At 41.5% G+C, this 144179-nt stretch overlaps 1 protein-coding gene and 3 long non-coding RNA genes across 6 annotated transcripts in view; all 4 read left to right on the top strand.

Moving 5' to 3' along the window:
• Positions 1–3651, top strand: part of LOC144281631 (uncharacterized) — a 4568-nt gene extending 917 nt beyond the window's left edge. The window contains exons 2-4 of the long non-coding RNA XR_013350063.1: positions 1828–1942; positions 2073–2249; positions 3080–3651. This is a non-coding gene — a long non-coding RNA (uncharacterized LOC144281631). The remainder of the gene's footprint in view (positions 1–1827; positions 1943–2072; positions 2250–3079) is intronic.
• A 7215-nt stretch (positions 3652–10866) lies between these two features.
• BTG1 (BTG anti-proliferation factor 1) lies at positions 10867–13489 on the top strand. Its single transcript, XM_077845785.1, has 2 exons — positions 10867–11349; positions 12169–13489. The coding sequence occupies exons 1-2, from the start codon at positions 11202–11204 to the stop codon at positions 12534–12536; spliced, it is 516 nt and encodes a 171-aa protein (XP_077701911.1). The 5' UTR covers positions 10867–11201; the 3' UTR covers positions 12537–13489.
• Positions 13490–29011: 15522 nt separating this feature from the next.
• LOC144282303 (uncharacterized) lies at positions 29012–56768 on the top strand. The gene is made up of 6 exons (XR_013350696.1): positions 29012–29422; positions 34776–34821; positions 37572–37708; positions 46742–46832; positions 48302–56065; positions 56578–56768. It is a non-coding gene; the product is annotated as an uncharacterized LOC144282303 (long non-coding RNA).
• Positions 56769–57497: 729 nt separating this feature from the next.
• LOC144282304 (uncharacterized) lies at positions 57498–138377 on the top strand. Of its 3 annotated transcripts, XR_013350698.1 has the most exons (5): positions 57498–57761; positions 105015–105154; positions 133382–133448; positions 137446–137565; positions 138094–138377. It is a non-coding gene; the product is annotated as an uncharacterized LOC144282304 (long non-coding RNA). The 3 variants fall into 3 exon arrangements; XR_013350697.1 differs by lacking the exons at positions 57498–57761; positions 105015–105154 and adding an exon at positions 109210–109346; XR_013350699.1 differs by lacking the exons at positions 57498–57761; positions 105015–105154 and adding an exon at positions 109344–109361.
• The last annotated feature ends 5802 nt before the right edge of the window (positions 138378–144179 follow it).

Here is a 144179-nt window from a genome sequence, read left to right as displayed (position 1 = left end):
CACAACTCCTAGGAGCCTCTCCCTACTTGTTTCTGGTTCGTGAATCGTTTAATAAAGCCAATTAGATCTACTGGGTTGAATTTTGTTTAACAATACTGAGAATAAAAAGTTTCCCAATAGTCATATGACTTTTGAAGAGTTTTATTGCTGAAAAGTCATTAACTGAATGTTCATCTTGTGAGTTACATCTGTGAGCATATTATGCTCTAGGCAAAACTAAGCTAGGGGGTTAAAACAAAACAAAACTGAACAAAACAGACATCACTCCCTGCCTCTAAAGAGCTTATTTTCTTCACAGTCTACATGGATGATAATTTTTTCACAAGATAAACTCACTCCACTCACAGAGGTGCGTTTTGTCCCTGATATTTAGTCCTATCATGACAGTCCTCATAAAGCCCCAGTAGAGTACAGTTAGCCCATTAAAGCTTGGTTTGCTGGATGGTTACCATATCCTCCAAAATCTCCGTCAAGATCACTTCTTGAATGCTTCTTGATCTAGGTCAGAGATAGGCAAAGTATTGTGAAGAAGAGCCCAGTTGAGGACCTCTGGCTTTGTAAATAAAGTTTTATTGGAACACAGCCATGCCCATATTGTCGATGGCTGCTTTTGTGCAGAGATAAGGAATTGGGAAAAGTATCTTCTTGCTCAAAAGGTAAAAAATATCTATTATCAAGCTCTTTATAAAAATATTTGCCCATCACTGATCTAAATTTCTGGAGCTTCAAGTATAGTATTATCCAACTTTTGACCAGATCTGAGAAGCTTCTTAAGAGATGGATAGAACTTCATAGAAATGGATCTTCACTTTCTAATTTTCACCAGAATACCAGAATATCCATTTCTGTGGTGCTTAATGGGTGGAACTCTTACTATGCAAATCTGTCTGTCACTGCTTAAAACTCTCCTTATTCTTTGGATAAGATTAATGTTTTTAAATGCAATCTACAAGGTGCCTCAGATCCTGACCTCACATACTTTCCCAGCCTTATCTTTGGTCTCTACTCTGTTTCTCCCTACTAGGACCCCAGGGTTCTGCTTTGGGCACACCTCTCTGTCCTTTGTAAACTCACTTCCTCAGTCTATGGAGCAACTCTAATAATGCCCTCAGGTTCCACTCAGCTTAATTCCTACTCCTCCTCAGGCTTCTGATTAAAGACACTGTTGTAGGAAAGGTTTCTTTGATTGTCTCAACAACTAGATTTGACTTTCAAAGGTCCTACATTTTTCTTTCCGTAGTGATTTTCAGAGTAGCCAATATGTACTTGCTTTCACTACTTACTTAATTTCCGTTTTCTGGCCAGATTCTGTAGAGTGTGAGGCAGCTCTTTTCTGTTTGTGGCTCTATCTCCAGTGCTTACCCATTACTTTATTAGTGAATTAAATTGGTGGAATGAATTGATGAATGCCATAGAACACATACATGAGACATTTAGTAGTGAACTTGTTCTCAGTCCTCTCTGGGAGAGTCAGAATGCCCGACCTGTTGGGGTGCCTGGGTGGCTGAATAGGTTAAGCGTCTGACTCTTGGTTTTGGCTCAGATCGTGATCTCAGGGTTGTGGGATCCAGCCCCCGTGTCCAGGTCCATTGAGCGTGGAGTCCTTTTGGGATTCTCTCCCTTTCCCCCCTCTCTGCTCCTCGACCCTTCTCCACACTCTTTTTCACTCTCTCTCAAATAAGCAAAATCTTAAAAAATGCACTACCCAAAGCATATTTCCCCGAATGTTTTAGAAAATTATGCAAAACTGTTCTGTATCATAAGTTGATACATCTATCAGAGTTCAACACTAATGAGTGCTTTTTCTTTTCTTTTTCTTTTTGTTAGCAAAAGCAATGCAAACTTTTGCTGTGTTTCTTTTTCCTGGATGCCAAGAAGCTCAAATGTAAAAGCATTGCTTATTGAGAGCTTAAGAGCAATGTTCTCCAAACCCAGATTCCTGGTAAAAATTCTTCCTACTTTCTTTACATGGCTTATGAGGACTTTTATTTATTTTTTAAAAACTCTGTTAAGTATTTGCTTCATGTCAAGTTGCCTCAACTTTGCATGATTATATCTCGATCTTATTTCAGACTCATGACTTTTCTCATCGGAGCAAATTTAGAAAACTATATAAACAGTGCCTCTTTGGTCATAGCTGAACAATGTGTAGGAATGGAAGCTACAATCGGATGCAGGAGGCTCTAAGCATTCTGACTAAAATTACATGACTGCCTTGGGCCAGAGGAGAGGGGATGGAGGAGGAGTGGGTAAGTAAATCAATTAAAAAAAAAAAAAGGCAGCGAAATAAACTGGAGTAGGGTGTCCAGTACTCATGAAATTCAAACAGCATATTCATACATGGTATCAGCACCGAGGCTGAACTTGGCTACATGTGCAACCAGTGCAGGACGCAGCCAAACATGTCTACAGTTTGAAAATGAAGACCTCCCAGGTCACTTCTTGCTTCACTGGCAGGCAAATTTTCAGGTTGCTTCTGCCTCCCTAAATCTGGAGGGGGGGGGGCGGGGGAGACAGGGGGCAGGAGGTGACTTAAAAGATCTCATCTGTTTTGGAGTTTGGGGCACTTAATCATAAGTTTGCACTTACTTCAGAAGATTAAACAATGAGTGTTTATGAAATCAAGAGAAATGTGTTTTCCCCCCAGAAATTTCCTTTTCAAAGACGTCTCTGTGCACTCTGGCTAATTTAAAAAGAGCCCCATAGGGTGCTTATTTTTTTACACATATATTGCCAAAGTAGTTCCTGTTTTGGTTTTAATGTGTTCCTTCTTTTTAGTGAGATGAAAGAGAACTTTCTTTAAAAAAGACTTGTCTGCTGATCATGTTTGTTAGAATGAGCCTAAATAAAGCTTCTGTTAAGAGTTTAACTGTTTAGCTAAATCCTCTGGGCGAAATTATCTGGCAGATTTTCGGCTTTAGTTGGACTATGTAACCAGAGTGCTCTTTTTAGCCTCTTTCTAACTTGAAATTTCTGCCTCCCCCAGGACTTCTCTGAAGTGAAGGTCTCTAGGAAGGAGCTCTTTCTCTCTACCCAGTTGACTTAACTTTTTTTTTTTTTTTTTTTTTTTTGCATAAAGATACAAGTGCTCTTGACTCATAGTCCCTACCCCCTACATATTGCACAGACAGCTTTGTTACCACAAGGCAGAAAGCCACGAAAAGAACCATTCCTTGAGTGCTTCAAGGTTGTGCCTCTGACTACTGTTTTATACAGTTTGAAATGGACAGACATTAAAAACAACACGGAGACCATTCTTGGAGTTTGAAGGTCAGCATCACAGTCAAAACTCACAACTGATTTCCAGAAGATGGAAATGCTTTCCTGCAGGGTGCTGGATGAAAGGACTTGAAGGTGAGGCCCCTACTACAAAATATGCAAATATGGAATGCTTTCAACACAAGCTCCAATGCCAATAAAGGATCCTTGGCTTTCAGATTCAATTAATTCAACTAAATCAAAGCAGTAAATATTATCTAAGCTGAAGATTGCTTCTGCTTCATTTAGGGAAAACAAGTATTTACTAAACAAATGGATAAGAACACAAGATGAGAAGCCTCTACGTTATCTCCTTCAGTAAATAAATACAATTTGACATGCAAATAGTAACCTTTCTTGTTTTTTTTTCTAGAGAACTTTTTTTCTTGGCTAGAATAGGCTTTTTAGGAATTTGGATCAGTCTAGCTTGTTGTCCGGCAAAAATGAGTATATTCTAAGTTCCATTTTCCAGCGGGGCTCCGACCCTTTCATTCTAGCTGAGGTACATCCAAATCCACGATAGTTTTTACAATCATGGTAGGCATCTCTGTGTGGGACCTCTATATTAATTTCTTTATTGCACTTCCTCTAGCCATTTGAATGTTTGTTCCTTTGTTTTAGTTGACTATCTTGTGTCAAATGAATGATGTGACGTCACTTAGTGCATGTAAATGCTAATCTACTTTGAGATGTTAAATTCAAGTCCCTTAAAAAGGTCAAGTTGCTGCTTTCCTTAGAAGTGAAAATAAAACCACGGACTGTGCCAACATTTGGTTAGATGATTATTTTACTGAGCTTCCTGAGTATTATCTTCTCTCTTGAGAGTAACATGTGGACATCATTATCCGTTCTTGTCTCAGAAGCTGGGAAGGATGCATTTTACCCAGACTATAGGACTTGAGGGAAGGAAGCAAATAACAACTCACTGAAAACTTCGTTGATACTTACCGGCCGCTTTTGCACATTAAGTTGGTGGGTTAACTTTTTTCTTTTAGGAGAAAAGATTTCTAACTTGAGATAGCATGTGCCTGGATAAAAGTTTCGTTGGTTTCGAGTTATAGAATTTTGCCACTACTTTTCGAGATTTTTAGTTTTAAGTAATCTCTATACCCAATGTGGGGTGCGAACTCAAGATCTGGAGATTGTCACTACTTTTTAAAACCAGTTTTTCTGAAACATCAGTTTCTAGATAGACACCACCTTGGGAGAGAGACATCTACCTCTGGAGTTTTTGATTTAGGGGGCCTCGAGCCAAAAGTTTGCATTTCTGTCAATTTCCTGGGGTGATGCTGGGGTGGAAACCACTGAGAAGTCCCCACCTCCTGTCCTATTAGTTTGAAGGGAAGGCGAGATCCATATTCACTAAGTTAAAAAAATGCCATAGGCTGGGGTGAAAACTTAAGAACTTTGTAATGATTCTTTAAAGTTTCCAATTTTCCAAACTTGATTCTTATCATCTGTCTCTTTCCCCATGACTACTGTTAAGCTTTAACCCTGAAAGAGGTCTTTGGCAGCTGGGGAGATGCAGATAAACATCCACTAAGCCTGAACCCTGGAGGAGACCGAGTATATGGTGGTAACTTTACAAAGAGCAAAGTAAATGGAATCCCAGGGTTCTGCAAAAAGGAAGGAAACCAGGTCCTGGAGGGGAGGCCTGGCTTGGAGAAGTGGCCCTGGCGCTTAACAATAGAAAGTTCAAGGAGAATTCCTGGAGGGCAAATGATCAAGTTCCAAAAGCCCTGCTGAGATAGACACAAAACCAGCCCTTCAGCTGCCCTCCTGCTTCTTCCACCTGCCGCCCAGTGGGCTCCCCTCAGTTGCTGGGGCAGGGGCAGTGTGGGCTGACCCCTTCCTCCTGCCAGTGTAGGCCAAAGGAGAAGTGCGGTGCTTTTTAGAGTCAGACATAGAAGGCATTTTCGCCGCTTTCTCTTAAGGGCCCCTAGGGATAATTTTCATTCCAGCAAAATTATTTTATTTGGCAGGTTAATGTTTTAATAGGTCCTTTGATTCATTTTTCAGGGAGCCTTTTAATGAATGTAGCTGTATTTTCCTGGGTATGTCAGCCATGTGAGGTCTCTTCAGTTGCCTCAAGTTTTGTTTGTTTTCTCTTTCTCCTGTCCCTGTTCATCCCCGAAATGGTCTTCTAACTCCACAGGGTTTTATGTCTCGCAGGGACCTTTGGAAAAGGTAGTATCAGGAGCAGGCCTCCAAGTTTCGGAGTCTGTGACTTGAGAGCTCAAATCTGGTTGCAAGACCCTGGGTAAATTCCTCATTTTCTTCAAGACTGAAATCTCTAATGGTTCACTGCCAGTTAGACCTCCCTGGTGGCGCTTGGAGAAGGACACAGGAACGCCCCTGCTGCACTCAGCCTGGTGGGCCCTGCACCATGATATGAGACCACTGCTCTTGCTGCTGGTAGGCAACGTTGTCATCCCCTTTCCTACCATTCTCCCCAACCCCAAGAAACAGGGTTAGCCCCAAATCTGCGTGTCACCCTCGGATTCCCTGTCCTCTTGTGTCTTCTGAACCCCAGTAGATCTACACCTGGTAGAAATTGCCTTAGTTTGTTCCCTCGGATTCACACCTAAGCAAAGCAAGGCAGAGTGCCAGACGGGGAGGCTGCAAAAAGTGGTCTCCTTCCTGTGGGTAACCAACAAAAGAATAAATAAAAGGCACAGGTCTCTGTTGAAGAGATAACCCCACGTGCAAGCTAAATTATTTAAAGATTTAAGTGAGAACTGGAGACGAAAATAGCAGTCACTTCAACATTACCTCTTTCCAATCCATCATCCTCAGGGCTTTCGAAAAAACAAATCTGATCCTATCACTTCCCTGTCAAAAATAGCCCCCCTCCGAACATCCTATGCTCCCCCAACCAGTTTTTTCAAAAAAGGTTATTTTCCTTCTATTGGTTTAAATCTTCAAAATACTCCAAGGTCAGACCCCTCTTCTTCTTCCTCCCAAAGAGAACGAATTATGAGGCAGCCTCACTGGTTTAGAAGAGATTATTCACTTTGGGGGCTTCTTTCTCTCCTCCTGCAGCCAAACACACTCAAAAATAAATGCCTTGTCTCTATTTGCTATTAACACCGTAGAGAGCTCTCCCACTCCACCCTGTACTTTTTGGCTTCAGCTGTGAGTTTTCTAAAGCAAGCACCAGAGACACATAACTCTCTATCTGGAAGTAAGTTCCAGACAAATACAATTTTAGTGAATGCAGCTAGCTGACTGGCAACAATGAAGCCACTTTCAGTTCAGCCAGGGAAGTCTAGGAATCCTAAATGTGCCTTCAGGGGAGGGGATGGTCCAGATGGGGAACAAGGTAGGATCACCCTATACCTGGGAAAGGTGGGCAAAGGCCTTCCAGACAAACTTGTGAACTGTGACAGAGCCATTACAAAAATTCTGGAACCTTCCTGGCAATAATCCAGGAATCCTGGATCTCATGAGTAAATTGAGACGCGGGAGCTTAGGAAGGACACTTCCTCAGCGATGTCAGGATAGAAGGGCGGCGTGAGAGAGTGGCACATAAGCAAATGACACCATGGTTCACCGGATGTAAAAATACTGAAACATGTCTAGGTGGTATAAGGGGAAACAAAGCAAAAAAACCTTTGGCAATGTGGATGTTACCACAATATTCCTGAGCAACAAATCTTACTTTGGCCTCCATTTCATTTGCTCTGGAAATGCAGTCTATCCTAAAACAATGTTTACTTACAAAAGAAAAGCACTTTCTGCAATAATCTAACAGGGCAGCCAGGAAAAAAAGTGCCATGGAGTGGAGTTACTTATCTTGTCCTCTCAAATATTGATTGTCCAATTTTAAGCCGCAAAAACTCTCTATATATTATTTTTCACCTGGTAAATCCCAAGTGATGGTTTTGATTGGACTCATTTGTATTTTGATATGTCTATTTAGCATCATTCAAGAGCCTTTCCTGTGAGTTGGGCATTAGGCATTGGGGTACAATAGCGAATTACATAGGATGCCTGCTCCCAAAAATTTACAGACTAGAAAGAGAGACTAGCAAACACAATAAATCTAGGGTGTTTGCTAAGTCCCAGAGCCAGCGGAAAGCAAAGCAGAATACTGTAGACATTTACTCAAGTGCAGAGTCAGGAAAGCTTCTTGGAGGACTAGCAGAAATTAGCTGGGGAGAGGGGAAAGGGAGAGGCTATCTCAGGCAGCGGGACTAGCATATAAAACGAACAGCATAATAGCTTCATTTAGAGCTATCATCTTCATAGATTAATAGTTTAGATGAGTTCCCCAGTGCAGGGCCATGATGACATGCAAAAAGTGGCATTTAGTGACTTTAAAATTATTCAATTAGAAGACCATGCTTTATTCTAATATGGATACCTTCCCTACTTTGGGGATGTTAAAATGTCATCCTTTTCCCAAAATGATAGTGATAGCAGATGGTAATGTGATTAAAAAAAAATTCTTTGGCAAAATAAAACATTTTCAACCTTGTGTTCATCCTTAAATTTTACTAGTCTATGAAATAAACAAGTTTATTCCCCTGCCCTATGTAAGTCTTTATTTTTTTTCCCACTTTCTCATTTTGGTTGCAAAACACAATACTCAACAAGTGTATAGGTTGCTCTGATTTGTAGGCCAGAGCAAACAGTTTTAGTTACAGTTGAGCTGAGGGATGGGACAATAAATCCCCAGCCCTTTGAAATTCTAGTTAGTTGTCCAATAGTTACCTCTATAGAAAGGGCTTTCTGAACTCCTGAATGCTCTTTCCAAAGACATTTGTGCTTTTACTTGCAAACTGATTTTGAAACCGAGGTTCATTTCCTGGATTTGCTTTGATAGGCTTCCTAAGTTTTGTTTGTTTTTAATGTAAATTTTTCTAGGTTTGGGAAATAAATCCAATATTATCAAATTGCCTGATGACGATATAAGCCAGTGGATGCTTATTTAGTGCCGGAGATAGTGCTAAATTAGTCTCTATAGTTATTCCACTTAGTCCTCACAATAACCTTTAAGCTTCTGAAGAAAATAGTATGCAGAGAAGCAAGTAACTTGCCTCTTACAGTCAAGAGTTGGATTTGTAAAGACAGGTGACCCTTCAACAACACGGGTTCGAGCTGCAGGGGTCTACTGACAGGAGGCCTTTTTGATAAATGTTATACTATATTGTAAACGTATTTTCTCTTGTGATTTTAATAACATTTTCTTTTCTCAGCGTTACTTTATTATAAGAATACAGTGTCTAACATATATAATATACAAATTATGCCTTAACTGACCATTTATGCTATTGGTAAGGCTTCTGGTCCACGATGGGCTACGAGTGGTTAAGTTTTGGGGGAGTCAAAAGTAATAGGTGGATTTGACTGCTTGTGGTTCCTTACCCCTAATCCCTGCGTTTTTCAAGGGTCAACTGTAGTTGACACTGCCCTGTAGTTTAACCTAACAGCAAAACGAGAAAGTGCCTTTATAATTCAAAAGCTGTCAAGATACACTAGCTTGTTTTTTTAGATGAGACCACCTCTGGAAAAATATTACTAAACATATGTATGTCCAGAATTGAAAATTGTCAGTAATTGACATTGTGCACTATGGAAAGCTTGCATTTAGGACCAATATTCATTTCCAGTTCTTTCCCAGTGCTCTCCCTAGATTCTCCAGGTAGAAGAGTAATTTCTTAGATCCATTTGTCTCTTAAAAGGATGATTTAAAGAAGGAAACATACACATGCAATAAAGAACAGTGTGGAGGTGAGTTTAACTTTCTGGTAACCCTATTCAACTGATTTTAAAAGCTTTCAGAAGGGGTCCAGCCGCTGCCTGGGAAGGCACTTATAAGTGGAGAGAAGATGCACTTTGGGGGACGAGGCTGAGTTCAAATCCTAGCAGTTTGTTACCTTCATAAATTTTTTTTGCAGAAGAGTCAAATGAAGCTCAGAATTATCAGCAGTCCAAGTTGGAGACCAGGCTTGGAGGAGAAAAACCTTCATTTGATTGCTCATCTCATGCTCAAATGACTGATAAAGTGAGGGAAATGAACGGAGCACACGATTGAGGGCGGGTGGGGTTGGGAGGGAGATCAGAAGACCTTGTGCTGGGGCTCTGGTCACGCCAGAAATTTACTTCTGTTTCCCTACCTCCTTTTTGCGTAGTATAAGGGGTTTCACGTCCTCAATGAATGACCATGATCTTTATTTTTAAGCACAGTTCTATCTGAAAAGTCCTGGAAGGACACAGAGGTACTTCATTTACCATTATTTTTGATGCATTCGTCCAAAGAAAATTAGGACGTTCCCATGTAACTAATTACTGTGTATGGATGAATAAACAATCTCAAGGGTGTTCCTTCAAACCCAGTTTTACGTGTTCCATTTAAACAATAAATGTCTTCTCCCTCCGCTTTGCAACATCCTCCTTTTGCTTCATTTCTATACCCGCTGGCTCAGTACTTAAAAACACAGACACACACACACACAACTCCAAGTGGTGTGTTTTGCAATATTGATGACCAACTCAACTCAGGATATTTATTTCCATCTGGTGGAGTCCAACTTCTGCCTCTTGTTTGCTTCCTCCATCTGCCGGGACTCACCATCTCCCTTTTTCTGCCCCCTCCTCCTTAACCGAGTCAGGCTTAACCCTCTCCTGGGCTTAATCATTTTAGCAGGCTCAGCCCTAGTACAACAGTCCTTTTTTTTTTTCTTCTTCTTTTTTTTTTTTTTTCTTTTCTAGTTTCGCCAGTAGGGTTTCCAGTAAACTCAGATGCCTACGACTAATACTTTGACAAGCTCCAAATTCACTATTTATTTTTTTCTGTTTTTCTAATGAGCAGCAGAACTCTAAGGGCCCCACAGTTATTTGGACTGGATGGGGGGCGGGGGGAGGAAGAAGAGCAGCCAATCTTTGGTTAGGGTATAAACGGTGTAAAAGGCATCATACTGCCTCCCCACCCCCCAATTCCGCTTAAACTTTGCGGGCGCCGCGTCTACACGGATCTGGGGTGCCGGGCTCTGCCGGCGGCGCGGGGCCGGATTCCCCAAGGTCCGCGCTCCTCTCCTCTGCGCCCCGAAGTTACGGCGGCCGCAGCCCGACGCTGCCCTTTTCTGTATTTTGCAGCCAGACCTTTACGGAGCCTTCGCTCCGCGCCTCCCCTCCGCCTCCGCGAGCCCGTGGGCGCCCGGCCCCGACCCCGGGCGGCCGCCGCTCCTCCGGGTCCGCACCTCCGGCGCCCGCGCGCGCGGACCGGCCGAGCCCCGCCGCCCCCGGCCCCGCGCCCCGCGTCCCGCAGCCGCCCCAGCGGGGGGAGGAGCGCGGCCCGGGGCGGGGCTTTCACTCGCGCACCCGCGCTCGGCCCCCCGCCCCCGCCCCCGCCCCCGCGTCCCGGCCCAGCCCGCCGCCGCCGCCGCCGCCGCTCGGGAGTTTATTTGTTTACAAGCGGATTACGTCAGCCCCTCCCTCTCGGCCGGGCCCCGGCCCCCGCCCCCTGCTCCCTTTGCCCGCCCCCTCCGGCTCCGAATCCGCTACGTCACAATGGTGCGATCTCCGGATTGGCTGCGGCCGGCCGTCCCCCCCCCCCGGCTACGCCACTTCCTTTCTCGGCGCTATAAAAGCTACCGCACGGCGCCTGCATCTCTTCGCCCCTCCGAGCTGGAAATGCAACTGTCGGGAGCTTCGGAGGCTGCGGAGCTGGACGCGGAGGCGGCTGGGGAAGTCCGAGCGATGTGACCAGGCCGCCGTCGCTCGTCTCTTCCTCTCGCCTGCCGCCTCCTGTCGTGAAAATAACTTTTTTTTTTTTTTTTTACTATAAAGGAGAGAGAAAAAAAAAGTAGCTGCCCGCCCCTCCCGCCCTCTGTTCCTCTCAGCCCTGTGAGCCGCGAGGGAGCCCGGGGTGGCCGCTCCGCCGTCGGGGCCGCGCCGCCGAGCCCCGGCCGCCCCGGGCCGCCCCGCCCGCCGCCCCCATGCATCCCTTCTACACCCGGGCCGCCACCATGATAGGCGAGATCGCCGCCGCCGTGTCCTTCATCTCCAAGTTCCTCCGCACCAAGGGGCTCACGAGCGAGCGACAGCTGCAGACCTTCAGCCAGAGCCTGCAGGAGCTGCTGGCAGGTGAGGCGGCCGCGCCGGGCGGGCGGGGGGGCGGGGGCGCGGGCGGGAGCGGCCCGGGCCGTCGGGGCGGCGGGAGTCGCGGCGCGCTGGGCGGCCGCTAACGGCGGGTCCCGGCGAGGCCCCCGCGGCCCCCCGCGCCCCGCGGCCGGCCCTCGGAGGGGAGAAGGACGGGCGCGCAACAAAGAAACTACGGCCCCCGGGCGGGAGCTGCGGCCCTCGGACGGGACAAAGGAGCTGCGGGGCTGGGGTTGCTCCGGCGCCCCCCGCCCCCCGGCCCGTCGTGCGCTCGGCGGCCCGGCCCGGGGTCTCCCCGCGCCCCCTCCGCGGCCCATTAATCACCGGGTTCGTCCCCGGCCGGGTTACAGCCCTGCCCGGCGCGGGGCTTAGGGCTGCTGGTTTTCCTCCCCTTCGGGGTGAACAGCCCGGCGGCGCCTCCGCCGAAGCCGTCAGGCCCATTGTGCGCGGCCGGGCCGGGCCCCCGGCTCCCGGGCCGGAGGAGGTAGAGGCTCCGCCGGGGCCGCCCCGCCGCCTCGACCGGCCGGTTCCTGGGAATGGGTTTGTCCCGCGCCCCGCGCCCCGCGCCCCGCCGGGTGCCCTCTCCAGGCCCGCGCGCTCGCCGGCCGGCCCCGCGCACGCTCGGCCCCGCGAGGGCAACGCTGGGCATTTTTTTTTTTTTAAAAAGTTGGTGGCTTCACATTTTTCACTTCTCAGAGGAGCCGGCGGAAGCGGGAAGAGGCTGCGGCGGGATGTGTAACAGTAACGATCTAAGTGTTGTTTCTCTGTTCTTTTCCTCCTCCTCCTCCTCCTGTCTTCCTATAGAACATTATAAACATCACTGGTTCCCAGAAAAGCCGTGCAAGGGATCAGGTTACCGTTGTATTCGCATCAACCATAAAATGGATCCTCTGATTGGACAGGCAGCGCAGCGGATTGGACTGAGCAGTCAGGAGCTGTTCAGGCTGCTCCCAAGTGAACTCACACTCTGGGTTGACCCCTACGAAGTGTCCTACCGAATCGGAGAGGATGGCTCCATCTGCGTGCTGTACGAAGCCTCGCCAGCAGGAGGTAGCACTCAAAACAGCAGCAACGTGCAAATGGTAGACAGCAGAATCAGCTGTAAGGAGGAACTTCTCTTGGGCCGAACAAGCCCTTCCAAAAACTACAATATGATGACTGTATCAGGTTAAGATATAGTCTATGGATGGATCATCTTATAATGGATGGATAAATTTGATTTTTGCTTTGGGTGGGCTCCTCTTGGGGATGGATTATGGAATTTAAACCATGTCACAGCTGTGAAGATCTGGCACAAGATAGAGTGGTAAAAAAAAATTTTTTTTTTAAAGTGACAGTGCCATAGTTTGGACAGTACCTTTCAATGATTTAATAGCCTGTGAGTCCAAGTAAACGATCACTTTATTTGCTAGGGAGTGAAGTCCTAGGGTGGTTTCAGTTTCTCCCAGATGTTATACCGAAACATTTTTCCCATCAACCCCTTTAAGGCAAATCTGTATTTCAAAGAACCTTTCTCTGCAGTAGATCTTGCAGAGGAAATTTGCACTATTACACTTGAAAATTGTTAACTTTTTTGGCAGCTCAATAGGAAAGCTCGACATTTTAAACATGGTAGTACTGGAAATTTCGACAAGACTTTTACCTAGCACTTAAATATGTATAAATGTACATAAGACAAACCTAGTAAGCATGACCTGGGGAAATGGTCAGACCTTGTATTGTGTTTTTGGCCTTGAGAGTAGCAAGTGACCAGAATCTGCCATGGCAACAGGCTTTTAAAAAGACCCTTCAAAAGACACTGTCTCAACTGTGGTGTTAGCACCAGCCAGCTCTCTGTACATTTGCTAGCTTGTAGTTTTCTAAGACTGAGTAAACTTCTTATTTTTAGAAAGTGGAGGTCTGGTTTGTAACTTTCCTTGTACTTAATTGGGTAAAAGTCTTTTCCACAAACCACCATCTATTTTGTGAACTTTGTTAGTCATCTTTTATTTGGTAAATTATGAACTGGTGTAAATTTGTACAGTTCATGTATATTGATTGTGGCAAAGTTGTACAGATTTCTATATTTTGGATGAGAAATTTTTCTTCTCTCTATAATAAATTGTTTCTTATCTTGGCATTTTAATCAATCTCTTGTCATGATTATAGAGGCTCAGCTCTGAAAGCTATGTTTCTCAGAAGACTTAGGTTCTATAAGCTATGTGAATGTCAGTTGCACACTGGTCATGCCGAGAAACATTTGATAGAAGTGAAAGTGATCTGTGCATGCATATTTAGGTGTTAGAGGAAACACGGGGTAACTTTTTTTTTTTTAATCTCTAAAGTCAAAACATGGACACATTCCCAGGCTAATCTCATGAAATGAGGATAAAAGACAAAGGTAACATCTACCAGACAAAGTGATACTCAAAAGGATTGCATGTCCTTGCTTCCCCGTTGAAGTGAAGATCTAAATGTTCCATTCTGGCCCACCTTTGAAAAACAATTATTTTGCCCCCACGGAATCCTTGTTCATTTAGAAAATCCTGGGGTAGATGACCCGTAGTCTTAAAAGAAGCAGGCTAATCACTGCAGATTGGTTGCTTTTTGCCTTTCATCAGCTGCAAGATGTACATAAAAATCACTTAAGCTGGAATTCAACTAAAGGTACGTTTATGAATTTTTATTCTCAAAAGTTGAAATGTGAGTTCTCGGTTCCTCGTTTTCAGACTTCTGTTTTCAGCTAAGTTCTAAACCTAAATGAAACGTGAGTGCTGGAGTGTAAGATCCCTCCACGACCCCATATGGTGGAAACTTGTTGGCAGTTCTTGGGTTGTAGGGGGTAACATGGTTCTTCAGCGGAAATTGCTGCGGGAATTTGGAGTTTTTCTCTCTCCACAGTTAGTAGCTTAGTGTATAGTGGCTCTTTTTGAGGTATTTATGTAAACATGTTCACACTGGAAATAGTCCTCAATTTAGGTTACTTGAAATTAGAGGCAGATTTGGGGATTTATTAAGGACTCTGATCTTGCAGTAAGTAGACTACACGGGAAAACCCAACTGAATACGCAGGTATTTAGAATACAGATCATGTCTGGGTACTTTATAGGCCGTTCTTGGGCATTTGCGTTAAAAACACAGCACATGGGAACCCCTTGCCGATTATGGTTTTATTTTTCAGGGTGTCCTTTGAGAAAACCGTCCAGTTTTTCAAACTTGACTGTAGTAAAACAACAGGTAGTATATAGTCTTTACACCCGTCTCACCCCCGTTCTGACCGCTAAGTGTTTACCACCTGCATCTTATCAGCTAACTTCTTTGAAGCCAGGTGGTTGATAAAATTCTGCACACTAAATCATTGGAACCGAAGGCAGGGTATCCAGAGAGTTGGATATATTCTGGTACCCAAAACTTGTGTCACAGAACCTATTCTCAGATGGAAAATTATCTTTGAAGATTTTTGCCTTCGGACTTTTAGGTGCTTAAAAAGAAATTTCGGCAGGAAGAGAACTTAAGACATTTTAGAGTTTAGGTGATACCTGGCATGTAAGGAGCTGTTAAGTTCCTCTTTAAAAAGGCTTGCAAACATCGCTGAAACCTAGCATCGGGCTGTTTCCTGGGACTTTAACCTTACATTTCCCAGACACTTCTACGGTGCTGGAGCTGTTGGAAATTTCTCAGTCGTTGCTTCCGGGGGTGGGGGTGGGGGTGTTTTGCCTCGCTGTTTTGATGAAAAACATGAGTGTCTGTTGGATGCACGTGCAGGTGTGTACCAGTCATTTCTGTGTGCCTTTTAAAGAAAACGTAATAGTGGCATAATACGAAAGGCTCCCACACTGCCTGAGTGAAAGGGCAGTTTCTCAGAAATCCTTTCAAAAAAGGATGACTGCTTTCAAAATCGTTAATTGCCATTAGCACCCAGAGTTCATAATCATTGGCAACCTGTTCAGGAATGTTACTTTCCGAATTTTAAGGGATAGTTTTGAAAATACTTCCTTTTCTCGAAATGTACTGCCTTGCGCTGTAATGCTAAGCAAGGCTTACCCTAGTGTATGCAGGATCCTGTGGCCGTCTCCTCGGTCTGCAATGGGAGTCACATGTCCATCTGTGGCCTTAATTTGCAATATTTCTGTATTAATAGATTGGAAAGGCCACTAGAAAATTGCTTACCGGCACTGTTGTACAAATGGTTTCCTTAAATCACTGTTCCTCAACAGTTGCAAGTAATTCTGTTTTGTGTAGGTGTCGCAGATCGTGGAATTGGCCCTCAGGTTAAAAGGAAGCAGTATTCCTGACTTCTGGGGTTTAATAATGAAAGGTCAAAACAGTATATTGTATATCAAAGTTGAAAGATCGTTCCTCTCCCCTTGGCTTCCTCCTCCCCCTTGACTCCCAGGTTTCAGCTAATGTGATAAGGTGCTGTTGATAAACTATGGGGAGAATTTATCAATAGTTTCATTTCGGGTTGTCTGAAACAATAGATCTTCTTCTTTACCTGAAGGGATAGGCACTGCAGATGGTCTAGTCCCATCTCAAGTCTGCAGCTGAACTTTCGTACGCGGCTGCTGCTAAGGTACAACCACACTTGATTTTTTGTGTTTGGAACACAACAGTGTGAAAAACTTTTGGAGTGAAACAGTTTGTCCTACTAACTGAACTAAGCTGCTTCCTGAAGTCAGGTGTAGGCCAGAGGAATTGATATGTGATAAGTAATAGTTTCTGGCTATTTCTAGAAACTGTAATTTTTTTTTTTTGTAGTTTTAAGATGCTCCAAACAAGTAAGCTTTAGGTTGTACCAGTAGTGAGGATTGACTCCATTTATTTCCTCAGCAATTAATTTGTGGACTAGCATGGACACCGGTCTTTGATTGCACCTTGGCTAACCGATTCCTTTTGGTATTGCTCAGTGTGTCAAATGGTGGAAAAATGAGAAGGCTTCCAGTTAAGGATTTTCAATTTTTGTGTTTTCAGTCGTCGTTGAATAATCTCACAAGGAACATTCTGGAGTTCAACTCAGACTTTTAGGGAAGCCTTTTCATGATATTTACCATTTCAGTGTTGATGAATATCGAGAGGTTTTTGTGGCAGAGTTTGGGAAATACGACTGTAGGGAATCTGTGATTCATGAATGTGGGACAAAGTCTGCACTCCCGTTTGAACATGCAGGTCAAAGTGGTAGTAAGCTTTATGGCCCACGGAGTGGGAATCAGGCTTGGGGGAGGAGGGCTGAGAAGTCTAAGGAAGCATGCCGCTCGAGGCATTTTTAGAGAAACTCAAGTATAGCGCTTAATGTCTTGGTCTAGGTATTTTATAAAGGGAGAATATTTTTGTAAGCTGTTCTACACTATCTGCTTGTTGGCCCCTTTCCTTGTACCTTTAAGTCGGGAGGCCGTTTGTAACCCCACTCCTGAAGCTAGAAGGGTGATTAAGTGTAGGCCACAGACACCTAACATCCCAGTAGAGACCACCAGGCAGGAAACAACGGTGGAGTTAACTGCGTTCCTGTATTTGAAGACTCTCACGTCAGACACTAATTACTGTTTCGAATCCTAACAAGACGTGGTCACCTATGGGCACATTTAGTTTTAATAATTCTCTAGATAGTGATCCCCAGAGTACCTTTAGGTCATTCTTTCACAGTATTTGTGCACCTGTGTCCCTGTGTGTATGTACAAGCACATGGTATATTTTATAAACAAATACACATATTGGGGAGGTACTAAAAACCCTGTGGTTAGGGGTGCGTGGACCAAAAATATTTAGAGACTTTCTCTAGATCATCACGGAAGTAGGTGGGTGCTCGCTTAACGATTAGTGATCCTTAAGTGCCAAGTCTTCAAATGAGAAGCTGTTGTAGCATTTTAAAGAGGGTTATCTCGTCTGATTTTAGCTTATCTGCTTAAGTCCTTTTTTGTAAAATTAAGAGCTCTTTTACAGCCAACAGAAACCCCAAATTAAATGTTCCATTAATTCAAAGTCAGTGGGCTCCAATGTGTTAAAATTGTGTACTGCTAGGTGTGGAAATCCACATTTTATGTTAGAAATTTTTTTAAGCGTCAGGGCTCTTATTACATTATTTGCATGCATGGTTGTAAAAGAACCGAGTTAATGTAGTTGCACATCAGTGATGTTATCTTTAGCCATTATGGGTTAGTCAGAAGTCTCCTGTATCTTTTCTCTCTGGTTCTGAGCAATCTCTAAATTTGTAGGAAGGAAAGATGACTGCAAATTGGACTTTATTTGAGAAGATCCTATAAATGGGCATAAACCTAAGATGATAGGATTTGCCAATCGCACTATAAACAGGCTTGGATACACCCTTCAGTCTTGATTTATGGCAGGTATTGTCCCCTCGAGTCAATAGACTAAATGGAATTGTATTTCCTATAAATTACACTGTGAGCCCTCGAGTTACCAACATACGTTCGTTCTTGATCTCCCAACAACTGGATGAGGTTGGCTGGGAGGTAGGTTAGTATTTTTTTATTCTTCGTGTTGTGGATGGGAAGCTGAGGTTCAGGGAGTTGAAGCAGTTTGCCCCATAGTCAAACAGCTAATAAATAGCTCATTCATAATATGAACTTGGGCCATTTTGGCCCCAGAACCCGAGCTCTTAACTATTGGTGTGTTGATGTGTGACCTACTGTGTTTCACATTGTTGGAGAGTGTAGCTAGCTTCTAATTTCTCATTGCTGGCTAGCCATCTTGGGTCATTTTCAGCTTCGAAGGCCTTTTGCTCTCCATGCTCACAAGGCATAGAAGTCTTACAACTAGGCTCCTTAGTTCAGGAGGCGTTTGGGGCTTAGGATAAAGAACACTACTAGTTGGACTCGGAAGAATGATCCCGAATGCAGGCCTGAACCAGCCTCCAGTTTGATCCCTTGGACAACTTGCTTAGCCTCTCTGAGCCCACCACTCCGTATGTCAGACGGAATAAAAATAAGTGCTAAAACATGAAAACATCTAGCAAAGAATGGTTGGATTCCTGGGAGTTGAATACTGTCTATACCATGGAGGCAGATTGAGCAGGTCGTTTTCGTGGTTTCTTGAAAATTCGACGTCACTAATTGTTGAGAGTTACTTGAAAGTCAGTGTTAGCCAACGGCTGCGAGCAATGTACTTGGGTTTTGAGATACAGTGGGAAGGAAAATGGGACTCCTCTTTAAAAGTGGAACGGCAGGTAACCCAGGTGTTGCATGTTAAATTCACAGCCTTGCCAGAGCTGGGTCCTTACCACACTAAGTACCTTTCGGAGCTATTTTCTCTGGGGTAGGACGCAAAAGAGGGGATCCCTTCAGCTCCTCCATCTGGAGAGATGGGACTACACTCCCAAGTGGGTGTAGCCAGGCAGCCTGGTGGGGCGCATGGTGGTGTGCATTATCTCGTTTAATCCTTGCCTCTGCTGTGTAAAGTAAGTTGACTGTTCCCAGGGTGTGCAGTCCTTTGAGCCATTTGTATTTGGCCAAGCTTTTGTTTCAAAACGGTGGTTTTCAAACAGAACTCCGTGGTTCTCAATCTCTTCCTAATCTAGAATAGTGTAAGTGCTTCCTTGACTGCAGCGAAAAGCAGCCCTTTCTTCAATTCATCAGTTAGGGTTCCAGCTCCATGTGGGGTCACCTGATGCTGCATCTGCTCCAATCATGAGTAATGTAGTTCTTCTAGTCCTAAATGAGTCAGTGACCACGTGTTCTTTATAGTTTCAACTCCAGTCCCTTTTTCTGTGTGAAGATCCCGTCGTGGACTCGCTCACTGCTGGGTCGCATAGCATGACTGCAGACTTCGATGAAGTAGGTTCTCAGCCAGCAGAGCTTCTTGCTAATTGATTTTGCAAGAATATGGGAAACCAAGGGCCCCAAAAGAACCTCAAGAGACTTCTTGGCAGAATTCCTCTGGCCCTTTCAGAAATCTTGCATCTTAAAGTCCCCGTGTGGTTCAGGCTGGCTTGGAGTTGTGCATAGCGTGATCAGTTAGTCAGTGTGTTCCTCAAAGACGTTGGGAGCTAATTAAAACATGGGGGGAAGGTGGCCAGTCTATGTCAGAACAGGTATCCCTTGAGACGGTGGTTACAGTTAGAGTTAGGGACGGAGCGTGAGGTGATACTGAAGCGTTAGACACAAGCTCTCTTTTCCTAACTCCCAAATTCTTGCATTTCCCCCATTACCCTGTCCTGTATGTCTCCTGGGAGCCTTTTTTCTTTTTTAAGAATTATTTATTTTAAAGAGAGAGCATGCACGCAGGGTCGGGGAGGAGCAGAAGGAGAAGGAGAGGGTCTCAAGCAGATTCCACACTGAGCGTGGAGCCTGACGTGGGGGCCTGACCTCTGACCCTGAGATCACAACCTGAGCCAAAATGAAGAGGTGGACGCCTAACCTTCTGTGCCACTCAGGCACTTCTCCTGGAATCTTTTCTAATGGTTAGAATATGATTGGTCTTTTGTCCTGTATCTACCACATTTGTTAACTACTTATGAGGTCCCTGTGTGCCGCCTACTCTGCCAGCCTCAGGATTCACAAACCGTCACCGTCTCTGCCCTCAAGGGGCTTCCAGCCTAGTGGCAGAGAGAAGTTAAAAAAAAAAAAAAACATAGAAAACTGGGGGCTGGGACACCTGGGTGGCTCAGTGGTTGAGCCACTGCCTTTGGCTCAGGGCAGGATCCTGGGGTCCTGGGATCCAGTCCTGCATCAGGCTCCCCACAGGGAGCCTGCTTCTCCCTCTGCCTGTGTCTCTACCTCCCTCTCTGTGTCTCCATGAATAAATAAAATCTTAAAAAAAAAAAAGAAAGAAAACCTGGGCCTGACACACACTAAAGGAAGGGAGCGGTGAAGTGGTGTCCCGGGAGCTATAGTGGACATGACGACTAACTTCCAGAGGCTTCCCAGGGGAAGGGACATGAGCTGCGTCTGCAGGATGAGTGGGGTTTGGTGAAGAAGGAGGGATAGAGAACTGCAGTCTGGCTGGAGAGTCCGCCGTGCTGGGGTGGGATGCCTGCAGTGGATTCAGGAAGCGAGGCCGCATCATGTGGGGCTTTGGAGGCAGCAACCAGTGTAATTTGATGAATACGTTTATCAGCTGAACTGTGACTCGAGAGGGTAAAAACAGGGTGTTATTAATCATTAAGCCCAGACTATAAGCAGCTTGGGCAGTCTCCCCACTTTTATAGGCCATGTTAAAGTATTATCTCTTTGGATAAGGGCCCGGCCACCAGCAACGTGTCTGCTTCCTAGTAAGTGCGTCAAGGAGTTAGAACACCTTTTCCAGTTTGGAACCCAAACAGAGCTAAAAATGTTCTTCAGAACAGCTAGGTTGTTAATGATTTGTTTTGGTCCAGACAGTAATGACTTTCATGTTCTAAAGGTTTAGCATGGGAAGTTGGTTTTTAGTGTGACCTCCCAGGTGAGGGGCACTTGCATGGCATATGCAACAGCACAATTCAAATTCAAACATACCTTTTTCTTGTTGTTTTCCTTTTCCACCGTTTCTTGTTGTCCTTGCCATTTTTGCAGTGTCTGTTAAGTAGAATTAAAAAAAGAAAAAGCAGTTTAGTTCTAGGTTTGCATTTTGAGTCGAAGTGCCTCCTCGACATAACTTGCAGGGTGTGGGCTACCTAGATTTTTTTCTTTTTAATTGGTGCAAACACGTAATAAAGTGTAAAGAGGTCAGGAGATTTTGTGCACCTGTGAAATCCACACCTGGATCAAGAGAACATCTCTACCACCCCAGACACCTCCCTTCTGGGGCACTTAAAATCTGATTAAGAAATATGTCTGTGGAGCCAGGCCTCAAATTAGAAATGAGTTGTTTTCCCTCTCCTCTCCTTACTACTTTATTTTTGCTTCCCAAACATGCGGTAATGGTTACTTTCAACACGAAGCAAATTGTCGCCAGAAGAAACCGTTGCCTTTCAACTAGTTATGATTTAGTGGTTACTAATAGTGTACATCCCTGCCCAATTTGCTATGGCTTTCAGTCTTTGAGAGTGAGTAGTAAAATTTGAGTCATATCCCTGACTCACCAGCTTACTAAGGATTGCCTGGTGTTTGTTATTAGGCTGGAAAATTGGAATCTTGATCAGTTTTTCAAAAAAGATTGTGATAGTGCCAAATTTATCTAATCCCGCCCTTTTCGTTGAGCCTGGTTATGCCACTACAGTAGATTTTACAGATAAGAAGAAGAGACTAGTGTTGGACCTGTGTATATAGCTGAGACCTCACCTTGAGCACGTTCTCCCATCTCAAAAATCTCAACTCTCTGTTGCCCAAAGAGCAATTGGAATATTCACCCAAATTCCAGAACAATCAGTTGTGGAAACCCATTGAAACGGCAGAGAGCTGTGTGTCACTGTCTTTAAAGATTCTTGAATGCGGGGGTGAGAAGTCACGTCCTAAAGAGACTGTTAATAGTTGGGAATGTACTGAGGGAAGAGGGAAAGGAAAAAAATTCACTAGTGCTCGAAAAGGAGATTCACTCCTTGTTTTCCCTGTAGACGTAGCATTCTCATTTGGAACCCGATCTGGAACCAGACCCTGAATTAACTCTTTTTCTGAGAAGGACAGTATGTTCTGCTTAGCAAAACCTCTGTTGCCAAAGCAGTGGTGGGTTGTGAGGGGGAAGGTGGCAAGAATAATACCTCATATTTCAATGCCAGTGGGACTCCTTCCCCTGCCAATCCAATTTAGAGAGGATGGCAGCTCACTCAGTGCAGACCCAAGGGAGGTTAAAGCCGGGTTGGGTTACTGGAAAACTCGTCAGGAACCCATTTCCGATTGGAGAGGCCTCTACCCCAAAAAGGCATTCATTTCACTAGTAGACCCAGTCTTCATTTTTTAAAAGCTTCACGCATTAAACACAGGAAAATTCTATATGGCACTAAGCTGTGTGCATAAAGAGGGTTTCCATTGATTTCAGGCTCTGTCCTCTTACTGACAAGCTTTCCCAGTGGCACTGGACGACCTTAGACCCCTTGCTCAGCTGACCTGTTGCTCTGCTTCTGTGAAGTTCTGACCCAAAGCTGCAGGCACTTCCTATAGGTTTTCTGGGTGTCAGCACATGGGTGCATTTCTTCCCTGGCTTCTCATCACAAACCCGCAAGAGTAGACATTTGCTACTCTGGTCATCTCTGAGTCAAAGAGGTGTGGTCCAGAGAAATCAAACCACTTGCTCAAGGTCGTAGAGGCCAGGCATCGGCCCCTAACCCATTACCTCATCCCAGCGCACTGCTTTCTGATCCCAGGGTATCGCAATTGTTGGCATTCATGTCTGTCTGATTTTCCCTTTGGATGGGAAGCCCTTAAAGTTGGAAACTCTTGGACCAGAGCTTTAGAAGATGCTAATATTAATCTGTCCATAAGTATTTGCTGAGCACCTACTATATGCCCAGCATTGTTCTGGGCACTTGGAGATGCAGCTGTGAACCAGACAAAAATACCTACCATTATGCTGTAGCCAGTAGAAGGTGTGGACCTGATGGTGCTGGTGCTAAGGAGCAGGGCTGCTGCGTTGGTGCTGTGAACATTGTGCACTGACGGGCCTAGCAGGGAAGAGTGAGAGGGAGTGCTGGGAGGGCAGGGCACAGGTTGCTATTTTACATAAAATAGGGAAGGCCTTACTGATTAGGTGGTATCTGAGCAGAAACCTGAAGGAGGCCAGAGAAGCAGCCTAAGAAGTATGTTGGAAAAGAACATTCCATTCAAATAATTGAGTGAATTATTTGAATCCTTCCAGGCTCATTTCTCCCCAATGTCGTGATTGCAACTCACCGTACTTGGACACTGATACCATGTCAGCAAAACCTGGTTTCTGGCACTGGTTTCCCTGACCGCTTCTTTACTTAGTTTTCCTGGTCGTTGTGTGCCATAGGGCTCAGCAGCGCTTTGATGACCAGAGAATCCAGCTGGATTGGTTGGTTGGTTGGTTGGTTGGTTTCTCCTCTTCATTTTGGGGAGAACCGCAAATCAGAATAAACAGGCTGATAAGAAGACCTGATTTTTTTTTTTTTTTAAAGTCTTGATTTCTTTAAAGTCCCTAACTACAATGTGGACACCGAGCTGTGAAATGAGAGATGAGAATTGGTGTTTGGGATGATGCAGGCCTGGCCAGATGCTCAATATTTTGGTAGGAGGTACAGCGAGGCAAGCTGACGACCGGCCCTGGAGACGGAGAGGCTGTTCTTGCTGACGTTTAGATACCTGGAAAATCCAGTTAGCTGAAATGCCTATTCTTTACAAAATCTGAAATCATAGTACAAGACCTGTTATCATTCAGAGCCCGTGGCCTTTTCTCTTTATGGAGGCGCTAAGAGTAGGAGTGACATTTACCTGCCTCCTACCCTCCCTCAGAAAACACGGAATACTTGCTCTTTTTAAGGTGATGGCAGGTAGAGTTCCTGGTGTCAGGACCTAAGGATGGAGATTTCTCTGGTTCCACTTGCCTCCTCAGAGAGGGATGCAAATGTGCTTTCTCAGATGTATTTCCCCCGCAAAATTCTACTCCACCCATGCTCCCAGCCCAAGGAGGAAGACCTGCTCCATCCAAGCAGTTGGAAACTAGCTCTTCCCGTCCAGGTTGGATCGCCTTCTGTTGACTGTATAAAATTTGGCATTTCGAGGTTGGGTCCAAATCACTCAGCTATGATTCTCCATCATCTGAGAGTCCAAGCAAAACTACACAGGAGGCAGAAATCTCCACTTCTGGGTTGAAGAAAGACTTCCTCTCAAAGCTCCCAGGTAATTCTGGCCATTTGACTACAATTGGCAGGGTGAGGTGATGGGAAGAGGGTAAGAGAATGAAGAAAAAAGGGAAAAAACACTCTGAAAAGCTATTACAGGGCATTTCATGCAGAAGTGGAAACGTTATCCGAAGCCAACATTCACCAAAGGCACCATGGGACTTTTTGTGGGGTCAAATAAGTAGACTCTTAAACCCTCAGACCTCTTTTGTACATGCTGACCATCCGACACTGCCTAATTATTCTGGAATCACATATATATATTTTCCTAATGATGACAGGCCCACAGCCAGATTCCCTAATGTTAAATTTGGGAACCCAAGTAGAATAACCACGTTAATTTAAAACCTGGTATCATGGAAACAGATAGTGATTATAGCCTTGTGAGTCTGCTAATAATATTTATGGCAATAATCTGTGGCATCTCTCCCAGAAGATTTCTCAGATTCATCTGTGTGGATTAGGGTTCATTCTTTTATCAGAATGCGGGCCGTGTTTCCCTGGCTCCGAAAGGTGTGTTTTTGCCCTCCTGTTTCCGTGAGGCAAGTCCTGCCTCCACTTCTTAATGAGTGTCCTTTTGTTTTTCTTCCTTCCTCCTACTCACGCTGAACTTGTCAACCTAGATAGGAAAACACTCCACTGTGTAGAACAAAATAAAAACAGTTCAGTGTGTGGTTGGACAAACTTATTTTTAAACTGAGTCATTTGGTCTAACGCTGCGTTAGGCGATAATTAAAATTCTGATAAAGCTAATTGAAACGGAGTTATTTGACTTTTTCATCGTTAGAAGGTTTTAGGGTGTTATTAAAGTGGAAAGATATTTCGGTATCTTGGGTACGACTTTGGCTTAATATAGTTTTTTTTTTTTTTTTTTTGGTGAAAACTTTCCTTTCACTAGAAATTTATTTCAGGGGAACAAAACAGACTTGTGTTGCTGTGTGGGTGGATGGGTGGGTGGGTGTGTTACTGGGAGATTAGAATGGGTAGAGTTAGCCCCGAAAACATTACAGGGTAAGATTGAAGAAATGGTAAGAAAGGGGCAGCCCTGGTGGCCCAGCGGTTTAGCGCCGCCTTCAGCCCAGGGCCTGACCCTGGAGACCCGGGATCGAGTCCCACGTGGGGCTCCCTGCATGGAGCCTGCGTCTCTACCTCTCTCTCTCTCTCTCTCTGTGTTGCTCATGAATAAATAAATAAAATCTTAATAAAGTAAAAAGGGACAAAGTAGCGAAATCGAGCCTCACCTTAAGGAAAGGACAGGTGGTAGTAAAAATCCCACCTTTTTTTTTTTTTTTAAGATTTTATTTATTCTTTAGAGAGGGGCAGACACAGGCGGGGGGGGGGGCGCCCCCCCCAGGCGGCCTCGGTCCCCGACCCCGGGGTCACGCCCTGAGCCGCAGGCAGCCCCCAACCGCGGAGCCTGCACGCCCCCCGCCGCCTCCGGTCTCCGGCCCCCCCCCCCCCCCCGCGGGCCTCGCCCTCCCCCTGCGCCCCGAGGTCGCCCCACCTGCTTCCCCTGGGGAGGCCACACCCCGCGGCGGGTGGCCGGTGCCTGGAGACCCGCGTTGCCCCCCTCCAGCCTCTGCCCGGGAACCCCTCCCTGCCGCCTCCCCCGCCCTCGGCCTCGGCTCCACGGGGACAGACGGCGGCCGTGGTCCTGCCCCGACGTCACCCGGGGGTGCGGGCGGGAGCCACGCTGACCCGGGCGGCAGGCCGGCTCCATGCTCAGGGTGGTTTTTAAGGATCAGGATCACTTGGGATCCCAGGCTCCAGGGCCTCCCTTCCTGCTCCCCTCCCCCCCTCCCCGTCCTCAGCGCCTTCTCAGGAGCAAGGCCCCCGCGTCCTAAAGGGTTAGGGGCCAGGGCTGCTGCGGCCTCTTTCTGCTCCCTTGGGCGGAACAACAGCACCTTCCTTTCTTACCTTCCTCTACGATCCTTGTCCGGCTGAGGTTGCAGAGAAAGGCCGGTAATGAGGGACAGAGAGGACAGGTTGGGTCCTCAGGACAAGCGGGGGCTGCAGAGGCCTGATTGCTGAGAATCCAGGGGAAGCCCGGGAAGGGGGGAGAGGGGGTGACACGGGCTCTGGAGTCCGGGGTGTCCTGCTGGAGTGTGGCCCAGCTCTGCTGCCCGGTGCCCAGCGGCGATGCGCTTCATCCTCTTCCAGTTCCATGCTCTGGAAGTGAGATCTAAGGGCTGAAGAGAGGCCCAGTCTTGTCTTGTTCTTTTCTTTTCTCTTTTCTTTCTTTTCTTTTCTTTCTTTTCTTTTCTTTTCTTTTCTTTTCTTTTCTTTTCTTTTCTTTTCTTTTCTTTCTTTTCTTTTCTTTTCTTTTCTCTCTTCTCTTCTCTTCTCTTCTCTTTTTTCTTTTCTTCTTTTCTTTTCTTTTCTTTTCTTTCTTTTTTCTTTCTTTTCTTTTTTCGTTTTTTTTTAAAGATTTTATTTATTCATGTGAGACAGAGAGAGAGGCAGAAACAGAGGAAGAGGGAGAAGCAGGCCCCATGCAGGAGCCTGATGTGGGACTCCACCCCAGGACCTCAGGATCATGCCCTAGGCCAAAGGCAGCGCTAAACCTGTAGGCCACCCAGGGATCCCCGAGGCCCAGTCTTCAACTCCAGACTTCCACCTCTCAAAAACAGGGTTTGGGTGGCCTTTGTTGTTTCCTTTTGTTTTGTTTTTTTCAATCTAGGTTTGGCAGGAACCCTCCGGGCAGTAAGACTCGACCTGAAGAAGGGGCCTTCCTCCTGCATCTGTGTCTGTCCCCATGTTTTGCTGCAGGGGCATCAACGGGGTTGAGGGCCAGGCACCGCCAAAAAGGGTCCGGACCATGCTGCACTCTCTCCACCTGGACTCTGCTCACCTGGGAACTGCTGGTTTGCAGAAGTGCAAGTGGCCCTGAGTGTTTGGGTGAAGGTGACCCACCTCAGAGGCAGTTTGGGATCCTAAATGGGGTCGATGGCACCTGTGGGGGGTGCGGATAAACTAGGCCCGGGGGGCAGGAGTAACCAACCACCCCGCAAGGGCAGGCCCTTGCTACCACCCCGCTGTGGGCGTGAATGGGAGCAAGTGTGTACGTGTGTATGCCTGGCTCCGGGGCTCGCTATAGGGGAAGTTCACAAGGGCCTGGAGTTGGCACATGGGCCTATTTTCTATCTGTTGTTCAGGTCTATCTTTTTTTTTTTTTTTTAAGATTTTATTTTATTTAATCATGAGCGACACACACGGGGGGGGAGGGGGCAGAGGGAGAAGCAGGCCCCATGCAAGGGAGCCTGACGTGGGACTCGATCCCGGGTCTCCAGAATCAGGCCCTGAGCTGAAGGCGGCGCTAAACTGCTGGGCCACCCGGGCTGCCCTTTCATGTCTGTCTTGGGTGTTGAATTTGCTTCAGTGGTCTTCTTAGACGCCTTCTCGACGCCTTCTGACTCCAGTCTTACCTGAGGCAAAAGAGCATTTTCTTCCTCGCTGGCACCGAAATGTAGTTCTCCCCCGTGATCATCACGGGGAACCAGAGAGCTGCCCCTGGCCAAGCCACCTTTCCCTACAAGGGGTGGTTAGCGGCCAAGAGATGCTAACTGTGAATCGGTCCTTCAGTAAAGCTCTCAGGACATTTGCTCAGGGGTTGGCTGCTAAGGACTTCTCAACAGGGACAACTTAGCGCAGGAGACGCATGATGAACACATGTGACGTAAAACTTTGGCTCTCAATATAAGGTGATTTGGGGAGGGGATGCGTGGTGGTCTTTTCTTAGGTGTTTTCTCCCTTGTAAGGCCTATTGTCTGAAGTAGGTAAAATTCTTTTTACTACGTATAAACTTAGGATGGGTCTAGGCCAGAAGAGTTTGACTGAAATAAAAAAATACAAACTTTTCTCCCATAGTGATGAGACAGTCACAAAACATCACTCTTTGTAAGAAATCTTGATGTTTAATTAAAAAAAAAAAAAAATGCTGGCAGCAAGCTGTGGATTCATTTTGCCTGGCTGTGCCAGTTTCCCAAATCTAGCTGAATGGAGATGATGTTTTGAGTATGCACTCCATGAAATAATTTAAATCACTGGAAATTTGTTCTTGTTGTTGTGTTTTGTTTCACTGTTGAGTTTCTGGATTCTTGGAACCTAGATCTGAATTTCTGCGGGGTGTTCATTGAAAAAAAAAATGAGTAAAATAAATCATTCAAAGGGAAAAGGAGGCGCAAACAGAACCCTGAGAACCTAAAGTTTTAATAACATTTTATGTTTACTTCGTAAACTCCACTACAAGTCATTTCTTCCTGACAGTTATTTTAGAGGCCAAAGAAATAAATTTGTCTTGTGCACAATTGCTATGAATTTTTTATAGAATCCACATTTTTTTTCCTCTTATTGTCATGGCTTTCTGGGGTCTCTTTCCAGCACCACACACACAGCCCTCTTCCTCAACCATGTTATCTCAAGGCAGACACAGAGAATTTGTATAAAATGAAAGCTTTCCCAATTGAGGGGTTAGAGGAAAAGAAGGAAACCACAAAAGCTGTCTCCTCATCCTGTAACAGAAGACTACAAGTAGTCACCTTATTCCTGGCCTTCTGGAAGGGCGCTCAGGGCCCATGGAAGCCTCTTGAGAATAAACCAATAATCCCTGGTGGTCAGCACTGCATTTATTCTGTTCTCCAGGCGTGAAGTCTGAAATTGCCCTCAAAAATATAGAATTTACCTATTTTTGCTTTTTAAAATCTCTTTCCAAATTTCTAATTTTTTTTTTTAGAAAAATCATTTTGTTTGTTCAGTAATAGTTTTTATTTTGATTTTAATTCAAAGGTAAACCTAGCCCCCCGGTGCCTACAAAGTTCCCGAAGAACAAGGAAAAGCATGGCTTGTTCTGGAGCGGTATGTTCAGTAAAAGAAGTTAGGATCTGGAGAGATCTTACATATCAAAGGATCTAGAAGATCTCATGAAAGGAGGCTTTGAGGTTTGTAAAACTTTGTTGTAGCCAGTTTTGAGTCTATTTTAGCCAATCCAGGTACGTTCATTGTGTCTAAACCTCTTTTCCTTTTCTTTCTTTTTATGCATTTAATATCTGCTTTTATGAGCATCAGCCATGGTGCAGGATTCAGCTCAGCTCTAATGAGAAGACAAAGGTCATGAAGCCATAGTCCTAACCACCCGGAGTTTATAATCTGATGCAGAAAAGGGACTGGTAACATCTAACAGCAAGACAGAGTGTCTGGTGTCATGATGAAGACACAGAGTGAAATGTTTAATTTAGGGAAGCCTTCATAAGAAGAGCGGTGTTTTAATGAACCCATGATGGGTTAAGGGTGCCAGTAATGGACAGGGAATGATGTCGAGACCGTAGAGCAGAAGCTCAATGCCTAGAGCATTCCAAGGTACTTAGAGTTCAAACTGTGCACCAAGGCTAAAGCTTTGTCCTAAAAATTAAAAAAAAAAAAAAAAAAAAAGGCAGTGTAGAAAGAGAGAAATGCACATAAACAAATGAACGAGGGTAAGTTTTCGCTCCGAGTTAACGCACAAAGGCCTCTGGGATGGAGAGGAAGAAACCTGAACTGGGTGGTCTGTGAGGGCTGGTTAGAAAGCATCACAAGATTCTGAATCTTGAAGCAGCAGAACTTTGCCCATGGAATTAAGAGGAAAGTACAAGTTCCCCTTATCCTTTCGACTTGTAAGGATACAACTTTTCTGGGGCTTCCTAAGGAAATTTTATTTCAAGATTCTGCAAGGTGCGAGTTCTCTTTTCTCTAAATTGAAGTGTGAGGATGCCAAGTTCTGTCTTTTCTCATCGATTTCTCTTGTTTCCTCTCTCACTGCTCTCATTTTCCTTCCCTTGGTAGGGCCCTGTCTCTTCTTTCTCCACCTGGGAGGAAGCACACAGGCTGTCTTACATGTCAGAGGAAACTCCCAGGCCATCTTCCCCTACATCTCTTCCCTTTTACTAAGCAAAAGCCCAGTGATCATAATCATGGGGGGACCCTTGCTTTCTGTGGCCTAGCGGGGGAACAGAGGGCCCAGGTTTGCACTGGGAGATAGGATGGTCCAAGTTGAGACCCTGAAGTCCGATTGCTCAGTTCTGCCCCTTGCTAGCTGTTTAATCTCAAATAAGTCATCGAGTCTGGGCCTCAATTGCCTCACCCATAAAATAGAAATAATACAGTCGCTACCCCATGATAGGGAGATGAGGTGCACCCTGGAGACCATTCAGTGCGGTGGCTGGAGTTGTAGTCAACATTTTAATAAATGTTCGCTGTTTTTAGTATTTCGGCCAGCCCGTTAGCACCTTCTTGCTTCACAGGCTGCATGATTACAGCCTGTGCTGGTTCATTTCATGTATTCACTTGCCTGGACCATGGGGGACCCAAATATCTGGCTAAATATTTCTTGGTGCAGTGTAAGAGGGATTCTGGAAAAGATTAGCATTTGAATTGGTGGACTGCCTAAAGCAGATGGCCTTCATCAATGTGTGTGGGCATCATCCAATCGGGTAGGAGCCTCAGTGGAACAGAAAGGCTGAGGTAGGTTGAATTCTCCTTCTGCTGGATTGCATGAGTCGAGACATCAGTCTTCTGCTCTCCGTGTTCCTGGTTCCCAGGCCCTCAGGCTGGAACAGGAATCTATACCATGGGCTCTCAGGCTAACGGGCCTTGGACCACACCACAGGATCCCCTGGATCTCCAGCTCGCAGGCTGCAGATTGTGGGACCTCTTAGCCTCCGTAACTGCGGGAGCCAATTCCTCAGAATACACTTCGGGATAGATAGCCTGTTGGCTCTGGTTCCCTGGAGAACCCGGACTTTCTAGTCAGTGTGGTTTGCAGTCAGCAACTTGAGCATCCTCTGGGAGCTAGTTGGGAATGCAGATTCCCAGTCCCCGCCCCTGTAGTTTTAGTAAGATCCCCAGGTGCTGCACGACACCAGAGTACACAGTCTCCTTGCTCCCCATGAAAACGCCAGGTTCTATCAATGCTCCATCAGCTAGGGGACCAGCCTCGGCCTCATACCACAGACTCTGAACAACTATCCTCTAAATAAGGACAGTTCCAGCAAAGACAGTGTTAACATAGATCCAGCTTCATTTCAGTCGGTACAGTTATTGGGAAATAAAATCGGGGGTTTTAAAGGCCTATCTTATTATGCTAAGAGGGATGAGGACTGGAGGGATGGGTCCCTGCTCTGAGCGTACCTCCACACCACAGAGGAATAAGAAGTGGAGGGGAAGAAAGATCTTGTAGCCAGAGGCAGTATTCTTTACCTGTTCTTTTTTTTTTTTTTTTTTTTAAGATTTTATTTATTTATTCATGAGAGACACACAGAGAGAGGCAGAGACACAGACAGAGGGAGAAGCAGGCTCCCTGCGGGAAGCCGGATATAGGACTCCATCCTGGAACTCCCGGATCACTCCCTGAGCCAAAGGCAGACACTCAACTGCTGAGCCCCCCAGGTGCCTCTTTACCTTGTTCTTAAAAAAGGGCAATCTAGGGATCCCTGGGTGGCTCAGCGGTTTGGCGCCTGCCTTTGGCCCAGGACATGATCCTGGAGTCCCGGGATCGAGTCCCATGTCAGGCTCCCTGCAGGGACCCTGCTTCTCCCTCTGCCTCTCTTTCTCTCTCTCTCTATCATGAATAAATAAATAAAATCTAAAAAAAAAAAAAAAAAAAAAAAAAAGGGACAACCTAGGAGACAATTAGGAGAAGGCGGGAGAGAGTACCTGAAAGTCAAACATCTACTGAGAAAAGTTGACTAAATGAGATAAATAAGAAGTAACCACTAATAAAAGGTCTTTGAGCCAAGGGTTCCCACGCTGACCTGCTTTCCTATGGAGTTAAGTTTTCACCATGAAGAGGAAGAGTGGCGGGAATTTGAGAGGTATTTTTCTTAATGGGATTGGCTGGGATGAGAATGCAGACATAGGTCTGGAGAGTGCCTGTAGATAATGTACCCACACTTGAGTCTTAGCTACTCACCACCTATGCCTACCTTCTCTTCTCCTCAGTTTTCTGAAAGACTGAAAAAATATTACAATTTCTCAAATGTCCATATTTCCAGCCTGAGTCCCAAGAGATCCACTCAAGGGGACCAGGTAAACACTGAACAGATGTGATGGTAATCTACCAATATACTATTGGGCAAATAGCAGGACCAGATGAAGTTGTGCTCAATAAAGTTGAGTAAGAAGCAGGAAAAATGGGATTTCCTTACAAATCACTTAAAAAAAAATGGAAAAGGAATGTGACATGTAAAAGAAAGCTGCATTATGTGCGTTAGAATAATAATTACTTCAGGAAATAAAAACAATAGACTAAATTTCCTCCATCCTCTCAAAGGACTGAAAGCCATGGTGAGTGGAAAGGAGAACTGGCATACTTAAGAAAGAAATTAAAGGGGAAAATATGATCGGTTTCAAAATGAAAAGTGCTTGAGAATCAAAAAGCAGAACAGAATCAACATAGAACAAAGATCAGAGATGGGGAGGGTGGGCAGGAGAAAAACCACACAAGGGCAGTGGAAAAATATCAGGCAATGAAAGACATTAACTGGGAGCTCACAGATGTGCGGACCCAACACAGGGATGATCTATGTACTGGAAGATGAAAAACTAGAATGAGCTGACACTAAATGATGCATCAACATCTTGTAAACATACCATTTTCCAAAATGAACAAATGGCAGAGGAATGCATGCAGGTTTTTATTATTTATGTAAAGCTTAAAAACGTTAACATTTCTATATGTATAACATGTTATGAGAATATAAAGCAATGGGTGAGAATGGTAAATTCCTAATTCAGAAGAGTGGCTACCTCGAGGGAGGGATGGAGGCATGGAATCTCCAATGTATTCAGTGAGTTTTACCTGGGTTATGTTTGATTTTTCTTTTTTCTTCCTTTTTTTTTTTTTTTTTTTTTAGATAAGGTAGTGAGAGGATGGGTTTTCATTATATTATTACTTATGGCTCTTTTTTCTGTGCTGGTGAGGATAGGTCTTCTCAGAGCTTATAAATGAAGTATCAATTCTATTATTTCTGGAACTTAGTGGGCAATTAAAAACTTCATTTTGGGGAATTTCTTTATTCAGGATATTTTTCTTCCATTATATCCTAAAATTTTATGTTATGAAATATTTAATGGATACAACCAGGTTTAAAGGAAACCTTTTGAAGTTCTTATTTTTGTCGTATTAAACTTATGTTCTGATTTGTGAAGATGAGCATTTTAGGGATATTAAGTCTTTCCATCTAGGAAAATTTCATCTTTACATTCATTCATGTCTCCATTTCTTTACATATTCTTCTCATATGTTATTTTTCTTGTTAAATATATATCTAGGTCTTTTATACTCCATATCTCTACTGCATATGCGATAATTACATATATCATTTCTAACTCCATAATATAATATAAATGCTTTGACAAGTTACCTATTAGTCTTTTTTAAAAAATATTTTAGTTTTTAGTTTTTTTTTTTTTTTTTCGAGAGAGAGAGAGAGAGAGAGAGAGAGAGAGAGAACAAGCGGGGGGAGGGGAAGAGGGCTCAGTCTCACAACCCTGAGATCATGACCTGAGCCGAAACCCAAGAGTTGGACACTCAGCTAACTGAGCCACTCAGGCACCCCAAGTTTTCCTATTAGTCTTGATAATTTTTAGTTATATGTCTTGGGATCTTTAAACATATAATATAAAATTTGCAAATAAACATAATTTATCTTTGCATATGTGTATAAATAGGTATATATATGTGTACACACACACACACAGGTTTTTTTTGCCTTTTTTTATTGCATTATTCAGGTCATCCAAAATAAATTTGAAAAAAATTATAATGATAAAAGGAATTGCTAATTTTATTCTGATTTTTTAAAAGATTTTATTTATTTATTCATGAGAGACACAGAGAGAGACAGAGACATAGGCAGAGGAAGAAGCTGGCTCCCCATGGGGAGCCTGATGTAGGACTTGATCCCAGGACCTTGGGATCATGACCTGAGCTGAAGGCAGGGCCACCCAGGTGCCCCGATTCTGATTTTAATGGCAATGATTTTAAAATTTTTATCATTTATAAAATATTTATTATTTATTAAAACTTCTTTAATATATTTAGTTATGTTTCTTAAAAGAAATATAAGAATAAAAGAAAAATATGAAAGTATATTTAGATAAATTAAAGATGATACTGCGATCTTATTCAGAGTTTTTATTAGGAATTTTTTGTGATACTTATATAAATGTTTCTGCATCTATAGATATAGTATTTTTCTCTTTCTACAATAATTATAGTTTTCTAAAATATATCTACATGGTCATGCTATATTATTCTTTGTGACTGGATGTATTCAACATACTAATATTTTGAGAACATTTGCTTTCATAAGAATTTTTTTCCTTTTAGAATTATTAACTTGGGGTGTTCCTATTTTAGCTTCGTAGACATCTTGATAGTGTTCAATCATTTTTGGGAGTACAGAATATTTTGAATAAGATAAACAAAATAAGAATTGCAAATAGTTCCTCAAAATTCAAATTTGTTTGGTACCTGTGTTCAGAAAACAAAAGTTTTGACAAAGATACCACAAAATCTGATCATACTTGGTATCTGAGGTTTGGATGGTGAGTACCAAGAGCTCAAAAACCAAAGGATCTGTCGAAACTTTCTGAATATATTCAGCTTCTAGGTTGAATAGTAGAATTGAGACAGAGAGGAATACTTTCTAAATTTTTATTTGTTCTTTTGAAGGTTAGACTCTGAAGTAAGACTAACTCCGCCTAGACCCTTTCTAATGGTAGGTCATTCATGATATTCCAATTTCTTATTTGGTAAGGAAAAGAGAGAGAATGTTACTTTTTTTTCCTACATTTTTTTTTTGTATTATTTATATTCTCTATGTCCTTGCTTGTTTGTATCTGCTTGAACCATCAAATTCTGATGCAAAATTCTCCACTATGTCTGTGATTTTTATGATGGTTATACCTCTTTGTCAGAGTTTGGTTTTATGGGTTTTGCTGTTGTAGTTTGTGATGTACAGGAATTCATTAGCTGTACTTATAGATGTTATAATATGCTTCTTTTCCCTGCTTAATGGCTTGAATCTTGAATTTTTCCTACCTGATTTTGATTCTGCCATTCTTGCTTTCTGTTAGCATGCATTTGCCTGGTGTAATTTTCCACATGCCTTATTTTCAAACTTTCTTTGTTCTGTTTTAGGTGTGTTTCTTGAATACAGCATTGAGCCGGTGTATCCATTAGGATAATTTGAGTTGCAAATAATGCTCACTGGCTTTAAAAAAAAAAATGCTCTTCTAAAGTTGCAGGATAGGTTTTGTTTCAAGCATGGTTTGTTATAGTGTTGCTGCTTGATTTCTCTCAGGTCTTTCAACTCGGTGTTCCTTTGTGTGTTGGGCTGCTTCTCTCATGGGAGCAAAATAGCCACAGAGGCCCCAGGCCTCCCATGCATTTCTCCCTCACAGTCCAGAAGAAGAGAGAGCTCTTCTTCTGAAAACCTTGGAAATCTTGAATTACATGTCAACCCCTAAAAAAAAGTCACTGTGACTGGTGCCATGCCCCATTGAGTCTGGGCCAGTGTTACTCATCCTTGAACCAATTGCTTTGGTAAGAAGATTAGTATTATGATAAATGGTCAGTTTGGGTGAATTAAGGGTCAAGCTTAAAACTGAAGTTTGAAATTCATTCCACCCAATGGGTGGAATTATTCAAGAGAACAGAGTAAGAAGCATAAGTATTGTAAAGAAGTTAGTAGAATTCTCACTACTACATAGTAATATAATTCTGTATCTTCAAAAACCAAATGAATTAACTGAGAAAACACCAGGAATAATTAAAAATAATAATACAGTTTTTATAATATTAATATTAATAATGGGGAAAAATCACTAGTTTTTCTATTACAATAGCCAAATATCACTGAAAAAATATTTCATTTATAAAAAGCAGAAAATATATTAGAACAAGTTGATTAAGAAACATATAATGTATAAAAGCATGAACTTAAACTGAGAGATTTAGGATGTTTCCAGCTGGGTAAACTCAATACTATAAAGATGTTGATTTGTTTCAAAATACTCTCTGAAATCACTGCAATCCTAATGAAAATCACAATCGAACTTGTCTTTCGGGTGTGTATTTGGGAAGGGAAGTTTGGTAATTGAGAAAAAAATATTTTAAAATCTAGTTGATAAAATTATTCATGCTAGACTAATCAAAAAATTAAAACAAAACAAAACAAAAAAACTGCAAGTGTAATGGGCCCATGTAGAAGAAGGAAGCCTTTTCTCAGCAGAAACCTAAAGCTACAGTAATTAAAAACAGTGAAGTACTGATAGAACAGAATAGAAAATCCCAGAAAAACCCAACATAATATAAAGGTGGCTTAGCACATTAATGGTGTGTGTGTGTGTGTGTGTGTGTGTATGTGTGTTTGTGTGTATAAAATTCAAGAGAGTACATGAGTTATTCAATATACAGTTAGACAATACTTAGTTATTTGGGAAAAAAGTGAGCCAAACCCTTATCTCACAGTTCATACTAAAGTCAATACCAGATAGAATTTAGCTATAACTTAAGGTAGAATAGGCCTTTTCATGAATGATAGGGGAAAAGCAATTAAGAAATATGACTGTGTAAATATTTAAATTTTTTTATGTGAAAACAAACATATTAGCAAATAGTTCCTTTCCTCCTGCTAAGGAAACTACAAAATCTGGACAAAATTTTAAGAGGAAAACAAAACAAAACAATTAAGGCACCAGAGAAGTCTAGGAAAAGAAGACAACCCAGAGAAGTCAGTTTTGCATTTGGTACTGCTTTTCCTTAGAGGCAACTGCCAATTTTGGAAGTTAGATGAGAGACTGAGAAGGTGAGCTGATCCTTTGAATGACTGTTGGATTTAGGGAAGGGAAAGGAGGTCAGTGCTGCCATGGAGGAATGCATTGGTAAGTTCACATGTTTTAGGCTAGGACTCCAAACCTAAGGGCTACAATCCATGAATAAGTGTGGGCCTGAAATCGATCTTCCCCAGAAGGGACTGAAGCCCAGCTGTTTCTCCTCCTCCTCCTCCTCCTCCTCCTCCTCCTCCTCCTCCTCCTCCCTCCTCCTCCTCCTCCTCCTCCTCCTCCTCTTCCTCCTTCTTCTTCTTCTTCTTCTTCTTCTTCTTCTTCTTCTTCTTCTTCTTCTTCTTCTTCTAGATTTCTTCTTCTTCTAGATTTTATTTATTTATTCATGAGAGACACAGAGAGAGAGACATAGGCAGAGGGAGAAGCAGGCTCCATGCAGGGAGCCCGATGTGGGACTCAATCCCGGGACTCGGGATCATGCCCTGGGCCAAAGGCAGGTGCTAAACCACTGAGCTACCCAGGTGTCCCTGAAGCCCAGCTTCAAATCATATTATTTTGTGATTGAATTTAGAGAATTCAGGGATGCTATTATTTCTAGCCACTTGTCAGAAGCAAACAAAATCCTTTCTGAAGGAAGGTTACATCCTAGTCTCAAATTTTCTTTACCATTTTTCATATACAGTGTCTGACACTTGGTCAAGAAAAGATAGACATGTAAGGAATCAAGATAAGGGTACTGGAAAATCAAGAGAAGAAACAGACAGTATAAGAAACCTATCAGGAATCTTGAAAATGAAGTTTTCATACATGGATTTTAAAGTGAGTATGATTAATATATTAGAGATAATAAAATATGAGTTTTATAACTTTAATAGATAATAGTAAACTATGAAAAAATACAAAATGGAAATTCTAGAACAGAAAAAATATGTAACAAATTAGTAACCCAGTGGACAGGTTTTGTTTGTTTGTTTATTTAAAAAGATTATTTATTCATGAGAGACACAGAGACAGAGGCAGAGACATAGGGAGAGGAAGAAGCAGGCGCCCTGCAAGAAACCTGATGTGGGACTCAATTCCAGACCCCGGGATCTCACCCTGGACCCAAGGCAGACACTCAACCGCTGAGCCACCCAGGTGTCCTGTGGACAGGTTTATTATGAGGCTAGACACATTGAAGGGAGAACTAATGAGCTGGAAGTTAAATATGAAAAATATACAGAATAAATCACACAAATATGAAAAGATTAAAACAGAGAAAGAAAGACAGGGACACAGAGAACAATGTAAGAGACATAGGGGAACTAGTGAAAAGATCTAACCTATCTATTGACAGAGTCCACAAAAGGAAAAGAGAAAGATAGGGATCCCTGGGTGGCGCAGCGGTTTGGCGCCTGCCTTTGGCCCAGGGCGTGATCCTGGAGACCCGGGATCGAATCCCACGTCGGGCTCCCGGTGCATGGAGCCTGCTTCTCCCTCTGCCTGTGTCTCTGCCTCTCTCTCTCCCTCTCTGTGATTATCATGAATAAATAAATAAATAAAATCTTTAAAAAAAAAAAAAAGGAAAAGAGAAAGATATTGGCGAGAAACAATGTTTGAGAAGACAATGGATGATAATTTTCTTAAAAATAAAAAAATCTATGAACACACATGATAAATAACACATTCTCCAGTAAACAGCAAAGGAACTTCTGCACCCATAGACTGATACAAAAGAAAATACTGACATGTACTATTCTGGGACAAGAAAATTATTCCAGATGAAAACTTAAAGATACAGGACAGATTTAAGAGCCTCAGAAATGATAAATATTTAATGTTGATATAAAACTGTAATAATATCTTCTAGGGCTAATGTATTACAAATAACATGTTAGGATAAAAACAGTTAAAGGGTTCTAAGTTTCTTGCATTTTCTAGGAAGAGGTAAATATACTCATTTATCTTAGACTACAATAACTCATCTATACATGTTGTAATCTCTAGTGTAACAAAGCATAGTAAGAGAATGCATGGCTACTGACTTAGTAGAAGGAGGAAATAGAACTATAAAAACAATTGACCAAAAGAAGGGACAGAGAAATAATACAGAACAGCTAGTACAGATAAAAAGCAGATGGAAAATGGTAGAACTAAACCCAATCATATAAATAATTACATTAAATGTAAATGAACTAAATATTGCAATTAAAAGACTAATATTATCAGATGTGTTTTTTTTTTTAAGATTTTATTTATCTATTCATGAGAGACACAGAGAGAGAGAGGCAGAGACACAGGCAGAGGGAGAAGCAGGCTCCACGCAGGGGCCTGATGGTGGGACTCAATCCCGGGACCCCAGGATCACACCCTGGGTCGAAGGCAGGCACTAAACCTCTGAGCCACCCAGAAATCCCCCTCTACCGTAAGGTTTACAGTTTCCTTAATCAACCACAGATAACATGGTGGTGATGGTGGTTATGAACGCTGGCTCTGTAGAATTTTACTGGGCTCAAATTCTGTCTTCATATTGTGCATCCACTGCTTTCTCATTGTATGACCAAGGGCAGAGACTCTTAATCTCTCTTTGTCTTTCTCTCTTTTTAAACATAAAATGAAGGGATACCTGGGTGGCTCAGTGGTTGAGTGTCTGCTTTCGGCTCAGGCCATGATTCTGGGATCTGGGGATCAAGTGCTGCATCAGGCTCCCTGTGAGGCACAGGCTCCTCTATCTGTATCTCTGCCTCTCTCTATGTCTCTCCTGAAAAAATAAATAAAATCTTTTATATATATATATGGAAAAATGATAGAAAGTGAAAATCATAGATTTGTGAGAATTAAATGAGTAATGAACATGAAATATGAGAACAGTGGCTGGAGCACAGTAAATACTTACCAAATAGCTGTTACTTTTATTATTATAATTATGACTTTTGTGTGGGATATTGTTTTGGTATCTAAATTAAATGCTACTTAGATAAGTCTAAGGATAAGAAGTCTAGTCTTTTTTTCTGGTCTTGCTCTGTCCTCAACTCTTTCCCATTATTATTGCTTTGTCATGGGTCTGGTCTTTCGGGCCTCAAATTGGCAAACTATGAAGAATGGAGTCCTTCCTATGTGTGGGTCCTCTGGTTGGGACTGGGAATATTCTCTAGTAAGACAGGGCTGTACCCTTGAAGGAGCTCTCAGACGTGTGAATAAAGGATTTCCATGCAGAAGGATATGACTAATAGGAAGAAGGGTGTATCCCAGCACGTAGGATGAAGAATGTGCTTTGGAAGCAGGAAAGGGGGATATTTTTTTGGCTGGGGAAGAAGAGGAAGGCTTCATAATACACTTGGAGGGAGAGGCTGGAGAGGTTGTTCTAGGCACCAAGAACAGCAGGCACAAAGAGGCAGAATGGCAGGGAAGTACAAGGCATGTTTGGTACAAGGGTGTGGCTAATTGCCCATTGTCCCAGGTATGTCAGGTGGACAGAATGGGGCAGCATTTGTGAAAGCTGGAGAAGTAGACCAGAGTTGGGTTGTGACTGCTTTTCTGTGCAATTTAGAATTCTTCAGAATTATTTCAGAGGCAAATCTGGTATAGCAAGCCTCCACATGTAGTCACACTGAAGGTACAGTTGTGCTTTTTAGTTTATAAAAGAAATTCCAGTATGAGTCTTCCCTAAATGGCCAAAGAAGTATCGAAAGGAATTTAGGATCTAGAAAGAAAATCATTCTTTCCCAAACTAAATTATATATATTATGACCAACTAAATGTGAACTGGTACTTGTTCAACTGTTTAGTAATGGTTATACCGGCTATGACTATAATAACAGTGGTAAAGACAATAGCACGCATACTAATAGTACCACCGGCTAACACTTCTTGAAAACATTTCACGGGCCAGGAACTACTATGGAATCTCTTAATTCATGAGTATATTGACTATATAATCCTCATAGGACCTCTTTGGGGCAATGCTATTATTATGTATATCAGAAAACATATTGTAAACTAGGAAAAGCACCATGCCGATGATAGTAGTAGGTTGTATGGTTTTTTTTATGTGTGCCCTAGGCCTCACCTGCCTCTTATTTTCCTTACATGTTCATCTTTTCTCTAGTTTTATGCTATAGGCTGGAGGAAGAGACAAATAAGGGGTGGGGGTTGCAGAGAAACACGAAAGAGGAAGATCTTTAGAAATTATTACTCCCAAAGAATTGCAGTTGGAGTTTTGTTTTTAAAACTCATTTAGAGAGAAAAAATAAAGACAATGCTGTCATGTAAAATATTATCTCATTTTGCTATCATGTAAAATATTATCCCATCTTGCATAGCTGGAGATGAGTGGCTCCTGAATTAGAGATTCTGGGGGCTACACTGGGTTTCAAGCAGCCTGGGAGTTTGTCTTCTGTATCTGTCTATCAAGTCAGACTCAACTCTAAGCCTCACAATATGAGATCATTCCCTCCCATTCACTACATTTGCACAAGATCAGTACCAACTCAAGAGTGTCGCTTACTCTCCATCTAGGAATATTCCCTGGTTGTGGGAAGGAGAGGGTAAACATTGGGGAATCTCAAAGTACCATCGGGAAGATGTCGATGGACAGCCGGTTAAGATAGGAATTAATTCCACAGGGAAATTATGTCGGAGTAATCAATTTAGAAATTTAAAACTTGGATTCAGATTCAAAAATTTGGTGAAAGAAACAAAAACAAACCCAAAAACTCTGGCAGAAGCACAGATCTGCTTAACGTTCTTTTCAATCTCTGACAATTGTGGGCCTAAGATTTTTGCGAAATGAGAGGAAAGAAATTATGTGCAATTTTCACATCGGAACTAGTCTCTTTTTGCCTATTCCTTTCCAAATTTTGGCTACTTAGCATGTCGGCCAAATCCAACAATGAACATCACTTTAGAACAATCTGAATGGGAAAACCACAGAGCCCCGCTTCTTTAAAATTATGCATGAACAAATCCAGAATAATCAGAGGAAGCATAAAACAGATTACGTTTTACCTAAAGTGGAATTTAAGACATGCCACAAGTAATTGATTCTCTTTCTAGGATAATTTAAGAACAAAGGCTTGTTTGACTTCTCCCTTTTCTTTTTTTTTAAGATTTTATTTAAGAGCAAGAGAGAGCTCGAGCAGGAGCAGACGCTCCGCTAAGCAGGGGGCCCAGGTGGGGCTTGAACCCAGGACCCTGATATTTTGACCTGAGCCAAAGTCAGACGCTTAACAACAGAGCTGCCCAGGTGCCCCTATTGGACTTCTTAAGCACAGTAGCAGGTCACCGTTCTGCAAAGCCAGGACCGTGATGGTCTTCTCTGATATAACCGATCTACTTTTAATTTTTGCCACCTTTGTGCTGCTTCCTCTATTTTTGTATCTGTTACTCTTTCTTGTGATTCCTCGTTTATATGCCTGTCTCCACTGTTAGGAGTTCCTTGAGAGTAGAAATCTGTTATTTACTCTTCAAAAAGGTATTCTCGATTTTTGCCACTGCATCGTGCGTGGGAAGCAGTGAGCCACTGTTTGTTGAGCTCATGAATGAAAGCATGCTTGCCGTGGTAAAGGCCACACATTCGTTAAGAGACATCAATAATTAAAAAAAAAAAAAAAAAAGAGCCATCAATAGTTACAAGTCTGAGATTTTGAGCTCTGCCATTAACTAAGTTATTTTGAACTCCTGACGTTATGTTTCTTCATTTGTAAAAGATGATTTTGAAAAATTCGTCCGGCGAACGTTCATTTCTAGAACAAGAGAGTCCTAGTGTTTTTTTTTTTATAAAGTTGAAGCATATGTTATCAATGAATAATTCAAGTTTTGACATCTGACCACCAGCTTCGGGAAACCAGGCTACCCTGTCCTCTCATCTCACTTTGCCAAAAATTTCAATTATACTCCATTCTGGTTTGTGTTGTCTCTTTTCTGCTGATTCCTCTGGGGAGAAAAGAGGTGAGTAAAACAGTCATTGTATAGAGGATATTCGAGGTCAGAGAACTTTGTTCCTAGTGCTGGCTGCCAGGGGCTTCGCTTCTCTGGCCTCCGTTTTCCATGCCAGCCTCAAATAGCCTCCTAGGCCCTTCAGGGTGTTATAATTCATTCTACCACAATTTATGACAGGGAAGAAAAAAAAAACAGTGGAAGAAGATGAATCAAGTTGGATTCTCTGAGGAGATTTTTGAACTGGAGGTTGGTCTTTGGGTAACATCTACTTATTTTTAAAATCGTTGAGAGTCTTGCAACTGTGTATGGGCCACAGGTCCTCTAGAAATTTTCCATGCTTTTGCAAAGCTTACATAATTGCTTATGTGGCAATTGCAAAATCAGCCCTTGACGTGAACATGGGCCAGAGAAGAACTGTCCTGCTCAGAATTTCAGGCTTTCCCTCCTGCAGAGATGGAAGGGGGAGAGGGGCTTTAGCAGGAACCTAGGAAGAGGGCGGAGTTTGTGTAACGGGTGGGAAAAATCATCGAAGGGTTTATAAACAGTTGCAGTGCATGGAGGCAACCACATTTGAGACTGGAAAAAAAGAAAAATACCGTAGAGCCCATCATTTGCCCTCATTTCAGCAGAGAGGGAGGTTGTCCGTCTTGTGTTTCGTTCCTTCTATGTTTTGGAGATTGATGTCAAAGTAAAAACAATGAGATGCTCACAGTATTTTCTTTCCTAATTTGTCAATTGAGAATCAACTACCCAGAAAAGCAGGAAGTGGACTGCGGATGAGTTTATTAAGATCCTCTCTTAGCTGTTATTTGAGAGAGGATTCCCCACCCTTCCTTAATTGTAAGAGAGCAAGAAAGGCCTGTGAGAAGTTTGTTACCAGAAATCAGTCTCTGGGGGGGAAGAGTTGGTGGTTTATGTTCTAAAATCCAAGGCCAGAGAGAGTGTCCTAAATCATTGCAAGCAACTTGTTGGAGGAGAAGGTATTAAGCTGTGAGAAGAGAGTCTGATGGGGGGTGGGGGGTGGGTTCAAAGCCAGCTACACAAACAGAAAGACCAATAAGGCCCCCCTCTCCCTCCAGGCTCCTGGATATTTCTCCCCCCAGGCATATCCTGTGCAGCCTCACTTGTGCAGGTTCAGGGCAGCCTGGCCCGTGTCAGACAATAGATTCGCAGGATAACAACAGGGCAGTTGCTCTGAGGCCTTGGCCTTTATCAGGATTAACTGTTACATCAATAAGCAAAACAGGGCGGCAGGGTTTTTCCATCGCTGGCCTTTGCTGTTCCTGGGTGCCAGATGGCATTTATATCCATGAAAACAAAATGCTGCAAGTTATAATGTTGACTAGGCACTGTTACTTCCACTTGATCACACTGTTTGGGGCTCTCTTTGATGTACAAAACACTCCTAAGATAATGAAATGCGTTGGCAGCTGGCTAATGGCTGGGAAAGTGCAAACCCGACACTGAACCCTTCCACGAGGCTATTCAACGGCAAGGTGGTGTGAGGCCCGGGCCCAGAGGGCGCAGGGAGGCTCGTTGCCAGGCAGGCCCGGGACTCCGGGGCAGCGGCAGACGAGGGGCCCGGGGTTTTGTCCCTTCAATAGAAGTGGTCTGTGCCTGCCGCAGAGGAGAAATAAATCCATCAAGGCCCAGCTCAGGCTTATTCTGAACTGGCTGCTGGAATTTGCATAAGAGCCTCTGGATCACCTCCCCTCCAAGTGGAGGTGATCGGAGGCTTGGTCTTTTTCGTGCTCCCCGAGGAGGGCCTCATCTTTATGCAAGGAGGGGAGGAAGAGGGTCTTAGGAATTAAATTTGACTTTGCTGCTGCTAATCTCCTCCCTGGCCCTATGCACTGGGAAAGTAGAGCATGCATAATGGGGGGAGGCCTTTGCATCCCCCCATCCCTCTAGGCTACAGTCCACTCCCTGGAGGTTTGGCCGGTACTGGCCCCCATGGGAGGTCCCCTGTGCCCCCCTCCACTTGTGCCCCACAGCCCCAGCTCCAAGACCCCCGGACTCGCTGGCCACCAAAAGTTCTGCCCCTGCCTCAACTTCCCCAGTCTGAGCAGAAACTCTCCGTTTAAAATGCCTCCCGATTCTCTACGTTGTGAGATTGTAAACTCCGGGCAGAAACTGCTTTGGACCAAAGGTCAGGTACCTCTGGGCCAGCCCCTGGACCACAGCCAGCCTGCCATCTGTTTCAAAGCTAAGAAGAGGTGTTTTTTTTTTTTTTTTTTTTTTTAAAGTGATTGAAAAAAAAATCAAAAGAATATTTTGCATCACACAATAATTCTAGGACATTCAAACGTGGATGTCCGAAAGTAGGGTTTCGTGGCACTGCCACTCGGGGCCATCCACACCGGGCCTGGCTGGTCCTGCGGTACCATCGAGTCCTTGCTTCAGAGCCTTCGGGATAGTCTGCAAAGCCTAAAATATTTGCCATCTGGCCCCTTGCAGAAACGTTCCTGAAACATTTGCAGATCACAGAGGAGGTCCGACTGCCCCTCTCAGGCCACTGCTGAAGTCCGGGGATGAGACGAGCTGGGTGGGAAGTTCTCCACCATCCGGTGTCTCCATCACCTTTACCTAGAAAAGTCATCGGTGCCAACGTCAGAGATGCTTTTCCTTCTCTCCTTGCTGAAAAAGGAGCCAGCTTTTGAAGTTCTTGCTAAAGCTCCCTTTCTGTGCTTTGGGTCCCCAGGGTCGACTCCAACGATGGTATTTGAACAAATGCCTTTGGTTCAAAATGTCCCAAAGGTGTCTGTTGGGCTGGAGTGGAAATCCAAGGGGAAACACTGAGGTTGGGGAGAGTCTGGTGATGATGCTGCTTCCCCTGGCATTTCGCCTTTCCAGACGTCCTCTGCCACCACGAGATCACAGTTCAAGACTGTGAGCTTATCTGAGCCAACAGAACTAGGTCTGCCCATCCCATAGCTGATGTCTGTGTGTCTGCTTGGAGCTCCGCCTTTGCTGTTTCAAACAGTGTGTTGTTGTTATTGTTGTTTAAAGTCTTTGACCACATTTTCGTTTCCTCCTCATCCTGTTTGTGTGTGTGTGTGTGTGTGGGGGGGGCCCTGGGTATGAGGTCTCTAACTTCATACCACTCCACTTCTTTCTGAACTCTGGCTTTCACGAGATTGTTGGCCACAGCCATTCTAGGTCTTTGTTCAACATGGAATCTTTCTTCTCCAAAGGTTACAGCAGTGGGGCTCTACATGAGAATAAACTATGGGTGATCGTTTCTTTCTTTGTATTTTTCTGTGTTTCCCATGGGGGAGCAGGTATTTCTTTTATATCAAAGAGAAAAAAAAAAGTAAAAGAAAAATCGTAAAAGTACCAGTATAGTGTTCATCTCTACTTACTGGTGAGTGTGTCTCAATTTCTTCCTTTCTTCCATCTCTTCTATTTCTTCTTCTTCTTCTCCTCCTCCTCCTCCTCCTCCTCCTCCTCCTCCTCCTCCTCCTCCTCCTCCTTCTTCTTCTTCTTCTTCTTCTTCTTCTTCTTCTTCTTCTTCTTCTTCTTCTTCTTCTTCTTTTTCTTTCTTCTTCTTCTTCTTCTTCTTCTTCTTCTTCTTCTTCTTCTTTCTTTTAATATTTTGTTTATTTATTCATGAGAGACAGAGAGAGAGGCAGAGGCATAGGCAGAGGGAGAAGCAGGCTCCATGCAGGGAGCCCAGTGTGCGACTCGATCCTGGAACCCCGGGATCACACCCTGAGCCAAAGACAGATGCTCAACTGCTGAGCCACCCAGGGGTCCCACTTCCATCTCTTCTTGAAGAGCATCCAGACAGTATTTAAATCCATGAAACTAGATAAATCAACTCAGCTCTTGTAAATTATGACTTCATCAAAAAATATGAGAGATAATGTCTGAGTGTGTGTGTGTGTGTGTGTGTATGTGTGTGTAAAACCCAACTAGACTTCTGGTTTCCAGGTCCAACTGTAAGGACAATAATAAAAAGATGAACAAACTGGAAAAAAGACCTGAAATGACATTCATCGAATTATCAAGAGTAGTTCTCTCTGTAAGTAGATTTAAGGGGTAATGAGTGCTTTTACTTTATGCTACACTTGTTGGATCGTTTTACATTTTTAATTATGATGGTGTATTATATTGGTAATGATGAAAATACTTGAAAATAATGAAAAACTCCAATCCCACATATCTATTTCCACAGACCTTTGAATATCCATTGTCCGCACTACATCTGTTATTAATCAGCCCCTTCTTTACCCACCCACTCCTATGGCAAGAGACCCTGACTTTTAGATGCCTATATCACCCTTCATGGAACATTTGAAAAATGCTACTGTTCTAGTTCATCTGGGACGGGTAAAGGGAGTCAAACTTACTTTATGGTTTCAGATTTTTGGGTTATGCATAGAAAGAATTTTTTTGCTCCAATCTTTTACATGTAGGATGTTTTGACCCCACCATTATGTAATCAACACAAATTAAAGCTGACAGTTACAAGTGCACGTGGTAAGGTAAGTTATTAACTAGCTGCTTCCAGAAAGATAAATCTTCTTGACAAATTTATATCTGCAGTATTTGACTTGGGAAAAATTTTGACTTGATGAAAACAATGGTCATAGGAGAAAACTAAGAGCAGCAGAAGCTCTTTAATTGGTAAGATTTGATAAGGATAAAACAACTTGCAATTATAAGATTTACATTAACAAAAAACTTGGTCTCAGTGAACAGAATTTTTGATATGGAAATGATGATAATTAGAGAAATATTTTCATTATGCTATCTAGCAAATTGGTCAAGGGGAAATAACAATAGTTTAATTCTAGAATATTTCTCAAGGAAAATTCATCAGTGTTGGTAAAATTATGATATTAAAAATTGCTTGAATTGATAAAATCAGAGTGAAAAGGTTCTTGGGGCCAAATCAGTGAAGTGAAGATTATCCTTTTCTTTGGAGATCATGCTTTATTTTCTAAATGAGTGGCTTAGTATTCTGACACCATGTATGTAGGCAAGTGATCAATTCTCACAACTGGTCTGAAATGAACTTTTTTCATTTACTGAAATTTCATACTTGGGTCTACGTCTGGACTTTATTTCTTTTATGTGCTTACTTAATCTGCACTGTTTTTAATTATGGTAGATTTAAAGTAACCTTGATATCTAGTTAAGTAACCTTCTTTTGCCCCCCATTAGAGTGATTTTTTAAAAACATTTTCTTAGTTCTCTCACATTTACTCTTTCAGGGAACTTCAGTATCAGCTAGTTAAATAGACCAGATTTTAAATAAAAAGCTGGATGATTAAAAAAAAAAAAAAAGCTGGGTGATTATAGACATTTTAGTTGTAATCTCCTACTTAATTTTTTAAATATCTTGGCTCAATTTTATTTATATTTATATCCATCTAATCTTTATACATCTATATCTATACTTATATATGTAGATATCTGCGTGTATGTATTTATTTGGTTTTTAGCCTTTAAATTAATTGAATTTAATTATTTTATTTTTGTTTTCAGATTTTTTTCTTATTTTTGAGCCCTTAAAGATCCTTTGCTGTTCATTCCTTTTGAAGATAATTTCAGTTACTATATTATACTTTGTCCATTTTCTGCTTATTTCCGACAATGATAAGACCCAAGAGCCCTAGCGTTCCTGCAGCTCCAGCACACAAGATGATTTTGGCACCTATTTGGAAGCAAAATGGCAAGGGTTTATTTTTTTCCTGGAATTCAGTATATACTCTGAGTGTTGATGAAGAGCCAAGATGTTGAAGTGTCCTTGCTAGTGGGATTTCCCTGTACGTTCTTTCTCTTTCCCAAAGAATAAGAATCTATTATTTATCCTGCCCTTTGCCTTGTCCTCTAAATTCTTGGATGAAATTCAGAAGGAGCTTTTAAAGTCTACCTCCCCTTTGATGAGAGTTGGTGATTTGAATTTGCATTGTAATACTCTCCCTAAGAGGAGAGCCTTAACCTTCACAATGCTATATTTGGTAAATTCAATACCAGATAATGGACAATTCTTTGAAATGCTGTCTCATTCATCTGCCACTTGTTTATAGTTTGTTTTGGGGGTCAGTCATGTGACCTTTGGGGTGTTTTTGTGTGTGTGTTTTTTGTTTTTTGTTTTTTTTGCAAAATACCTTTTTTATACATGTCCTATTCCATGAAGGAAAAAATTAGATCGATCTCTAATTCTATCTTTAGTGTATAAAATGATGCCTGGCACATCGCAGGCACCCAGTAAATATTGTTGATTGACTGACTTGCGTACCTTTATTTCCAAACACCACCTTTGAAGAATGCTAGGTCATCAGAATTAGCTATTCGTCTGCCCCAGAGGTCATTCCAGCATATCTGAAACAGATCTGACGTCCCCAAAGCTTCTGACTCCTCTTATTCTCAAACTTTGATCTCCGTGTCCTCCGTGTCCTCCTCAAAATGTTTAGGCTGAACCCACTTTTCTGTCATTTAAGAACTTCTTCCCTTGTCTCTCTTCTCCAATCCCATTCACATCCACGTGTAATTAGCCCCCAGATTCTTGCATCCTATTTCACAATGTCTCCATACCCATTCAGTTCTGGTTCCCACCACCCTAGTTCCCATTCCCCTTGCTCCCCCTCGCTTGGCTGTTACAATTCCCCCCTAATTATTATCCCTTCCTTCAGGGACTCTCCCCACTCAGTCACTTCACCAAAATCCACGTTAACATTGCCTCTAGAACACTCATCCTTCCACAAGTCTGACCCCATCACTATGTGCCTGGGCTTTCTTGTTACCTATAGAATACAGCTGAAATGCTCTAACCTGCTTATATATCCTTCCAGAATGTGCAGGACCTCAATCACGATTTCCAGTTTAATTTGCTTCATGCCCTGAACCCTTTGCTCCTGCCAGGGTGGTGTCTTGTCTTTCCCTGGACGAATCCTGCCATCTCTTTGCTGCTGGTCTTTATCCCATCTCTCTGTGCTCTTTTCACTGGATGGCCCTCCATGGCCTCTCCTGTTCAGGCTTCCCCTGAGGTACCTTGCCCGCTTGTCTGCCAGCTGCACGAGGTCGTGTGACTGCCCCTCACTCTCCAGATCTCCCTCCAAAACCACTTCTCAGGGAAGCCTTCCACAGTCCCTTCTCTGGGAGCCTTCCCTGCTCCCATATTTTAGGTCACACTAAATGCCTTCAGCCCTGGTACTCACTAAAAGGTGCAGTGTGTAGTTATACACATATTTGGGGGGTCATCTGATAAAGACTGTCTCCCCCAGTTTATTCTAAACTCTGTGAATGAGGAGATCTGGCCTACCTTGTTCACCACTGGGTCCCCTGCAACCAGCACTGGAGCACACTAAATAATGAATGAATGCATCAATTTCTACAAAAGACTTGGCCATGCTCCTTACCCTATCTTCTCTCAGAAACCGCCCAAGACCCCATTTTGAATCTATCTCTCTCTTTCCTTTAATCCCTGAACACTTACATCTTCTCTCATAGGTGGTAGCTCCTAGGGAGTAGTCTTTTGTCATCTACACTATAGTTCCTCCTAGGAACCCAGGAGGATGATCTGGTTTACTTTTGATTTTGGCTCCATTCATGATCTCAGGATCCTGAGATCAAGCCCTGTGTAGGACTCCACCCCGCCCCCCATGTGAACATGGAGCCTGCTTAAAATTCTCTCTCTCCCCTTCCCTCTGCCCCACCACTCCCTCGCCTCCCCCCCACACACTTTCTCCCCTCCAAAATAGTTACTGTTTTTGTTTTACTCCTTTGTTCATAGGAGTAACAGAGGCTTGCAAAAGTTGAAATGGTTAAAATCTGAAATGTTTGGAGTATTATGTCATACTTCTAACACACCAGAGTTTCGGTCAGAAGCTCATCTAAACTAATGTACTCCGATACATTAGTTTAGCCTTAATTTTAACCAATCAATTCATAGATGTGCCAGGATGTTAGTTAGGGAGGCTGGGATAGGATAAGGGATGAGTTCAGTGGGAATTTATACCTACTGGTGGAAATCCATGCTCTAGTGCCGGTGTGCTAATAATATCTTCTTACATTCTTATTTGGTCTTCTTTTGCACACTTCACTCAGGAATCTCATTAATAAACTCTAGCAGATAATGATAATAAGGAAATAATGGTAAACTAATCTGTGTTTATCCTGTTATCTGCACCTTAGCTGAGGATATAAACCCACATGGAAAAATTTGGCCTTTGTCTATTTACATCTGTTACAAAAGTGCTTGACTTCACCAAGGCTGCAGGTTTATTGCTCTTAATTCTACTCACAACAAAATGAGTTGTCCTTCAACCTTGTTTTGCCAAGCATTTCATTTGGATTAATAAATGGTCTATTGCAAAGAAAACATCAAAAAGTGTTCAAAAAGTGATATAGCACAATTAGCTCTGGACTGCTGCAGAGGGCTTGGAGAGTTTCCGGGGGCATATATGTTAATTCGAAGTCACAGGAAAGAACATGGGAAGGAACAGGAAAAGCTGTGGTTATACCCTGTAATGGAGCTACCAAGGAGGAAGATATTAATAGCATCTTATAGGGGTGCATTCTGGGTATTTTTCTTATCTTGGCCATTGGAAAGGTGGGGAGAAGTGTAGTTTTAATAACAAAATCTACTCATTTTTCTTTCTCGCTTTTGAAGATTGTGAGAAAATTCCTAAGTGATATTTTTGGAAGAGTCAGGAAGGTATCATTCTGATCTCTGTGGGTACTCAGAGATGTAAATGACTCAATTTGGATAACTCAGCACCCAGTGTGTCTCTTAATTGTTCCTTTGATGAAAAGAGGACTTTCCTGAAAGATATGAGCCAGAAGGAAGAGAACCCCAGTTACAGGGCTCTGAAAGAAAAAGCTGAGGTCTTTGGGATTTCTGGTAACCTGCTCAGTTGGGGAGTCAATATCTATAGATTAGAGAGTCAGTGATATCACTGTCAGGTTCTGAGACTTTTGTAACTTGTATGTATTTGTCACTGTGGTCATTGCCTGTCCCCATTTTGACTGCCAGCAAAATGCTTGAAATGAAAGTCATTTCTGGACAATGTCTTAGATATGTTGAATTAAATCATTCACTCAACCAGTTTTTATGGAGTGCTTACTCTATGCCAGGGTCTCCTCCAGAACCTGAAAATACAGCAGTAGGCAGAGCAGACATCTGTGCCTTCACTGAGCTAACATTCTAGGGAAAAGACGACAATTAAAGAAGTAAATAAAATCTATAAAGTATTAGACACTGATAGGTGCTATGGAGGGGGAAAAAAAAGGAAAGAGGATAGAAGATATTGAAGTTGGGGGTTGCCATTTTAAATATGGTAGTCAAGAAATATTTAATTGAGAAGGTGACATATGTAAAGATCTGAAAGAGGAGACACAGCTAACTGTGGTTATCTGGGGGAAGGGTGTTCCAGGAAGAGGAATACAAAGTTTAAAGGTGATTTCTGAAACTAGTTTATTAAAGGATTTTATTGGCTCAATGTCTCTGAAAACTCAAGGGTTGAGGCTGGCCTCAGACGCAGCTTGATAAAGGGATTAGAAAAACATATGTGTGTGTATATATATATATATATATATACACATATATATATATATATATATTTTTTTTTTTTCCCTGTTCTCTCTATATGTTGGTTTCATTCTTACATAGTTTGGCCTTTTGTGGCTGTTGGAAAGCTATGGTGTTTCCAGTTCTGACATTCTTGTACTTCATCTCCATAGGAAGAGTAAAGGCCTTTGTCTCACTTTGTCTCAGTATTATCAGCAAAATTCTCATTTTGTCTCTTTTGGTCGGAGTGGGTCCCTGCCCATTTCAGAACCAATTATTGTGATCAGAGCAATTACTATGTACTGATTGCTTTATGTTTGTGTCTCTTGCTACAGCAGAATGGCACAGACTGAGAAAGTATGCATGTGCCTGGTTTTGTTCTGGTTTTTGGCTTTTGGGTTTTTTTGGGGTGAGGGGACATTCCCCTGAAGAAAATTGGGGAACCAAGAGAAGGATTAATGGGTTTGAGATAGCAGATGCAGCAAATTGTCCTTTATACCATGTCTTTTTTGCTTAAGTCAGATTCCTGTTAGAGTTAGAGCCATCACAAACTTGACGGGGAAAGTCATTTCATCTCTACTGAATCCAGTTTCTTTTGCTCTAAAATGAGGAGATTGGACTCATGAACTTTAAGGTCACATTGTAATTTATACTCTATGACCAAGTATATTTTCTGAAGTCTTAGATTAAAAATGTTATATTATACTATGATATTACAAATATAATCTGCTGAAGGAAGGTAAGAGGGAGTACTTAGCTTCTATTCTGGTGATTGCTATTTGGTGTAAGGGCCAGGATGAATCCTTGAGGCTAGACTCTAAAATGCAAGATTTTTAAAAGCTGGTATGATCAGTCTTAGATGCCTTTGTCCTGTGATTTACTGTTTCCTCTATTTGATGAGCTATAGGAAGAGAGAGACAAAGGAAGAGAGTGGATCAGGATTCTCTGCTGGGTCAATTTCTAGCCTGGGGTTGGATGACTCAGTTGAAAGTCCAGCTCACAGAGTGTATTTAACACCAATTTCTATATTTGAAACAGAGTGGAGAATCTATGCACCTTTCTATATTGGCCTCTGTGACATTAAGACCAAATGACATTAGAATAAGGATTGCCTTAAAGGTGGAAGACCCTGGGAATTCATTTCCTGGACTTTCAGGACTGCATAGTCCTTCTTTAGTGCTGGATTGAGGAGAGTGGCTGAAGGAAATGGCCTTTCCTATAGGCAGCATCTTGAGACTCTGATTCTCCCAATAATAAGAAGGGACTTCCATGAGTGTTTTGCCTGTGTTTCATACCAGAGTTCCACATTTTATATTTATGACTATGTGGGTCTGACAGCTGGCATTGCATAAGAGAAACAAGAATCTCCTCAAGCTTCCTGCATGATTCAGACAATACCTAAAATCCCTTCATGGATGGTTTCCATGTGTCAGGAATAATGCGTTCAGGTAGCCAGACCTGCCTCTGTGAATATTCTCTTGGAAATTTCCATGCTCTTTAGTGCAGTGCACAAAGGCCACATCAGACCTAGAATTTCTCCCTTCTTCGATGACAGATTCAGGGATTTATGTTCTCTTGGCTTCCCCAAATCACGAAAAATCCCTATCCAGTCTCAAGAGGTTTTTACAGTCTGATGAAGGCCATTTTCCTTTCTTTTTTTTTTTTTTCCCATTTTCTTATGCTTTCTTTACTGAAGTATAAAGAACCCATTTGCTTTTCTCCCATCACCCTTTCTTTGAAGTTGTAAGGGCATACTTCATGAGGATGTGGCGTTCCTGAAACCCCTTCCCCACCCATCCGAAATACTCTCCTTATTGTGGATTTTACATGGTTGATTCACCACAATACTTGTCTCTGAAATATTTTCCTAAAATAAAATATATGTAATAATCTATTTCAGTGCACTGTCATCCACATATTGTTCCCATACTCCGAGTGTTATCATATGATCTCAGCCAATAAGAGCTGACCCAGCAAACTATACTATACGCGTTTGATCAGTGACACTGTTCTGCACTTCCTGAGTTGAGTGCGTCTGCAGTGTTTGTTGTTTCTTTCCCTGTGCTCTCTTTTTCTGCCATTTTTTGTGTTCTTTTCATGGCTTCCAGAAAAAGCAATAGTAGACTTGCTGCAAAGAAAGAAAGATACTTACAATGAGTATTAAAACATAAGTTTTAGCTAGAGAATGAGAAGACAAGCCATGGGACTGGGAGAAAATATTTGCAAGGTACATATTTGATAAAGGACTGTTGCTTAAAATGTGCAAAGAGGGGATCTCTGGGTGGCTTAGTGGTTTAGTGCCTGCCTTCGGCCCAGGGTGTGATCTTGGAGACCTGGGATCGAGTCCCACGTCGGGCTCCCTGCGTGGAGCTTGCTTCTCCCTCTGCCTGTGTCTCTGCCTCTCTGTGTGTGTGTGTGTGTGTCTGTGAATAATAATAAATAAATAAATCTTTAAAAAATGTGCAAAGAGCTCTTAAAACTCGACAGTAAAATAAACAACCTAATTTTAAAAATGGGCAAAACCCAAAAAGACACCACCCCGAAGAAGATAAACAGATGGTAAATACACATATGAAAGAATGCTCCTCATCATATGTCATTAGAAAATTGCAAATGAAAACAACAATGAGATAGCACCACATTCCTATATTCTAAGCCATTCTAGGCCGAGACATGGAACACCAACAACAGCAAATGCTGTGAGGACAAGGAACGATAGGATTGGTTGTTGGTGGAAATGCAAAGTGGTTCAGTCACTTTGGAAGACGGTTTGGCAGTTTCTTACAGAACTAAACATGCTCTTACCATATGATCCGGCACTTGCACTCCTTGGTATTTACCCACATGAGCTGAGAAGTTATGTCCACACAAAGCTTGCATGTGGGTATTTATAGAAGTTCTACTCATAATTGCCAAAACCTGTAAACAACCAAGATGTCCTTCGGTAGGTGAATGGATAAGTAAACTAGTATGCCCAAACAATAAAGTTTTATTCAGCACTAAAAAGAAATGAGCTGTCAAGCTATAGAAAGACATGGAGAAAACTTAAGTGCACATGCCTAAATGAAAAGTCAAACTGAAAAGGCTACATACTGTATGGTTCCAACTATAGGACATTCTGAAGGAAAAGGCAAAGTCATGGAAACAATAAAAAGATAGGGGTTGGCAGGAGGGAGGGATAAATAGAGCGCCAAGGATTTTGGGGAGTAGTGAAACCATTTTGGGTGATACTGGAATCGTGGATACATGTCATCTTATGTTTGTTCAAACCCATAGAATGTACACCAAGAGTGATCCCAATATAAACTACTGGCTTTGAGTGATAACGATGTCTCAGTGTAGGTCCATGGATTAGAGCAAAGGCACCATTCTCTAGGGACATGTTTATGGTGGAGGAGGCTGTGCCTGTGGCTGGGGGGAGGAGGGATGAGGGGATATGTGGAAAATCTCTGTACTTTGCACGCAAGTTTGCTTTGGCCCTCAAACTGCTCTAAAAATTAAGTCTTTAGAAAATACAAGTAGCATAGGTTTTTGAGGTGACCTTGTGTGGAAGTTCTTTGACATTATAAAAGACATCATCACCACATCCTGAGAAGACTAACATTCAGCTTCATAGAAGAGGGAGGCAAGAACCCTCGGTGGTGAGGCCCAACTCCAGTGGCCATGACGAGCCTTTGCCAAAGCCTCGCTGTAAGAACCGTGCCTTGTCAGCCTGTTCAGAGCTGTTGAGTTAGCAGGTAAGCTTTCCCGGCCCTGCCCTAGGCCTGTGCCTCTTCCACCAACAAGACCAAGGAAGGAAAGTGGAGAGGGATACTGCTCACTCTGAGTTTCTAAAAGGCCTTCCTGGGAGATGATCCCCCTCCCTTGTCAGAGCTGGATGGTATCAAGCCCAGCCTATCTGGGAGGACAGCTGGGTGCAGCTGAGACTGTGTTTACCAGTCCAGCTGCTGAAGCAGCAAGAGTCTCTCCCCTGCTGCTCCCCTGGCTGCCCCTTGCTGGCTGGACAAGGAGAAGGCTAGATTGAGTGACTTTGGCCAATAAGTATGCTAATGGCTGACATATAATGACAGCACCTATTGTGCCAGCCGGAACACTCCGTGTTTTACATGGATTGTCTCCATCCTCAAGATTAACAGCCAGTAGCACTTCATATATACCAGGCATATTGTCCGAGCTTTAGATATATTACCCTGATCTAATCCTGATGAGAGGCTAATGAGGCGGTACCATTACCTTTCCTGTTTTACAGGTGAGGAAACTAAGAGAAACTGAATGACTTGCCCAATGTCGCACAGCTGCAGGGTGGTATCATCGGTAATCAATCTGAAGGAAAGCATGAGTCCAGAACAGTGTGATAATCAGAGTTGTGCAGAGTTGGTCTGTTATCATTTTATTGATCCCTAAAATATTTTCTAAAAATAAAATGTATATGAAAATCCATTACGGGGCAACGTGAATACATGTCTTTCCCCCGCACCCCTGTGTTCTTAGTGTACCATATGTTCTGGGATAACGAGTGTTAGCATAACAGACGGTACCACATGCTCTTAATAACATGAGGGGATTGTATCCCTTGATTGTGATTGCTAGCATTAAAAAAAAATAGAAAAGAAAGCACAACGCGAATTTGGAGAAGTGGCAAGAGGGGTGGGGTTACTATCCAAAGACACTTGGTTGGTTACCATAATCTTGGAGAGTTTGCTTTTCCTAGAAACTAGCCTACAAGTTTGCAGGAACCTGATCTGGTCAGTCCCATGAGAGGTTTAGCCTCCCTGGAACGGACTCCTGGAGACTACAATAAAAATGAGAACACCAATTTATCAGTATGCAATGAGAATTATAATTGTCAGGGCACCAAACCCTTTCATCTCACCAGACCTCACAACATACCGTCCTTATTGATGTGCTGGACAGAAAGTCAAACTGTAATTAAGTTGTTAGATTAGTATAGGATCAGACTGAGGGAGTTTTTCTACAAAGCAAATATTTCAAGGTTATGAGAGCTGGGTGCATTCAACTCCATGGCACCGAGAGATCTCCCACCCAGGAGCAGCTAGCTTGAAGCTCTGTGTTCAAGTCTGAAATTGCCTTTGTGTCAGAGATGCACATTCTCTTTACATCTTGTTACTTTGCTCTGCACAGCCTCGATCTGATAGTCCAAGATAGTGGAGTTTGTATTTCAGAAGGAAGCCAGAGAACAGGCTAGGGAAACAGCGAAGAGCACTCACACATGCTTCTCTTAAAACCAGCCCCTGGAAGATGCCACGTGGCACTTTTGCTCATATCCCATGGTCCAGTATTTAAGCTTATGGCTGCCCCACCTACAAAGAAGTCTGGAAGATGTAGTCTCTACCCTGCATGGCCAAATGATCTTCCAAAAATCAGAGTGTCCATCGGCGTGCAGGAAGTAGAGAGGGAATATCGGAATGAGAGGTGAGTAGACCCCAGCCCTCACCATGGGGGGAGAGCCAAGTGCTCCCCCACCTACAAACCTAGGTGCAGCTCATCCTGCTGCAAGCATGGAACATCATACAGCTGCAGTTGCAAGGTGAGGGCCCCAGCTGCCGGTCACTTTAGAGAGGGATCCGGGGACTTCCTTTGCCCAAACCCCTAAAGCTGGGAGAGGACAGTCCTGGTGGCCAGGTTCTTCTGTTCCTGGATTTTTTTTTTTTTATAGACTTTCTAAAAAGATTTATATTCCTGGAATTTTTTTCTTTGAAAGACAAAACCAAAATTAGATACATGACTAGGATTCCCATTAGTGAACTAAGTGTGATTTAAATCTATGTCTGCCTCGTCTTTCATATTTATCCCTCCTAGTTGTTTTGGTGCCATTTTAAGATTCATTCTTATTTGCTTTCTCCTTTGTCAGTTCTCTTTTCATGTTCTGATTGATCTAGTTTGGGACTTGTGGCCTCTAATGTTAGGCCTCCACTCCTCCCTCCCAAATCACATTCCACACAATTGTCAGAATGTTCCTTCTGAAGTACTAGAGCATTCTGGATAGTAGTCTTCATGGTCTGACCCAGGTTTTCCCTTCCAGCTGGGCCTCCTATCACTCCCCGACCTGTCCTCTAAGACTAGCATTCCAAATGGCTTGCCATCCCCCAAACTCATCATTCCCATCTTTGCCCCATTGCACAGACTTTCCCTCTGTCTAGAGCACTCTTGAACCCAGATGGGACTCTTTTTCATCTCAATCCTAAAGTCAAGCTTCCCTATTCTGATTTCTCTTGACTCTTCTTTTTGGAATCATGGGACCCTAGACATACCTTGATTTTCATACAATAAATATACATATCAGCTCATGTAAGTTTTTTCTATCAACCAATTTAGTTTACATTGTGAACCCTCATTCTGCCTCTTATTGGATACCTACACTCAGATATAGCGGGATACTTCTCCTATCTCTTCTCTGGGCTTATGTCTAAACCCATGTGACTTACATGACTCATATAGACCCAAATTATTTGGGTTAGGGAATGTCTTCTTGGCCATGATCTATTCTTGCTAGCCTCCACTTGATGCCCATTATCTTCACCATTTCTTTGGCTGTCAGTACAGACAGGTGGCTATGACATCACTCATTCTCACCTTTCAAGGCAGATTTAACAAAATTTCCGGCTTTGATGTCCTTCCTAGATGCACAGAAATACACGTTCCCAGGCCACTGTGGGCAATAGGAAAGTTTAGGGTGCTAAGGCCTATCTCTCTCTGGATCACTCTCTGTAATGTGAGAACATTCTGTTAACTCAATGAGATAGCCTGAGCCCAATCCTCCCATATCTAGCATGCTGATACCTCTCTGATACCTGAACGCACCTCCAGGGCTCTACGAGAGACTGAAGCACAAGTTCCTCCATCACTGGAGCTCTGAATTTCACCTGGGAGTCCCGCCATCCCCTCTTTCCCTTCTTGTACACTCAGCTGCGTGGAGTTTTCCTGTTTGTTCCGACTCTTCTTTCTTCTTACCCTCTGAGGAAATGTGATTCAGTAGTTGGTGAGATGGGTGGAGGGTGGGAGGAGGCATGTGGGAAATCTAGCTCTAACCCCATCCTGTTGTCTCTGTGCCCTGACTTCCCTTGGGCCTAGGCTTCTGCAATTCAGAATGTTTACTGTGCTTTTTTGCTGTAATAGCCTTTTGGCATTGAATCCGGTAACGCTAAAATGGGCCAAAACCAAGGGGTTCCAAAGATGAGGTATTAATAACACAAAATATCATTATCCTACCATAATTGTATTTACCATATTTTTTTAAAAGATCATAATTTTTCTCCTTCACTAGACTTGAGCTTATAACTTTGCACTATATTACCTTCTAATTCAAGACATAACCCCAGAGAAAGGGTGAAGGAAGGACCCTGATTTGGCCGAGCTTAGGTATCTACAAATAGGTGGAACCAGGGTTCAAAGTATAAATTAAATTGAGCAATAAAAAAAGGGATATGTGAGCTGTAATGTGTACCTTTTGCACAAAGATCAAGATATGTCTTAGAGTTCCATCAAGGCAGAGTGCTGGGGAGAGAGTAGGAACTTAGTGTCTGATGAATGAATTAAGGAATTACGTGGCTGATGCTAAGAGCTTTTATTGCTCCAGTGCTTGCTCTGTGTGGAGCCAGTCTTGTTAATGATCTTATAAGGAAGGCAGTATTTTTCTCATTTATCCTTGAGAAAAGCAACCAAGGATCAGAGAAGTAACCTCCTTTGTCCCAAATCAGACAGCTTGTGAGTAGCCAATACAGAATTCCTTTTTTTTGAAAGATTATTTATTTATTTATTTATTTATTTATTTATTTATTTATGTGAGAGAGACAGAGACAGAGAGATCACAAGCAGGGGGAGGAGGCAGAGGGAGAGGGAGGCGCAGACTCCCTGCTGAGCGGGGAGCCCAGTGCAGGGCTTGATCCCAGGACCCTGAGATCATGACCTGAGCTGAAGGCAGATGTTTGACTGAGCCCTCCAGGTGCCCCACAAATACAGAATTCTGACTCAGGTCTGTTTGATCCCAAATCCTGAATGTTTTCCACAGTTATCCTATGTCATCAGTTGTATTGAACTTATGAGGTACTTCGAGATTAGAGTCCCAGGTGAGATAAATGTGTATGTGTAGATGCACATGCATGTATGATGAGGTCTCTTGCTTTCTAGGGAATTTGAGACATTTTACAACCACTAGAAAGGATCATTTAAATATACTCTCTGACTCTGCTATTCTTAGAAATTTGATGCTGTTATTCTGTGGTTATTTCTGTGAGCCTTATTGATCCATCTAATATTTACTGCCTTATCAATAAAAGCAGGATACAATGTTAGCATGTGACCCTTGGAGTCTTAAGATTTGCAGTTATGGTGTATTTCAGCCAGATGATGCATTTGCCATTCAAGTGATTTAGGCATCGGTGGAGAGGAAGAAAAAAATGTCTGTTGAGTTACACGGGGATAAACGTTTCCTTTTTGCACTGCCTGGCAAGATGGTGGCAGTATTTTTTACAAATAGGATATGCGATTGTGTGTATATTCCAAGCGCTTGTTTATATTTTTCCTTAGGGTTTGACTTTCTTAGATGTCTAAAACACTCTGGGGGGGGGTGTGGTGGGGAGAGGGAATGCCATAAACTTTTACAAACAGACATTGTCCTTGTTTCCTAGGCAAATTCAATGTACCTTCTGTTGGGTAATTGGAATCCAAGAAGTAACATGGAGTGTTTTAGCCAACTGTGAATGAGCTGTATTTATAATGGAATGGCAGAGATTTGGAAATCCAAGCTATTCCATGTGAGAGAAAGTGATTAAAAAGACACAATGAGAGATCAGAGTGTGTTGACTCAGTTGTAGCATTTGGCATTCAACGCAGTAAACACAGGTAAATGTGAGTAAATATTTCCAGAAGAATGGCCTGCACCCCTTCTATTTCTGAGATAGGATCCCACTGCATTTTGCTGGCAAATGCATTCTCTTCTTTTAAGGGGTAAACTGCGTCATTTATTTTTTTTTTTTAAGATTTTACTTATTTATTCATGAGGGACACAGAGAGAGAGAGAGGCAGAGACACAGGCAGAGGGAGAAGCAGCCCCATGAATGGGGGGGTTGGGGAGCCTGATGTGGGACTCGATCCCAGGACCCCTGGGATCAGGACCTGAGCCAAAGGCAGACACTCAGCCACTGAGCCACCCATGCGTCCGAAACTGCACCATATAAAATGAGCTGTAAAAACAGTCCATCTCAGAGTGGTGTTATCTCCTTTTTTTCTTCCATTTTGGGATAATTTGATAGAAAAGAGAGATTGGGGGAGTTGTAAGCCCCATATTACTTTTTTGTGTCTAAATAGCTTCTTTTACAAAAGGCCGTGTGTGTGTGTGTGTGTGTGTGTGTGTGTGTGTGTGTGTAAATGTGTCTTTAGAACGTCTGAGCTCCTGGGGCTTTGTAAATGCAGTACCTTCACAAGAGGTCAAGGATGGAGGGCAAAGGGCAAAGGCCATGTTGCTAGGACGGGACTGCTGGTTGGGCTGGCCGGGCAGTAAGAGGAAGAGAAAAACACAGCTGGTGATTTAAACAGCTCTGTAAGCTCTTCATTTCCTCTCATTCATTTTTAAAACACCATTTAACGAACATTTACTCATGTGAATATACAAATACACCCCTGCCCTCTCCTCTTCCCAGCCATTCATTCCAATTTACCATTTTAATTTATTTTATTTTTTAATGTTTTTTTTTAATTTTTATTTATTTATGATAGTCACACAGAGAGAGAGAGAGAGAGAGAGAGAGGCAGAGACATAGGCAGAGGGAGAAGCAGGCTCCATGCACCAGGAGCCTGACGTGGGATTCGATCCCGGGTCTCCAGGATTGTGCCCTGGGCCAAAGGCAGGTGCCAAACTGCTGAGTCACCCAGGGATCCCTGCTGAGCCACCCAGGGATCCCCAATTTACCATTTTATTGGTGGCTTGTGGTATCTCTCAGAATTCCCAGGTCCCTTTTTCTTCCACGTGAGAACAGTGGTTTTCAATCATTTTGGAGTCATATACTTCTGTGATTTCTATGAATGGTATGATATATCTCCTAAGAAAAACTCACAAGGCCTCAGAATGTTAGGAGTTCAGAGCTCCCCAGAAGTTCTTCAGTGGACTCTTGGTTAAGAATCATCACTGTCTCTGGTCTCCTTTATCCATGTATCTCTAATGCCATCCTACTGCTTCTTTTCCTTACAACATTTTTCACTTGCAACTTAGCCAATTGCTCTGTTTCTAACTTTGATCAAAGATGAGCCATTTCTTTTATGCCATAACATGGTGGACAAACGAGAACAGGCAGTGTGAGTTCCACCAGCCCCACCATCCCTTACTAGGAGTCTTCCTCCCATGTTATTCTGGAACAGGTGTCTATGGACTCTTCTTTCCACCTGGTGAGGATGAAACTGAAATCCAATAGTGGAAAATGATTATTGAGTTTTTCTAGGAATGGCGATAAGTTTGGTATGATACCATCGCTACGCCTTAATATGCACCCTCTCGGACTGAGGTATATATCAGTAAGACGGCATCCCCATCAGATGGAGTGTTTGGTGGTAGAGCTGAATGAAGCTAACTGGTTCCCACAGGAATCCTATCTCTGATTAGACAACAGGTCTAGAACTGATGGGAAAAGCTCAATGCCTGCGCTTCTCAAAAAAATATCATAAAAATATTGAAGATATTCAGGACTGTGTGTTTGGCTACTCTAATTTGGAAGAGTCTGATTTATGAAGCTAAACTCTTATTCCCAGAAACTGCTTTTCAATCGCCAATTATAAATGAAAAAGGAGTTCTTATGTAGGCAAAATATTGGCTCCCCAAAACTTCCCTCTCCTAACCTCCTGAACCTGCTACTATGTTACCTCACGCTGACCAGAGGGATTTTGTAGAGGTGATTAAGTTTAAGGACCTCAAAACAGGGAGATGATCCTGCTTGACCCAACCTAATTACCTGAATCCCTAGACTTGGAGAACCTTTCCAGGCTATTGTCGGAGAAGATATGTGATAACAGAAGCAGGGTCAGAGAGATGCCGTGTCACTGGCTCTGAAGGTGGAAGAAAGACAAAGGATGTGGGTGACATCTTGAAGCTGAAGCAGGAAGATGGATTCACCCCTAGAGCCCTAGAAAGGAGTCCAGCCTGGCTGACACCTTGACTTTAGCCCAATGAAACACTGTCAGACTTCTGACCTCCCGAACTAGACGATAATAAATGTGTGTGTTATTTCAACCTGCTAGGTTTATGATAATCTGTTACAGCAACAATGGAGAATGAATACAGTTGTTATTCATTCAGTAGGGCAGTAGGGTGGCTCAGTGGTTTAGCGCTGCCTTCAGCCCAGGGTGTGATCCTGGAGACCCAGGATCAAGTCCCACGTCGGGCTCCCTGCATGGAGCCTGCTTCTCTCTCTGCCTGTGTCTCTGCCTCTTTTTCTCTCTCTGTGTGTCTCTCATGAATAAATAAATAAAATCTTTAAAAAAAAAAAACGGGTAAAACAGTTTAAACATACATCATTAATATTACTATGCAAAAATTTTTAAGTTTTATATAATTCATGACCCGTGAAAAGGTGCCCATGGATCCTTCAAGGGTCCTTGGGTCCCAGAGGGAGAAATGCTGCTATATTTAAATATTTGACAAGATGTAAACTGGGAGACCATAGATTCTTTTCATCTGTGCTTTCGTTGGGTTTATTTGTAAATTCTTAATTCATTGCTTCAAATGCGTTGGTCTCATTTTACGAAACAGATATCTTTCTCTATGTGTTGAGCCACTTTCTCTTACATTGTTTAGATTTCTCATCTCTCAGCACTCAGGTTACCAACAGTAGCTTATAAATGATGCATCATGTCTTTTAGTAATGCCATCTACCATCGCCAGAAGCTGTGCATTAATTTTTTGCATAGTTCAAAATTGCCCTGTTTCGGATTAAAATAGCAGATTGGCTTATCTGCAGTGAGATTCTTTCATCTGATAAAAATATAGCTAGTTTTTCTTAGTAATGCCTTGAACTGTAACCATGTTATCTCTTAGAATATTTCATTTGTAGTATGTGGGGAAAATGTGCATCTCATTCAGACAATATATTTGTCTTCTTTCTTTTTAAGTTTATTGATAAATTTACTAGGAGAGAGAGAGAGAGAGAGAGAGAGAGAATATAATAGGTTAAGAAAGGATCTGGAGAGGTCATCTCTTTCTTTAGGCAGGGCTGTATCTGAATGATTCCGAACAGATAAGTATCTATCCTAGGGAATGGAAATGGAATTTCCTCCCTCAAGGGAGCCCTAAATGTATTTCAGTCAGCTCATTTGCATGAGTCATTTACATTGATTTCCATGAACCATTCCTCCGTCTCTATTCCTCATATAACCCTTGACTTAACAAAACCTATCTCTCTTTCCCTCTCTCCTCCCCCTATTTATTATTCATTCAATTCATATTTGAAAACCTATTCTGAGAATGTCCTGTGCAAGGCATGATGAGAATCTCTGAGAAATAAAGTGCAGTCTTACCTCAAAGAATTTGCAATCTCCTGGAGAAGCCTGAGTGTGGGCCTAAGGAAAGGTTAGAGGACTCCTCAGAGATGTTTAGGAAGCATCATATGGTTGATGTGCAAATGCAGGATACTAATCAGGTAAGTGTGGGCAGTGGGGAGAACAGACTGAGCTACTGTGGAGTACCTACTGGATGGGAAGGCCATTCTGAATGTAACCTTTTTTCTTTTTATCCTCAACAAACTTTTGAAAGAGAGACTTTCATCTCCCTTTATGTAATTAGAGAATATTGCACTCAGTTTTCCAATGGACTCTGATTTATCTGAGTCTAAATATTCATGCTTATTTCACTGGGCTACATTGCCTTTGATGCGCAATTATAGGAGGAAGGCTCTCAGTGGATTAAAATGTTCCCGGAGGATGTGGTGATTGCTAGATTAATTTATCAATCATCTACGATGTGCCAGGCGCTTGCTGGCTCTAATCTCCCACTTCAAGCCCGAGGAACCTGACACATAGGTTAAGTACCTTGCCCCACGGTGCCTAGTAAGTCAATGGGAGAGTCAGGAGAGGAGCCCAAGGGGCTGGATTCCCCACACAGCGCTGCCCCCTGGGTGCTCCACTGGAGTTGGGAGATTCTATGTTGAGTGGGATGGAGGTCTTTTCATCTTATCAGAATAACATGGAAAGAAACCAGTTCAGCAGCTGACACCACAAAGTGTGGTACCCATTTTGACAGGGGAAGTAGAATGCTGGGAGGACAACAAGAAAGGGTTTCGAACCTAGACACCAGGAAGAGGAATGCTGTCTCTAGGCAATCAGTGCCAGGCCCAGACCTGGGGCATGAACAGAAGAGAGCCAGGTGAGCACAAAAGCACCTGCTCATGGCCGGGCCTTAACTCTGGGGCTGATTCAGAAACAAGCCAATTGCCTGTACGAGCCTCTTTCCCCAGATGTCCAGTTGGTTCACCCCTTAATTTCATTCAGGTCCTGGGCCACGTGTCGCCTGCTCGTTGAAGTCTTCCCAAACCCCCCTATGTAAAGTTATACCCTGCCCCCAACCTTCCTGATTTCTTTCCATGGTGTCTATTTTTTCCCCACCACATCTGTCTAACTTCCTACATTACTGCTTTTAATCACAGATTTCCTCCCACTAGAATATGTGTTCCGTGAAGCCACGGTGGTGGTGGTTGTTTTCCTGCTGTGTTCGCTGCTGTATTTCAAGATCCTAGAATGGTACTTATAAAATGGTGAGCTCTCAGTTAATGAATGTGAAGATCTGCAAGCATTCCCGATTTCATGGCCACCATCTCATGAGAATCAGAGATATTTTCACTCAGGTGCTCTCCTTGGAAACTTCCTGAGGACCTAATATGTCATGCTCTAGGCTGGCTCCTCTGGAAGCCACCAGTCACGTGGTAGGCAAGTCCTTTATCTCTCTATAGTCTGCAAATCCACACAATCCAATTTTGTGTGGAGTGGAGGATCTTAGTTTTGGTGTGGGCCCATCATTTCCATTTTCCTTTCCATTTTCTGCCTTTGCAGAGACTTGTTTCTAGGGCTCTCCACCTCATCAGGCCTCTGAAGCTCCTCCCTGGGATGTAATCCTGGGTCGTGATGCTTGTTACACAAAAACTGAACAATGCCCTTTCTAATTTTTCATCTGAAACGAGTAAGGCCTTTGGCTTTGGCTGAGTAAAATGTTTAAACCTAAAAGGTTACTATTAGAAATATTTGGCGGAGCAGAGCTACCAAATACACCCTATTTTGTCTAAATTTACAGCTTCTATTTATTTTTCAGATAATCTTTACAAATATGTACTGACAGTGCGTACTTCACCTGTCCTTTTATATCTGGGTAGAGGGATTGAAGCAGAGAACCCAAAGCCTGTGTGTAAAGAGCTCGTGACTGCAAAAGAAGCCACAGGTCTTAGAGACAAGAGTAATTCGCTTAATGAGAGAGAGAAAGAGGGTAGGGGTGGGGCTGTGGGAGAGCTGAATATAATGAGTGTATTAGTTGCCTGACCAGGAACCTACATAACACTTTGCGAACTCGTTTACCTTTCCTATGTGGAGTATTCAAAGACATTTGAAATTTTGTTTCCCTGGTGATATACTACTGATGTGAAAATATTTTGGTTGTGGTTACTGTGTGACCTTTGGAAATAGTTTGTAGAATCACGGGTTAACTAGGCTAACTCCATCCATACGGTATCATTATGGTCATTATGGCAGCAGAGAATAGCATACTAGAAATCCAAACTGGAAAGAAAACTATGAGGTCACATTTGGTCCCCGCCTGGTGTGATCTGAGCTTCTGTACAGTGGTAGCCGTACCTAGAATAGCCTGAGAAGGCTGAGGTCAGAATAGCAACCTGTTTCCTGCTATGACTTCCCTGTTAACCTCACTCCAGTTCTTGGATACAAATCAAGCTTGATTTAGAATTTTCCCAGCTGTGGAGGCATCGAGTCAAAGCTCCTTTTAGGTGGTCTGTTCCTTGTTTCTCCACTATATATTTAGAAGAAAGCAGAAGATCCATTTATAAGTCTCTTAATGAACCAATTAGATGTTTTCCTTGGTATTTGAACAGACAATTCACATAAACTCCCAAAGGCCAAATACGTAATTCTGAACAAAACATTGAACAGTTTCAGGTTTCATAAACTGTTGAATTTGGAAATAATAGTTTCCATGTGTTTCCACTGATGAATCAACCTATAGTCATTTCATAGTTCCATTAAAGACATTTTTTTACTTTTCACAGTTTGGTTTTTCTATCACATATGTGTTTCTCCTCATCCCACACAAAATCTATTCCCCAACAGAACTCATGAATGAGAGAGAAGAGAGGACAAAGCAGTGAAATGTTGAGCAGAGAGTCAGTTGGGCCAACTCCCATGACTCTTCACACATGAAGGAATAACAAGGGTGGAGTACACACGTAGTAGGAGCAAATAGTGGCTGACTCATATAGGGACTCATGTTCCACACTGGGACCAGAAGGTCTTGGCAGACTGGTGAAGGTTTGTCTGCAAGTCTCTTCTGAGATCACTGGGATGCATAAACCACTCCCTCCGGGCATACAATAAATAATATGACAGTCAGCCACTCAACTTTTAATACTCTTCCTTTGACTCATGTGCCCCACTGCCTCATAAAGATCATTTCTTGAACTGTTTATAGTTCAGAAAAAGACATGTAAGAATACAAGATAGCTTCTAGGGTTACTCGATTCAATACATATGTGTGGAATACCCATTAGGTACTGGTCATGTTCTTTTTCTAGGAATTGGGAGGTATGGGGTCGGGTTCCTTGGAACTTACATTTTAGTGGTTGGATGGAGAGTGATACAGGCAGACATTCTGCAGGTAAACCAATAGACAAGTATGACGATTTCCAATGATTATGTTTTACCAATGAAATAGACCTGGGAGTTATGATTGAGGGTGACGAGGCTGAGGTCAGGGGAACATTCCAGGCAGAAGGAACAGAACATGCAAAAACAGAGTGGTAGACAATGGTCCAGCCTTTTTCATCAGCATCAAAGGGTTTCTGGGAATATTGGCAGAAGCTCTGAAATCACCAGGGGGCAGGGCCCTCCAGTCAGTTGGTATTTCAAATCTGGGGAAATATGAGGCCCTGGGCATACACAATGGGGCTTAAGGACGAAGCGGGTCATGAAGCAGAATGGTAATATACTTTGTGTCTTCTTTGCCGTTTAGCTACTTTATGTCCTCCCCTCAGCTTCAATACACTTCGAGAAAAATCTCATCTTTGGGGGCAGCTGGATACACACCGCCCAGAGAAATGATGAATAAAAGTGTATGAGAAACTCCCACAAGGAACCGTGAGAAGGAATCCTATAATTACACTGGGTTTAGATATAAATGCTACAGTATGAGCTTTAGTACAGTAAGCCATCAGTTCTCCACTGAGGTGGTCCTTCCTTATCCCAAAGGGGACACTTGGCAAAGTTTCAGGTAATTTTGATGGTCACAATTTAGGAGATGGAGCATCTCGAGAGCAGAGAGGCCAGGGATGCCACTAAACACGCCACAGTGCACGGGTCACTCCCCGCTACCAAAGAATTGTCTGATCCTGCATTAAATGCTGAATCAAAACCCTTGTAGCTCTCTTACTAGCATGAGCTTAATCCTTCACACCAGGCTCCAGGGTTGTCAGGGTGCAGAGCAGGTTAGGAGTTTCTGGAGGCTGCTAATCTTCTTGTTCCGTTATTCCTAGCTCTACAGCTTACTGGATATGTGATGACGTGTGTGTAAAGGACCTGGGGCAAACTGTTTCATGTTCTGTGTCTTCATTTCCTTGTCTGTAAAATGGAGACGATACAAGCCCCTCCCTCAAGTTATTTTGAGGTCTGTCATACAGCGATCACTCAGTAAATGTTAGATGTTGGTTTTTTGGCTGTGGTAGCCTGGTTTTGGGGAATGTGATTGGCAAATATCAGAAGAGCAGGGTGGAGATGACTTGCATCAACATACCCTCTCCCACAAATTCAATGCCGCCCGCCCATGCTTAGCTGCTCCATGCCAGGCATTCTGCTGAGGACGTGGAGAAGGATGACAAATACAGAGAGGATAGACCCCTAAATGCTTTCTTCTTGGTGCAGCAGCATGATGACCCCCCAACAAAATTGGTAGATGCATTTGCCTTTCACTTGAAAATAGAACTGATGTTTTAAAGCCTCATTGAAGCATCTTGTCTGTCTGATATGTGCATGTGCCATTGCACCACTGGCCACTGAAGCTGACCTGTAAGCATTATTCAAACTGAATTTGGATTATCTTTGGTATCTGCTCGAAGGTTATTAGACACCTACTGGAGACAAATCTCTAAATGAGTATATCATCAGGGTTCTCCAGAAAAAAACAAAAAAAACCCCCAAAAACCGAACCAACAGGATGTACGTATATCTATAGAAAGAGATTTATTTTAAGGAATTGGTTCAAGTGATCATAGGGGTTAGCAACTCTAAAATCTGCAAAGTGGGGCAGCCCTAGTGGCTCAGCAGTTTAGTGCCACCTTCGGCCTAGGGTGTGATCCTGGAGACCCAGGATTGAGTCCCACGTCAGGCTCCCTGCATGGAGCCTGCTTCTCCCTCTGCCTGTGTCTCTGCCATTCTCTCTCTCTCTCTCTCTCTGTCTATCATGAATAAATAAATAAAATCTTTTAAAAGAATTAAAAAGAAATCCGCAAAGTGGGCTGGCAGCCTGAAGAACCTGGAAGAGCTAATGTTGCAGATGAAACGCAAAGGCCATCTGTTGGCCGAATTGCCTCTTGTTCAGAGGTCTGTCTTTTGTTCTATTTGAGCCTTCAACAGATTGGATGAGGCTCACCAACATTATGAAGAGCAATCTATTTTACTTAAAAGCCACCAATTTAAATGTTCATCTCATCCAAAGACACACTCACAGAACTATCTAGACTAGTGTTTGACCACATATTTGGGCATCATGGCCCAGGTAAGTTGACAGATTAACTATCACAGTGAGTGAGGAAGTGTGGCCTATTATTGGCAAAGGACAAATGTTTAAAACTGGTTTGGCTCCGAAGCAGTGGTGCCTCTAAAGTGTGCTTGTCAGAGGTCTACTTACGGTGACCAGCCAAGTGGTAAAACTTGTCTTTTAATTGCATGTGTTATCTGGCAGAGGAAACCATCACCACAAAGAGCAACAGCCTTCTCTTTCTAAAACAGTTGAGAGACTTTGGTTTTCTTACTGGAAGATCAAGATCCTACCCTTTTATTAAATTATTCGATGTGACATTTCCATCCCCCCCCTCCATGATTTTGCCATAGCTAGAAGGAATAAATCTTCTCCGTGTTTGGATGTTTATCTTAGACTCCTGCCATTTTTTCTGAAGCTCATTGATATGGATAAGTCAAAGCCCAATTGTCATATTTGAACCTCCTACACCCTTAGAATTGTTATTTAAGAGGTTCAGCTCTTCCTGGAAAATTGTCTGAGGAAATTGAGTAGAGATATGAAAAGTAAATTGTCATTTGTTTATAATCAAATTCATTCCTCTTTAATAAATTTTGTATTAGAAGCTGCCAAAGCTAGTCACAGCTTCCTGTTCTCCTGCAACCTAGATACAAAAGCATTTCATTCAACCACCCCTTCTAGTGACTGACTCCTTGCCAGGAACTCCCAGCATGCACTGCCATCTGTTCACCTCTTGGCTGCTTGAACCCACTCCCCTTTCTAAATTAATACTAAAATTTATTTTCCAAATGCCAGTCCTTTGGCTAGTCCCTCAGCTAACACCAACCTAATTCCAAGTATCAGGATCCAACCACTCTCCTCCAGGAGGAAACAACAGCAGCAAAGCAAGGAAACTAAGCCTGTCTAAATGTATGATCCAAATCAGCTGCTTAAAAAGAGTGCCGCAATCTTGACGTGGTTCCCAAACAGAATGTCTGAATCTAATTAGATTACTTGGTATCAGATTCAAACTAAAGGACCCTTTAGGAGCAAATTCTTTTTCTTCTCCCCTCTTCTTCAACTGCTGTTGGATCTTCCAAGAACTAGAGCCCTCAGCTCAAGTCTTTTGGGAAGGCAATTTCCCAGGTTAATAATTTTTTTCTTGATTTTTCTTACCATTTGGCCCCTGGGTAGAATTAGCCACTTATTGTTATCCTAGAGGTTTCTTATAAACGCTTCTTTGGAAATTAGGCTTCAAAGGTGAAGAATAAGATGAGTTTCAAGGATTTCAGGATGAGAGGAAAATAGAGAGGAAGCCCAGGTCTCCTCAAATACTTTCTCCTTTGGAGATGCTGTGCAGATAAAGGGGCAAGAGGAAAGCTGTGTGGTGACTCAAGGTGACCTTGAGAAAACCTAATGTGTTCATTTGCTCAGGCTGCCATAGCAAAGTACCAGTAACTGGTCGAATTACAGAGCAAAGATATATCATGTCACAGATCTGGAGGCTAGAAGTCCAGGATGAAGGTATCTTTGGGATTTGTTGCTTCTAAGGCCCATGAAGGAAGAATTTTTTCCCTTCCTGTTTCCTTGCTTCTGAGGATGTGCTGGCAATCTTTGGCACTCCTTGACTTGTAAAGATATCCCCCTGATTTCTGTCTTCATGTTTGCATGACTTCTCCCTGTATGCATGTCGGCCTCTGTGTCCAAGTCCCCCCACCTCTATTATAAGGACACAGCATTATTGGATTAAGGCCCACCATGATGGCCTCATTTAACTCAATCATCTGCAAAGATCTTATTTCTAAATAAGGTCATGTCACAGGTCCTGGAGTTGAGGACGTCAACATCTTTTGAGGAGAGATAACTCAACTCATCATACCCAGGATGGCTGGAGCTGGAAAAGCCCATTTTCTTCTTCTCTATCAAATTTGAATACAGAAGTTTCAGCCTGTTTAGTTGTATAGATTGCAGCATGAATGTTTTTTATTGCTTAGCATTACCATCAAAGCGTCAGCAGATAGGCTGCTCTTTCCTGCATGCCTTGCACTGAATTGTTTTCTTATATAAGATTTTTTTTATTACTTGGTTGCTGTTGGTATAATCTTCTCTAAGAGAATGACTTACATATGGTTTTGTTAAAAATTAACAAAATGTAACTTTCCATTTCTCCCGTGAGAAACTGACCCAACCTTATGGTACTTAGGAATGGGTCCAATGGGAATTGGTCCTCACTTTCTATCTATCCAGGATCCTTTCACTCACAGTGTCTCAACCTCCTTCCATGCACACATCCACACAATCCTGGAGTATACACATGCACACACACTCACACACACATTTAACTTGGACTTACACAAGTCTACCTAAACAAAGTATTGGTTTTAATTCCTCTTATGGGGGAGTACTCCCTTCAAGTTCCTCTTTTTATTTTTTTTTTTTAAATTTTTTTTATTGCTTTCCCCTGGATGACTGTCTATGAGATGCCCAGCCAGCTGTATGCCAGCAGCAGAGTGGAAAGATAAACTGCTAACTGGTTTTCCACAGAGAAAGCCTACTTTATCTCAAGGAGCTGAACTGCCAGGTGGAGTTGAGTAAGCTTTGGGGGTTGCAATACAGTTGAGGCACAAAGTTTATCACCAACGTAAAACAACCAACCCAGTTCTGCTTTTTAATATGCTCTAAACTGATGGAACAGAGCAATGTAAACAAAGGTGAAGCAATAGTTTAGGAGGAAAAGGACTATGCTATATGGACAAATAATGAGTGACTGTTATTTTAGCTTATCTTTATGTGCAGAATATAATTTTATTTGCCCTCAGAGCTTGCAAGGCTGAGAAGTGAAAAATTATGGAAATCATATGGAAATTATAAGAAAGGAATTGTTTATGGCCGGCCAGGTCATCTGATTCATGGACTTACAGACTTAGAAAGACCTTTTTGAGAGCAATGAGTTAACCTTCTTGCTTTCTTAGGTAAGGAACCCAAAAGTTGGGTAAATTAAATGTCATGAGGCTGTATGGGTTAATGTGAAGTTTAAGGACCTTGGGTTCAAGTCTCTCTTGTTAAGTAGAGCTCCTCATGTAGATGTTAGAGGTTGTTATGGGGACTAAACGAGAGATCTTTGTTTAAGTTGGTAATGTGTTCTGAGTTACCTTCCCTCCTGTGACCAGTGTCACGGAACTAATTAGTCCTGGAGAAGGGAAGAGACATCATCTCTCAGTTTGTTGCTCCACCTCTGTTCATGTTATCTCAGCCTTTGGAGGATGGGATTCCTGAAATCCCCAAATGAATGATCTCTATGGTTACACTAAAAAAGAGGTTAAACTTCTTTTGGATAGTGGTTTGCGATGCTCTACCAACAACTTTTACCAGAGTTGCTAATAGTTAACCAAAGGGAGTGACTAGATGGAAAATTTTCCAGGCCTCTCTAGAGCGTACCTTGCCAAAAACCGTGTGAGAGGCAGCCAAAGTCAGGACGAGAAGGGAGAGCCAGGGGCCTGCAAAACACACATGCGTGATTGAAAGTCTTGGCTCTCAGACAGACGGAGCTGTGAGACACCAGAGCTCTTTCTTCTTTTGTATATTTACAGATTCGGGATCTCATTTAGGATCCAGATTCAGAGGCTTGGACCAATTCTCAGGACTTTCTCAGTGGTGCTTACTTCCTCAGTAAATTCATTAGTGACTTTCTGCAGCCTTACCTGAATCACAATCTCTATTTTAGCACCTTGACCTTACTGGCGGGGGGGGGGGGGGTGGGGGGGTGGCGGTTGTGCACAGGGGGTTTTGGAAGGGAATGGAGACACGTGGAGTGGGGAGTAGTGGTGTTTCAACCTAAAGCACATTGCTGTTGGTGCTCTGGTGCCTAGTGTTTCTTCATCAAGACCGGAGAGGGGTGCCTGGGTAGCCTGGGTAGCTCAGTCGGTTGAGAGTCTGCCTTGGGCTCAGGTCATGATCTTGGGGCCCTGGGATCAAGCCCCATGTCTTGCTCCCTGCTTAGCAGGGAGTCAGCTTCTCCCTCTCCCTCTCTGTCTCCCTCTGTTCCTCCCCACTGCTCTTGTTCTCTCTCTCTCCAAATAATAATAATAAACAAGACTGGAGATGAGAGAATGCTTAAATTAGATATGAAGGTAGAAGGAGAAACTAGCAAGCCTTACCTTCTCTCTGTAACACTAGCGAAGACATTATTTGTCGAGTGCCAGTGGTGGGCTGCAGAGCAAGCCACTGTTCACTTTTGCTGTCCAGTCCCATGGGTCAGTGAGGATCAGATGGAATTTCTATGTCTCTGGAAACTGTCCCTTTCTCAGGAAGGATCGGAATCTTGCCCCGTGCTGTTGTCAGAGTAAGGCCAGGAAATTTTTCTTGCCCGGTTTCAGAATGAGAGGTCAAAATGCACTAGGACACCACCCCAAGCTATCAAACAGTTAGAGGCTGTCATGGCCACCAATGAATCCTGAAGGCATAGACCAGGCCGGAATTGTTCAGGGTTTCCTTGTGGAACAAAGGAGCAATGCAAGTGGCTAATTATGAAGATAGTTACCCTTGATTTCTATGACTCAACCCAACATTAGCTTGCTTGTTGGGCAATATTGATTTACTTATGGTACCCTGTTAAATTCCATCTTTTAGATGCAGACACTAAAAAACAAACCAAGATCACTAAGGAAGCAAATGAGATGATTGATTTCATTTGAATTTTTTAATTGTTCCTGTTCTAAAGTTATAGAGGAGTAATTTGAACTCTTTTATTGAAAACGAAGATACTAATATCTCCATTGTAAGGTTGTTGTGAGGATTAATAAGTCAAACATGCTTAGGACAGTACCCGTCAATAGTGACGGTTCAATAAATATTCCATTTTTAGTATTATGAATATTACTATGTTTTGAGCTTGCTTTTGAAATAGCTTCTCATTCTTTTTTATGATTTTTCATATATAAGGTGTATATATGTAATTTTGCATAAATACCTAGACATTATCTCACACAGGTACTTACCTGTTATTTAAAGTCTTATTTTTTCCTTCATGTTTACGTTCAATGTCCCTTTCCTTTCTCCTTTGAATCCCCTCTGCACCCCTCTCCACCATGTAGCTGTTGTAAGGTATGTACTTACACATTTCCACCCTCGCTCATATGATCATCGTCTACACATTCCACATTTCTGCTTATCTGTGGGAGAGGTGTGGTTATGGCCCATCTTATGAGCATTGCATCATGCACATTTTCTGTGTCTTACTATTATTATTTTCACTTCAAGTGTAACTGTATAGGAATTCTTCAAAAGTGGCCTTTCTACTGTAACTCATTTTTTGGAATGGCTGCATGATAATCCGTGGTGTGAGTGAGCTGTAATCTATGTAAACATTCTCGCTGATCCTCAGGTACTTTGATCCCTGTTCCCCTTTCCTTTTCTTGCTACTATAAACACTCTGACATTAAGTGGCCTTTTACAAATGCCCTTGTGCACTGGTGATCTGAGAGGTGTCAAGGCAATTGCAGCATTGAATGGCACATATATGTTTAAATTTTTTTTTTTTTTTGTATATGCTGCTAAATGGCTGGTCACAGCAGTTTTAACCACTAAATCTTTCTCAGCGATACGTGACACCCATTTCTCCACATACCTGCCACCAATAGAGGTTACCGATCGTTTCAATTTTTACTAGTCTCACAGATATAAAAAGAGACATTCTTGTTACTTTAATTTGCATTTCCCTGAGTATGATTTATTGCAAACATATTTTCATTTGCTTGTTGGTCTTTTGGGTTTGCTCCTCTGTGAATTTCCTATTCTAATTTTTTATTCATTTTTCTATGAGTTCATTTGTCTATCTTTGTTGATTTGTTAAAAAAAAAAGATTGTCATCTATGGTACAAATATTTCTGAACCTATCATTTGTCTACTGAACTTGTTATGGAATCTTTCTTTTGCCAAAAAAAGTTTTAAATTCATATATGATAATGTCTATCTTTTCTTTATAGCTTCTACATTTGATTAAGAAATGCATTGGTCAAGACAGTTCTCCTCCACCTGCAGATTGTGCATACCACATGCATATAGTTTGCTGGGTTTTCTTGAAAGTATTTATTTTTTTTTACAGTTACCTTTAATCCAAAAATCATTTATATTTGTAGATGACATAAGAATGGGGTTAAATTTTTTAAAAAAAATTCAGTTGAATCACGGTATCATAATCAGTTAAATACATATATAAATGTGTGTACACATATATGTTCATGTGTATGTGTATATAGATCTCCACATATATGTGTGTACATATATCCATATATGTAGGGTGTGTGTATACACATATACACATATGTATTATATACACATGTCTACACATCCATATATATGTGTACATAGACCCTATAGCCGTATGTATGTATCTATATAATAATTGATTATATAGTTTCACTGACTTCTTCTACGACCTTCAGGCCTCATCAACCATTTGACTCAGGAGCCAAGGAGAAATTTGAATTAATTGCAGAAGACAAGAAAGCTATGTTGAAGTCCACATTGATGCCAAACCTTCCCTTTCAAACATTTTGATCCTGTGACACCGTAACCCACACTTTCTTCTCAAAATGAATCACTCTTTTCTCATGGATATTTCTCTTGTACTCATCACTATTACCAGTAGAGAAGTTTCTTCATATACAGATGGATTCTAAAGATCTCACACATCTCCTGCCTACTTACTTTTTCTAAGTTAAGTAGCCAGAGAAGCAGCAGGCACCAAGTTGGTTTGTCAGAGAGGAGAGGAAAGAGTTAATATATCCGTCTCTCTTTTTTTTCTTAATTTCTTTTACTCATATATCCTGTTTTGGCATCTGGGTACCCGAGACCTAATGTTACTTATAGTCCCATTAAAATTTGAATACCAGTTGTGGACATTTACCAGCAACAATTATGATAGTAAAATTTCAGCATTAACATCTAAGCTTTCAGAAAAGCACAATTAGAAACATTTCCGAATAATCCAGACTTGTTCTTCCAACTTGAGTTATATTTAGAGTCATGGGGGAAAAAAAAGCAAGACAGTTCAATGATTTAATCTAAAATGTGACATGTGATCATGATTCCCCTTTATCCTAGGACAATGTCTCAAACTGGTAAGTGACTAAAGAGTGGTGGTTCTTTATGGGTTTTCCTTTTGGTGACCTTTACAAAGAGGCTAACGTAACAACCTAAGTCAGTTCATTTCTCCTTTCCTCACTGGCTCGAAGAGGTATTGGAGAAGTCTCATTTCTACAAATCCAGTCCTGACTCAATGTCAAAAAATGTTAAGGAACAAGATTTTAAACATAGGTTGCCTAACCCAAGAAAGAAAGGACTTTCTTTCTTTTCTTTTCTTTTCTTCTTTCTTTCTTTCTTTCTTTCTTTCTTTCTTTCTTTCTTTCTTTCTTTCTTTCTTTCTTCTTTCTGATGTTCGCTGTGAAATTTTATTATATAAAGCATATCCTTCTGCCTTTCTTTTCTGTAAATAAGAAAATAGATTTTCTTCTCATCATCACAGAAACTTACAGAATCATAGGACCTTAGAATTGTCAGGGACATTATAAACCAGTCAATGTTAGAAATCAGCTTCTTTAAACTCTTGTGAAACGCTCTTTTTTTTTTTTTTTTTTTAAAGCCGCCAGTTGATTTTAAGGGAAGGCCAGATTCTGTGAATGCCTGAACTCTGTTTCATGTCCTACTTCTGTGTTCCTCTGAACTTTATTTAAATGGCTTTGCCTGGAGGACTTTCCAGGGGTGGGGTTTTGTACTTGAACACGTGTGAGAATCCACTTGTGCCCTGCATTCTTAGGGGAGGTGATTTCGGCAGGGGATTTTTGCTTCAGGAAGGGAGGTTGTGTGAGTGCACTTTTTTTTTTCTACTCAGCACAGCTGGTAGTTCCCTACTGACTGGTGTTTGTTTCAAAGTCATGTGGCAAGGGGGGTTTCTGCCAATGTGTACTCATTACACATTCAAATATGACACCCTGACGCCCATTCACAGGATAACTTCAGTGTCGTTATTCAATTTTCCTGCCAGAAATAGGAAGTTTATTCCCAGAGTGAAAGTTGCTTTCTTTGCAAATGCAGGTTTCATACTCAACAGGCATATTTTAGAATTATTGCCTTTCTTAATATTAAATTCATTTAATTATTTAATTTTTCCTTTTTTTTTAGATGATTACTTGGATGATCATATCTGAAATATTTCTTAATCGGCAGCACATTTGTTAAAGAATACCTTCATGGAACAAGGCAGGGAGGCTTAACACTACTTTATACATTACTATCCTAATATAAACTGACATGTTGTTATTCTTATTTGGGGGGCCCCCTCCGGTGGAAGGTAACACATCTCTGCTATATTGTATGTGGATAAGGCCACATGGTTTGCTTTGGCCAATGAACGGAGTGTGACAGTTACCATCAGAGGCTTCTAGAACCAATGTGGGGTCCACCACTCCACCACTCTTCCTTTTTCTTCTGCCGCATGAGTGGATGAGTTCCAAGTAGGGCAGCCCTGTCAGGTGGATCCTGCTATAAATACAAAGTAGATCAAAACCACAGTGGCCACGGAATATGGGTAAGAAATCAAGCTTTATTATGGTGAACCCCTGAGATCTGAGGGCCATTTGTTATTGCAACATAACCTAACTCATCCTGACCAAGACAGATGGCATACCGGAAGGACTGGAAAGAACTTAAGTTCAAATCCTGTGTCTGCCATTAAATAGACACAGAAACTTGGACATTTTTAAGGTACTGGTGACCTTTAGAACTTGAACCTCAGTTTCCTTGGGAATGGGTACAATAGCCATCACCTTCTAGATCCTACAGGCTTGTATGAAGCCAATATGGCAGCATTTATGCTACAGTGCATTGAAAAGGGTCCTGCCCTATACAAGGATAAAGGGCTGTTATAATTGGATTTTCTCTCTTTTAGTGAGTAGTATGCACCAACCTTTGGCTCTTTTCAAATTTCTAATAAATGTCTTGAAGTGTATCATTCTCATAAAGTTTTATAAGCAGTCAAACACAGATACTCACATACATTTTTCTGAGAATGGCACTTCTGACTGTAGAGGACCACACTTTTTAAGCATCCAGCTTGGAGAAGGATACAGGTGGAGTAGTGCAAAGGTATGTGGACACCTACCTGGCCAGGCCAATCAGCCTGATTATCTTTTTAGAGCGTCGTTCTGGCCAAACAACTTTCACTTTTTGACCGAATATTATAAATGATAGGGATGCCTATTATTTTATTTATCTTATTTGGAAGATTTAGGTGGTAGAAGACCATTAGCTTTCGAATCATGGAGACCTGGCATGTAGTTGCCCCTCAACAAATATTTATCGAATCTACAGACAAATCAGCTCAAATCTCATCAATAATTCTAGCTGTGTGACCTTGTGCAAGATACGTAACATTTCTGGGCTTCAGTTTGCTCACGTGCAACACACAAAACAATAATCTCTACCTTCATAGGGCTTTTAAAGAAAGGATTAATGAAGTGGTAGATGTAGAGGATCTCTCAGAGTGTTTTCTAAAGATTTCATAAGGGTGGAAGTTCATTAACTATGTTATTTCTGGAATGGGTGGCCAGCTTATAGGAAAAAAAGGAGTGGGCTTTTTTGTTAGAGTAGGCTTTTGAGCTTTTTTGCAAGGTTCTATTCTGGATGTCTCTGAACAATATCAATTAGCATTTTGATAAGCCCACACTTTCTTTGCCACAGAAGGAATCCCATATGAGCGCACCTGTGGCAAGCATTTAAAATGCTTTTGACACACAAAAGTTTGAAAGGGGGTTCGGAAAAGCTTCCCTAACAAAAGGAACTGCACCACCTCCCTCCAATTGCCTGGTTTCTGGATTGCTTTTCCAACTCCTCTCAGCTATCCCATCTCTACCCCTCTGGGCCACCACCTGCCTCTTTAATCTCCTTGCAGGTCCTTGAAAGGCTGGCTTGCAGGTATTCCTTAACATCAAACTTAAGGCCTTTATACCAGCAGCAATAAGGGAGATGGCCAAGTTTTCAGTGATCTTCATCAACAAAGGGAGACAGGAGGGAACCTGTGCTACACCTGGTGCTCTGCTAGGTATTTCCCATTCATTTAATCCTTGTGAGGTAAGCGGCTTTGCTCATTTTTTTGCAATGATAATTTTAAAACAAGAACACTAAGATACAAAGAAGGTTCAGAAATTTGCCTGAAGTCACATCACCAGTAAGTGGTGGAGCTAGAACTGGAATGCAAATCTAACTCACACGCCCCGCCTCACCCTTCCCTGGCTGTTCCCTAAGCTCAGTGCACGACAGGACAAATCAACAGCTTGGCCCATCTGGAGAGAGCCTTTGGAGTCAGGGGTCCTAGTTCACCCACTGATCATGTCATTTACTAATTATGTGACCTTGGGCAGGTTACTTATCATGTCTGAACCTCAAGTGTTTCATTAGTAAAAAAAGAGATAAATTGCCTCTTTCAGGCAGTGTCCAGGAGAGGACTAGAGACAGAGGGAATCGAATGAGGGCCTGGCATAGAGGAGACATTCAGTGGGTGAAAGTCCTCATGTTTTTATTATTGCCCTCAATAAACAGTCCCTGAATAGGATGATGAATTCTACAGAGCAGTACTTGAGAAGCGTCCAATGGGTGATACAGATAGCACCCGCACTTGGAAGGAGGTGTAGGGAGGATTGTTCCTTGCTTGAATAACGGCCAAGATGGAAGCGCAGACAGAGTCACTGTGGAGTCCATGATAGTGGCTCCTGGGCCTGCCCTGCTTTTCCTCAGCATCGTCTCTCTAGGACTGAGGACAAAAGGCTTGAGCAGAAAGCCACATTCAATCAAGGGTGTCGGATGAACTCAATGCTGTTCTGTAAGGGGTAGATTTTGAAGGGCAGGATGGAGACCAGGGAGGAATGGAAAAGATGATTGAACAAGGTGGGATGGCCAGAAAACTTACAGTATTTACTGGTCTGGCAGGAACTGGGCTGAACTGGAAGGAAGTAAAACGACAGGGCTGGAGAAGAAGCAGTGGGCCAAGTAACGTGGGAAGTCACAGAAAATGGGAGCTTCAAATACAGCACTGCACCCGGTATCTACTGCTGCAGAGTTTGGAGAAAGGGCGAACTCAACAACCAGGCAACGAAGAGACCACTGGTTGTCCTTATAATTCCGTACTGACCTATCTGGTTGTTGGGAGGATGAAATGAGGTATTAGATGCAAAGAGCTTGGCTCAGTGCTGAGCCTGTCCTAGGGGCTATTATTATAGTATCAGATTATTATTTATAACTTTGCGGCATTTAGATCACATTGTGGGGGTAGGAGCAGCAGACCAGAGAGACAGCAGACAGAGATATTTAGGGAGACCCTGTAAGTCAGAGCAGTGCCCAGCCCCTCCAGGGACAGAGATGAAGCTTCCTCCTGCTTCTCAGAACACTGACACATATGTACGTCCCTCAGGGACCTTATTGCCAGGTGTGGAGTTAGCATCAGCATCATGGGTGCAGTATCACTAGCCAGTTTTGCAAGCCAATCTTGGGGACCCTTTCTCGGCACATGTCCCCAACCCAGTCAGTTCCCAGATGTCCTCCTGAGGGATAAAGGTGGGGAGCAGAGATCAAGGCCCGGCTTTTGTCCCAACAGGACTGAGTTACCTGAAGTGATTTTCTATGATCAATCTGAGATTATGAGATGGGACTAAAATTTACTTTGCTTTTTTTCCTGCTTCCAGCAGTGTGGGGTCTCTTGAGGAGGAACAGAGAAGTTGGAGACTAAATAAAGAGCAGTTTCAGAACAAATGTTCTCCGCATAGCTGAGTATTGCATTGGCAATTTTATGACCCACTATGCGAGCACTTAAACAACTATAACACAAGGTAGAAAGTGATAAACACAGAGTACATAAGTGCTGTGGGGATTCGGGGGAATTATTTCAGCTAATTTGGGAAAGGCTTTGTGAAAGTGATGGAGCTGGAGCTGTTTTTGTCTCCAACATCTGATTTTGAAAGATTTCAAGCATACGGAAAAATGGAAAGACTCATACAATGAACACCCGCATACCCTTCGATGAGATTCGATGTTTAGCAATATCTTGGAATATTTGTTTTCCCTCTATGTATGAGAATATATGCATACATGGATACGTGTATGTATAACATACATAGTATGTGATTTCGAGAAGCATTTGAGGGTAAGTTATGAATATCACGACACTCCATTCCTACATACTTCAGGATGCATCTCTTAAAAATAAAGGCCTATGTAACCCCAACATCCTATCACTGAGAAGAAAATGAGAACTAGTGAGTGATCTGGGGGTTGGAAGAAAGCTGGGGTTTGGGTTTTTGACGACCTATGACAGGGCCCCTTGGACAGAGGTCTCGGAGGGAGACCAAGCCCAGATGCAGTGACTTATTTGGATCCCTTCATTGGACAGGGAAAGTGCTCCTAGACCAGAGAGTTGCCACAAAGGCAGATTTGGAAAGATCTGTGACCAGAAGCCACATTTTCTGATCCCTTTTGCATTGTCCCCACGATTCTCTTCCTGCCACCGGGCTAAATTTAGAACCCGACACTCTTGGTTTCTACACAGGGGTACCTTTGACTCAGCCTCAGTTAGAAAAGCTTATTGGATGGCACCTTTATGTGTGGATTTCCAAGGTGTTGCCAATCTGAATCCCACCAGTTCTCCTGGAAGATCAAGGTTTAAACAGGTGGAGGAAGAGAAGTAGGAATGACGAGCTGCACACCCAGGGGGATTGCTGTGCTGTGCATCAGGACACTGAGTGCTGTCCCGCTTCGCCTTCTGATTAACAGCGTGACTTTACACAATGGTTCTCAGTAAGAGGTGGTTTTGTCTCCCAGGGAAGGTTTGGTTGTTCTGGAGATGTTTTTGGTTGTCACAGTTGTGAGGATGCTGGTGGCATCCAGTTGAAAGAGGCCAGGGATGCCCTTCGACATCCTGTGAGGCACAGGGAGGTCCCACAGGTCAGTAGTGCTGAAGTAAGACCCTCTGTTTTTGAAAATCACTCATTTTCTCAGGCCTTAATATCTTCCCTTTGAAAGGGGGACATCTAGGCTAGCTCAGTGGCTCTTGATCTTGAAGGTGTTTAAGAATTCCCCAAGATGCTTGTTAAATGAGGCAGTTTTCTGGCCCCGTCTTTAGGGACGCTGTACTTGGTCCACATGGCACACCTTGAGAAATGCTGCACTGGTCAGTTTCTAAGCTCTATCTCGGCCGTTCCATTTTCCAATTTTAAAAATGTGGATGAGCAACAAATGTACTTAGCGTTCCTGCCAAAGCACAGGATAAATATGGAAATAGGAAATGGCAATCTTCCTTAAAATCTCCTCACCTAGGTTGTTCTGGAACAACTGATGTGATGGAACAGCAGGAGACAACACATACACTTCTTTGAATTCAAGCTTTGACCCCCCCCCCCACCCAAGCATCTTCTTTTCAACAGAGGCTCTTTGTAGCATAGGCCTATGTTTATTTGTTTATTGTGGGGTTTGAATCATAGGTTATTTTAGGGAAAGGGCAGGATTGGGTGTGCTGCTACTGTTGGCAAAGCATGACTCCGAGTGTACTCATAGCCACCAATTACTGCACTTTTTCTTTGTGTCAGATACTTACGTGAAATCATTTAGCTTTCCCATTCCAAGGAAGAAATTACTGGTGTCATTTCTCAGATGAGGAGACTAAGGTTCACCGGCATTTGGTAACCTGCTTTGTTAATGAGTGGTAGAGTCCATTGATCAACCTAGGACTGTTTGATTCCCAAACTCATCCTCTGTCTTTATCACTTACTGCTTCTGGTGGGGACTAGGGTGACCCAGAGGGGCAGAGACAGGGAAGCACGAGGCCAGCGGGTGCAAACACTCTTGCACGTGGCCTGACCCCACACACCTCCATCAGCATGTTCTTGGGCTTGCTTTTGCTTGGGATTTATGTACTTACACTGGAGTGAGATGCTTATTTACGTCATCATTCCTTGAGGATCCAAACTTCTCCCCCAACATTAGTATCTTCAAGGAAGATGTTTTTAAACAAATGTTTGTTTTTTCTTTTATAGAGATGCACTTATTTTTCTAAAGCCTCACATCAGAAATACTGATTTAGAATATCTGGGAGAAAGGTTTGGGTAGTTTTTTTGGTTTGGTTTGGTCTATCAGTATCAAAAATTTCATTAGTGAGATCAGTATTCTTTCTTTTGGTTAAGATCTTTTCTCCAGAAGGCCTCAGGTCAAATGCACATGTTACCTGAACACAGTGACACACTGAGTCATTACGTCAGCCGACATGCTGGGAGGGGTGGGGTAAGAGAAAAAGAAACCTGCAATTGGTGAATGGATGTGAAGATACATTTGGGAGAAGTCTATTCATCCTACACATAGCATGGTGGTGAGACGGACTTCAGGTAGATTCTTCAATGGGAGGTGCAAGATAATTATTTAGGGCCCTTGGTACTGAGAAAATAGGATATGGATTTTGGAAAAGCTAAGGTAAATACTAAAGGGGTTGATTAGAGGGAGGTGCCACAAGTGAATTTCTGTTATTTTATTAAAGCAAGTTGATGGCAAAGACACTACAATGTATTTTAAAGGGACTTAACACAAAAAATATAATTATCACATTGACAGTTTATTAGATGCACTAAAAAAAAAAAGGAATAGAAATTACAGCTGATAACATGGTTTTGCCACAAAAGGATAATGGCATGCTTCCCATGTTTTCTCATTGGAATGATCACACTTTTTGCAAAATAAGTGTGTGTTCACAGTTGCAATAGTGTACTTTTCAGCTGAAACAGTAAGTCCTGGGTTTTTGTGATTTTTCCTTCTAATCATCTAGAATCTTTTAACTGATAGTTCGTCTCTATCCTGGAAGATGGCACTTTGCCCATATCTCTAAAGTAGCATTTACCATGTTTTATTGCAATTTATCCACTATGCATTGCCTCACTCATGGTGCAGAAATAAGTACCTAAGGAGCTGAAACTGTGTACCATTCATTTTTGTATATCTACTTGATGGCATGGAGAAAGTATTCTGTACACGTATCAAATAAAAAAAAATGAACAAATATATTTTCTTTCCATATAATCCAAGTCTTGCTTTCATTGACCATAAACTTATTAGAAATAGAAATAAAAATTATTTTCTGCTTGTATAGGAAGAGAATACTATTGATCTGCTGTCACTTTGAAATGAGGACATGGAGTAGGTGATTTACTAGGAGCAGTGATGGAGCAGGAGAGGCCAAACCCCACATTTAACCCAGGTTTATTACAGTCAAACGTATTTCAGACTGGTACCTTGTACTGTTTTTATCGTTACTAGATCTTTAACTTTCATTTACCTCTATTTTTGAGTAATAAAGACAAAAGGTGTTAATTGTAGAAAACAGAACATATAGACATGTGTCTTTGGTCATAAGTATCAGAAACCACCAAGAGCTAATTTAGCCAAGAAAAGACAATTTGTTGAAAGGATATGAGGAAGCTTCCAGAATGGACAAGAGGCCAGAGAATCCGTTTAGAAATAGAACAAGTAGGAATTCATGTAGGTAGAAATTGATTGTGTAGTTCTGGTGCCACTATAGGATTGAATGGGATCTGACATTTTTCTCTGCCAGTGTAACTCAGCTAAAATGTCTTATTGGCTCATTGTGGCCAATGTGCAAGGTTCTTGGCTTATGCTGTTCAGGTGAGGGAAAGGATCTGGCTGAGGAACCTTGATTATTTTCCCATCAAGATACACACATGAAAAAAAAAAAAAGATACCCACAGGAAGAGGAGGTGATTTTCCAAAAGGAAATCGGGGACACTAATGGAGGGCAGGAATGAATGCTGGTAGAGAAAAAAAAAGACAGTTATTTAAACCATAATCATGCCAGCACATGAAGATAGCAGCTGGGATTTTATGTTTCCTTTCTAGACTTCATTCTAATCATAATTATAAGATGAGGACCTTACTATATATAGTTTGATGTTTCACTTTTTCCCACCATTAACCATATTTCTAAAGCATTTTTTCTAATAGTGGCATAAAATTTCATCTTTTGGTTATTCTGTAATACATTGAACTACTCTCTATTTGGGCTGTCTTCAGCTTTCTGCTGCTGTAACACAAAGACAAAGTGATGTGGAACGATATGGGCTTTGATGTCCAGGAGAATTGAGTTTAAATTCCAGCTTTACCATTCTCTAGTCAGGTGCTCCTAGGTACGCCATCACACTTCTGAGTCTCCATTTCCTTAGTACAAAGTGGGGGAACTAAGATACCTTACAAACTTGGGCAGGCCGAGTTTGAAGGGATTGTGGGCTACCCAAGTAGAGTTGGGAGAAGAGCTACAGACTGGAGGTACAGATTTTGCAAAAATCTGTTTTTAGGAGGTGGTTGAAGTCTGAAGAGGAGATGAAATCAGCCAGAAGGAGAAGGTAGAGAGTCAGAAAGACAGGGAGCCAAGGATTCAAAGTGACCTGGGGAACACTCCTATTTAGTGGAAGGGGGAGGGAGAGTGCAAAAGCCACATGATAAAGAACAGATGGTGGAAGGATGAAAGAAGAGGCATGGAAATAGTGTGGAGGAGCCAAAGAAATTGTTTTAGAAAGAGAACAGAGAGGAAATGGCCAGGGAGTCCCAGCAGAAAGAAGGAACAGTTGGGAGTCAAGAACAGAAGAAGAGGAGACCTGGATGTGGCCAAGTGGTGCACTAATGCAAGGCCTGGTTTGGCAACTGGGAGCTGGACCAATCTCCACGGAGTGGAGGGTCAGAAGCTTTAGAAGGATATACAACGATAGTCCAGTGTTTGTATAAAAAAACAAAAAAACATTTCTATCAACAAGGAAGAGGAAAGAATGGAGAGAAGTTATAGGAGATGAAGGGAGGATTTTTCTTTTTGAAGGGTGTAAGAGACTTCAAGTTTCTAGGCTGGTGGAAAGAAGACAGTCAAGAGGGAGGGGATTCAGGCACAGGAAAGAAGGGGAAGTCACTCATTTACGTACTTCTTCATGTATTCATTCACCAAATTAGAATAGAGTAGCTGCTATGCCCTGAGATCCGTTCCATGCACTGAGAGTACAGCAAAGATCGAGGCAGTGTAGGCTGCTGCTTTCAGTGGGGGTGTATTCTGTGAGGAGAAAACAGTTAACCATGATGACAGCCCAATAGCAACACCACAGGAGTAACTCAGAAAGAAAATATTAGGGAGTAAATATATATATATATATATATATATATATATATATATATATACAGAGCATCAAAATAGATCTACTGTTTTGTAATGAGTGGCTGCTTTAGATCAGATGTTCAGATGTGAGGCTAAGGAGGTGATATTTAATTTAATAATTAAGTTAAATGAATATTTAAAGAAGAGCTTTGTACCTCCAGGAAACAAGGGGATTAAAGGAAGGCATGGAAATGTGATCTGAAAGGAAGGTGTAGCCTAGATATTGAAGGGCATTGTGAGTCAAAGTTGTCTTCTTCTTCTTCTTCTTCTTCTTCTTCTTCTTCTTCTTCTTCTTCTTCTTCTTCTTCTTCAAGATTTACTTATTTGAGAGAGAGAGAGACAGAGAGAGAGAGAGCACCTACATGGCACACAGTGGGGTGGGAGGCACAGAGGAAGAGAGACTGGGAGAGAATTCCAAGCAGATTTGCTACTGAATGTGGAGTCTGATGCTGGGCTCAATATCATGACCCTGAGATCATGATCTGAGCTGAAATATTTAACTGGGCCATCCAGGCACCCAAGCCACAGTTTTATTCTAAGTGGGATGAGAAGCCACTGGAAGGGAGTAGTATGACTATATTCATGTCTCAAAAGGACCTCTCTGGCTATGGTGAGAATATAATTTAAAAGGAAGGAGCAGAAGATGGGAGCCAGTTAAGAAGTTATTGCTATAGTCAAAATAAGAGATGATATGGCTTGGACTATGGTGAAGATGTCAGGCAATGGTGGGAATAAGGCTGTATATAGGAATTGAGTCCAGGGACATGCTGGTGGATTGGACATGGAGAAGGGCTCATGGCTACAGCACTTGAGTGGATAGTGGATGATTTTATTGAGATGGAGAAGACTGGGGGCTATGTGCAAATCAAATTAGTTATATGTCAAAGCTGAAATTCAAAAACAACAACAACAACAATGAGCTCTGGACATGATAAAGGAATGATTGATGGGGAAATCACTTGGAGGAACATTTACTGGCTGCCTATCTCTAGCTCTGTGATTGCAGTAGGAGCTCCAGTGCTCCAGTTACTGAAAGCATGTATGGTTTGGAGTAGCCACTCTGGCTGAACTCACTGCTCTCTGTGCTCCTTTGCCCATCATTTTGTTCCCCGGCTCCATACTGTGACTTCTGAGCCACCTGCGTGGTTCTGGAAAATCAAATATCCTTTTTCTGATTTATCATTCAGCTCCCCATCTGAATCTCTGCTCTGCATACTTCCATGATCTCATCGTTAGCCTCAGCTTCAAGATACGCTGTCAGATAGTATCATGATTTCCTTACCTTGTTTTACCAGTACACAGAACTAGACCAAAAGACCTTTGCTATCTAGCATCTCCTGCTGTATGACATCTGGGAAGAGAATTCAGCTGTTTGTAATCTGTTAAACTACTAGGTAAATTCAGCCAATGGTTTACGTATTCTGCTATTGTTACTCTTTTTTTTTTTTTTTTTTTAGAGAGAGAGAGTGTGTGAAGTGGGAGGGGCAGAGAGAGAATCTTAAGCAGGCTCCATGCTCAGCACATGAGCCTGATGTGGGGCTTGGTCTCATGACCCTGAGATTGTGACCTGAGCTGAAATCAAGAGTCGAAAGCTTAACCAAATGAATCACCCAGGTGCCCCTGTTATGTTATTCTTAAGAAAATTCTTCTTTGTTACAAGTACCAGTTTAACCAATTTCTTGTTAGGATTTTTTCAGAAATGTCTGGATAGAAGTGTTTATTAAACCAGCAGACTGAAAAAAAATCAAACTAAACCAAACCAAAAACCGGCAGGCTGACCTCACTGTATTCTAAGCTACCATCTTCTGTTACTTGAACTTCTGAAAAATCTTCTAACTGATCTTTCTCTGTCCAATTCATTCTCATCCAATTCATTCTTCACAATATTGTTGAGATAATTTCTACAAGAAAAACTTGATCCTAGCAGTTTCCTGCTTACTAGGCTTTAGTGGCTCTCCATTATCTTTAGGACAAAGCCTGGTAATCCTTGACAGAGATATTGGGGATCCCCAAATGGCCCAGGTGTGTCCTATGTTTTCCAGTGTCCCTTGCAGTTATTTGGGTCTTAGTGACTAGTTCACAGCAGTGAATGAATGTGTCTCTTTTGGGCCAAAGTATTTAGGAGCCACTGCCATACATACTCATCACCTCTTGTGGTGAGCCTGAAAACTACATCTTGAGATGGCAACATCAAAAGATAATGGGATCCCTGGTGTCTGAATTATTCCGTGGAGAACTGCCCTGAAATGTCATCTGAACTGCTTTGGAATTTACTTGACAGAGAGATAAATTGGTTGAGCCACTGGGCATTAGGGTTCTATTTCTGCAGCACAGCCTAGGCTATTGGATGGCACACATGGTGAGCATAGCCCTGCAGACTCGGACTCCAGCCATCCCTCCAGCTTGTTCAACTGTCAGGCAGGGAGGGAACCTTTCACTTCCCCCAAGGTACCATGCTTCCTTCTGCCTTTCGTCACTTCCCACTTGCAAGGTAATTTCTCCTTTCCCCCTCCTTCTTCCAACAGATAGACTTTGGTTAAATCTTACTCATCCTTCAGGTCACAAGTTAACCAGCACTTCCTTAGGGAAGCCCCTGTAGCTTCCCCTTGTCTTGCTCCTTACACATCATTTCAATTACTTGTGTTTAAACAAACCTGCCAGTCAATGCTGCTAGACCCTAAGCTTGGCCCCTTAGACCTTGTCCTTCTTAGGCACCACTCCTCGCTGGCCCCTACACAGAATCTGGCGTTCTAGTAAGGGCTCCATAAATATTTGTTGAATGATGGAATGATTGAATGAATCAGCAGAAGATAAATAAAGGTGAATAAGATGAAGATTACAATGGGAAAAAAAAGGGAGATGTAACACGCGGGCTTTAGCCTGGACCAAAACTAGGCTTGGCCCTGGTGAGCCATCCTAAGAAGCCATGTAAAGTATCGATTCTAACTGAAACTTCTCTATCTTCTGTGATTCCACCTGAAGTATTTGAGTATAAAGGAAGTCTTTCCTTGTTAGGAATCTCTGGCACCTTTTTCTTGCATGTGGGGTAAGGCCCAACTACCTCAGCAGGGTGTATGAGTCAACTGACTGGGCCCTGCTTTTCCTCATCTCCTCCCACCTCCTCCATCCATCCGCAGGCACCCTCTGCTTCAATCAAAGCAAATGCCTCATCCTCCCCAAAATACGTGTGAAGCTCCCCCCTTGCCACCTAGCCAACTCGTACTTGTATTTTAAGACTCAGCTTAAATGTCGCCTCCTCTGTAAAGACAGTTTTAAATCCCCTAGTCTTAGGCACTCGGCATTTTGGACTTCAATAACGCTGTGTCTTTACGTAGTAGGTAGAGTGTAATTGTTGATTTCTGTGTGTGTCACTCTCATTACGAGGGGAGATCCTCTGAGTAGGGGCGATGTGTAACTCACTCATTTTTAGTTCCCATTACAGTGCGTGGCCAAGAGGGAGGCCCGTGAATGCCTACCGAGTGAACAAATGAACAAAAGAACAGAAACAAGGCTGGGTTATTGCAGTGGACGAGATTTCTACTTTCACTCTTTGTTTTAAAATATTTTCTTGAGTGAGTACACAGGGATGGGAGTGGAAGTGGCATAGGGGAATAATAGCTTCTTTTAAAAATCTATTTTCCACTTTTACGTTTTCTCCTAGGACCAACTAGTTTTCAAAGTGCAACATAATTTGGATGGCAGATTTCAGACTCCACGCGTGTTTATGAATTTATTAACTGGTAGCAAAATCTTTATCCGGAATGTACATACCTTTGATTTTTGATGAATAGAAACTAGTTTTTTTCTAATTACCTGAGAATTAATGTTCTGCATACCTTTAGAAATCCGGGCTTTTCTTTGAAAATTTTTTCCTTTATGGCACATGTAGGCTTAACACTTTTTCTATGTTGAGAGTGGGGAGGAGGGAGTTTTATTTGCTTTCTCTTCTCTTCTAAGTGTTTTTTGGATTGCTTTACTTTTTTATTTTTATTTTTTAATTCTTTGCAAGCATTCAGCCTTGAGCCCTGGAAAATCCCATTTCCCCTTCCCATTCGAGGATATTATTGCAAAAGGATGTTAGGTCTTGACAACTCTCCAAGATTGTGTCACTGGCCCCGTATACTAGATCAATTAAAAAAAAAAAATCCACATATCCTAGTGGATTGACTAGTTGAGGACCTATTGAAATGCTTACCTTAACACCGGGCACTGGGTCTGCTTTGCTCATACCTCATACCCTTATTGGCTATAGATGAACTACTCCCTGACCCTACCCCACATCAGAGGAACTGGGAAGGGTTTGAAAACTAGGTGCTTTGGAAAATTGGAGCAGACTATCTAGGAGCAAATAATGCTTCAAGGCCCACCATATAGCTCAGAATCTCCACAAAGAGTGGCAGGGGCCTGAGGATTTTTGAAGGAGAGAGATTCTTAACCCATTCAGATTGAGCAAGATCACAAGGAAACAAGACATAAAGATGTCAGTAGGCACGGAGGTGGCTGGTTTCAGTTATGTGTGGTCTGGAGCTGTCAAACCAGAGATATACCACTTGAACCTGGCTGAAAGATCCTAACATCATCTCCGGGACTGTCAAGAACAACGTGTATGTGTGTCTATGTGCGTGTGTGTGTGTGTGTATACACATGGTTTTGTACATATGCACCCTCGTCTGCAGGGACGATCATGTTTTGGCCCACAGGTATCAAGTCCTGCTTCCTCTGTCAGGTGACCATGAGTTTCGTGGTACTCAGCAGGCTTTTTGTCTAATGCATTGACACCTTAATGAAAAACAAAAGGTACATTCATCAAAAGAGACAAGATTACTCGAATCATAAATGGAGAACATCAGGGAGGCCAGCAACAATAATAATAATAAATTGCGGCTATTGTCCACAGAAACTTGCTTTTCTAAGGTACTTTTGATAATTGCCTGTCAATGTTTCAGGTTCCACACCCGCTCCTTGAATTGATGGGGTCTATTTATATCACATAAAATTCTTGTATTTGCCTCGTGAAGTGCCTTCCATTCTCAGGCCTGAGTAGGCCGGAGGTTATTTTATTTTTCCAGAAAGGGAAAGTGGCCTTGTTGCATGTGATAACTGTAAGCAGTGCTTTCTGGTTGAAGGCAAGCCAAACAAAGAGACAAATAAACATCAGCCTTAATGGTGAGGCAAAAGGAGCGGACCATAGCTTGGATGGTTCGAGGGCAAGCACGGTGGTGCTCGGCTCCTAACTCGTCTCCGGCAGGTGAGGTGTGGAAGCTTAAATGCAACCTCAGCATGAGGAGCAGCAGAAGGGACTGGAAGAATGGAGACCGTGACAATTGATGTCAGGCATATAGAAGCCTCAGGGGTTATAGTCTGTCTTTATTTAAAGAATGTCCTAATATGAGGGACCGGATTTCATAAAACCACATGCATTGAAAGATACTGAAAGGTCCCATTGGTTCAGTTCTTCTTTAAGTCCTCTCTCCATAGACATAGAAGTGGGGGCGTTGGCTGCACAGGACAATGAGGTGAGGAACCCACCATTGTATTTCCATTGAGGGAGAAAGCACCCATTCCAGACATTCGGGTCCTGGTGGTGTTTGTGTTGCTGTGTGACTGGGGACAGCTAGTTTGTCTGCTGGGGGCCTCAGATTCCTTGTGTGTTCCGTAAGAAAGTTGGGCCAGGTCCTACCCGGCTTGAATATGTATTGTTTCCAATCTTGGAGTCCTTCAGCTTTTGTAGCATCTGATCTCACAGTGGGGATCAGCTGGTGTTGACTAAATGAATAAGCCAACCATCGAGCTTTTCTCTAGGACATAATTTGCCTGTGCAGCAATCTCATTTCAGTGTGTTTGGTGACGGTCTGTCAGAATGACAAGGGTTACCCAGGAGAGTTAGCACCCTCCACAAACGCATACCTTCCTCCTTCTTACTAGGTGTGGGAGGCAGCCTCTAAGATGGGCTCCCATGACTGTGGCCTCCTGGTATTCACGTTCTCATGCAATCCCTTCCTCTTGAGTATGGACTGGACACATTGACTCACTTCTAATGGGTAGGAAATAGCAGAAGTGATGCGTTGTCACTTCTGAGATTGGGTTGCTAAAGCCTGTGATTCTGTTTTGTTCTCTTTCCCCTTCAGAGTCTTTGCTCTGGAGGAAGCCAGCTGCCATGTTCTGAGCTCCTTCTGGAGAGGCCCACAAAGCAGAGAACTGGCGTCTCCAGACTACAGCCAACAGAGACCTGCGGCTGCCCATAGTCATATGAGTGAGCTTGGGGGTGGATCCTTTGCTTGTTCAGCCTTAACAGGACTGCTGCCCTGGTGGACTATTCAGGGGTAGCCTCCTGCGACACTCTGAGCCATTCCCAGATTTCTGACTCATAGGAAGTATGAGAAAATAAATGTTTGCTGTTTTAAACTGGTCAGTTTTGGGGTCTTTTGTCACATGGTATATTAGATGACCAATTATGTTACAAAAAAGCATCTAAGTCCACCAGATAATTTAAAATACATGTAATCTAAATAAAAGATATGACCAATAACGTTATGGACAGTTGGAATAGTAACAATAACCAACTCCCACCTGGAACTTATAATGTGCTCAAACTGATAGGTAGGTATAGACACAAACATATATATATCTATATATACTATTACATACCTACATCCATATTAACCCATTCATTCCTCACAACCATGCTGTAAAGTATATGACGTGACTCCTCCCATTTTACAGATGAAGAAGTAGATTCACAGGAATGTTAAATAAATTGCCCAGGGTCAACACAGCTAGTAAAGGCAGGAAATGGTAGACCAAAAGTTTAAACTCAATTTTCCAGATGGCTTGCTTGTTACTGCCATGCTATACTGTACCCATAAAGGAGATTAGGGGGTACCACAAAATGATGAGGTATGATTACAACCAATATAAAGAATGGGATTTTATAGGGAGCGTGAATTGTGATATGGGAGGTATTAGACACCGTGAGATAGAAGCACAATACAAAAGGTTCCCTGCTGCCGTGGGTTGAAATGTCTATGTTCTTTCAAAATCCATTTTACATTTTGCTAATATTTTGCTAATTGTATGCAATCATCGTTAAAATTGCCGCTGACATTCATTCACACCTTTGATAATCGTCTCGTTACTTACTTGTAAGTCCAGCAAGGTGGACACACTGCATTCTATTCAGTTCAATCTGCCCCCCCCCAGGGATGGAAGTCAGGCTGCAGGGTGAGAGTAGGCTGCAAGGTGTGGGCGGCCTCCTATAGAGGTTTCCAGGCTCCTATTCCACAACTTGGAATCCCAGGAGTTCAACTCAAATGCAGAGTCTCATTTTCAGAGGTGTTACATTTGCATAATTATACCGCTGGCGATAGCTGCAGCTCAGGTAAGTCCAATAAGTTGGTGCCTCTGCACAAATATATACTTGCTCCCTTTTCTCCAGGCCCCCATCATCCTCTTATAACCATTCCGTGGCTTCTGGATCTTTCTCAGGTCTCCTCCCCCCTTTGTATCTCTTGCTGGGAAATAACTGACTCTGTGGTCGTTTCCCTCTGTCCTACCAGTGTGTGCCTTCTGCGGGGACAGAAGGCTGAGCTCAGGCGGTGGAGAAGGGCAGGAGCTTCAGCTGTAGGTGACCTGTTTCTGTCCCATTGGAAGCCAAACAACTGCCACTCCGGCCTCATCTCCCTGCCTTCTTCCTTGCCTCCAATTTTTCTCTCTGTACAGTGGACAGCATATTCACTGAAAACAATTAACTTGGTATTTTTTAAATCTCAAAACAAGGTAAGAATAGGTTAAAAAAAGAAACAAACCAAAAAAAAAAAAAAAAGAAGAAGACAAGCTCAACAGTGCATGCAATGAAAAGTCTCTGTATTTGATCAGCCCTCTGGTTTCCGAGAACCTCTTCCTATAAGCAGCCACATTTACTGGTTTATTGTATATTTTTCAGACATAGTCTATGTATATACATGTATGTATCAGATGTACACACACATATTTTTGATGAAATTTTTCTTGTACAAAGATGTTTTGAATATGTAAGTTTGATCACCACATACAATTTGGAGCATGACCTTTGGAGCATGCTTTCTGTGACTTTCTTTCTTTCTGTGACTATGAACAAATAAATTGTCATCAGTAGACATAGTCATGATAGAAACTAAGTGACTGACACCAACATTGAAAATTTGGTAGCACAGTGAGACTCTTAGAGAAACGAAAACCAGGGTCTTGATCAAACTGTGCCTGAAGCTATACCAGTAAATATTTTTTAATGTTTTAAGCAAATTTGCATTGGGTTTTCTTGGACTTGCAGACAAGTTAAAGCATCCTGATATACCCCCCTCTTTTCCTGCACTGATCTTTTTATATCTGGCTTACTCTTAGCTAATCTCCAAACCTCTTAACTGTTTTCTCTTTAGAGAGGCTTTTTCTGACTCTCCCAGACTAGGTTGGATCTTCCTTTTATCTGTTTTCCTTGCATTAAGGCCTTTTCCTTCTGCATGCTTGTCACAATGGTAATGAAATATGATTTTTAAATATCTCTCTCCCCCAGAGGACTGTAAATTAAATGAAGTCAGGGCTCTATCTGTCTGGTTCACTGCTCTAGCCTCAGGTTCTAGCATGCACTTCACACTTATTAACCACTCAATAATGATTTGTTGGATGTAAAACTGAATGAATGGTAGAATTTATTATAGATAAGTTGTTCATTCCCAACGATTTTTAGATCAAAGTTAACAGTATTCTCATAGACGGAACTACAGCTTTTTATCTCTGGTCAAACTTGGGCAAGATATTCTGAGTCCCCAGGATATTTTACCAGCTGTAATCCAATTTCATTACTGCATCTCTTGGACAGGATGCATGGGTGATGGTTAAGAGCCCCGTTCCACTGCAGGTTGGATTAGAAACCTGGATCTCTCACGTACTGGGTTTCTGGTATCGGACAGGTTAAAGAACCTCTTTCAGCCACAGTTTATCTGTAAAATGAGGATTTTAATGTATGTACCTCCCAGGGTCACCGTGAGGATTAAGTGATGTAATGTACGTAATGCGTGCAATGCACCTATTTCAATAATACCTACTGACATACAGTATTTTCCATCACATAGTAAATATGTTTACATATTACATGACACATGGAGCTACTTGCTATTATTGTTATTATTTAGAGGTGGACCTCAATTTCTAGGGCTGCAAATTGCGATTTCTCTTTACTCCAGGGCTTTGAAGGGCCTTACTTATGAATGATTTAACAGACACAGGATTGACCCAATGCTGGATTTTTTATGACTGGTGCTTGATTCAGATTCTTGCTTAACCCTGTGATTTTGAACAGCTATTGTTGTTCGAGAAAGAAAACGGATTTGAAGGAGTATTTATATTGATTTATTGTTGGTTGTCTGTTGAAATGTAAATAGCCCTGAATGTGCCACTCACTGGGACAGGGCAGTGTTTTCATAATGGACAAAATAGCCTTGTTTCACTTTAATAACCTGCTTGTGGTCAAACCAGTCATGGGATTCTTTAAACCACAGCAGAATGCCTGCTATTGTCATTTGCATATCAATGAGCAGACAACTCTCTGCTGTCCCTATTACAGGGCACTGCCATTTCCTTAACTTGGGGACAGTACTGAGAAGTTGGTTTGCACACACGATGGCCTATCTCTCCCGTACAGACACATGTGCACTGAGCCAGCACAACAGCTGCTGAGACAGTGACGCAACTTATCTATGGTGTATTTGTACAAGTTGTGGGGTTAGAATAGGTTGCCCACCCCCAGTATCTCATAGACATACAGGTGTCTACTTCCTTTACAGAAGTTGCGCTGTGAATAGTCATTTTGGGTTGTCAAAGCTGGATGCTCTAGATGAGGGAAGCTTCCATAAGAATAATAAAGGAAATAAGAACATCAGTTCACAGGAAATCGACTCTCAAATTCAGAGAGCATAAACCCCACACGTTTCCCTTGCTTGTCACCCCCTTCCCACTTCTGCATTTCCTCAGAGTTGGAAAGAGCCCGTCCATTTTACGGATTTGGAAATAAATGGGCAGGTTAATCTCTTGCCTTAAAGGGTCACTGAGGGAGTTGAGGTTGGGCATGGTTTGTGATTCTAGATTGATGGCTGGCGGCCCCTGGGAAGTAAGGACTGCTAACTCAGGGACTGTGTCTTGCCCTAGGCATCAAGTCCTACAGGCTTTTCATAAGCATTTTAGGTGACCTCGAAGGCCACCACTGCAGCATTGAGCAGTGGCTTCCCTGTGGAAGCCTGTTGGGCAGGGATTTATCACTCACACCAGTTCAGAGGGAACGCAGAGCCAGGGCACCCACGTCTCCATAACCTTTCCCACTTGTCAAGGCTGTCCTCCACCCTGTGGAAGACTCAAGTACGGCACATATCCACGTGGTAGTAGATTTCATTTTTAATTGAAAATTGGTTATCAATGTTGTACTCATCCCTTGAAAAATGTGAGGAACACACACACACACACACACACACACACACAGAGGAAATGTCAATGATCCTACTTTTTATCTGCTTGACACTGTTCCAGACCCTATTTAGGGATAAATTCATCTAATTCCTTTCCGCGGCAACATGAGACAGATACTACTATTATCCATTTCTTTCATTGAGCAACTGAGGCAGGAGGAGGCCAGGACTTTGCCCATTCAATAAGGACTCTAAGTGCAAACGCACAGTGCTATCTCTTTCATGCGCACATACCGACTGAAGGCAACAGGTGCTGAGGCCGTTAACCAACTCACCGGCCATTCATTTGTAGAACCTGTAATGGTAAAAAGCAAATTGTATCCTACTCTACAGATACTATCTAGTATATGGTGGAGATATTACCAATAATAATAATAACTCCCATGAACTCAGGGCTTCCGAGGCCAGGCAGGCCAATCTTTTAAGAGCTTTAGAGGTATTATCTTACTTTATCCTCCCAACAGCCCAAGAAGAGAGTTATTTTTTTTTATTATTATCTTTTCTAAGAAGAGAGTTATTATGCTCATTTTAGAGCAACATAGGCTGTATACTTCACCCTAAATCCTACATCTAGGAAGCAGGAGAACAGGGGTTTGAACTCCTGAAGTTGTGTGAAAATTATTAAAGGGTGTGGTGTATCTTGATGGGAAAACTCTAGGAGAGTCCCCAGGAGAATGCTGTGGGCATCTGAGAAGTATTGGCTACGCAGACGCTGAACTTGTCTATTAGATTTCCTCTCCCTCTACCAAAGCTCAGCCTCCTTCTAAGCCCCTCACTGCCACAGCCCGTTGCCACAGCTGCTTGTTTTCCTCTCTAATGTCCCACTTCTTTAAGCACTAGCTGGGGCTGGTTAGCAGATGGCCAATCTGAAGAGGGGCTTCGCAACCACGTACAGTGGGAGCAAATGAGTTAATATGTTCCAGATACTTTCATATCTTTGGCCTAGACTCTAACCAATATAATCACAGTTTATTATCCTTCTTAGGTAACAATCATTCTTTTATTCGTTCAATAAGCATTGAGTGGCTCTGATGGCCTGAGCTCTGTGACAGGATACTGCAATGCCCCATTCATTGGCGTGACTTTAACGGTGGGAGCCTTAGGCACCTTGGCAGGCAGGCTTTTTGGCTCTTCTGAAGTCACATTAACTCAATGGCCATTGACTCTGCTTATCTGAAGGGCTGGTCTCACTGGCACCACATTTGAAAAAAGTGACAGAGTTTGATTCCATTGTGGAAAAAAAAAAAAAGGAAAAAGAAAGAAAATGGCTTGTCTGGGGTTAGATGAATTCTTTTAGATATGGAAGGTGCCGTTTTCTGACCTGGGACATAAAACAATATGAAATGTAACTTAGCTGACATGAAATCCAGCTTCAAAAGAGAAGTTTACATTAGTTTCCATGATGGGATTGGGATAATGTCTTCATAATTTTCTTTCTTTCTTTTTTTTTTTTTTGGTCAGTTTGCTTAAATAACTAGGTTATCTTTTGCCCATTTCTAAGCCATTCTAGAGACCTTTTCTTTGATGAGACCTTGCCACTGCTGCACTATGTTGTTATAATTATTATTAGTTTTTTTCTGATAAAACTGTTTATTTTTAAAATTTTTAAATTTCATACACAATGACCATCATCTGTAACCACTTTGTTGGGAGCCCTTCCTGACTCTCCAACAGCCAATTTGGGGTGACGTGAACAGGTCAGGGGACCCAGAGCTCCAACGGGCAGGATTTTTAGATCTAATGAAGACTCTGTCAGGCCTGATTTGGATCTAGATAATGAGGGTCTGATTGAATTTGCCATCTTCATAGCATCACAAGGTCTTTGGGGTCAGTAAGCGATTCCCTTTATTTTTCTGCACAGAGACAAGGAGGAGGTTGAGTTGTCAGAGCATTTGTGTGTCACGCGTTGTCAGGAGTCACGCGCTGGGGGGATGACTTGCGAGGTCATCTTAGATAGGCTGTTTAATCTTTTTGTGTTTTCGTTTCTCCATCTGCGAAGGCGTGATAACACATGCTGGGCTTCTAAGAAAAGTGCTATTAGGAAGGTTAGGGTAGGTGTGCTACTTGAGAGGCTTTAGCAAAAACCTTTGCATCACTGTTTGCTAGAGAGATTGTAATCTGGAGGCGGTCTAGCAACTTGACAGCAAGGGACCTTGAGTCAAAGTCCCCACCAGGGAAATATCAGACCTAAGGGAAGGGAGGGTCATCCCTGATATTTCATGCATCTGCAGGTGACTTCTGGCATGGATGGTGCTGGAGTTTTTCCATGGGAAAAACTGAAATTCTGAGAATGTCATTCAAAAGTCCAAATTAAACGTACAATTTTTAAAAAGGCAAATTCTTATGAGCTCAGCTCCACAATTATAAATCACCAATAACACGTTGGCAGCTGCAATCTGCTGCTTTGGGGGGACGTTGGTGCTGGAAACAGCCCCAGAGCAGCTTTGCATACATGACTCCAACAACGGCCAGAGTGTTGTTTGTTAGTCCTTGAAAATATGGAGGTTGGCGTGCTTTGGCTTTTGAGGTTCTCTGTGATGATCTCGGTTGCCCTACATTTCCCAGACCAGGTATGCTTTTATAAACATACACAGACCCAATAGTATTTATTTTTGGAATGTTAAAGCTGTTTTAGTAAACACCTTAATAAGCCCCCTGGATGAAAATACATCTGAATTTAGAGAACACCTTTGTTTCCATAACTTCCAGTTCCTCTACTTTAAAACACCAGTGTGAGTCTCTTCGGACATACGAGCCAAACTCAGGGGAACCTCTTATTTATTGCCATGTTCTTACTTACTTACTTCTTCTCCTCCTCCCTCCCCCCTGCTGAAACTCCTGGATTGAGACCTGTTGCTTTCATCTGCGTGGATTTCCCACTGGCAGGCCCCCAACTCTCAGATCATCCTAATTCCCCTAAGGGAATCACCAGATGCTCAGTGTGTGACCAATGTGCAGTGGGCTGTTGGGCTCTGCCCCGGCCTGCCCACGTGGCCTGGCAAAAATGTAAACAAGAGACGCTGCGACTCTGCCCCAGACAAAGGCAGGAAGTGTTGCTCCTTCCCCACGCAGCTGGAGCTTGTAGGAGGTGGACTCTCTCACCCAACGGTTCCAGGGCGTCAAGCTGTGGTGTCTGAACCATGAGGGTTCTGCTGGGTGAAAAACCACCTTCTAAGAGCTTGGCCATTTGTCACTCTGGGTTACTCCACAGACTTTAAAAATTCTCAGCAACTTCACATCCTGCAGCATCATGGGGAAATAGTTATGTGGTCAAACTTTAAAGCAATAGTTACAAATGAGAGCGGGTGCTTTCAGGGTGGTCTTGGCCGGAGACTGACTGACCTCTGCCTCTGAAACTAATAATATATGATGTTAATTAATTGAATTTAAATAATAAATAAATAAAATAAATACAAATTAAAAAAATAAAACCATGAGTAACTGAAAAAAAAAACTTAAAAAACAAAAGTTGTATATGTAATGCTGATAATTCTGAAGACATGTCCAGTTTAATTAAAATAATCTCATATTAGGTTTAAGATCAAATATTCCCCTGGATGGCTCGGTGAGTTAAATGGCCGACTCTTGATTTTGGCTCAGGTCATGATCTCCGGGTCCTGGGATCAAGCCCTTCAACCTTGGATTCCACACTCCGGAGGGAGTCTGCTTAGGACTCTCTCTGCCCACCCCTCCTCCCCCCATAGTAAGTAAATAAATCTTTAAAAAAAAAACAAATCAAGGGACTGGGTGGCTCAGTCAGTTGAGCATCTGCCTTTGGCTCAGGTCATGATCCCAGGGTTCTGGGATCGAGCCCCACTTTGGGCTCCCTGCTCATCAAGGAGCCTGCTTCTCCCTCTGCCCTTCTCCTTGCTTCTGCTCTCTGGTTTTCCCTATCTCTCTGTTAAATAAATAAATAAAATATTTAAAAGAAAAAAAAAGCAACAGTTACATTCACTGGGCATTATTTGTAACAGCCAAAACCTAAAATGGATCTAAATGTCCAATAAGGAGGCTTTGGTTAAGTAAATCATGATCTGAATTTGTATGTCTCTTTTTCTGCCAGATGTATCTATTTCCACAATTTTAAATTAGGGTCACTTATTCTAGATTGTAGACATTCTGGAGAGCTTGATGGAAACTATCAGCCATCTCCCCAGAAAAATACTTACACGCTCAACATTTTCATATAATACAGGGGATTTCAACATAAACTTGTCTACCACTTATTTAAAGGTTAGGGACACTTAATAAACAGGAGAAATAATATTTAACAATTCTGATATAGGGAATAGTGGAATAAGCAGGTAATAAAAAACTAAAATCTCATTTTTGTTTAAACTTTTGTTTTGTTTTGTTTGTTCTGTTTTTTTTGGGGGGGGAAGGATAAGACTTTTTTTTGACCCTCTTAGGATCCCTGGCTCGGTCTGAAAATTAAATCAACATAGACAGATTACCAAGAGAAAAGCTCACACGTTTATTTAATGTAAGTTTTATGTGGCATGAGAGACTTCTAAAGGAAATGAAGATCCAAAGAAACAATTAGACCGGAGTATTTTATGCTAAGGGTGATGAAGAGTGTGCAGTTGCAGAGTAATGTGCTAAGTTAAGAAGTATGAGGTCAGATCAGTGTAGTAAACTGGGGAAAACGTAGCAAGGCCTGTTTGTTTGGATTCTTCTTGATGTCCCTTTGCCTCCTCAGATAAGGCACTCCTCTCCTCTGAGTGTAGGGAGGCTATCTCTCACGTGGGGATTTTATGATCTGTTTCAGGCCAAAAAAAGTGAAGGGGAAAAGGTCAGAGTGACCTTCCTGCTTCTGCTGTTTTCTCAAACTTCTTTAGCTTAAAATATTTAATTTGCCAAGATGCCATAGTTTGGGGTAAAATGTTTGGATCCCCATCACAGGTAACTGAACTTGAAGATGCTGACAATAGCTTCTCTGGGGGAAGATATCATAGTCTCTCTGTGTGCTTATTTGTATCTTTCAACTCTTCTAGAACTATACACAGATTGTTTTTATAAGAAGAAATATGCCATCCGAGTTTATTAAAAAAAAAAAAAGCTGTAATTAGTTTTGGCAAGTATGTTAGGAACCTAAAGACATTTTTAGCAAGCCTCTTTATTTACTAAATGATGAAATGCTAGGATGAAGGGATGTTTGGATGAAGGAACACTATTTCTGAATGAGATTTCATTAGGGCCAAATAAAAAGGTACCATATTGACAAACTTCTTTTCAATATGAAGTACACATTTTAAGATTCAAGTGAAACAGAGCCAATTAAAAAAATGCCAGGACCACACTCTGGGACCAAGAAAAGTCAGGCCATAAGTAACCTTTAGCTTAACATCAACAGCATTTCCACTCCTGGGATGGCCTTTAGGATACCTCTGGTAACTCTGTGTCCTGAGAAACTACGAGTCTGATATTCCTAATTCTTTCATCGTAGGAGGCAGACTAGTTCTTTGCAGACCTAACTTTCTCAATTTGAAGGTAAAGTTTGCATATCTTTTTTTCTTAGATTTTATTTATTTATTTGAGAGAGAGAGAGAGAGAGAGAGCAAGTGCGCAAGGTGGAGGGAATGACAGAGGGAGAGAGAGAAGCAGGCTCCCTGCTGAGCAGAGAGTCCAGTGAGGCTGGATCCTAGGACCCTGAGATCATGACCTGAGCCAAAGGCAGGAAGGCAGATGGCTAACCAACTGAGCCATCCAGGTGCCCAGAAGTTTGTGTGTCTTCTATTGGCAAATATCTTTAAGGAAAGAGAAGTTAATCAGGGGCCTGCAGAGATATCCACTTGGCATCCATGTCCCCTTTCTTGGGTAACACCACCATCTCTGTGTGGGGAAGCCCCTTCTTCTACTCCCCATTGCCATGGCTTTTGTGAGGCAGGCATCACCCTACCATCCCCATGATGAACATGTGACTCAGACCTGATCAATTTAGAGTGTTCTCTCTTTATCTGAGGCCACACAGAGTGGTCCCATAGTGGGCATAAGGGTCGCATCAGTGAGAGGCAAAGAGGGAGGTGTTGAGAGAGATTTCTCCAATCAAGACTTCTCAGCTGGAAGAATGTAAGCCTGGAACTGTCGTGGAAGAAGCCTGTAGAAGAATGGAGACAAACAGCACAGCAGAGCCCCAAGATGGGAGAAAGCAGAAGGGGTGGGGAGTCAGGGATCATCAAAGCCTGAGGCTTCAGCTGAGCCCCCAGATTCATGTGAGCCTGAACCCAACTTGCCATTGGAGTTTTCAACTGGGTGTGGCAATAATTTTCCTTTTTTGTTTAAGCCAGTTTGTGTTGGGTTTGCCTTACAACCAGTTGGGTCCTGATTAATATACTCATTTAATAATAACGCCTGTTGAGTACTTCTCAAGTCACAGACCTTGGGTAATCCTTTATGTGCATTCTCTAATTCCTGCATTAGTTCTTTTTAAGAAGGGAAACTGAGACTCAGAAAGGGCAAGTAACCCGCACAAGATCCCTCAGCAAGTATAATAAATCTATATTCAAACCCAGATATTTCTAAAACCCTATGCTCTTCCTTAGCATACTATTAACTGAGCAGTGGTACTTGAAGAAAGTTAGGCCTGATGGCTGCTGGACGGTTCTTTTTTTTTTTTTTAAGATTTATTTATTTATTCATGAGAGACACATACACATACACATACACACACACACAGAGGCAGAGACAGGCAGAGGGAGAAGCAGGCTCCATGCAGGGAGCCCGACTCAGGACTCGATCCCAGCACCCCAGGATCACAACCTGAGCCAAAGGCAGACACTCAACCGCTGAGCCACCCAGGTATCCCTGGATGGTTCATTTTTAATTACAACTTACAAAGGGAAACCCTGAGGATAATAAATGAGTACTTAGGAAGTATGGCCAAATTTAGAGGTTATACTTTCTTCACCTTTGGTTTCTTTGTCAGTGGCTCCTGTTATCATTTTGTTTTGTTTTCTGACTCCCCAGCAGTGCTTAACAGAAGAATCTCAACCGTGTTCATTTTATAGTTGAAGAGTCTGGGGGAGACCTGTTGACCCTGTGCATACACAACGACTGCTCCAGGGCTTGCTTCAGCTACAAATGAGCAGATGTGGAGAAAAGCCACGAGTCCTTTGAAAACCAAGGAGGAGCCACAGGCCACTTTGGGGTATGTTGTTATAAACTAGGGTGGGCTCTCTTCTCATGAATAAAATAAAAATAAGGAGATTTATCAGTTCTGCATTGCTCCATTCTCAGGAGAGTTCTTTCTTCAAGTTTGAAGAAGACAAGGTAAACACAGGCCTGGGAAGCCCCGAGCATGGTTTGGACACTGGCTCTGAGGTTCACGCTGTACTCATAACATCCTGTTCTTCTCTGCTGGCTTGTGATGTGGTAGATAGAGGTCCCTCCACAGGCTGTTAACAGCTGAGTTCATTTTTCGTAAAAGATACTGCTTGGTGAGACTGCGGAAATGGGCCACTCCTGCCCCCCCTTGTCACTCTTACGGTTAAGGATGGGTACTCCCAGTTGCTCTGAGAATACACTTTCCCTCTGCTCTAAAATTAGGTCTTTCATTCCTTGGGGATATTTGGCAAACTTAAATTTACTTGAAGCCCAGAGGGTATTAGTGAGTGGTAAAAAAAAAGTCTCAAAAGAAAAAAAAGTCGTTTATATATTGTAGGAGAAATAGGCTCTGTTGAACTTTGCAGCTATGGTCAGGAAAGGAAGCGTAGCTGTTGGAGAAAGGTGTGATGATAACCTGCTATTGAGGAAAAAGAGTGTGAGTGAAGTCTTCTGCGATCCTAGGGACTGGGATTTATGACTTCTCATCCACGTTTTCTGTAGGAGGCTGGAGGGCCGAGAGATGACTTCTTGTGGGATATGTTTATCAGCTTCCAAGGAATTTGTGTTTAAAAATCACACCTACAGTGAAGACACAAATGGAATTAAAAAAAAAAATAATATGTCACTTCTGTGGTCAGGGAGCTGACCCCAAAGAAGCTCATTGCACTTGGAGATTCTAAAGGCATAACTAAAATAGCAGTGACTTCTGCTGGTCGACTACAAAGAAAGGTGTTTCCCTTCTGTCTTCTCCACTGAGTTGCAGAGTCACTGATTTGCCATCCAGGAGACAGACAACAACAGTGGGCTGGGTGTTTGAATGGCTTTCGTTAGAGAGCATAATGTACATTCTGTGATGGTGCTTCTCTTGGGCCAGTTCCACAACCTGCCTAGTCACAGGAATCGCGAAGGTGCTTTACAAAGGATAGATGGGTCCTTTGGCAAACTCAGACCTACTAAATAAAAATGCATAAGATCAAGCCCTGGCCACCTATAATTTTATCTAAGTGATTCTTATAATGGACCAGGGAACCACCCCTCCCGTCTTCCTTCACTGGGACAAATTCATCAGATTAGCAATTCACCATTTGAGACCCCTAGACATGACTGACAGGACAGCTCAGCCTTCAGCTGGGGGCAGAGACCAGGGACAGAAGGTGGAGATTAGCAGAACGTGGCAGAAGCAAGACCAGGATGGCAGGTGGCAAGAAGGTGTCCTATAGGAAATGCCAGTGTGGGCTGAAGAGGATTCTTGGTATGGTTGTCTGCATGCTTTCAAAGATTGCTTTGTTAAAAGAATGGAGAGTGGCAAAGCCCTCTTGGCCTCTTTCAAGTGAAAACACAAATCTTGCATCTGTTTATAGTGTTCACCACTTTTGTGCTGTTCTTCAAAGTAAGAAATCAGAAGTATCTATTGAAACCTCATTCCTTTCAAACAGAGCCATGAGAGGAAATCTAAACACACATGCTTCAATGTAACAGGCATATATATGTTGTGAGTTTGGCCTCCCTTTCCGCTTAGGAGAGCACATCCCATGCTCATTTACTCATTCGATCATTTAATTAGCCATCAGTTATTGAGCAAAGGCAATAGGTTGAACAAAGGCAAAATGGCCTGGTGGGTCCATAGAAGTCTATGCAATTTGCTATCATAACGTGAGAGGGAGAGGTAGTGGAACGCGATGTGGTGTTGGCAGCACCCGAATCATACAGGGTCTTAAACGTTTCTACGTCTGTTCTAAGGAAAAGAACCTGGCACAACCCCAACACCTGAATTTAGAAGCACACGGCAGAAGAGAACAAAGGCTGCTCGAAGGCTTGGATGAGTATGCATCAACTCTTGCTCTCCTTACCTCCCTTCCTTGGGCTTGTAGGAATCTACCTCTCGGATAATCTGGGCATATTGACCTGGCAACTCACAACTTTTAGAGAACTGCTAGATTTTTTTTTCCACAGCTGCAGAATATGTTTTGTTTTGTTTTTGTTTTTGTTTTTGTTTTTTTTAAATGAAAACCACTTCTAGCTTCAATTTTAAAATGCCTTAATTTGAGAGACCATTAGTCATGAAGGTGTTTCCATAGCAAATGCCTGTGGGATGTCCTAGCTTCGTTGGCAATAGTTCAAGGGAACTTATATCATTAAATTGGGACAAGGCCTGGCATGATGGCAAGGAAATTCATGGCTCCGTTCCCATAGCATGAGGCCTCCATTTAAGGGCAAGGTAGAGGAAAGGCAAAGAGCACTGAAGAGAAGTGCTGGAATGAAAACAAGTAACAAAAAGGAAAGATAAAAATGCAAATCCCAGTTCAGAGTGAATAATAGGAATGCAAATGGTGCTGCTAAAATAGGAAGGAACATTACTTTTCAAAAAGGCAAAGCAAAAGAAAATTGTAGTAGCTAAAGCATTTTGCAGGGTAAAATTGTACACTGTGTATGCCTCTCAGAAGCAAAGCCACCTACTCTAATTTTTCCCAGCACGATGCTGTGAATTTAGTGAGTCATTTTATGAAGGTTTACTACAAAGCTCCAATCTGCTTTTTTTTTTTTAATTAAAAAAAATTTTTTTTATAATACATTAGGATTAAATCCTTCTTTTGCCAGTGGATGCTTACTAATGCTCCCATTTTATAGCCAAATTTCTCACCTGGGCTACAAAAACACACTTTTCGAAAAATTAATAAGTTTACAGAATGATCTCCAGAACTTGTTAAGTCAAAAAAATATTGTGATGTAAAGAAGTGCTTATGGCATCCTCCTCTTTATCTAAGAAGGTCATCTGAATATAAATTTGGTTATATTAAAAAAAAAAAACCAATAACCTCGCAGGAAAAAGTTTTTTATGGGGGAGGAGGAAATGAAGTGGAGAGGATAGAATTCCAAATTGGATGTCATTGAATGTATTCTGTTTTTGAATTCAAAAACATGTAAATATTTAATGTGATTATAAAACAAAATTAATCATGAGACAAAACAATCTCTCAAAATTGAGAGCAAAATGACACAAGGGAACCTGAGCCTCAAATGAGAGGCCTAATTACAGAGAGGAATTATTTCAGGTGACAAAGTAATTTATCTATAGGTATATGCTAAGCAAAAGAAATTGCCAAAGAATTTGTAAGCGGTTTTTCTTAATTTTGTTGTTGGTGATAGTAGTGTTACTGTTTTGGCTTCTTTAGTTTCCTTCCTTCTTCCTTTCTTCCTTCCTTCTTTCCTTCTATTCTTTTTTTTTTTTTTTTTTTTGGGACTGATGTATGTACTATGGGATAAAACAAATGAGAAATTATGTTCATGTTGGAAGTTAGGATTTGGGGAATGGAAGAAGGTAATTCAAATATAAGATCAAGGATGTTAAGAAAAAACTCTGTAGTCTTGACTTTATAATTGTCAACTGAAATGTGTTATAATATAAGAAAGTACAGGTTTTCTAGGTCTACTCACTGCAAAGACCTGGAAACAGTGACACAAGCTCAGTAAAAATGAACATGTTCATTAACCAGGCTCAAAACCCAGACTGTGGTCTCTCAATACCATTCCCTCCTGAAAAGAAATAGAGTTCCTCGGGAAAGAACTGATTCTAGATCTGGGGCAGGAAATGTTTAACAAGGAGCCTGGAATAATTTATCCTATGGAAGAGCAGGGAAGCTATTTTGGGGTTATGTCTAAAACACTCTGGAGCCAACTAGGAAAGGCTTTCTGTCGCCAAAGATAGGACAATTTGAGCATCAATAAAATAATCACTGCAGTGACTTAAAACACATCTATTATGCTTAATCCTACGGAGATTCTAAAACATACACACACAGAGCAAAAAAAATCCCCCCAAACCCCAAAACCATTGGTTGTCTTTGGAGGACATTAGGTAACCAACTCAAAAATTTGAAAGCTAATAAATGAAGAGAAAGAATCAAACATTTATCCTGTCTTTTCTGTACATACCATTCCACGGGGTAACCAATGGGAAAATAGTTTCTGATTCGAATCAGCAAAATGAAAATGAAACTATTAGACAATTGGAAAACGTGAGTACTGATTTGGTTAGTTAGTATTATACTTACTGTTAATTATATTTATTATGATAATGAATTGTCATTATGTTTATGACAAAGTTTTTATTCCGAAAATACATAGTATATATTTCACATACATGCATATCTAATAATATATTATGTATAATATATACATTATATAGTTACAGATGAAATGTTGTGATGTTTCAGTTTGGTTATGAAATAATCCACTGGGTATGAGGCCAAAGAGAATTGGATGTGGGTTTAAATAAGATTGATCACGAGTTGAAAATTGTTGAAGCTTCTTACATGGGGCTTTATCTTATAAGTCTTTTTGCTTTTGCATATATTTGAGATTTTCCACATGAAGATTTTACACAAAATCAATTGCTTTGCTCATCTCTTTTCTCCTGTAACCTGATTATTCTGCGTCCGATGTGGTTTTAGGCTCACAAGGCGAGTACTCAAGGAATGTTTGGTCAGAATCGTGCTGCTCTTGGTGAAGGTGTGTTCCTCTAGCGTCGTTCAAAATTCTCATTCCAGATAAAACTTGGACAATTACAGAAACAAATTCTAGGCCAGTTAGTGGGTAATTGCTTTCAGTCATAAGTTTTCAGACATAAACATTTGACATTCTACAAGTGGTCTTAGAGTGAAAGATATTGGTTCTCTTATCTAGAAGAAATATTTCCTTAAACCACAAGGAAACAGTTTTAGTTTTTCCAACTCAATTGCTCATGAAACATTGACATGATGTGGTCTCATGACTGATTAAATCCTCAACTGTAGGAAGACTCATCGCTAATTACTTTACCATATATTAGTGTATTTATATTAGTGTATTGATATTTTTTCCTTTCAGTTTATTTTTTTTCCCCTGAAACATTAATTCAGATCTCTGGCCTTCTGGATTGATCCCTTAATTGGCTACCCACTCTCCCCACTTCTGTTCTATTTTCCATTTCTATTATTTTTATTTATTTATTTATTTTAAGGATTTTATTTATTTCTGAGAGACACACAGAGGGAGGCAGAGATACAGGCAGAGGGAGAAGCAGGCTCCATGCAGGGAGCCTGATGTGGGACTGCATCCGGGGACTCCAGGATCACACCCTGAAACAAAGGCAAACTCTCAACCACTGAGCCACCCAGGCATCCCCATCTCTATTATTTTGATCTAATTTCTACTTTATGTTTCTGACCTTTCTATTTACTTACATTTTTTCTGCTCATGAAGAAAGAATCCTCTTATATTTGCTGTTTCTTTAAAAAAATACCATCCTATTCTTGTTTCATTCATAACTACAAAAATCTTTTTATATTTATTTGAAAGTATAACTTTTTTGAAGTTTTCTTCTGCTCCCTGAATTCCCTGTTTCCTCCAAGTTCTTTTTATTATCATTATTTTGTCTTTGCTATTCCCTTTGGGGTCTTCCTCAAATATCTGGTGCCCCTTGGCTGGATATTCACATTTAAGAAAGAGGCTGTAAATAGTTGATTGAACATTCTATGCAAGAGGTTGGGTCTTATTGACTGCCGGGCTTCCTGATAACTTAGAGTAGAACCAACAATTTACTGGGAGATTCCAAGGGTTAATACACAAACACACACACACACACACACACATATATATATGTGCTGTGCGTGTATATACATATGCTGTATTTATATATAATTGGTTTTATCCATGTATATATTATTTATATACTTATTTGTTTAACATAACTGCTAATCAGCTCGTCTACCATTGTTATGCTGTTTCAAAAATAATTTTTGATTTTTTTCTTCCTTCCTTTGGTCTTGTCCTTTGTTTTTGTTTGTTTTAGATCTGCTTATCCTTTTTGTTGTTGTTGTTGTTATTGTTTAGCATAATCTAACCTGAAGGTAAAAGTCTATCTTTTTTTAGTCAGCTACAGATAAAAACCATCAATAAAATCTTAACTCCGATATTTATTTACTATGTATACTTTACCAAGTGGCAAAGAATGCATTTCCAGTATAGACACCCCACTGGTACTAAGGTCATCTGTAAAGACTTTGATATGAAAAAGAGCCAGAAACTTACAATGGAAGCAGTGTTGTCCCAAACAGTTTTCTTTTAAGTGTACTTGTCTTGAAAGCACTCTGTATGTTCCTTCAGGGAAATGGATGCTTTCTCTTCCCACATTTCAAATTGGTAATCATCTCTATGTTCTGTTCTAGAACTACATTTAAGAAAAAAACATTTTTTTGTTTCATATTTGGATCAAGGCAAAGAATAATGAGTACTCTATGAGGAAGTTATTGTTTTTTATTTAAAAAATATGATTTCTAAACATACATGTCTGTATATTTTAGAGTAAAGTGTTCTCATTTATTGGTGCCAATTATTGCTTTCATCATGGAATTCCATTTTTGAAATTATAGTGCCAAATCTTAGAATGAAAGCTGATTCATATAATTTCATTTTAGGCATTTTTAGCATCAGAGTTGAGGTTGGGGTATCATTGTATTATATGTAATATATGTATGTTATAAAGTGGCTGACTTAAATTAATGCAATGCTTTTCCAACTCATCTCTAACATGTTCACAATTCCAATATTATCATTCATGTAAATTCAGGAAAATTGATCAGTATATAAACAAGAGCAGTCTGTTGAAAAAGAAAAGAAAAGAAAAAGATTTATTTAATGCTTTTCACAACTCAAAGTCTGTACTTTGAGAGTATGGTTGTACCAACCTCTCAAGATATATCAGATTTCTGGACTCTCAGGCCATTTTTCTCTTAATGCATATGATTTGTGTATTATGGCCCATGTGTGATTCATATGTACTTTTAGATTTTACCTGGACTCTCTTTTGCTATGTGGATTATATTTTTGCCAAATCTCTCTGTCCCTGGGACATGTGTTGTCTTATTTAGATTTGGGGGCAAATAATAAAAATGAGAACCAAAAGGAACTGGGTATTTTGCTTTTGCAAAGGACTAATCAGCTAATTTCTTCCAGATTTTTCATTGTTTACATGAGAAAACTTAGACCTAGAAAAACAAGTGCCTGGTTAAATTTTCACAACTGGCTAGCACTAATGAGAAGGGATGTACAGTGGTAGGTGGAGTAGGTTTTCTGGCATCTCATTCCTGTCCTTGTTTCAAGCCAGATGATTCAAGTTAAGATGATGCCAAATTTCAGATCTAAAAGTGTTTTTAGTTCTACAATGTAGATAATACATATCAAATTTGTGCCTTGCTTTTGAAGAAATTTACTCTTAAAATTTATGTCCTTGCATTGTCTTTTTTTTTTAGTCACCTGAGGTTATGCTATTTGAGTCAACGAACTACAATAAGTTGCTAAGGTAGATTCTGAATAACACACTATGGAATGTGACATGAATGTCACCTTGGAAAAAAGTGTTTCTTGCCAGAGACTAAGTATAATAATATAATATTTATTTTGAGTCCTTGAAAGAGTTCCGGTCTGTTCAGCTTAGGCTTTTATGTTGAAATGCTAAACGGTTTTCTGTATAAAATCAAACAAACCCACAAGTAGACAGCAAAGCATCTAGAGTAATCGACTGGGCTTTGTCTAAAAGCCTCTTTTAGGGGCAGAGTGAACAATGAATGCACATTTTTTCTGTTTGCTATGTAACACTAGTAGTGGAAAGCCAGGTTACTATTTAGTTGATAGCTTTTGCCTTAAGCTCATCCTTTTATTGGTGTGTGTGTGTGTGTGTGTGTGTGTGTGTGTGTGAGAGAGAGAGAGAGAGAGAGAGGGAGGTGGAGAGAGAGAGAGTGAAGGAGAGAGAGAGAATTTTTAAAAACAAATGATGACCTCTCTTTGGTAATTAGCACCCTTACACAAAAAGTAAAGGGCTTATTGCATCTTGGTTTGGGGTCAAGAACACTGAATGAGGAAAGCCAAATTTCACTTCCAGCTCTGATGTGCCTCTGTGTGTGATGTTGAGCAAGTTACTTGCTTTCTCTGGGTTTTGATTTCTTCATCTGTGAAATGAGGGAGAATAAAATTTAACTTCAAACCACCCAACTTGAAAGTTTCATAGTTCTCTGAAATAAAATGAGTAGTGTGGGCTTACTTCACTGATCCTCACAAAGCAAATAGATGATACAACATAGGCATAAGTGTCCAAATGCTTTGCTGTATCACTTCCTTCTTGGAAAGAAATGCATGAGAAAGTTGCCTGCCTTAGAAGACATTGCCTATATTTAGAATTTTTTTTCTTCATTATCCTAGCAGGCTTTATTTTTTGGAACTTATTGGCAATGTTGTGTTTAGTATAGACAACATTTCAATTAGACTTCTTTACTAAAATGTCTTCATTATATAATCAGAAAATAATTTATTGTGTCTCATGGGAATGTTAGGGTTTATACTCACCTGTATTTTCTGTGATTATTTGATTATCTGTTTTCACACCAGAGTATACATAGAATCCATGAGGGCAGAGATCATTACCAAACGTTTGGTTCACAATTTAATTCTAGATTTTTGTGTAGTGCCTGGCACCTAGTATCTAATCTATGGAGGAAGAGATATGTTTGAGTGGTGTGGCCAGGATGGTTCTGCCTCAGATGCCATATATCATCTTAGACTCATCCATAGAAGCTTCCATAAAGAAAACATGAGACTCATATATACTCTTTCTGAGTTCCCTGGGTTATAACACTGATGGAGATGCATTTTTTTAGTTATCGGTTTCCTTTTTTTGGAAAGTAGACATGATGTTGATCTGACTTGATAAACCTCCTACAGCCACCAAGTGTTAGAAAGTATTTGGATGCTATCTATTTTTTTCTGTTTGTTGTCTGTACAGAAAGGCTGTTTGCAAACCAAGTTTAAGTAGCTCATTGATTATGCCTCCCCCCCTACTTTCATGCAAAATTTTATGACTCTTCATATAGAGCCATAACTTGAGTTTGCTAAAATACTTGGCTAAGCATTTTGTCTCACCATCTTCTGCAAGGGTGGTGTGATTCACTCTAGCAAGCTGGAGCAAGGATGAAACCAATTGGCTTCATTCTGATTCTGGGTGCTGGATGCGCCCACTGAGGACAGGAGGCACCCCAGCCTGCCAATTCTGGGCGCTGGATGCACCTACTGGGGACAGGAGGCACCCTGGCCTGCCAATTCTGGGTGCTGAATGCACCTACTGAGGACAGGAGGTGCCTCAGCCTGCCGGTTCTGGATGCTGGATTCTGGATGCACCTACTGAGGACAGGAGGCACCCTGGCCTGCCAATTCTGGATGCTGGATAAACCTACTGAGGACCCTTGTGGCAAGAGGAGCTGGTGGGCAGAGCCTCAGTCTCTACGTGCTTGTCACATCTCAGCAATGTCACAGCTCCGTTAGGTCAGAGATTTGGATCATTTTTATAATTTTCCTTCATCAATCATACCTATAACAGTTGGAGCCTGGATGCTTTACAAAAAGCAACACCAATAATACTTGTTTGAAGAATCATGCCAAGATTACAGTTACGTAGGGTTAAAAGAAAAATTGTCTCAATTCCCCTTCCTTTCTTTCTTTGTAAATTCTCCTTCCCTCTCTCCCTCCTCCCTTCCTTCTTCCCTTTCTTCCTTCTGTTTCAGAGAGGTCAAAGGCTATAGCGAAAGAGCTTGGATTTTGGAATTAGGCAGTATTACTTAGCATCTCGGCTTTACCATTTCCTGTTAAGTCAGTGTAACTTCTCTGAGGCTCCATCCTCTCAGGTGTTATTACTTACATCATGAGGTTGTAGTGAGACTTAAGTTATATAATAACTTCAGCTACTATTTATGAAACATCAAATACGTGCATTATCTAATTTAACATCGCAGTAATGTTGCAAGCAAAAATATTTGGTACATGGTGGGCGACTAATAAATAATGAGCTAGGGGAAGTATTGGATGCTCCATAACACGTTTTTGGAGTACGTGCTTATTTATTTGATTCGCAGGTGTCATTATCCACATCATTATCCCCTACAGCCCCTGGTACCAAAGTGAAACTGGCTATTCATTCATTCAAAAGGTGTTCTTTGAGTATCTGCTATGGTTGAGGGGGAAATGGGGAGCAAAGAATAAGGCAGTTCCTAACTTCAAAGGGGTTATAATTAGTAGAGGCTATAGATGACTAAAAAGACAATTATAACTAAGTGGGATGAGCCCACTGACAGCAGGGAAATGCAGAGTGGATGTTTAGGAGGGACCCCCAAATTCCAATTTAGGGGTTCAGGAGGGTTCCTTGGAAGAAATTACATCTATGCTGAGACCCAAGGGGGAAATTAAATGTGGATTAGAGGTTGGAGTATCTGTAAAGGCACTGAGAGGAGAGGAGATTGATGTGTTTGGAAAACTGAGAGCAGATCATTCTGGAATGTGAAGGGATCACGGTGAGAGGAGGCTGGGGTGAGCAGGGCTGCTAGTCATGGAAGGGCACGATGCCCATCCTGCAGAGACTGTCTGATCTCTCAGGCTGTCTTTCAGCTGTGACTGGGTTCTCGTTCCCCTCCTCCTCAGCTCGGCTGTGTGGTAATATTGCTAAACCCTCATCCTTGTGTCATCATTGAAGCTGAGTTCTTAGTCCTGAGAAAGAAAGGCTTATCTTACTAGTACCAAGGTAGGACATTCTTGGCCAGTTGGCTATGTCTAAATATCACCCCTGCCCTAACCTGAGGGGTACTGGGCTATGGGGCAACGAGGCTCTTATCAAGGGTCTCTTCTGGTCAGCATTTTGCAGTCCGGGGCACTTTTAGCAGGCCTGAGAATCTGAGGCCACGCTGACAGAGAGTCAACTCTCTTTCCACTGGGCTTCCCTGAATCTAAAGGCCTTCTGGAAGACCTGAGCAAGCCAGACTCTGTGGCATGGTAACCTAATTACCATTTCACTTTTCCTGGGAGCTAAGAGATAAACGATATGTGGATCTGTAAGCTAGGTGGACGATGGATTCATTTATTGACCCACAGATTGTTTACCTTTGAGTTGGGGCCACAGAAAGTGCTATCCCAGGAGCCAGGCCTGCCACAGAGCTGAGAGAAGTCTGAGGTGTGCTCAGGGCACACGGGAAAGCAGACAGCCAGTTCTCAAGCTTCACCTTTCCTTCGTAGGACCAGTCAGATGCACCTTAACTCTGAGTAAGACAACCATACACTTCATTGTCCAATTCTGGCCCTTTTGAAAGTGAAAGAGGCTGCTAGTAACTACAGTCCTGGGACAGCCGGTATAGGCTGGGATGTTTCAGGAAAAAGCCAGACGTAGGGTTTGCCACAGAGGGAGCTCTCTCTGTTCGTCTGATGACAGCTCCCTAGTTCATGGTGTCAGGGCCTAGGTGGAGAACCCAGAGCCAGGTCATTTCTGGGTCTTTTTATGGTATTACTTTTCCTGTTGCCCAAAGCAATTTTTGAAACATTTCCCACTTTATGAGATCCTCATGTTCCTGAAAAGTCATTTTAATACAAGACGGTTGATTTCTATTCAAAACAAAGAAATGGGGGTAGTAAAAAATGGAAAACCAAAGAGAAGATAATCCTGAAAGCAAAACTGCAGCTGTATCTTCTGCTCTTTTATAATCCTTTATCAATTAGAATGGGGAAGTAGAGACATCATTCTCTCTAAAGTGGTGGCCCATAGTTATTAGTTTTGACGATATCAGGCTAGATGGTTAGGGATAGTTATTTGAGTTATTATTGTTTGTCCAGAGAGGTGACAAGAGAGAAAATATCTCATACAACTAACAGAGGAGAGGCCGAGGAGGCACCTTCTTTATGCACTGTTTTCTTGTAAACATGTTTCTTGGCAAAATCATAAGGAAAATGTCAGTGCGTTGTGAAGCCGACAGTACCTCAATTTTCTCCACTTCAGATTAAGCAGGTCGTGGGAGAATTTGGTGACCAAGCATGACTTTCATTTTTAATTTCTTCCTCCATTATAATGAATGATATTAAAAACTATGACTTTTAGCTCTTTCTCCTGAAGCAGAAGTTCTTGACCCAGAGAGATTTTGCCTTTCAGAGGATATTTAGCAATGTTTGGACGTATTTTTGCTGGTCACCACCAGGGGTGGGGTGTTCTTGGCTTCTCCTGCTTAGAGGCGAGAATGCGGCTAAACATCCTACAAAACACAGCACAGCCTCCGTTCTCAAACAAATCAATGATCTGCATCCAAATATCAATAGTGTCAAAGTTGAGAAGCTGTCCCTCAGCATCGTAATCATCCATTCATCTCCTCACTCAACAATTATTTATTGAGCACTTACTATGTGCTCGTCACCATACTACTGAGGGTATGATATTGAACAAACTAGGAAAGATCCCCATTCTTCTCTAGTTTGTGTTTCAATAGGAGGGATGGATCACAGACAAGAGACACAGAGAGTTACAAACATGATGGAGAAAAATAAATCTGGGAAGAGGATAGGCAATGTCAGTAGGGAGCAGTGAGACCGAACCCTTGCCTCACTTGTGGAGGCATACAATATATAATATAATTATATTATATAGGTATATAATCATGATATATTTGTCATGATTATGGTTGAGTAACTGGGTCTATAAAGGGAAGTGGTGTCCAGGGAGGACACTGCTTCTAAGAGATACAGCTGGGATTTGACATTGGATATGTCTGATACTTTAAGGAGAAATGTCCACTCGTGCTATGCTATCTATCATCACCAGAAACTAGGGTTGTCCTTGTTTCATTTTGATGGAATTCCCCTTTCTCTAACTTGCTGATAACCACCTCCTGCCCTGCCCATTCACTTTTAGCATCTATATTTCTGTTAGTTAGAACATTCCCTGATTACACCCTTTGCTCAGACTTGTTATCCTCATTACTTAAACACAATCCAAGCAAGCTGCCCGCTATCGAAGAAATAAAGTGAACGGAGTCTCTTCCTTTATTCTACATGCCCCTTTCCCTAGCCTCTCCCTCTCCTCCTTTCATAGCTAAACTTCTTAAAAAGGTGCTCCATTCATGCTGTCTCTCTTTACACTCCTCCAGTTTACTTATAATAGGGCCTCCCTACCTTTCTCCACGCAAACTGGTTTTCAAGGTCCACCAATGACTCCATAATCTTCATTTTTATAGACTTTTTCTCTTTGACCTTTCTTATGTAGCCTCCTCCCAACATTTGGTGCTCATGGCCTTCCTTTTCCTGTGTTTGGCATACTTCTCTTGACTTCTGTTTGTTGGCTCAGGATTCCCTTCTTCTTCCTCTTTGATTATTCCTTCTAAAGCCTTCCTGGGTTTCTCTTCTCTTCATCGCTTTATAAATTGGTGTCCTTCAGGATCTTGTCCTTAATTATTTTTTCCTTTTAACCATGGCTTCTACGGATTTGTCATGTAGAGTAGTCCCAAAGGTATATAACATACTCTGCAATATGCTGAGATATGAATGTGATTTAAATATGGTGAGGGGCGCTTGGGTGGCTCAATAATAAGGCTTAAGCATCTGCCTTCGGCTCAGGTCATGATCCCAGGATTCTCAGATCGAGCCCCATATCAGGCTCCCTGCTCAGCAAGGAGTCTGCTTCTCCCTCTCCCTCCACACTCCTGCTCGTACTCTCTCTCTCTCTCTCTCAATTTCTCTCTCTCTCTTGCTCACCTTCTCTCAAATAAATAAATAAAACCAATAAATAAATAAATAAATAAATAAATAAATAAATAAATAAATAAATATGGTGAGAGTATGATTGGAAGAGTGAGGGCTATCTTTAATTAGTGATCCTGGCCAGCCACCCAGAATCCACATTGCTGCACTCAGCTGAATGAGTTTTACAATATGGACTACTCCTCCACCCCAACACCTTGATGACTACAGGAGGTCCCTGATTGGTCTCTCTGTTCTTAGTTTTAGCTCCATCCTTTACTCTCACCATATTCATCTTTCCAAAGGCAAATCTGATCAAGATCTAGTGTCTACTCACTGTATCAGTCCACTTGGGCTACTATTACAAAATAACACAGACTGGCTGGCTTAAAACAGCAGAAATTTACTACTTCCCTCAGTCCTAAAGTCCAAGATCAAGGCACCAATGTGATTGGGTGGCATCCTCTTTCTGGTTCATAGATGTCTGGTTGTCTTCTTGCTGTGTCCTCACATGGTGGAAGGAGTGAGGGACCTCTCTGGAGTCTTTTTTATTAGGGCACTAAGGACCTGATCACCTCCCCAGTTCCTCACTTTCAGATACCATCATAATGGAGATTAGGTTTTAACATATGAACCTGGAGACATAAACATCCAGTCTGCAAGACCCCTTCATTTCCACCCCATAATTCATCTCCAGGCATGTTTTTTGTGCTGCTACACAGCTGTCCCATTGGCTTGGAATGCCTTCCCTCCTACTCTGACTCCACAGTGCTGATGTTGGGAAGTCCTACTTTCCGCACAGCTCACCTAAGTACCCCTTCCCAGCTTTCTGCAGAGAGTACTTTCTTATATATGCCCCAATTTCCTCCACTTCCAGTTAGATTGTGGATTCCTTTAGGGCTGGGAGAAGAAAATTCAACAGCAAAGTTCCTGTTCTCAAGCAAGCTATTGTACTTATGATCTATTGGTATCTCATTGTAAAGTTTCCCTACTCTGTCCATTACAGATTATTGAATTTCTGTTGCTAATTTGCTGTGTGATCCTGTGTATTTCACTCAACTCCTCTGAGCTGTTATTTTATCAACTTAAATTCTGTCCAATAATGTTCTTATTATAACTCAAAGAAATGTATCAAATTCTCTGAGATCTCCAGGGGGAATGATGTCATAAACCAAAGATGAAATAAATTATCATTCATTAAAACAATATTTTTGTTATCAAACATTTTATTCAAACCTCAACAAGGTGAAACTATTTCCAAGGAAAAATAACTCCTCCTTATATATCTTTAAAGCTTGACACCACTTAGGGCACCTGGGTGGATCAGTGGTTTGACATCTGCCTTTGGTTTAGGTAGTGATCCCCGAATCCTGGGATTGAATCCCGCATCAGGCTCCTCCTCACAGGAAGCCTGCTTCTCCATCTGCTTGTGTCTCTGCCTCTGGGTCTCTCATGAATAAATAAACAAAATCTTTAAAAAAAATTAAAGCTTGACAGGACATAATATAACAAAGCTTTATCATTTATTTTTTTTTCTTATGCACAACATCATTTGTCCCCTCACCATTTCTCCTTGCATTTTTGAAAAATTTAAGATTCATCCTTGCTATTTTGTAGAGCTCTTCCCGACCTCCACCCCCACCCCCAAGTGAAAGTTTCATGTCAGAGAAATGAGGAGATAAAAATTTACAATTATAAGTCCTTGATCATGATCCAAACTTTTCTCATGCCATCAGCAGCACTTACTGTTCTAACCTGGGGAGAAGTGAAGCATTGAAGAAGGAGAGATTAGAGGAAAAGAAGTGTAGATATGAATGCCAGGTACCTTTATTCATTTTATTACTCCAAGTTTTAGAATTAAAATCATCTTTGAAAAATCACATCTTGGTGATATGAGTGAACATGAGTCCATGAATAATTGTAAGAGAAAATAATACAAGAGGAAAATTTCCCTCTCAACACTTTTGTATCCCATTGACACTTCCATGGAATATCTCCATGCAGGGGAAACCGATGTTTAGATATTAAGGATGAGGTGAATATGGAGAGAGAAAACTAGAATTTATTGATTATAATCCTTGTGCTATGTGTTTACACAATTTCATGTAAACTTTCCCATAACTCTGTTTAGTATATTTACCTACTTTTGAGATAAACAGACTGGAACTCACCATACAGTTAGCAGTATGTAGAGCCAAAGCGGAAACCTAGGATTTTCTAACTCGAACACCATATCACACTGATGCCCTGTTATATAGAAAATAAACGTCCTGGCTTCAAGCAGTTTATAATCCAGAAAATAAATGCAAATGCCTCTGTAAAAAGCAGAATTGATAGAAAACATATGTGTCCTATTTTAAGTACTATAAAAATAACTCCATGATTATGAAGTTTCAGCCTCCTCACTAATAGAGCACCTACTTTTGAGTTTTTTTTTTTTTTTTTTTTTTCCTTTACAGTAATGCAGCAACATAGAGATACTATTTGTGGACATTTTTTAAATTATTTTTTTATTTCAACAGATGATGTAACATGTCACACAGATTTTGAAGTCCTCCACATTTAATGCCTTCACTTGCTATGTGATTTTGGCAAGATATTTAATCTCAGTTAGACTCAGTTTCTGCTTATTAAATTGGAAGATGGTACCTATTTCATAGAGTTGCTATAAATATCAAGAGATGCTTGATTCATGAGTAATTCTCAGAAATGATGGTTGTGATGATTTGTGGCAGCCAATATTGTTGGCTTGTGGATTTTTGTTGTTGCTGTCTTTTTGTGTGTGTGTGTGTGTGTGTGTGAGAGAGAGAGAGAGAGAGAGAGAGAGAGCGAGAGAGCAAGAAAGAGAGAGCAGGAGCATGGTCAGGAGGAGGAAGCCTGCAAGGGGGAGGAGCAGAAGGAGAAGGAGAAGCAGGTTCCCCGATAAGCAGGGAGCCCAACCTGGGGCTCTATCCCAGGATTCAGAGATCATGACCTGAGCCAAAGGCAGACGCCTAACTGACTGAGCTACCCAGGAGCCCTGGGCTTGTGTTTTGATACATTTTGATGCATTCTGGAGTTCTTTGGTGGTAGGTGGGGCCAAGATCCCACATGGAGCCTCTGGACAGTGCTGGTCAACTGATATGTGCTTCAAAGTGCTAAGTATCAGGCAGGCAGAGGGGAGATGCTAGGGTCAGGGAGATCCTGGAAAGAAGGAATCAAGGGTTTTGCTAAAAGAACTCTTAGCTCTGGGAAACAAACTGAGGGTTGCTGAAGGGGAGGTGAGTGGGGGGATGGGGTAACTGAGTGACAGGCATTAAGAAGGGCATGTGATGTGATGAGCACTGGGTGTTATACTATATGTTGGCAAGTTGAACTTAAATAAAGAAAAAAAACACATTTAAAAAAAATACTTTTCAAAGTCCAGTCAAGGAAATGGCAAGGATATATAGGAAGAAAGAAGGTAAGAATGGGATAGGGAATGAATGTCTGTTTCTCCCAATTGAAAATCACCAAGAAGACCCTTCTTGGACGAATGGTCACAAAATTTTCCTCTTAATAAGGAATTCTTTTTTGAAGGATTAACCTTACAAAACACAAAACCACAAAGTGATGGCACATGTTTTCCTCCCCCTTATTTCATCCTTTAATGTAATACATTTAAAAAAGAAGTTGTTTCCCATAAACCTGATTAACTCTGAAGAGAGTCATAATCCATCTAAACCAATCCAAATGAAGGTAAAAGGAATAATCAGGCTCCCATTATGCAAAATGGTGCTCAGTTAATTTATTGCACTGCACTGAATAATAAGCTGTTAGGCTCCACATTACTTTCTTCACGTTAGATCAAATAGCTTATTGCTGCTGGAGCTTATTTCATATTGCATAAAATTTGGATATATTACAATAGACTAGATATTAGTCCATTATAAGAGACAGACTTAAGTACTTCATTTATAGGATCTCTCCATTTGGAAAATGGCAAGGGAGAAGAAGAAATGCAAACAAGGTAATGGACAGAGGGGGATTTATGTGCATTGCCCACCAACCAGCTCTGCTGTGGGTGGCTGCTGGTTACAGCATGGGTGTCTTGGAGAAATGTAGCATTTCCAGGGGAAGAAAATCCAAAGAGAGTTTATGTTCCTTTTCAGGGAAGTGTTGACATTTTAATTACTTTCTGTTTTCTTTGGAGCTACATTTAAGAATTGGAAGCAAGTTAAAAAATAAGAATTGGCTTTATTAGAAATCAGATGAATTGACATGCAGCCACGAGCTGGAGAAAGTCCAGATTCAACTCTTGACTAACTCAAGTCTCCAGCAGGATCCAGAGAGCCAAAAAAACCCCCAGCCATTGGACAGCTAACCAGAAGAATTCCTACTCAGGTCTTATCGTCTCTGAGAGCAGACCGTGCCTCTGCACAATCTAATCTTTTCCGGCCACGGGGCCCCTGTGCTTCACTTTGGTGGTTTGTTTTTTTTTTTTTTTTTTCCTTTAAACTTAGGTCTCATAGGGGTTTGTGAGGATAAGTAGAACAAGGATGCAAAGTAAAAAGAGAATGATCATGGAGAGTTGGAATGAGTTGGGGATGTTGGTGGGTTGAAAATGATTGAGTTTTGAAGATAATCTGACACTTTTGGTATTTCATAGAAGAAAACCGCCTGAGGAAGTAAGGGTGGGACCAGAGTCAACAGCTTAGGGAGATGTGATATATTCGCACCCTCTCTCCTTGCACCAGGAGCTGCCTCAAGTTGAATAAATATTTAGCAAACCCAGGGTACCTACATGTGTTCCAGGATCAGCAGATTTAAAAATAGTAACTTGGTACAAGAGTGAAAAAAAGAAAAAACACAAAATACACAACTCCAACCAGCATGTTTGTGGTGCCCTAAAGGGTGGCGCCTGAGGACAGAAGCTCTCTGTGTCCCTTCCTCACCCTCCCCAGACCAATCAATTCAGGAATAAATGGATCAAACCAAGTTCCTAAAAAATGATCTAATATCTGCTGTGCACCGGGCGCTTTAAATACACTATTTGAATTTACAAAAAAGCCTATAAGGAGATATTACCTCTACTACAGATACTGTTATTTCTGTTTCGCAAATGAAAACTGAAGCTTGAGCGGGTTCAGCAAATTCATAAGCTATACAAACTTTTACTATAAAACATTTCAAATATATGCATGAGAAGATCAAATGGCATAATGAACCTCTAGGTTTATTTTATTTCACCCACTCAGGGTCAGTCTTTTTTGTCAACATCTACTGCACCCCCATTATCTTGAAGCAAATCCCAGACATCATGTCCTCTCCTCTGTATATCTTTCAGTATATGTCTCTAAGTGATAGGGATTCTTTAAAACAAAATAACCATGATACCTTTATCACTCACACCCTGAAAACATTAACAAGAATTCCTAATAGCAAGAAATACACGATGTTCACTGATCCCCAAAAGTCTTGTAATATAATTTTTTGAAGTGTGTTTGAATCTAGATCCAAACACGATCCACACACTATGATTGCTTGATGAATCTCTCACGCCTCTTTAAATCTGTAGTTTCCCTCTTCTCTAATTTTTTTCTTGGACTTTTTGGTTGAACAAATGTGTTTTGTTTTGTTTTTTTTCCCCTGAGGATTTCTAACAGTCTGAATTTTCTTGATTCTATTCCCTGAGGTGATCTCAAATATATTTATCATCTGGTACTTTGCACTTCAGAGCTAGAAATACTATCAGTTTCTGATTCCACATTTTTAGTAAGCCTAGGTCATAAGTAATGGCATAATTTCCATGAGTGGGGATGTACATGAGTATGTGTAACGTTATCAACTATTGAGGATTTTTTTTTGGTCTGGATTCTGTATTTTGTTAGCTATTGTAAAGTTGCCATATTCTAGTTTTATGATCTAAAAAAAATAAAATTCATTTTTAGAGCAGTTTTAAATTCACTGCAAAACCGAGTGGAAAGTACACAGAGTTCCCAAATATCCCCACCCCTCCACCTTTAGCCTCTTCCACTATCAACATCCAGCACCATAGTACTGCATTGTTATGATGAGCTATCCTACACTGACACAGCCTTATCACTCAAAGTCCATAGTTTACATCAAGGTTCACACTTGGTGTTGAACATTCAGTGGGTTTTGACAAATACATACAGATGACTTATTTTTCATTTGCTAACCAGAATACTTCTCTAAAGAGAGATATCCCCCTCATTACCTAGTGGGTTATATGAAGTGAAGTTCGTATAAAAAACCCAGGGTAAATGCTTTTTCTTTCCCTTTATGTACCAGTTTGCAGAATAATGAGTTGGTTCTCTCTGGTATCCTCAAAGTGAACATAAATTCCTATCTGGATTTATACTGTTAGTTTCGCTAAGAAGTCATGGATTTAAACATTGTTGATGTGCTTCAATGTTCTATTATATTTGCACACAATATATCTAATATATATGTATATATATATATATATATATATATATACACACACACACATACACACACCTATGCTAATAACTCAGTGGTAAAGTTCTAGATCAATGTCTATAAATCTACATTATTTTGCTGCCTAGATTTTAAAAAAGTAATTCTTAAAGTAGTTTAAAATTTTGTCTTAAAACACTGTTCCATCTACTGACTCTTATAAGGATTCCCCTGAGTCTTTGAGGATGATAGAAAACCTTGCTTTGTTGCTTCTAGAAAAACAGAAGCAGCTATTGAGATATAAAAGCAGGAATGAAAGAAGGAAGGAGGGTGGAGAAAAGGAGGAAGAAAAGAAAAACAGAGCGCAAATAAATGAGTATAAGAGATAAGCCAAGTAATTAATAGGCTATTGTGTAGTCTGGGAAAATCATTGCAGGGAATTTATTTCTATAGCGGCATGTGATGTTGTTGTGAAATAGTTAAGCAAAGAGGCCTTAAGATTTGGGCTGCTTGGGTCAAATCTCCAGTTCTGATACCTCCTGGTTGGGTTGGCTTCGTGCCTCAGCTTTCTCATCAATGTACCAGGGCCAAGTCAGCACAGGCCTATAAGGATAACATAAACGAACACAGAGTGCTTAGATTGCTCACAGCAAATGCTCAATAAATGCTGATTAATGTTCGTCCTCGTTATGATGGTGATGATGACAATGGTGATGATGATGACAATGATGTGTAAGTATGTGGGTGGCAAAGTAGCGAAGAGCAAGACAGATTTGCTGAGTCACTACTTGGGGCAGGTACTGAACTAGCATCTGTATTAATAATAATTACATATAGTATATATAATTTGTTACCAACTTTAGTATATTTTTAAATCCCTCATCACTATTCATTCTTTATTTTGGCACAGTAATAGGCATAGGGAAGGAATACAATCTACTCTTTTTTGTGAACTGTGGAATGCTGTTAGGTTTTGCTAACATTTGCCCAGAACTTTTACAAGACAAAAGAGGATATAGTGTTAGTGAGGGACAGAACTTCAATATTCTCTAAGTAGAGCTTAATAGGCAAATCCCAGCAAGTATGTTCAAGCACTAAAGTGGGCCATGAGGCACTAGTGAATCACACAATTCTAGTATTGCCCATGGCGAATCAATATCAATGTTCACCGAAGTTTTGTCCCCACACAGGAAAAGAAAGAAAGAAAAGAAGAGCAATTTTCGAATCACTCCTCCAACCACAGAAACGATTTTAATTACCAATTCATCTGTTGGCAGACTCTTCTGGCAGATGTACCTGCAACTTGGAAAGATAACAAATGAACTGATTCCTTACTCCAGAGTTGACACTGAGAGTGCTTGCTGAATTTGTTCTCAGAAAAGAATCCCAGGCAACAATACATCTGGCACTCTGCTCGAGGAATTTGTCATGTCGTTGACATGTTCAGCCTCCATTGTCCACACCACCCCGACAGCAGGTCCTTTATATTTCAAAGAAATTGCAGTCTGAATTAATATAATTAGAATGTAACTGCTATTCACTGCACAAACTCCTCATTTCCAGGAGTACAGATCTGATAGCGTGTCTGTGCGCAAAATCTTCCCAATGATGGCTGGAGGGGAGCGAACAGATAATACAATGACAGAATAGACACCATTTCATCAGCCTTTGTAAGCACCAACTAATGGAAATATAGGAAGAGAAGAAAACTGTCCTATCTTTGGCATGTCTTAAATAGAGGTATCATTCAAGTTTACCGGCCTGTACAGATTTTTCATAAAATATGTAGAACGGAGTGTCTGAAGCAAGAAAGAAGATGCAATAGGAAAGATGGTGTATCTTCCAAAAGACAGCTCTAGGAAGTAGAGTGGATAATTCACGGATAGAGTTACAGAATTAAAAGGTGGTTGGAGGACTTCATTTATTCTTTACTGCTTCACTGTAAAGAGCTGATGTCACTCACCAAGTAAACAACTTGGGTGCTAGATTCTTGAATTTCACTGTTTGTTATTGTTGTGTTACTACAAACACTTGATAACTGATATGGTGGAAGCCTACATTAGCATTTTTTTTAAATAAGATTGATTTATATTCTCTCAAACGTGGCATCCGTACCTTGAAGGACTCATTTTAAGGGAATAATGACCTGGCATATCCATGTGTAGGCTGGTGCTCATGGTCTCTCCTCTGAAGATTATAAATGGGTATGTTGAACCCCTAACCCCCAATGTTATGGTATTTGGACACAGAATCTTTGGGAGGTAATTAGTTTTGAGGAGATTATGAGGTTGAGGTCCTATGATGGGATTAGGGTCCCCCTAAGAAGGAGACATACAGAGCATGCTCTATCTTGCTCTCCTCCATGTAAGGACACAAGATGTTTCTGCCATCTGCATGCCAGAAAGAGAACACTTACCAAGAACCAATCTTGGGCTTCCCAGCCTGTAGAACTATGAAGAATAAATTACCATTGTTTAATCACCCAGGCTGTGGTATTTTGTGACAGTGGACTGACCTGACTCACAGTGGATGGGAACTTATTGGGTTCATGAGCACTGAGGAAGGATAATGGTTTCCATTTTCTTGTTTTTCTTAGAAGTGCGTATTGATCTTCACCTGAATTTCTGTGACAGAAATTGCAATAATAGAAATATGGAGAATGAGTAATATAGTATAAAATAGGGCCAAGGTTTGTGAGTGACAGATGATTTCCAGAGGAATACCAATGTCCCTTTTAATTTTAAATTAAATACATTTTATAAACAAATGCATTGTGGTAACGAGCTATGTGGCTTTTAGGTTTTCTTTCTAACCTCTGGACACATCTTTCCAATCAACATCTTAGAAAAGTCGAGAGTGATTCGTGGCCTCCAAGTTCTCCTGTGGAATATCTTCCTTGCTTCCTCTGACCTGAAGGGATTGCCTATTATTTTCCATCAGCTAACAGGTTTTCAGAAATAGGTGGGCTTCAGAATCACATATATGTATATGTGTGTGTGGTGGGGGCCATTGAAGGGGATATGCTATACCTAGATATCCCAAATACACCTAATCAGAATTGCCAGCTGGGGTGCCCAAATTGTATAAGTTGACAACCATTCCAGTGCTTCTGGTACCAAACTTGGTACCCAGAGACCAGTGTTCTTTCTCACTGATACAAATATCCAGATTTACCATTTAGGTGGATCTTTCTATAGATGATACATATGATTTTTTTTAATGGAAACATTTAATTTTATGAATGGAAATCCACTTAGGATATTTTGGGCCAGTGGTTTGTAAAGGGGCTTATCAGAACACCTGTCAGAACTTTACCCCGTTTGTGTGTGTTCCCTTTCCGCTCTTCCATAGTCACTTGTGTTTAGTTTCCCAATCTGTCTGTCTTGTTTGGGCTAGAAAAAAAAAAAAAAAAAAAAAACGTTTCACGGTACAATGCAATTTATTTGCAAACAAATACAACAGAAATTTATATTTTGAATGTGAAAAGTCCTTTATTAGAATAAATGAATGTTCCTCCCTCCAATGCATTTGTCTTATGACTTTGGATGTTTATTTTAAAAAAAAATTTTTTTTTAATTTTTATTTATTTATTTATTTATTATTTTTTTTAAATTTTTATTTATTTATTTATTTTTTTAAATGTTTTTTTTAAATTTTTATTTATTTATGACTTCAGATGTTTAATAATAGGATTGTGTGTTATAAACACCTTTGGACATCTAAGTACATGCACAGATGGAGAATATCGAGCTTGGAGGAAAGGGTCATCTTCCCAACATGGACACTCAGTGGAGTTGGTCTCTGTTTTCTCTGTGGAATATGAAAGTCAGACTTGAGTGTGGGAGGTTTAGGGAATTCCTGTCCCAAGCCTCCTAGTTTTTAGCAGCCACTGGCTCTGACATTGTCATTTTGATTTTTAGTGGCCTTACAAGAATTCTCTGTAGGGTGCGTGGGAAGTGGTGTGAGGAGAGGGGCTTTCTATCCTTGTTTGACCAGTGGATTGTGGGATAGACTTGCCATATGGAAAACAACTTGATCTATCCAAGGGAGGTAATAGTGACTCCTAGGACCCAGCCTGTTCTATAACACCCCAGAGGGCTTTATTCCGAGGTTTCAGAATAAACTGGCAAACAGCTGCATGAGTGAGTACATAAAACTATTTATCGAAAAAAAAATTTTTTTAGTTGTGAAAGAAGTGGAAGACACCATGCAGGGGGCTGGGGGGTTGGGGTGGAGTAATATAGGAAAATAAAAGGAGAAAGTCTGAGCTAGAGTGCTAATTGTAGAATCAGAGATGTGGATTACAATCCACTTTTACTAGTCGTGTGCCCTTCATGGAGTCACTTCATGCCTCTGGGTCGGTCTTCTTATAAATTCTATGGGACTAATTCTCATACATTCTATAGGAATAATACTTGTCTCACACGGTTGTTGTAGGGATTTGCTAAAAGCATTCTGTAAGAGACTTAGTGAAATTCCGGGAATAGAGGAGTTTTTAACATCATACATAAGAGCTAAGAGCACTGTATTACATGGTGGTGGTTATTAGCACATGCTTGCCAGGAGAGCCGACTTTTGAGTCCTTTTTGACTTTAGGCAGAACAACAGATATTGCCATCCCTAGCACTATGGCTAAATAACACTTAAATTAATTTATTGAGATGTCTTAAATTACTACCATTATTGTCAGAAAATAGATTTCATTCATGTCTATTTTTTCTGACTCATGAACTGAAATTCCCTAATTCTTGCCTTAAGCTTACAAGCATTTTGTTTGTAAGAATTATTTTTTTAAGAACCCTCAGAAAAAAACTGATGTTCATAAGAAAGTAAGGAGTCTTTGCAACAATGTATCATTTTATTATTATATTTTCTCTTTCTTGGAAAACCAATGAAGAATGGCAGTTTTATATGTAAAACAGTAGTTAGCCTTTATATGGATGACATTTTCCTAAAAGCCTAGAAGTATTTCACATTTTGCAGAAAAACACCCTGTTCCCAAGTTGGATCTGATTAAAATTCAAATCTATATTACCATCTCATTACTTTCTGAAAAAGCGAATGCCACACTTAATGGGAAATGCTCAGGGTCGGTGAGCTCCGTTTCGTGGGTTCCTTAGCAAGACCGTCTTAGGACCCAGGAGGGCTGGGTCACAGCCACATCCTTGTTAAAACAGTCACCTGGCATGAATGCTAGCCCTCAGTTTTCCTTCCGTTCCCCTCTCCCATCCCTACATTGTTTCAGCTGCCAGCCCCCTAATATTTTCTCTAAAGTAAGGGAAAGGAAAGGGCAAAAATGACTTTGAAAGAATAACATTTCTTTCTATGGACTTAAATAGAACACTCAACACAAAACATCCTGTGTTTTCTTTTAATTGATGGCACTCCAACCGTAGTGATGGGAGAACTTGACCAGGACTTGCTTTTCAAATAGGCATGGTTTTGATCGCAGACTATGCTATCAAAGGCAAGTTGTTGCATTATCTAAAATTACACGCTCCAGGTCTCCTTATCTTGTTGTGCCTATGTGCCCCCCTCCATTGTACTTGTTGCCTTCTAGCTTGTGTTTATTGTGTCTTTTTGTTTATTCTCTGACTCCCCTAGCCATCATGGAAGCTATGACAGCAAGCATCTTCGTCTACTTTGCTCACTGTTGGTTTCTCTGTTCTTAAAAACAGTTCCCTGGCAAAAGTTAGAACTCAGTAAATACTTGCGACATGAATGAATGGACTGGTTTTCATAAGTTTCCTTTCCCATACAATTATGGGGAAAAAAAACTGGTAAAAATATCATCTCAATGTCCTTTAAGTAAGTTTATACCTAGTAGATATATTTGAGAGTATAGTTTTTTTTTTTTTTTTGAGAGTATAGTTTTGTTTGGAGTTTACATGTCTTAGTTGGCAAAGCAAAGATATAAGGGTTGGATAAGAAAGAAATATCTCCTTGCTACCATCTCTCTTCTTACATTGCTTTATTTTTCTTCAAAGAGTGACTCCCTTACCCTACATGCTCTCCAACAAGATATATATTTCTTTGCTTATTGTCTACCTCCCCTTACTAGGCATAAGCTTTTTAAGGGCAGGAACTTGTGTATTTTGCTGTTATAGCCTCACTTCTTAGAATAGTGTCTGACACAGAGTAAGCACTCAATACATATTTGTTGAATAAGTGAATTTTTGGATGAATATATGTTTTATAGACTATCCATGCCTGGTCCTGATGCCTGTGAATTCTACAGCATGCTCAGACATTAGTACTTTGGTACTGCTGAGGTGGATGTTGGGTAGGAAGATGAGAAAGGCAAAAAGATGACCACCATGGCACTAATATTATACATTTGCCATGCATAGTGAAAAAGAGGTCCCATTCATTTTATATATGTGGTATAATATGAACTTAGGTTAGGGACTGTTGTTTGAATCCTGGCCCATCTACCAATTTTCAGAATAAACAGAAATAATTTCTTGATTTCTTGATGTCACATTTTCATTGTCTGTAAAATTAAAACAAGACTACCTAATCTATGGGACAGTGGAGGATAGAAAGGGCTTGATACATAATAGCTGGTCAGTAAATGTTAGCTATCTCTATCATCATCATCAGTATCATCTTCCTCCTCATCCAGAAATTGATAGACTATAGCTTGTGGGCCACATCTAGCCTGCGGCCTGCTTTTAGAAACACAATTTTACTGGAATACAGCCATGCCCATTCATTTTCTTACTGTCCTGCTTTCTTACTGGCTGCTCTCTCACTACAATAGCAGAATGAAATAGTAACAGGAGACTGTTTCCTATAACACCTAACATTTTACTCTCTGTTCCTTTGCAAGGTAAGTTTGTGTATCTTGATCTAGAATATAGTTTATCAGTAATAAAATAGCCTGGACCAGTGTGACATGGTAAGTGCAGAAAGTAAGAGGTAAGTGTCTAGAAATGTTTATAAAATTTTGATATGCTTTTGACATTTAGGGGCATGATTTTGGTTTATGCAAAAGTGTTGATTTGTGATAGATTGAAAATGAAAAACCAAAACCAAAAACAAAAACAAACCTCTGGTCCTTCCCACTGGGAAAGAATCTGGTCTTTTGTAACAGGATTTTGGTGTATTAGTAACTTAGTAAGATATACTTGGTGTGGTTTCAGATGGGAACATCTGGGGGCTCATCCAGTGGGAGTGACAAACAGGTCCTGAGATTGCAAGTGACCTGGGAAGGTTGATGGTGAGCCCATTAATAACGTCATGCAAATGGATTTTATATGCAGATGGATGGGCCAGCCACAGTTCACTTATCAGCTAATACAGTTGTAATGTGTTGTTTTGTATCTGAGAGAAGGCGGCCACCTCAGGATATTGTGTGTGTCTCATGTATGAATATAAATGAATTCCTTAAATGTATTTTAAGTTGATAATTCATCTTCTCTGAATAGTAAGCCAACAACTTTCCTGGAAATCTAGCAAAACAACAGTTCTATGACCAGCCTTATGTTTTGTTGCCTGTGTGCTTAAAAAAAAAGCAGACTGACTCTTTCCTTTTCTGTCTTAGAATCAGTTCCAAACAGTAAGGCGTGCCAGAAAAAACAGACAAACTCTCAGGAACAACAATGCCCATTATGCGTGGGGTAGGAGCTGCCAAACTTTGATTACTGGCCAGACGTTAACCCCTTTGGTGTCTTGTGGGGGAAATGCCAAGTCTGGATGGAGACACTTCCAGGATTTTGCAGTCACTCGTGGTGTGAGAACAGGCGATTTATAATGACTTGCGCAAAAAAGGCCCGTGCTGAGGAGGAAGTGCGAATTCAAGGCCACATCTCCTTATTTCATGAATTTTACCCTAAGTCACTCTGGCCAGTGGACATAGACTCCATTACCTCTGTTTGTCCCTTTGCAGGCCTGCTGGTTGTGAGAAACATGCCTCCCTTGTCTCCTGGGTTTGCAGCTGGATGTCACAAGGAGAGGGGAAAGTTTGACCCTCACGGAGGCCAACCTGGGGGTTCCTTGAGCTATGGTAAAGCTGCTAGAAAGCATTCCTGCAAACTCTTTTATGATCAATTTCTTCCTCTCTGTATATATCCTGTAGGTGGACGGGCTGTATCGCATTGTGAGAACTACAAGAAGCAGAGAGCAATGCAGCTTATAGCAGGAGGGTAAGAGCATGTGCGTGTACTATGTGAGTGCATGTTTGCATTTCATTTGTTCTTTCACTTTGCTCTTCATTTTTTTTCAAGATTTTATTTATTTATTTGAGAGTGTGTGTGTGCAAGTGTGCGCGTGCAAGTGCATGGGGGGGGGAGAGGCAGAGGGAGAGAATCTCAAGCAGACTTCCCACTGAGTGTGGAGCTGGAAGCAGGGCTCGATCTCAGGACCCTGAGATTATGATCTGAGCCAAAGGCGGACACTTAACTGACTGAGCCACCCAGGCACCCCTCGACTCTTTAATAAATATTTATTGATAGTCTACCATGGTGTGGCTGAGGATACCAAGTTAGTTACAGTCATAGCAATTGCTACCATTTCTTATTTACTTCTGCATGTTAGTATTATGTCAAACATTTTGCACATACATACTTTAATTCACTTCATCCTAAAAAAAGAAAATTTTATAAAATAGCCCCATTTTATATACTAGTAAATTGAGTTCCAGAAAACTCAAGGGCACAGGGCCAATGAATGTCAGAGCTAGGATTTACATACAGATGTGTCTGATACAAAACCCATTCCCTTACTCATTTTGCTGAATTGCTTTCCTAAAGGTGAACCAAAAAAAAAAAAAAAAAAAAAAGAAAAAGAAAAAAAATATTTCCTTAATGTCTTGGAATTCACATTCTGGTTGGCAAGAGGCATGTCATTCTGAATGAAAAGGGCTGTAACACAGCTATGTACGGAATACCATGATTAACTGATTCTGCTGGAAGGCAGGAGAAGGTGGAAGAGGGTAGAAGAAGGCCCCACAGAGAAAGCAGTACTTGAGCTACACCTCTGTGGAATGGGATATTCACAGGGCAGGGCAGGTAGAAAGAGAGATAGAGGGAGAGATTCAGTTCGGTGTGCTTTGTGTAGGAAGAAACCTGGATTTATTCAGGCCACAGAGAGGTCTGGTTTATATAGTGATTCTATGATACAAGACAGAGGACTTGGCAGTGGGAAATTCTTTAAGGTTGCTCCTCCACTTACCATGTCCATGAAGACTTTTGTCTTCTTTATTCTCCATGACTTTGCCATGTCTTACTAGGAGGTGACACAGGGAGAAACTACATGCAGCCTGAATAAATTAGAGGTGATGATGATGGCTAATGGAAACAACAGGAAAAAGACAAAGCTAATCCTGTGCTTCTGCTTGTTGCAATGGTGGGACCCTTGTGGGACAACTTTTCAGGGATGAAGTTATCTACCAGCCTTGGAAGTGAAGATGCAGGCCTTGGCCTTGTCTGTACCACAAGGAGGAAAAAATGAATCAATATATTTGGTTCTCTTCAGTTGTATTGTTTCACCCTGTAGGGCATGGGTGCCTAATTCTTTCACCAGAGATGGAGGACAGATAAAGAGAAGAAAGTAGCAACCACAGACAACCCTCCATGAAGATGACTGTGGTAAAGGGAATGCCCTATCTGAATATTTGGGAATAAAGTCATCACCTTCAGTCCAGCAAGGGGACCAATCCTGCTCAAAACAAAGGAGAACAGTGACATTATAGCTGGGATGTTTGTGAACCTTGGGTTGTTCTCTTTGGAACAAATGAAAAGCAGTTAACATAGATGCAACTGGCATTGTTGACAAGCCCAACATCACAACTCTGGGGTTTCACTTTGAGAAACTGAGGCTTATTTTTGAAATTTGGGAGATTAAGAACAGAACATAATGATCCCTAGAATGTTCACTTGCAGCAATCCTGGGTTTTATGCATATTTAAAAAGGGATACTGGGCTTTCCTATATTCATTACAAAGTCCTCTCGGCCTCCAAATCTTCCTATAAAATGCCTATGTTTCATCTTTAGATACATTCTGTGACTGAATATGATTATGGGATATTACATGCATCCTTGTCTATTCAAAAGATCATGAAAAAAATGCCCATCATTAAAGCCCCAAAGTGATTGGATTGGCATGAGGAACGGGGATGGGTCTGGCATGAGAGAGAGGATCTGACTCTGGGATTTCATGAAATCCAAAACAATAGGACAGCTGCTTTTCTATAAACAGATTATTATTATTATTTCTACCTAGACAGCTTGATAGCAGCCATTATCTTCTTTCTGGGTGTCTTATCAAGTTCCGGCTGTGTGCAGCATGGGTGATAAGGAATGAGAAATGTCACCCATGGGATTGCCAAAGATTATTTCCATGCACTGCTGTTCAGCAAAAGCCAATCCCTTAGAACTGAAAAGTAGTCCTATTGTTCACACTGGGCAGTTGCTATTCTGACTACACCAAGAGAGCAGAAAGAGGATGTAGTTGCCATTGTGTGAAAGATTGAAATTTCATTACTCTAAGCTAAAGTTCAAGCAGTCTTGATTTTGAAAAGCAGAATCATCATGGAATATCTTTGAAGAGGGAGAAGACAAGGCAGGGAAAGAAGAATGAAATGAGCTCAGAGCTTTTCAGGACTATGAGGGAGTATAAAAAGAAAGAGAGAGAGAAGAGAGAGAGAAAAGGTATAATACTTTCAATCACTGGAACTTAAAATGCCAGGTATCCAAGCCTTGAACAAATTGAGCTTCACTGCATAACCATAACTTGTGATCAGATTGCTTAATGTAAAGATTCCATTCTACATATTATTCATCAGAAAATAGTTAATTTGCTGAATTTTTATTTAGTTGTCTTTGGTTCACATTAAGTTCTTGAATGAAATTAATCTGTTGACATTGAAAAGTATTCTTTTGTTTCTCAATGAAAAAAATAAATGTTTTATTACAGATGTGTGTTGCTCTAAATATTTGAGGGAAAAAACAAAATCTTATTTTATTTTTATTCTAGTATCTCAGCATCTCAGCCTTTTCTCTTCCTAGAGAAAACACTGTATTGGAAAAAACCAAACCAAACCAAACCAAACCAAAACAACAGCAAAAACTGAAGCATATGATTAATTTGTACTATATTCATATGGAATTTCCTCCCAAAGTATTCAGAGTTCTTTAATCTCCTTTAGACACAGTTTTAGAGTCATGCTGATATTATAATATAAGCTCCTTGGAAGGGAGCCAAATAAAATTTTTCCAACATTTTAAATCACTACTCTGAAATTGGAATTTCAGATTAATAAAATACTTTGCTCTTAAACCAACAACTTCTGAAATTAGATTTCAATCACAGAATCATAAAAAATGAGGAATGGGAGGAGCTTGGGAAGGTAAAGAGCAAAGAGAGTGCACTAAGAAAGAAAGAAGAACATGGGAAAAGAGGAAGGGACTTTGATATCCTTTTTTTTTATTTTTATTTTTTCAAAGATTTATTTATTTATTCAGAGAGAGAGAGAGAGGCAGAGACACAGGCAGAGGGAGAAGCGGGCTCCATGCGGGGAGCCTGATGTGGGACTCGATCCCTGGTCTCCAGGATCATGCCCTGAGCTGCAGGCGGCGCTAAACCGCTGCCCACCGGGGCTGCCCTTTTAGAATGCGATCTCTGGAGAGGGGTGAGGGGCAAGACCTGTTCTTGATGTTTCTATAACACCTCAAACAGAGTAAGTATTCAGGAAGTATTTGTTAAATGAATTAGTGCAAGATGTGTAGAAAATATGGTTTCAGTGTTAATATATCCAAAGGAATATCCTTCTAACTAAACAAGTTTTTTTGAAGTTCTTTCTTGCCCCTGCTATCTAGAGCTTCACCAACTTTAATACATATATGAATTATCTGGGGATCTTATTAAAATGAAGATTCTAATTCAGTAGACCTGGGATAGGAATCTGAGATCCTGCATTTCTACCAAGGTCCTATGGAATGCTGATGCACTGGCCCATGGAATATACTCTTAAGTAGCAATGTGCTAGAGTTAAGACATGGGGGGCTGGGCTGGCAGTCATGAACTCTGAGTTTTTGTCTCTGACATTAGCCATTTGGGTTTTTAAGCCAAGTGATTTGTTTTCTTAGCTCCAGTCTCCCCATCTGTATAATGAGTGGGTTCTTACAGCCTTAATATTTCAGGGTGAAAGAAAGAAAAAGAAAAGGAAGGAAAGAAGGAAGCAAGAAAAACATTTAGAGAATGCCTAGCCTGTCTCTAGAAATCCTAAGGAGGCTGAATTAATCCCTTCCAAAGTCGCACAGGTAATTTGGCATAGCTGAATTGTGATTCAGTTGATTTGTAATTTCTAACAGAGTAATTTTCCACTATCATTTCTTTTATCGTTATTAATTATTTTTGTGGGTTGCGTACAATTTGCTTGATGCAATACTAAGTGTTGGGAATACAAAGATGAGTAAATTATCATATTTTATTATCAAATCTCTTGCCTGATTAACTGAGAGTTTTCCATGCTTCAAGGTGACAAGCAACTCATCAGTGCAAATGTCTAATATGTGTGTTAATATGCTAGTCATTCCTTCTCAGTGATATAACATATTAATGGTTACAATAGAATGTCAGCAAAGATGGCCCCAATTCTCCAACTATTTCCTATCCATTCCCTTTGCTGTGAGATTTTCCAGTTTATCATATCAAAAGGTGAGATTCTTTTCCCCCACTTCCTCTTTTGGGGCTGGTTTGCTGTGAATAATAGAATGCAGTGGAAGGGATGAAGGGCCAGTTCTAAGTCTTGGCTACAAGAGCTCTTGTCCATCTTGTTTCCTTCCTAGGACTACTGCCGCTATCACTAGACAAGCCTGGGACAGACTCTTGGAGGATGAAGGATCACAAGGAGTGATCAACTGTCCCAGCTGAGGCCAATCTAGACCAGTCTACAGCGAGCCCTTGCACAGATATGTGTGAAAACCCAAACAAGAGCAGCACATTTGCTTACTGAGTCCACTGTTGACCACAGATACACCACTAAGTCAGCTGAAACCAGAACTGATAGGGTATGTCCAGTTTATGCCCATTCATAAACTCCTGAGCAATAATAAATGCTTTTTAAAGCCAATTATTTTGAGGTGCTTTGTTATGTAGCATAGTTAAGCAGTAGGACGGCTTTCTGAACACGAAGCTTTCATTTAGATAAATGATTTTAGTTTGGATTCTCTCTAGAAAATAATAGGTGAGAATTTATGGGGGTGGCATGGGCTTTACTAACTTTCATATTTTTTCAGTTCCTTCTCACCTTACAAAAAAAGGGGGGCATTTAGTTTGTATTGTTTTTCCTTTTACTGATAACAGAAAGGTGTGCAAGGATGACAGGAAATGCTGTTTGGAGATTGAAGCCGAAGGTAATATACATGCATATTCCTGTTCCAAAGGAAGCAAAAAAGACAGTCAAGATCTGAAATCACAAAAGAAAATGCATGTTTGAGTTGTGGTTTTGCTATGTAGGTAGGCTATCTTGAGCTTTGGTTTTCTTCTTGGTAATCAGGTATAACGATAGCTGCCTGTCTTCCTTCAAATGTTGTCATGAGAATGGACAGATGTAGTAATACAAAAATGCTCTGTCAAAGGTATTTGCAAAAGACATATCTGATAAAGAGTTAGTATGCAAAATCTATGAAGAGCTTATCAAACTCAACACCCAAAAAACAATCTAGTTAAAAGTGGGCAGAAGTCATGAATGGCTGTTTTTCCAAAGAAGACATCCAGGTGACTAACAGACACACAAAAAGATGCTCAACATCACTCGCCATCAGGGAAATAGAAATCGAAACTATAATGAGATATCACCTCACACCTGTCAGAATGTCTAAAATTAGCAACACAAGAAACAACAGATGTTAGTGAGGATGCAGAGAAAGGGGAGCCCTCTCGTACTGTCAGTGGGAATGCAAGCAGATACAGCCACCCTGGAAAACAGTATGGACGTTCTTCAAAAACTTAAAAATAGAAATACCTATGCTCCAGCAATTGCACTGCAAGGTGTTTACCCAATGAATACAAAAATACTGATGTGAAGGGACACATGCACCCTGATGTTTATAGCAGTGCTAACAACAACAGCCAAATTATGGGAAGAGTCCAAATGTCCATTGACTGGATAAAGATGTTGTAGTGTGTGTGTGTGTCTCTGTGTGTGTAATGGAATACTACTCAGCCATCAAAAAGAATGAAATCTTGCCATTTGCAACAATGTAGATAGAATTACAGGGTATTATGCTAAGCTAAATAAGTCAGTCAGAGAAAGGCAAATACCGTATGATTTTGGTCGTATGTGGAATTTAAGAAACAAAATAGATGAATATAAGGAAAATAAGAGAGAGGCAAATCATAAAACAGACTCTTGATGATAGAGAACAAACTGAGGATTACTGGAAGAGAAGTGGGCAGGAGGCTGGGCTAAATGGGTGATAGGCATTAAGGAGGACACGAAAAAAAAAAGAGGACACCTGATATGATGAGCACTGAGTGTTATAAGTAAGCGATGAATCACTAAATTCTACTTGTGAAACTAATATTATACTGTATGTTAACTAACTGGAATTTAAATAAAAACTTGAAACAAACAAAACCAACCAAACAAAAAACAACCAGTCTCATTTTAGGACAAAATTACTTTCATTTCCCTCCACAAAATTGTATTTCCATTCCTCATACTTTTTTTTTTACCAAAAGCACATCTCTTACTTTTCTTGCAGAGTTATTTCCTTTAGGATTTCCAGAAGTTTTAATTATATTCATTAGAATTTTTAATTCTTAGAGATGCCTGGGTGGCTCAGCGGTTGAGTGTCTGCCTTCAGCTCAGGGCGTGATCCTGTGTCTGGGTATTGAGTCCCACATTGTGCTCCCTGTGAGAAGCCTGCTTCTCCCTCTGCCTATGTCTCTGCCTCTCTCTCTGTCTCTCATGAATAAATAAATAAAATCTTTAAAAACATTCTTAATGCTTAGAAACCTTAATTTCTAAGTAAAAACCAAGTAGTAAGCAATTGTCTGTCATATCAGCATTTTTTAATTTGCAAATTTATGGATAAATCTAAGAATTTTTAGAAAATTTTTTTTGCAGTACAATCTTTTAATATAGCGTAAAACATGTTTACTAACATGTTTACCCAGATTTATCTTTAGTTTCTCTATAATAAGACACAAGTACATAAACCTATTTTTATAATAAAAAATGCTTTGTCAAAGAGTAAGTGGTTTACAAATGTTACTTGTGCTAAACATTATACTCAATTCATTATACTTTCACATAATAGCATCTAGTTATTATTGAGAAGTCATTATTCCCTTTATATGTATAAAAGAACAACTACCTTATATACATTATATGGTTTTCAAATACCTTTTATTTATCACATTCTGATTCTCCAGGGATGCTCAGAAATATATATCTTTATATTCTCATTTTGCAGATGGGAAATCTCTGCTGTTTTCTGTAAGATGGTATCTCTAAAGCAAGATCATGGACAGATTTGCTAAGATAGGAACCCCAATATTTTTGGAAGTTTTTTTTTTTTTTAAGATTTATTTATTTGAGAGAGACAGAGAGAGAGAGAAGGTGTGTCACTCATGTGAGAATAGGGGGAGGGGCAGAGGGGGAGAGAGAGAGAATCTCAAGCGGACTCCCTGCTGAGTGTGGAGTCCATTGCACAGCTCGATCTCTCGACCCTGAGATCAGGACCTGAGTGGAAACCAAGAGTCGGATGCTTAACTGACTAAGCCACCCAGGTGCCCCATGGAGGTTTTTGTTTTTGTTTTTGTTTTTAGAGTCACATTTGGTGAATAAATCAGATCTGTGGCTTTTATTACCTGGTAGAAGCCTCACCTAGCATTACAATTTTTTTCAAAACAGCTATAGTCTATGAGGTGCTATTCTTTTTTCCCCAAGGCATTTTTAAAATGACAAAAAGATAATGGTTCCTCTGAAATTGCATCTCAACCTGATATTTATATTCTTAAGTCATCGGATTATCTATTTGATGATGTTAATGGACTAAACATACAATTAAATTATTATCCTCAGAGCTCGAGCAGTGAATTTTAATTTTTGATTATGTAGTTGTTTTGGCTGATAATGTGGGCACTGGGCTCAAGCAATCTCTATCCCAAATATGTACAAGGGCCCAAGGATAACGCTAAGCTTATTTTGACCATATCTTATCATTGTTCTAGTCGTGTTATATTTTGAGAGGATGATGGACAGTTGCTATTGCGACATTATAATAGCTGCCATTAATAACAGCTGACTGTGTCAGCACTCATTTGGTTCTCACAACAGCCCATTGGATGAGATCTGTCATTATTCCCATTTTATAGACGAGGGAACTGAGGCACAGACAGATTGAGTAAATGGCCTGAAGACACACAGCTGGTAACTGACAGGACTAGATTTTTAGCTTAGGCCATGGCAATAGAAAATTCCTATACTACACACCTCTGTTTTTTGTACTATAAGCTTTTCTCTAAGACAGACACCAAGAAAAATGCTATATGTTCATAAGCACTATAAACACTAGGAAATGCAGAAATCTTCTAGCACTCAGTTCCTTGTTGGAAGTTTCCCGTGTGCTATATGCATGGAAGATGTAAAGGAAGTAGAAGAAATGTTCCCTCCTAATGGACCTGAAGATTTGTGGGTGGTGATGATCTTTCTGGAGGGGTGGGAGAGCAAAGCTGGTGCTAGAAATTTTGAAGGTTATAGTGGGGTGGCAATTGATAGTAACCCACGAAATCACTTCATTTCAAGGCACGGCTGTCCAGATTCCATTTGGGTCTGTTAGTCCTTGAAATACAGCAGTCTTGCTTCTATCCTCGATTCTTCAAATTGAGAAAGCACTAGGCTGCTCTAAAATTTTTTCTCACAGTCCTTCTGTCCACATCTCGTGGTTTCTACTTACTTCCATGTCAGCTCGGACATGGATGGTAAACCCTTCGCAAATTTCTATGTGAAAGCCAACCTATGTCAGGTATGGATTGAACTCCGTACTGCAAAAATTTGTATGTTGAAATTCTAACCCCTGACACCTCAGAATGTGATCTTATTTGAAGATAGAATAGTTGCAAATGCAGTTAAATTAAGATGAGGTCATACAGGGAGGGAGTGGGCCCCTAACTTAGAGGTGTCCTTATAAAAAGAGGAAATTTGAACATAAATACAGATGCAGGGAGAACACTTGTGAAGATAAGACAGAGATCAGGGTGATGCTTCTATACATCAAGAAACACCAAGGATGGCCAGCAAACCACCAGAAGCTAGCAAAAAGTCATGAGACGGAAGGACCCTCAGAAGGACCCTCAGAAGGAGCCAACCCTGCTGACACCTGGATCTCAGATGTCTATCTAGCCACCAGTATTGTGACAATAAATTTCTTCACTGGTTTTTGGTACTTTGCTATGGCAGCCCAAGCAAATGAAGACACTATCGAACATTTCCTCAGTTGAGTAGGTTTTACTGAAGATATTTGGGGATGGGGAGGCACATCACAGGGAGAGGTCAAATCACAAAGCCCACAACATCCCCCATTAAATTGCCTTATCACTCTCTCCCCCTACTCTCTCTCCTCATCTTCTTCATCTCAGGTTAATCTCTAAATATCCACTTTCAAATTTGTCTCACTATTTTGTCAGTATTTTCCTTTCCTTTGAAGTTGAGGCTACAACCAACATCTAGGTCCTGGGGCTCAGCTGTTAGCCCAACCATTCATCAAAGTACATGTAAAACACAAACGGTCCATTCACTTAGAGAAATTCCTATGCCAAATGTTATAGTAAGAACATTTTTCTAGATGGCCTGGTTTCAAATCTTGGCTCTGCTACTTACCAGCTATGTGAACTTGAGCAAGTTACTTCACCTCTCTGAAATGAGGAAAATAAAAATAGTAGTAATTGCAGTGCAGACTCTCTGCCTCAGATTTGGTGTCTCCTCCCACCAAAATAGACTGAGGCAGATATTTGCATAGAGATGGTGCATTGGGCAAGGCTCTCAGGAATAGCACTGTAAGGGAGTGGGATGAATAGTAGGGATAGCGAGAGAGTTGACTTGGGATGTAGGTACGAGTAGGTAGGTCCTCAGCCCTTTCCATGGGAAGCTGTCCTTCAGAGCAGTCTCATATTAAGGTAAGTGGGCCTTGCCTTCATCCAGTCTCACTCACAACAACTCGTTATTGGAAGCAGGCTACACCCAGCAAGTGTTCATCACCTTTGGGAAGGCAGTTCCCTTAGGCTGAAAGCAATTTTTTGAGAGCAACATAGCTCTGCGCAGTTGGTTACCAACAGCATCCTGATATCTGGGGAATGCAGGTCTTGGCCACCTGTCAAATTTCCAGGCAGGCAGGAAAGTTTCCAGGTGACACCTCACAGCATTTACTACAGGGTTCTTGTGAGCATGAAACAAGTTACTATATAAAATATGCTTGGAACAGTGGCTGGTGTGTGGTCAGCCCTGCATACATGAGAACCATCTTGTACTCAGGGTCTGCATGAGCAAGTTGTAGCTTTCTGTAGTTACACACAGTTTACAAAATAATTTCACGATTTTGATTCTTACAGAGGGCCCAGAGGTGAGTGAAGTAGTAGATACCTCATTTCAAATACTTTCTAAGGAAACAGGTTCAGAGCAGTCAAATACCTTGTCCAATGACACTCAGGTGGTAGGGACTTATCCTCTTTGTTTTTAATTTCCTCCTCCTGACTTGTAAGCATGGCTAATTTTGGAAGCCACAAGTACCCATGTGCGGGCTCAGTCTCACCAATCCTAATCTCAGGACAGATGGTTTTAAGGATTTACAATGCCCCAGTCCAAAACCAGGATTCCGCCTCCATGGTCTCATGGCTGGCTCGGCCCTACCCTGAGCCATGCTGAAGT

The sequence above is a fragment of the Canis aureus genome, chromosome 13 (genome assembly GCF_053574225.1).
Source record: "Canis aureus isolate CA01 chromosome 13, VMU_Caureus_v.1.0, whole genome shotgun sequence".
Taxonomy (NCBI): Eukaryota; Metazoa; Chordata; class Mammalia; order Carnivora; family Canidae; genus Canis; species Canis aureus.
The sequence above is the reverse complement of the archived record's forward strand: the minus strand, read 5'-3'. Positions and strand labels throughout refer to the sequence as shown.

Coding starts and splice junctions, on each gene's coding strand:
- BTG1 (XM_077845785.1), top strand. CDS start 11,202: ATGCATCCCTTCTACACCCGGGCCGCCACCATGATAGGCGAGATCGCC. Junction 11,350..12,168: donor CCTGCAGGAGCTGCTGGCAG/GTGAGGCGGCCG, acceptor GTCTTCCTATAG/AACATTATAAACATCACTGG.